The 101,848-nt window shown below is 39.8% G+C and overlaps 13 protein-coding genes and 2 long non-coding RNA genes across 15 annotated transcripts; 3 read left to right on the top strand and 12 right to left on the bottom strand.

Annotated features, from left to right (window-relative positions):
- Positions 1 to 11,881: 11,881 nt before the first annotated feature.
- LOC141910669 (octanoyl-[acyl-carrier-protein]:protein N-octanoyltransferase LIPT2, mitochondrial-like) lies at positions 11,882 to 14,765 on the bottom strand. The gene is made up of 3 exons (XM_074801384.1): positions 14,473 to 14,765; positions 13,461 to 13,823; positions 11,882 to 12,799 (listed from the first exon to the last, which is right to left on the bottom strand). The coding sequence occupies exons 1-3, from the start codon at positions 14,582 to 14,584 to the stop codon at positions 12,543 to 12,545; spliced, it is 732 nt and encodes a 243-aa protein (XP_074657485.1). The 5' UTR covers positions 14,585 to 14,765; the 3' UTR covers positions 11,882 to 12,542.
- A 171-nt stretch (positions 14,766 to 14,936) lies between these two features.
- On the top strand, positions 14,937 to 26,283 carry LOC141910660 (WD repeat and FYVE domain-containing protein 2-like). Its single transcript, XM_074801376.1, has 11 exons — positions 14,937 to 15,279; positions 15,841 to 15,908; positions 17,244 to 17,317; positions 17,960 to 18,014; positions 18,280 to 18,430; positions 19,085 to 19,197; positions 19,433 to 19,559; positions 19,810 to 19,915; positions 20,931 to 21,032; positions 21,690 to 21,929; positions 22,503 to 26,283. Exons 1-11 carry the CDS (start codon positions 15,113 to 15,115, stop codon positions 22,530 to 22,532), a joined length of 1,233 nt encoding a protein of 410 aa, XP_074657477.1. The 5' UTR covers positions 14,937 to 15,112; the 3' UTR covers positions 22,533 to 26,283.
- Positions 26,284 to 31,000: 4,717 nt separating this feature from the next.
- LOC141910654 (organic cation transporter protein-like) lies at positions 31,001 to 38,175 on the bottom strand. The gene is made up of 10 exons (XM_074801369.1): positions 37,958 to 38,175; positions 37,322 to 37,512; positions 36,542 to 36,772; positions 35,903 to 36,352; positions 35,425 to 35,516; positions 35,212 to 35,346; positions 35,017 to 35,102; positions 31,839 to 31,959; positions 31,675 to 31,747; positions 31,001 to 31,378 (listed from the first exon to the last, which is right to left on the bottom strand). Exons 1-10 carry the CDS (start codon positions 38,136 to 38,138, stop codon positions 31,145 to 31,147), a joined length of 1,794 nt encoding a protein of 597 aa, XP_074657470.1. The 5' UTR covers positions 38,139 to 38,175; the 3' UTR covers positions 31,001 to 31,144.
- A 1,096-nt stretch (positions 38,176 to 39,271) lies between these two features.
- On the bottom strand, positions 39,272 to 43,310 carry LOC141910657 (organic cation transporter protein-like). The gene is made up of 10 exons (XM_074801373.1): positions 43,129 to 43,310; positions 42,349 to 42,539; positions 41,726 to 41,956; positions 41,045 to 41,470; positions 40,627 to 40,718; positions 40,412 to 40,546; positions 40,102 to 40,187; positions 39,908 to 40,028; positions 39,708 to 39,780; positions 39,272 to 39,616 (listed from the first exon to the last, which is right to left on the bottom strand). Exons 1-10 carry the CDS (start codon positions 43,307 to 43,309, stop codon positions 39,383 to 39,385), a joined length of 1,770 nt encoding a protein of 589 aa, XP_074657474.1. The 5' UTR covers position 43,310; the 3' UTR covers positions 39,272 to 39,382.
- A 210-nt stretch (positions 43,311 to 43,520) lies between these two features.
- Positions 43,521 to 60,544, bottom strand: LOC141910616 (uncharacterized). Its single transcript, XM_074801309.1, has 24 exons — positions 60,434 to 60,544; positions 60,266 to 60,338; positions 59,938 to 60,177; positions 53,434 to 53,520; positions 52,439 to 52,676; positions 51,606 to 51,796; positions 51,185 to 51,415; positions 50,690 to 51,109; positions 50,077 to 50,168; positions 49,857 to 49,991; positions 49,686 to 49,771; positions 49,466 to 49,586; positions 49,262 to 49,334; positions 48,958 to 49,180; positions 48,096 to 48,341; positions 47,192 to 47,382; positions 46,323 to 46,553; positions 45,618 to 46,055; positions 45,284 to 45,375; positions 45,069 to 45,203; positions 44,608 to 44,693; positions 44,414 to 44,534; positions 44,268 to 44,340; positions 43,521 to 44,175 (listed from the first exon to the last, which is right to left on the bottom strand). The coding sequence occupies exons 1-24, from the start codon at positions 60,511 to 60,513 to the stop codon at positions 43,936 to 43,938; spliced, it is 4,143 nt and encodes a 1,380-aa protein (XP_074657410.1). The 5' UTR covers positions 60,514 to 60,544; the 3' UTR covers positions 43,521 to 43,935.
- On the bottom strand, positions 53,591 to 59,609 carry LOC141910658 (organic cation transporter protein-like). The gene is made up of 10 exons (XM_074801374.1): positions 59,404 to 59,609; positions 58,362 to 58,552; positions 57,674 to 57,904; positions 56,986 to 57,381; positions 56,615 to 56,706; positions 56,395 to 56,529; positions 56,221 to 56,306; positions 56,004 to 56,124; positions 55,833 to 55,905; positions 53,591 to 55,750 (listed from the first exon to the last, which is right to left on the bottom strand). The coding sequence occupies exons 1-10, from the start codon at positions 59,582 to 59,584 to the stop codon at positions 55,505 to 55,507; spliced, it is 1,752 nt and encodes a 583-aa protein (XP_074657475.1). The 5' UTR covers positions 59,585 to 59,609; the 3' UTR covers positions 53,591 to 55,504.
- A 584-nt stretch (positions 60,545 to 61,128) lies between the features above and the next one.
- On the bottom strand, positions 61,129 to 63,894 carry LOC141910615 (solute carrier family 22 member 21-like). The gene is made up of 8 exons (XM_074801308.1): positions 63,838 to 63,894; positions 63,489 to 63,706; positions 63,141 to 63,331; positions 62,651 to 62,881; positions 62,040 to 62,471; positions 61,715 to 61,818; positions 61,327 to 61,461; positions 61,129 to 61,237 (listed from the first exon to the last, which is right to left on the bottom strand). Exons 2-8 carry the CDS (start codon positions 63,664 to 63,666, stop codon positions 61,129 to 61,131), a joined length of 1,380 nt encoding a protein of 459 aa, XP_074657409.1. The 5' UTR covers positions 63,667 to 63,706; positions 63,838 to 63,894.
- Positions 63,895 to 65,642: 1,748 nt separating this feature from the next.
- On the bottom strand, positions 65,643 to 67,952 carry LOC141910668 (solute carrier family 22 member 15-like). Its single transcript, XM_074801383.1, has 7 exons — positions 67,863 to 67,952; positions 67,486 to 67,589; positions 67,092 to 67,226; positions 66,917 to 67,002; positions 66,221 to 66,341; positions 66,051 to 66,123; positions 65,643 to 65,970 (listed from the first exon to the last, which is right to left on the bottom strand). Exons 1-7 carry the CDS (start codon positions 67,902 to 67,904, stop codon positions 65,728 to 65,730), a joined length of 804 nt encoding a protein of 267 aa, XP_074657484.1. The 5' UTR covers positions 67,905 to 67,952; the 3' UTR covers positions 65,643 to 65,727.
- Positions 65,810 to 67,607, top strand: LOC141910676 (uncharacterized). The gene is made up of 3 exons (XR_012619908.1): positions 65,810 to 65,895; positions 67,076 to 67,250; positions 67,329 to 67,607. It is a non-coding gene; the product is annotated as an uncharacterized LOC141910676 (long non-coding RNA).
- On the bottom strand, positions 67,928 to 68,878 carry LOC141910614 (solute carrier family 22 member 20-like). The gene is made up of 4 exons (XM_074801307.1): positions 68,701 to 68,878; positions 68,353 to 68,543; positions 67,974 to 68,093; positions 67,928 to 67,942 (listed from the first exon to the last, which is right to left on the bottom strand). The coding sequence occupies exons 1-4, from the start codon at positions 68,876 to 68,878 to the stop codon at positions 67,928 to 67,930; spliced, it is 504 nt and encodes a 167-aa protein (XP_074657408.1).
- A 1,976-nt stretch (positions 68,879 to 70,854) lies between these two features.
- LOC141910656 (solute carrier family 22 member 15-like) lies at positions 70,855 to 74,964 on the bottom strand. The gene is made up of 10 exons (XM_074801372.1): positions 74,493 to 74,964; positions 74,145 to 74,335; positions 73,662 to 73,892; positions 73,054 to 73,485; positions 72,698 to 72,801; positions 72,304 to 72,438; positions 72,129 to 72,214; positions 71,433 to 71,553; positions 71,263 to 71,335; positions 70,855 to 71,182 (listed from the first exon to the last, which is right to left on the bottom strand). The coding sequence occupies exons 1-10, from the start codon at positions 74,668 to 74,670 to the stop codon at positions 70,940 to 70,942; spliced, it is 1,794 nt and encodes a 597-aa protein (XP_074657473.1). The 5' UTR covers positions 74,671 to 74,964; the 3' UTR covers positions 70,855 to 70,939.
- LOC141910675 (uncharacterized) lies at positions 71,022 to 72,718 on the top strand. The gene is made up of 3 exons (XR_012619907.1): positions 71,022 to 71,107; positions 72,288 to 72,462; positions 72,541 to 72,718. It is a non-coding gene; the product is annotated as an uncharacterized LOC141910675 (long non-coding RNA).
- Positions 74,965 to 75,059: 95 nt separating the features above from the next.
- LOC141910655 (solute carrier family 22 member 15-like) lies at positions 75,060 to 79,538 on the bottom strand. The gene is made up of 10 exons (XM_074801370.1): positions 79,350 to 79,538; positions 79,011 to 79,201; positions 78,310 to 78,540; positions 77,707 to 78,138; positions 77,369 to 77,472; positions 76,987 to 77,121; positions 76,811 to 76,896; positions 76,063 to 76,183; positions 75,923 to 75,995; positions 75,060 to 75,846 (listed from the first exon to the last, which is right to left on the bottom strand). Exons 1-10 carry the CDS (start codon positions 79,522 to 79,524, stop codon positions 75,601 to 75,603), a joined length of 1,794 nt encoding a protein of 597 aa, XP_074657471.1. The 5' UTR covers positions 79,525 to 79,538; the 3' UTR covers positions 75,060 to 75,600.
- A 3,153-nt stretch (positions 79,539 to 82,691) lies between these two features.
- On the bottom strand, positions 82,692 to 87,800 carry LOC141910612 (organic cation transporter protein-like). Its single transcript, XM_074801306.1, has 8 exons — positions 87,623 to 87,800; positions 86,823 to 87,013; positions 86,204 to 86,434; positions 85,472 to 85,909; positions 85,236 to 85,327; positions 83,945 to 84,079; positions 83,030 to 83,102; positions 82,692 to 82,937 (listed from the first exon to the last, which is right to left on the bottom strand). The coding sequence occupies exons 1-8, from the start codon at positions 87,798 to 87,800 to the stop codon at positions 82,692 to 82,694; spliced, it is 1,584 nt and encodes a 527-aa protein (XP_074657407.1).
- Positions 87,801 to 99,427: 11,627 nt separating this feature from the next.
- Positions 99,428 to 101,558, bottom strand: LOC141910670 (uncharacterized). The gene is made up of 4 exons (XM_074801385.1): positions 101,492 to 101,558; positions 100,701 to 100,889; positions 99,745 to 100,161; positions 99,428 to 99,559 (listed from the first exon to the last, which is right to left on the bottom strand). Exons 1-3 carry the CDS (start codon positions 101,544 to 101,546, stop codon positions 99,755 to 99,757), a joined length of 651 nt encoding a protein of 216 aa, XP_074657486.1. The 5' UTR covers positions 101,547 to 101,558; the 3' UTR covers positions 99,428 to 99,559; positions 99,745 to 99,754.
- Positions 101,559 to 101,848: the final 290 nt, after the last annotated feature.

The following is a 101,848-nucleotide window of genomic DNA, read 5'->3' as shown; positions in this document are numbered from 1 at the left end:
TATAAAGGTGTTTATTTTCTGTATTCTGAAACTTGGACTCGCAGTTCATTATGCAGCGTTGCAGGAATTGTGGTGACGATATCTTGTGAAGGTTCTTTAACATTTCTCTTTCTCCTCACGCGTTTCAGATATTCGAATATCGTCGATCCATTTTCTGGTAACCCAGTTTTATCCTCAAATATTATTATGATTCTGTCTTGTTTATGCTGGATATTTCTGAGTTTCATCGCCTTTCTGCCGCTGTCCCGTTCATCTTATTTCGGTGATAATTTTTACGGTAGCACGGGTATCTGTTTACCTATGAATTTAATATCTATAGATGTCAATGGTTGGCAATATTCGTTCGCTATATTCGCTGTATTAAACGCGATTATTCTCACTCTGATAATGATGTCGTACGCTCAGATGTACAAGTATGTATCCGGAAGCAGGTCCGGTTCGGGTAGAGCTGATCCTACAGAACTCGTTCTAGCTCGACGCAGTTTAGTCATCAATTTGTGTAATTTATTTTGCTGGTTACCGTTAATAATCGTTCAGTTGTGCGCCGTATTTTTGGTCGAGATACCGAACCAGGTCGCCGCTTGGCTGGCCGTTCTTTTCTTACCGATAAACTCAACTCTGAACCCACTTCTTTATACTATTCTAACAATCGATATGAAATCCATACGAGCTCGAAATAAACGCAGAAAACCAAACAAATAGCCTCACGGCGTTGTGCAAATGAAATCTATATCTTATTTACGATCGGATCGAATTTATTTACGAAACAAATCGGGTTAAAGATGATTTTTACTGTAGCTCGGATTACCGGAGATTATCGCGGGTCTTGATTCGTGTGACGACAACCAATAATCGGCCCGATTCGCCCCATAATCACTTGCTACCTCGTTACAGTAAATGACCCAAGATCCAATACTGTATTTTACTCTCGAGGAGAAATTAACACTCATGGTTATGAATCATTTGACAATATGATTACTCCAAGGGTTTAGTTACAGAAATGGAAAGAGTTCTTATAGCCTTCTGCGCATTTATATCGATTTGTTAAAATCTGCAGTTACAAAAGAACATTACCGGTAGATTATACATTGTAGGACAAAAACAGACCAGAGCTTTACTCGGAGTCCGGATCCACCAGCATTTATGAGTGGTGCACGGTCGAAAAGATGATTGAATTATGTCTCGAACACAAAACAATTCAAGATAAATATTATACACAGTCTATGAATATCATCTAGTTTTTATTATGTATCTCTGAATTACATTTAGAAAAGCAAAAATTATCCAACAACGAAAAAAGTTTGTGACGTCTTTTTTGATTCTCTCGAAAATTGGATTTTATTGCGGACCTAAAATGATGAAAATAAGAATAAAACATAGCTCTTATTCTGACATCTGGAAAAAACGATCAATTTCGAAATGTGAATGAGCAATATTCTTTCGAATCATATCGAACTTAGATTTCATGAAGTATTATTAGCGTTTAGCCCCCGGTGCGAGTCGAAAGCCTCTGATTATCACGCGTACTCCCGCCATGCGAGACAAACGACTCAGTGACCGGCGCAGCCATGTATTCTAATGTCCAATGCATGCAATGATTATTATATTATATTTACAAATGTCAAAATGCTTCCACAACCACCACTGTACACACTATAGATGCATAAATATAGAGGTTCAAATGTATTCGCAAAAACAAAATGATTCACTACTACCGATAACAAAAAACGAGAATGAAATGTAATAGACACATAAATGAATAAGCAATTGAATAATAAATAGACAAATAGAATATATTTGTAAGAAGTAAAAAGGTGACGACTGCGTTTTCAAGTGTAACGTCGACAGACGTTGCGAGTCGGCGCTGGTGAAAGACAATTGGTGTATTATTCCGGTCCCGTTAAAATCAAAAGCGTCGCTTCGTCAAACGGAATTTTGTACACAACCAAAAACATTTCGCCGTAAACTATTAATGAGTATTATATAGATATTAGTCGTTATCTAGTCGCGCGAACGAAGTTCTAAAACTATCGATTATAACGGACAGCATTTTCTGGCGCAGTCATCCGTAGTAACGATATTCCGTGAGGTGCTGCCGCTATGCTCGTCGTTAGCGGATATTTCACACACTAATACGAGCCGACTCTGGCAACCGAGACTTGTTCTTCTGCAAGTTGGTTGCCAGAGTTGGCTGAGATTAGTGTCTGGAAAATCCGCTTACGACGAGCATAGCGGCAGCACCTTACGGTACCTACTACGAACTACGCGCTGCACAAGACTGCGCTTACAACGGAACCGATTATCTCTGATTATCCCGTGCCCTTGTTCGTTATGACTGACAACCATCGCTCCCTCTTCGGTTGGTATCTGAGAATTATCCCGGTGATCCCTAAATCCGCGATGCAAACGCACTCTATTTTCTATCCTCGAGAATCATAATGAATATTTACCGAAGTAACAAGCCGCACTGAAATATTCGGAAACTTTGTTTTTGATTTTAAAATTTAGTGAACCGACACAAGACTGGGAAAGTAATCAGCACAATGATTTACAGGGTTCTTATACAGATCAGGGAAATCAGCGAATTCCGGATTCCGGAACAGTTTTCTTGAAAATCTGTCAGGGAATATCAGGTGACTATCAGGAAATTTTGAATTATCTGATCTACAAGAACCCAGGGTTCGTGATTGATGCAAATATTATGTAATATGATGATATATTCACTATTAATCACTGTCACTTTAATTCACTCTTTATCTTTTGTACTTTGTCTCCGCTTCCAGGTTGACATATGAATAAGAAATAAAACTATTCACAATAAGATTATTGTAAATCTTTACGAATCAAATAGATTACAGGTTTAATACCTATTTCAAGATAAAAAAAATATGAATCGCCTCTGGTAATCGCCACGTGCTCCTCAACACGTCGATGGCCAGAGTCGACTAAAGTCAGTATCTAGAAAACCCACTTACAAGGAGTATTGCGGCAGCACCTTACGTCAAGGCAGAGACAGTATTCGAAATAGAACGTATTTAGAGTTTTGAAATAACATTGAAAAATGGTATGTATATAGAACTGACTCGGCATTAGATATCGAATTATATTTTTACACCTCGTTTAAATCTCGTTAATCATTAATTCGGTTTCGTAGATTATTGAATTTCTTTTTACGGTCGCCGTGTAGTCCGAGTCAGTCTCATCCAGCTCTATCCATATTCACTGGGAAACGCCCTACATTAATTGGATTAAAATCTATTCGCTGTAGTTAGAGTTAAACTGATCGAGGAGAATGTCAACATGACGCGTAGTCTCTTAACGTTATTACTCATTCTACTAATGAAACTGTCGTCGGTTCAGACGACTGATCGGATCTCTACCGATCAACCGTCTGTAACTGTCAGTTCACGGTGTAACAATACGTGGTTTTCACTCGATTCTACGTCCGGTTACATCGTTTCACCGAATTATCCGTCGTTTACGCGCGGTGTTCAATGTTATTGGTTCATCAACAGCTCTTTACCAAGTACCTTTTACATCCAAGTTTACTACGACATCGAACAGTCTATATTCTGTAGAGATAACTATCTTCGCATCAGCGATTCTGATAACTTACTGTGCGGTGATGGAAAACAATTAGATATTTACCGCAGTAATTCATTATCGTTGATGTTCAAGAGTGATGTAAATGATGTTGTGAAAGGAAGTCGAGTTTATGTATTTTATCGTTTGGAGGAAATACATTTAAAAACTGTTCACGACTGTCACTCAAACAGAATAAAACAATTACAAACTATTAGAACTGGTTATAAATTTGCCATCTACATGAATATACTTTGTCACCTCTTCCGGCTGGAGTGGTCCGGGATACCAGAGGGATTCGGTATGAATTTGACTTTTGAGAAAATAGATTTTAGAATCAAACAAGCAGGTTTATATGTGACCGTTCAGATTTATGACGGATGGAACTCAAGTGAACCTATAATGAATATACGGGAACAAACCGGACATCCGCCCATCTCTATTTACACTAAAACTAACAAAGCTATCGTCACTTTTTCAATGAAACAGGTCCAGTCAGAGCTCAAAACTAATCTATTCGTTAAAATGTATAGAATATCTGATTGGAATATTTCTAATCCATCGATTCCGATCTACAAAAACAAATCCGGAGTGCTCATACCTGGTGATAGGCCGCACGTAATAACTCAGTCTAAACGCTTATACTGCTGGTTTATCAGAGCTGAAATACTGCAGTACGTCGTCTTCAACTGGTCACGTGATCTCGTCACTTCCGGTGACGTCATCGGTGTTTATAAACTGGAAGGTTTAACGGTTGTCGGAACTGATATTTTACTCGGTAAAAACTACCTGGAATCTTTAAGTGTAAAATCTGACGGATTTCTCGTGATATTGTGTTTACTGTTATCAGAGAATTTTGTCGGAAAATCGTTTAGAAATTCAACATTGATCGAATACAAAATAGAATCATTGAAGGAAACAGACGTCAAAGTGGAAAATAAAAAAGTGAGTAAAAACACAAAATATGCTGCCGATTTATTGTATTGAGGCAGAAAATATCGTAATAATAAAATCCTCATAATATGTTTTTATTTTCAAATATATTGTAGATATTATATGGTCATAAAGTGCCATTCTTTCATATCATCCCTAGACATTCGAAACGGAAGTTACAATATCGTGTCAGTAGATTTGCACTCAGCTCGAAAATCGACATCTATGAGTCTGGATTAAAACTAACAGTTTTATCAGAGAATTGTGAAAGAGCTGGATTTTATATATATGATGGTAGTAATTTTACAGCTAGACGCTATGGTCCGTATTGTCCTGCTGGTCTGGGAAACTATGATGGTCGATCTGTTGTTAGTCTGATTACATCAGGAGGACCGGTTACTGTAGTAACATACGCTTACAACTGGCATGATAAACTAGTATCAACTCGTGACCTCATGTTTGTTCCTACCGACTGTGACGGGTATGTTCTACGGGAGGGAGAACGCCAGATCACTATGACATCACATTGTCTCGTGATTACACCTGAAAATCGACGCTTACCGATAGAAAATATAGATGTTTTATCAGATCATGAATATCAAATTGACAGTTGTTATCGTGGAGCCAGGAATCCCTGTTCAGCGATAAGTCTCAATAATCATGTGTTTAATACCAGTCTCGTATTAAACCACGTGAAATTATTGCGCACTAAATATGAATTCTGGAGGTCACCACTAATGATTGTATTACGGCGTAAATGTCAGAAATTAAAGATAATTCAAGTGATGCGAATTCTTATTGGTGGAATAAAAAAGATTGATTATTGTGGACTCGTGCAGTCACCAAACTTCCCTGGATTTTCTTCCTTTCATAAAACACAATTCTTTGATTTTTCTAATCCTACTGACAAAAATATAAATTATTACATCAGATTCCTGTTTAAATTTATCGGACAAACATCATGCTCTAAATCTCTTGATTATCGCACCAGGGAATCAATATCACTGACACAAATTATCAAAATATTTGATGACCCGAACAATTTATTATTGTCATTTATATCGGAAACCCGTCATATAACGAAAGTATGTGAAAATAACGCAGTAGCAGGACTTGTATTGTACAGTCTACTCGGGTATGACTTGTACTTCAAGACTGAGGGGTACATGCCAATATTTAAAATTCAATACACTTTAGAACAATCGCCTTTACTGAAAAATCTAATTAATGGCTGCCGATCAGATTTTCTAGATTCTGGTGTTTCGTGTATTAGATACATCAAACACAAACGTCTGAATTGGGAAAACGCTGAAATTTACTGTCAACAGAAATATGGAGGACATCTTCTTAGTATCAACTCTCAACATGAAATGATGGCCGTAAAAAAACGGTTCGCTACAAAACTGCTTCATGAGGCATATTCACAGGCGGGACTTATTGTGATGATTGGATTGAAATGGCAGGTAACATGCAATTTATTTTATCATTAACATTTGGATATTGTGATTAATTTTCTAACCACTTGTTGAGTTATTTCTAAAAATATAGAACACAGGAAAAAATCTAATAAGAATGTTCACTAATGTATAACACGTGTTTGTTTGTTTTTAAAGGAGTCCAGTGGTTATTACTCGTGGTCTGATGGAAAACCGTTGAGTTACACAGAGTGGTTTAAACCTGCTGTTAATGAAACAATACCAGAAGTTATTCTAGGATTGATATCTCCCCAACTAAAACAACCGATAAATGACGTCAATATGCCGTGTGCGGCGATGATACTGAATAATCCACGAGGATCAGCGAACTGGGTTCGATTCCCGTGTCAAATCATACAAATACATACAACATTCATTTGCGAAACAGAAAGAAAAGACTTTAATCCATCTTCACAAAACGATACAACTGAAATAACACGCAACAACTTTAAACGATTTAACTCCACGTGTCTGAGAGGATGGATTCATATAGAAGCGCATTGCTATCAGATACTTACAGCCTGGAAAACGCTCCATACTAAAAGTCTAACAATCCAGACAGCCAAAGAAATCTGTCTTACAATCGGTGGAGACATAGGTATAATAACATCTAATATTGATATTCAGAATTTGATAAATGTTTTCCACTATCAGCATCAATATGGCGCTATACTGACTAATCATACAAGCGGAAGAATTGTGGCAATAAAACCAGTTGTAATTAGAGATTGGATAACGTATATTAAAACAGTGAAATGGTCAGTGACTGCCTTCGATAATGGGACAAATGTAGTTCATTCCGTGCTATGTTCCTATAATGTAACTGGTGAAGAGTTAGCTTCTATAAGCGGATGTAAATCGTGGCAGTTTCAATGTAACGATCAAAGATGTATCAGCGACCATCGCGTATGTGATACTAGAAACGACTGTCAACACGGTGAAGATGAACTCGATTGTTCGGGTTCAAACTTACACAGTCAGTTCCAGTGTTCAGATGGAGAAGTTATATCAGTGAGTAATTTATGTGATTTTGTACGAGATTGCGCTGACGGATCAGATGAGAACTCGTGCTATCATACTTTATGTTCCTCTGAACAGTTTAAGTGTAAAAACGGACAATGTGTGGGTAAATATAAACGATGTGATGGACTGGTTGATTGTAAAGATAAATCCGATGAAATCGTCTGCTCTTCCGACGAATGTAACGGGTTTTTGTGTGTAAATGGCGAATGTATCAGTTCTCTGTTGTTCCGGGATGGTGTTGTAGATTGTGGCGGGGACCTCGAAGAAGATGAAATAGTAACAACCGACATAACGATTAAACCACAAATTCACTGCACTAAAGAGAACTACTGCACGACCAATTTCACTTCACTCTGTACAGAATCGGATAAACAAAGATGTTCATTCAATTCTCCTCATTGTTACGCGAGAAGAGATAGATGTATTTTAGAAAGAATGTCGTCAGGTTTTCCTGTTTGTAGAAGACTCGAACATTTACTGAATTGTAACGAGTTTGAATGTGCAGCTGGTACAGTGAAATGTCCATCGTCTTACTGTATACCGATTAGACACGTGTGCGATGGTCGATCAGATTGTCCTCATTCAGAAGATGAATTCAACTGTGAAACGTTTTCGTGTCCAGGAATGTTGAAATGCGGTGATGAACACAGATGTATTCCTCAGTCGGAAGTTTGCGATGGCGTCGTAAATTGTAAACACAACTCGGATGACGAGGCTTTCTGCGACGTCACGTGTCCTAACTACTGTAAATGTCAAGGTCGTTTGATTGATTGTGAAAACGCTTTATTATCAGATATTTCTAAAATTTTTGCGGCGTCGACTCGCGTTCTGATTTTATCGAATAACCGAGTTAGATTCAATGAATCGACATTTTCTCCATTTTTATACCTTTTTATACTCAATATTTCCCGTAATGATTTATCTGATATTGTCTCCAACGCGTTTTCTAATCTACGCAATCTAAATATATTAGATCTGTCCTATAATCACCTAGTATCACTACATGCTGATATATTCACTGGTTTAAACAGTTTAAAACAACTTTTACTCGCTGGAAATCCGCTGAGATATTTGAACGACGGAAGCTTCAACGGTTTGACGTCACTTCCGGTTATGGATCTGCACGGTCTCTCTATATCGGCTCTTACTCGTAACGTATTCCGAGGTTTACCAGCGCTGAAATATTTGAATATCAGCAGTAACGCTATCAGATCAATATCCAGATACGCGTTTACTGGGTTGAGTTCACTGGGAGTTCTAGATATCACCAACAACTCTCGGATAATTTCTGTGGAAAATAATATCTTCGATAATTTGACGTCTTTATATTTTCTCGCTTCGGACGCGTATAAATTCTGTTGTATGGCACCGAATATTGACCGGTGTCTCCCGGATCCTGATCAATTCTCATCGTGTTCAGACCTCATTGAGAACACTGTCCTCACAGCAGTTATCTGGATCATCGCTTGCTTTACTTTCGTTTCCAATATCATCGTTATTCTATTTCGTTTTAGGTCGATTCGAGTTTCATCAGAAACGCAAAATAAATCGTCGGATATCCTCATCATTAATATCGCGCTTTGTGATTTCCTGATGTCTGTTTATCTGTTTCTGATCGCTGCAACTGATCACGTTTATAAAGGTGTTTATTTTCTGAATTCTGAAACTTGGACTCGCAGTTCATTATGCAGCGTTGCCGGAATTGTGGTGACGATATCTTGTGAAGGTTCTTTAACATTTCTCTTTCTCCTCACGCGTTTCAGATATTCGAATATCGTCGATCCATTTTCCGGTAACCCAGTTTTATCCTCAAATATTATTATGATTCTGTCTTGTTTATGCTGGATATTTCTGAGTTTAATCGCCTTTCTGCCGCTGTCTCGGTCGTCTTATTTCGGTGATAATTTTTACGGTAGCACAGGTATCTGTTTACCTATGAATTTAATATCTATAGATGTCAATGGTTGGCAATATTCGTTCGCTATATTCGCTGTATTAAACGCGATCATTCTCACTCTGATAATGATGTCGTACGCGCAGATGTACAAGTATGTATCCGGAAGCAGGTCCGGTTCGGGTAGAGCTGATCCTACAGAACTCGTTCTAGCTCGACGCAGTTTAGTCATCAATTTGTGTAATTTATTTTGCTGGTTACCGTTAATAATCGTTCAGTTGTGCGCCGTATTTTTGGTCGAGATACCGAACCAGGTCGCCGCTTGGCTGGCCGTTCTTTTCTTACCGATAAACTCAACTCTGAACCCACTTCTTTATACTATTCTAACAATCGATATGAAATCCATACGAGCTCGAAATAAACGCAGAAAACGACAACCAATCAAATGATTCGGAATTCGGATACCGAAGTAACTAAAGCACTGGATGAAAATCAGAAACTTTATTCGATTGAAATGTTCTGGAGATAGAGGCGAGAGAAAATATTCAATAATAAACCAATCAAATATGTATAATCGGATTTAAGCAATTGTAAAGGCGAATTGTCTTCATATCTTTTGTTGATTTGTATTTTTCCGCTACCGGGTTGACATCTGAAACAGAACAAACATCCATATCTGCATTATATGTAAAAGCCGTCGCTATAATTCAGTTATCTGTTTTATGAGTCCAAATTTGTATTCGTAATTTTATTCACTATGTATAAAAACATCCTTTTGATTAGTTATAAACATAATGATCGTCATATTACAATCCAATTTCAACAGTTCTGAGTTTGATTTTCAGTCGAACTTAACCCCTAACAACTGTGTAACAAAACCCTTAATACAGTTCCAAAGTCCTCGTCAAAATCAAGCAAGAACTGTTCGTGTTCTGGTGTTTGCTATAAGAGATGGAGTCAATTGAAATAACCTACCCAACATAGCGATACGACACAGTATTCCAAGCGCTAATTGGGGTCATTGTCAGCTTCTGCATTAGCCCCAGCTCCAACTCCAGCCCCAGCTCCTGCTCCAGCCCCAGCCCCAGCTCCAGCTCCGCCACCTCCGCTGCTACTGCTGGTGGTGGTAGGATGCTGAACAACTGAAAAGAAAGAAACGAAATATTTCCAAATTCAAATTACAGATTCTATTGGACAACGATATGTAAGTATCAATATCAGATGAAGGACTCTGAATTGCCTCCAGTGAGACAAATCCTCATGGAAAATATTCATGAAGGATTGACTAGTGGGTGAAGTAATAGTCGATACCGGTATAACAGTTTCCCTCACTTTACTTATGCTTTTTACGGCTGCTTTATCTTTAACCTTAGCGACAAACTAAAAGGCCGCTCAGGTCAAGGCCATCCGATCCGCGTCCTTTTCGATTTTGGTGATTTTCAAAAATGAAGTTTTAGTGAAATAGGTTTGAACTTCCGGAGTCCCGAAGGTGACGTGGTGAAAAGTGAATATCTTTTTCGTGGGAACGATAGTATATCATATCAATTCATATCGTATCTTTTCGCTCAAACGAAATGCTTTCCTTGGGAACGAAAAGTTTTTCATTCGAACGAAAAGTTTTCGTTCCCACGAAAAAACATTTCGTTCGAACGAAATGAGATGTATTTTTTCACTATTTCAGGTCCGGGGCTCCGTTTGAACTTACCGGCTTCTGCCTGTGACGTCAGTTGTAACGTCAGCAGTAGCAACATCGTTCCGAGGATCAGAATATTACGCATCTGAAAATTGAGAAAAACGAATATCTTAGAATTTGTTGCAAGAAATAAATTGTATTTTTTTTGTAGATTTCGAACTTTAAAATACTTTTTCGTCAACTTCAAAAACCTGTGAAATAATCAAATATAAATCGAATACTAAACACAGGATTGTGTATAGTTAGAATAAAAAGACCAAACTATACCAACTGAAACTTCAGCGTCACGTACCTTATTCTGCGGTATGAACCTACTTCTAATTCCAGCCAAATCGTAAACCAAACTGACGCTCCTGACCGCTGGTACCAGCAATTATATAATCAAAATATTTCATTAATTAATGGAAATTTTCCAAATTTTCGAGGACGGCGCCCAATTATCGCAGACGTTATCAATTTTCGATAGCAATTATAACCGTTCGCTCCAATTAGCTTGTTTTTATTTGTTGGAAAAGGTTGTTGAAAATCGACCGCAACATGAAAATTCACAATCAAACTGAAATAAACAATTGTGGCTGATGTCGCGATGCATCGACGTGAATGTATCATGTTGATCGTTTGCCTATTGGTTCATTTGAACTTGGCGCTTTTCAGGGTTTCAGACCATCTCCTCTCTATAGAGTCCAGCATCGGTGTCACTCTACGTCCGGACTACGAGCCGTTCGACTAGCGTAATTAACAAATGGAGTTAACCTGAAGTCACCATTGTACAATCGCTCTCACTTCAACGGTGTTCAATTCAGTCGGTAATTTTTTCATTCTAATTTCCGCTGATGATAGATTCAGAAGTTCAGCGCGACGCGCGGCGCTACCCGCCTCATTGAATAAAGCCATTTTATAGGGTTGACACTAATTAGAGAATATTTACAGGGTTTCTGCAATGAAATTAATGAATTCCATACATAAAAACCAGAAAACGTGAAAATATCATTATACCTAAAATACGGCTGCTCAAATCTTCTAAATGTATTTGATGATCTTATTATATCAAACTATTAAGATTTCCTATTTATGCCAGGGTTTACTGATCGGAGCTTCTCGGGTGTACGTCAACGACACCGACCGCCAACAGATGACAACATGGCCGACGAGTAACTTCCGGCGTTATACAAAAACAGAACGAGGACAAAAATAGAGAAAATCTAACAAAATTTTATAATAGTTTTTTTTTATAATTCTACATGTTTTCTAGATTTTCAAATTGATTACAAATGTATATTAAACACGGATTGTCTCTACTAAAATCGTACCAATCTATCTACATTTATGACATGTATCAATAATAAGCGATCTGTTGAAATAATACTGTGATTTACTGCGAGCAATCGTGAATTGAGAACGACTTTACATATCGTAATGCGACGTACGCATAGATATACCGATTCTAGTCCTAACTATGTGTCGAGATATGGGTCGAGATATGTGGTCTGGTCTGACGGATAAGATTGTGTAGGTTAACTGATAGCATTTTGAAATCACGAATCCTCGCAACTAGTGTACAGTAGCTTCACCGGGTGTAATGAGTACCCCTGGTTTTTCTGAGGCAACTACTATATACGTCAAGGGCTGGTTTCATAGACTGGTTATACCTTTAGCCCGAGGGCTAACTCAATTGAAAATGAGTTGAGTTAGCCCCCGGGTCAAAGGTATATAACCAGTCCATAAAACCAGACCCAGTAGCTTCACAAGCGTTCACTACTAGTGGTGCATTCACCAGATATAAATGAGTGGTTTAACTGGTGCAGCTACTCCGCATTAGTAGCAAAAGCTTGTACTTTCAATCTTGGATTAATCAAACGACTACTCCAAGATTCAATAAAAACCAGTCCACATACCACATTACTGCCTGTTCTTACGTTTGATTAGTTTAGATAAAGTAACATCAAGATCCGATCTGATCGACAATATCCGCGTCACGGAATTCTCTATGTATCAAATCGCAATCGAATCGCTTTCGAAATGCGTCCACGAATACGCGCGAGGCAGAATCGACCGAAATTTGCCGAGATGATTCGACCGTTAGCGACGTGGCCTTTTTACCCTGGATACCGCACGGCACAATGTGCTCGAACCAATTCAAATCGACATCGCAGTTTAACGCCACTCCGTGATGACTGATATACCGGCGTACATTAACACCTGGAAGTAAAATCGATATAAATATCGATATTACACAACATAAAAATCAAAACGAATAGCGGAGTGGGGGCGAGTGGTTAGAGAGTTCGACTCTGGGAAGCCAGGTTCGAACCCCGTACATTACCGTAGAAGTGCCCTGGGCAAGATACTTATATCCTCATGGCCTCTCTCCAACCGGGAGTAAATGGGTACCTGGTCTGATAGATGACTCTTGAGCGCTCGACTGTTACTTCTCCTCAGGGAGAGATGACTGATACATGGAAGAGTTATAGGCTGGGGGTAATAATACAAGTGCCGTTTAACAGCATATCACAGTGAAAAAGGGCGACGTAGAAATTAAATTACTAAATCACATCACTTCAATGACCGATTGTACACCCCCCATGGTGACAATTTTTGTCACTTGTAACTGGACCTGATCCCAAAAGGCACTTGATATAAAATACAGCAATATAAGGCGTACTCCCGTAATGAAATTGTTCCAATTTTTGTAGTTGTTGTTAACATAACGAATAAAAAGACATATAAATATCAAACATTTTGATGGACCTTTAACTTAATTCTTAGTCCCCCTGGACCCACCCCTGCTAATGGTAGACAACAGTAGATAATGACAATTTCGATATCGACGAAAAATACTTCATTGTTTAAAATGACGTACCTACGGCACCTATTTTACGGTCTTGCACCCAGGCCCCGGGATCAGCGGTTTTCTGCGCTTCAACACCGAACTCCGCGCAAGTATCGACTAACACGTTCTGCAACGCGTCGATATAACAGCGAACCGACAGTCCGCGATAGTTCTTCAAATTCAGAATCGGATACGCGACCAGTTGGCCGGGTCCGTGAAACGTGATCAGACCGCCGCGATTCGTCGGGTAGAATTCGGCGCCTAGATCGCGTAGTTTCCGCTCGTCGCGAATCGTGTACGATCGCCGACGTATTCCGATCGTGTAGACAGGATCGTGTTGCATCAGCAGTAGAACATCGTCCGCCGCTGGGCGCTGAACGCCTGGCGTCGTACCTAACAAAATAGAATCAGGAATACAGGTCTAAGATTTAAAAGAAAGTAGATACAAGTCGTATTGTCATTTTCTCGTGCATTCTCTTCAGTTCCACGATGTAGAATTTTATTTAAAGAAAACAGTTTTGGGGATAAAAATTTACGTATCTCACAATGAAACAATATACAAGTGACAGTAATGAAATAATTCTTCGAGAACTCAAGAATTTGGATGTTCTCTGGTGGTAGTTAGCAACCTGCCTGTGGTTTAGTTTCACGATCAGATATTTTCACAATCCATATTACTTAAGCATAAGCCCACCTGATTCAGAAAAGCTTACCACCAACGATTAGGCCGCTAAACTACTTCGGTGGAGGATACCGACGAAATAGGGAACACTGATTAATTATCAACTCAAGAAAACATTTCGGCCTTTCTGTGTGTGGGATTAGTTTTCTTAACACTAGTTATGAGCTAATTGAACGATATTCAAATACGGATCTTGTAATGCACAAGTAAAATGCACGCCTTGAATACGACGGGCGAGTTCTTAGTTTAAGTCCTGATCCGCGTTTTAATCAAAGTCCACGTACGCGTTTTTATTAAGTCCAGATACGCGTTGTACACCGTACCAATACAATTAAATTAATCAAATTTAATAAATCGTACCTTTATTAGCGAGTGCGTCCAAGGAACGTCTCACGAAGTTAGCTTGAATATCGAGACCCCGTTGATACGATATTCTGCCGAGGTTATAAACTAAAACGGAAGGTCCTTTCATTATCCTGAGTGATTTACAAGCTCCGAATTGGAGCGTCCCTTTATTCTATCGCAGGAGGAAATAGAAAAATTCGCTAGACTAAAGACTTGAATATAGCCCTTAATCTTCGGATTTCAGCAATTCCTAAGCGCAAAATCTAAGTTTTTTGTAAGCATTTAGCCAAATTTATTTATTTCCGGGTCTACGACCTTGAGTCAGTGCCCCATCCACGGTCGTGGACTTAGTTCCGGACTATGAGTCTGTACGGTGCTGCCTCGTAGCGTTGACAGCGATTGTGACAGCTCATTCTCAGCTGATTTCAGACGCTCAAAACCTGTTTTAGCATCGGTTTTAAGACGGTGACAACATCAAGTTCCACTTGTTATGCCGTTATTTACGTATTTCCCGCTTGCTGGTACCATATCCTAGCCAGAAACCGAATTCCGAGTTAAAAAAGCACTGATTTAAGCGTGAGACCAAGTGAAAGACCCCGTTTTCCCTACCCCAGTATTTAGTACCTGTCTGTCACGTGACGTCATTATATCCAAGATGGAGGGTGGAGGACCGAGAGCGCAGATAAAACCATCGGTAACTCCGTCAGCGGGTAATGTACGTAAACCGGTGCTGTTGAATAAACTGGAGGGTAGTCCTGATGAGATACACATGGCTGTGTTGATACCGCGGGAGGATGGAGTAATCAGTGTTTGCGATGATCGGTAAGTTGTCACTTTCATTTCTCTCCGGCTACTGCTAGTCGCTGTCTGTCTGCGTCAACTGTCAAATAATTGTCAACACAAATGCGCGAGTATTTGAGTGTCACCAGTCAGATGTTTTAACTATTTCTATGCCCAGGTGTCTGAACTGTCGATGCCGGTTCCATAGTCAAGACCTAAGTTGAAAAGTTGTCTTAAATCTTAAGTCTAAGCCAGGACTATGGAACTGGCCCCAGAGCATCGATTCTCTCAATCTCTGCACATAGCCTGTCGTGCTTTCTGTGAAATAAATTTGAACTTGAACTAGGGACATATAAGCTACCTCCCTGTGAGGTTGCTGGCTAACCCTGTCCCCTATCGGCCCACACATCTGATAAACATTACCATTTTTACGGTTAAAACTATAAGACGTATGAGGCAGTGGCAGCTTCAGAAAGCTTGCTAAGAAATAGAGCATAGTCCAGTTCAAGTATGACTTGACCCCTTCCTTCCGTTAGTCTATTGCTTGTCACATGTTCGGGACTGAACGCCGATCTCAAATACTTTGTTTTCGTTTATTTTCAGTACCGTTCGTGTTTGGTTGAAACGAGACACCGGACAATTCTGGCCGAGTATCTGTCACTGTATGCCCGGTAAGTCACTAAATGCAACTATCAGTGTCTAACGCTGAGGTAGGGGGGGGGGGGGTGGTCAGGGTTCACTTGGATACCTGCGTAAGAATATCTAAAAACGTTTCAAATTGAAACTTTTTTTTATCTAAATATAATTTTGGCTTATATTTGGGTATAGTTTGTTACGTGGCCATTGCTTAATCAGATGGGCTCGTGGCTTATGAAAATAAACCGCAGACCGGTTACTGATCAGTCGTGGTCGTAAGTACACTCATGCCCCTCGATCTGTATGTACAGTGAAACCTCGTTATACTGAACTTGGATACATCGAACAGATTTTCTGATCCCGTGAAATTCGCTGTAACAAGGTTCCACTGCACTCAATAATCTGATCATCAAATCTTAGTCGACCCGAGCTTGGCTTTAGAACTGTTTTGGGGTGTGATGTAATTTTGTTGTGCGCAGTTAAGTTAAGTGTGAATTATTTCACGCTCGTTCTCTGCAGTAATTTACTGTGATATATCACACTGTGAATACTGTGTTACTGATTACTATAAATTGCTTCATTCTAACAGTAACAACAGCAGCAGCAGCAACAGCAGCAGCAGCAATTTATTGCTGATATCCAATCTCAATCTAGTACTGCTGAAAAAATGCATTCGTCAATTTTTGAATTACCAATAATCAAGTCTCGCGACTCTTACCCGGGCAATCAAAAATAGTCAATTATGTTTGTAGTATATCAGCAGCTCTGTTCTGTGTTTATGTTCAATAGTTTGGAGTAGTCCCAGTGACTACTATTGAGGAGACCTATCGTTAGGACTCTTCAGTTCTGTGGAACTCGGAGTCACTGTGACTACTCAATAACTGTAGATCAACAGGTCTCCCGGGGCCGGTTGCACAGTCATGGCGTAGACTTAAGACCAGTCTAAGCCCATAGTTCTATAGGTAATCTAACAACTTACGACCAGTCTCAAGATTTAAGACTACTTTTAGACTTAAGTCACGACTATGCAACTGGCTCCAGGGGCCGGTTCCAAAGTCATGACTTAGATTGAAGACCAGTTTAAGACCAAATTAGTTCTATAGCCAATCTAACAACTTAAGACCATTCTTAAGATTTAAGACCACCTTTGGACTTAAGTCATGACTGTGCAACTGGCCCCAGGAGCTGATTCCATAGTCATGACTTAGACTTAAGACCAGTCTAAGACTATCTTAGTTCTTCAGCCAATCTAACAACTTAAGACCAGTCTTAAGATTTAAGACTACTTTCTGACTTTAAGTCACGACTATGCAACTCGCTCCAGAAGGTTATTAGAATTTTAGACTGATTTTCAAGTGTTTTTTTTTCAGTTGCGCCAACATCTCTGCATTACACACCGGAAACAAGAAGACTGTTCATTGGTTTAGACAACGGAACCATTCAGGTAGCTATATACAAGTGAACTAAAAATACATCTGATTCAATTGCCTTGAATTTTAACGCGTGTATCGCCTGAAAATATATAACAAATTATTTTACTCCAATTCATCGTGATGATGATGGCCCATCCCTGGTCCAAGTACCCCGAAATTAGCGTATCTTCGGCAGGATGGCCACTGACCTAGAAATATCGGGGAATCAGAAAAATCAAGGAAAACTCAGGGCTGGGTTTATAGATCAGTATTACCTTTAACCCGTGGGCTAACTTGGTTGAAAACACTTTTAGTTAACCCACGGGTTAAAGGTAATACCAGTCTATAAAACCGACCCCAGGGAATTCGAAAAATTTTAACCTAAAACCTCGAGAACTAGGGGAGTTCTCATAATATAACGGTATTGACCACATGTTACTTTATCAGTTTGTGATTCGATGAAAAATAAATGAATCGTAACATTTAAACCTAGAAATTTCTCTGGGGAATTTTGTGTAATCACGTGGACAATTCAGGGCATTTGTAAATGGACAGAAAGTGGCGGCGCCCTGTTTGAGGGAGTTTCTGCGAGCTCCGCGCAGTCTACTGAACTATAGCAGACCAGTTAACTGTTTACTATCGTTTTAAAAAATTTGAATTTCTTCGTTTTGTAGGAATTCTCTTTAGCCGATGATTTTAATCGTATGACGCACAGTCGAACGTATCTCGGTAAGATATCCTGAAAATAATCAAATAATCATAATTCATCGCCATAATTCTGTTGGAAATATGCTGGTCTAACGAGAAAACAGGTAGTAGGTGTACTTGAAGAAAAAACCCGCAAGTAATAAGACCGACTAATTGAGCTAATAGAATATCAGTTAACCTACAAAGTGCTACCTGTTTTCGCATTTGATTTGTATGAAATTTAATCTCCAACTCGACACTTGAGAATAACTAATTCAATCATCAAACATTTACTACTACTTTTCAGCGCATCAAAGTCGAGTGACGGGGATAATCTACGCGTTGACGTGTGAATGGTTGCTTAGCACCGGTCGAGATAAATATTTCCAGTGGCATTGTTCGGAGACGGGTCGTCGTCTCGGTGGGTTCCAGACGTCTGCTTGGTGTACTTGTCTACAGTATCCTTTACTTGATAATAGTTGAGATACACTGATCCTACTTTATGGACTGGATATCAAAAGTTATTTGTAGGGATAGGTCCTCAACCCAAACCTGTTTTAATGGGCTGGATATCATGAGTTATCCCTCGGGGTAGATGTTTAACTTGGTCAAGCCAAACTCGCTTAACCTTTCAGCCTGAAAACGATTTTGGACCAGACGAGGGAAAACTTAATACCTCAGTAGATATGAGGGCTAATGTCATAAACGTATACATTTTCTGAAAGCTCTTTTCGCAAGCTTTCAAATGATATCGAGTTGGCCAACTTTGGGAGGTCACCCTCTGTGTCTGACCCCTCTGGTCACGGACCGGCTTAGTCGTCCAGATCGTCGGGCCAGCCATCGTCATCATGATAATATGTCTTGGGAGGAGTGATGATAGTTATCGTCGTTCCTCCCGAGACATATCATCATCAGAATTCTTCATTACTACATCAAAAATATCAGCCAAATGAGAGACCGTCTTTCGTGTATCGAACCATTGTAACTGATGATCTTCTCGACCCAGCATGACCGTTCAACCGGCAAGTGTTGAATTACTGCAGATTTTCTGTTGTTACGAGCGGTCTACGGTATGGAATGTCTGTTATGAATCCTTGATGATAACTCTACAGATTTGACTCTCAGTCTCGTTACGCGTTCGTCGGTGATTATTCCGGTCAAGTCACCGTTATTAAACTACTCGAAAATCGTCTGGAGGTCATCACAACTCTCAAGGGACACTCGGGTAAATGAATAGTATATCATGTGGGAGACGGGCAGGGAGGTACTTGCACAACCCCAGTCAGTTCAACAGGTGTTACTATAACTCAATCACACCATACTGTGGAACTGGGTCCCAGTTCAGAGTTAATTCTAACTCACAACTGTAGGACTTGATTCTGAGTTAAGGGCTTACTCTCAAGTAGCAACTGTAGAACTGGATCCCAGATTTCACAAATTACTGTATTATATAATTGCAGGTAGTATAAGGTGTTTGTCGTGGGACGTGGAACGCAGTTTACTATTTTCCGGAAGTTTCGACCAGACGATAATCGTCTGGGACATCGGGGGTCAACAGGGGACGGCCTTCGAATTACAAGGTCATCAGTAAGTAAATTAAATCAATACACCGCAGTGCGGTGTACTAGCAAAATCCATCACTGATTCGTACACCGCACTGCGGTGCAGACGCACTGAAAGGGTTAACAACATGTTTAGTTCATTTAGTTCATTCATTAAATCAATAGATTTAAAAATTTGAGGATCGCGTACAAGGCCCAGTAGACCGCTTGGATCTGCGCCTGATCTCAAAACAGTTATAAATCCCTTAAAATCTAAAATCGGTATTCATTTTCAGTGATAAAGTACAATCTGTGATTTATGCCGCGAGTACAAAACAGTTACTATCAGCCGGTGATGATAATGCATTAGTTATCTGGACAATGGACATCAAACGCCAAGAGGTCAGTGAACCTGAGTTACACTGTCAAGGTTTTGATAGGTTTCGATTGGTCTCTAATGAATTCGGAATTCTCTTCTGACGTGTTCGGTTAGACCAGAATATGCTCTAACTATTCCGGAATAACGTAATCTGTCAACCTGATAAAAGCTGCCGGTAGAGAGTTTGTAATCTGTAAACCTGATAGAAGCGGCCGGTAGAGAGTTTGTAATCTGTAAACCTGATAGAAGCAGCCCCGGTAGAGAGTTTGTAATCTGTAAACCTGATAGAAGCAGCCCCGGTAGAGAGTTTGTAATCTGTAAACCTGATAGAAGCGGCCGGTAGAGAGTTTGTAATCTGTAAACCTGATAGAAGCGGTCGATAGAGAGTTTGTAATCTGTAAACCTGATAGAAGCAGCCCCGGTAGAGAGTTTGTAATCTGTAAACCTGATAGAAGCTGCCGGTAGAGAGTTTGTAATCTGTAAACCCGATAGAAGCGGCCGGTAGAGAGTTTGTAATCTGTAAACCCGATAGAAGCGGCCGGTAGAGAGTTTGTAATCTGTAATCCTGATAGAAGCTGCCGATAGAGAGTTTGTAATCTGTAAACCTGATAGAAGCGGCCGGTAGAGAGTTTGTAATCTGTAAACCTGATAGAAGCGGCCGGTAGAGAGTTTGTAATCCGTAAACCTGATAGAAGCGGCCGGTAGAGAGTTAGTAATCTGTAAACCTGATAGAAGCTGCCGATAGAGAGTTTGTAATCTGTAAATCTGATAGAAGCGGCCGGTAGAGAGTTTGTAATCTGTAAACCTGATAGAAGCTGCCGATAGAGAGTTTGTAATAAGTGGAATTTGTATTCCTAAACACCGGAATACTTACTATTGAAACCTACCTTAGATGAACGACCATAATTCGAGACTCTTGTCTATTTCTGACTTTGATTAAGGACTTCACTCCTTACTGTTCAATTGAACCCTACTCTTCAATATCTCAATTGATTCTCAAATCAGAGGATTGATGTGAAAGGTCATTTTTAATTTCAGACTCCCGAGTGGGCCGAAGGCGACCACTGTCAAAAATGCGGCACGCCATTTTTCTGGAATTTAAAGAAAATGTGGGAAGAAAAAACGATAGGAACGAGACAGGTAGGTGGCGCTTTCGACGAATCGGTTGTCGATGTAATTTTCGCGCCAGACGCAGTTTGTATCGTGACACGTAGTTATAAATATCTTGTTTACAGAGATGATTATCTCTGCAAACTTCTCCCAAAATATTCACCTTCTCATCAACTTAGATCTAAATGGGACAATTAGCTTATATTATACCAAACTTAGTACCTTTGGCAGACGATCTTCCACATTTCTCGCTCCCTGCCTTCGGAATGCTTAGGAATACTTAATATTCTTGGTTGAGCTTACTTAATTTGTCTCTTAGTTCTTAGAGACATATCTAGATATTTATATCATATATAGATATTTTGTTTCACTCATTATTTCTGAAGATGACTATCAGGATAAAGTCGAAACGTTGAATAAACTACACTAGCTCAATGTATACAGTATTCCTGAAGATGACTATCAGGATATAGTCGAATAAATCTACACCGGAAAGGAAACTTTTCACACTTAATCTTCTGCTATATGAATGTGGGATTTTCTATCATTAAAACGTGGAATATTGTATCACCGATGGTTATAGTTAAAACTGTCTTCGTTTGTAGTTCCCGCGTGACGTAATACCATAACCAGAAATTCATCCTCGACGCGAGCTTAATGCGAATTATTCATTTTCTCCTCTTTTAGCACCATTGCCGTAAATGTGGAAAAGCCGTCTGCGACAAATGCAGCGGTAACCGCACGTCGATACCGATAATGGGGTACGAATTCGACGTGCGGGTCTGCGCGGAATGCAGTCAAACGGTTACCGACGAGGACCGCGTTCCCATGGCGACATTCCACGACTCGCGACACAGTATTGTCCACATGGATTTGGACGAAATTCGTAAAATTCTATTAACAGTCGGCAAAGATAAAGTTATTAAGGTGAGTGTCAGGTACCGGTATTAATCTGCAGCCTGGAGCCACCCATTGAGCCTGCGGCCTGGATCGTGGCACTTATCCTCTCAGCATGCATCCTGGAGCCACCCCTTCAGCCTGTAAGCCAATCCCCTGGAGCCGGGTGCTAATCCTCGGCATGTAGCCTGGAGCCACCCTTTCACCCTACAGCTCCACCAATTCCCTCAACCGGCAGTCTGGAGCATGCCCTCGAGCTTATCCTCTCGTCCTGAAGTCCGGAGCAATCCTGCACCCGACCTCCTCAGCCTCAGAGGCAAATCCAGGGGTGGAATTTGACTGGAACACAAAGAAATATCCATGCATTTCAATGCAATTTCCTCGCATTTGAGAGACTAGGTTTCGGTAATCAATTTGATAATATCATCAGGGGATTCATGAGGCAGTCATCTTATTTCTAAAAGGATGCACAGGGTCTGGACAGCAGATTGATGTTGCCATAAGTCCATTACATATGCTCTACATGCTCTACATGCTCTACAACTACTGTAGGTGCCACTTATTTGAACCGATATTTAAGATTTTGTTTCGATCTATTTCCAGTTATGGGATGTATCCAGCGTGTTACACTAGTCAAATCCCGGACATACAGATACATAACTGAATAGTGGATGCTGATGTGTGGATAGCGGGTGGATACTCGCTCCACCTCGCGACGACTGACACTTCACTCGACGCAAGAGAATTTGTTGTTTTTTTTTTTTCGCGCCAGTCTTATACGATATACAATAACTATAAACTCACTTATAATCAGCCTGCCGATGATCGTTGATTCGACAGAATTCACTTCCTACGAGCCCCGTGGAGAATATCTCGGTAATTCCGCTAGTCGAGGATCGTGGAAATATCGGGCAATTCGGGATTAACCGATTAATGAAAACCCTGACGCAGTCAAACTCGCTTGAGTCGAGATCAGTTAATGAAGTCACATCGCTTATAGTTGTCCTAATTATAGTCCCAATCTGCATATTTCCAATTCAATTTACTAAATGTCATTTGGATTGGATAAGTCGTCACATCGCTGAAGTCATCTCCATTTTTTTGAGCCCCAATCTGCATTCGTATTTCCAACTCAATTTACTAAGCATAAGTCATCATTTTGATAAGTCCTCGACGTAATAATCATCGCAATTACAACGACTTAAGCGCGTTTGACCCTGCTTACAAACAACCGAAGCTACTGAGGGGCCGGTTCCATAGTCAAGACTTAAGACCAAAAGTGGTCTTAAATCTTAAGACTGGTCTTAAGTTGTTAGATTGGCTATAGAACTAAGTTGATCTTAGACCGGTCTTAAGTCTTAGCCTTGACTATGGAACTGGTCCCTGGGCTTGTGGAAGCGGAGTGTATTTTCTGAGGGCCAGGGCTCGGCTTCACAAAAAAGTTAAACTCAAATATTTGGTGTAATCCCCATTGGTTACTTCATGTTTTCAACGAGGACAACAATTCAAACTTAACCGTCTTAGGCTTAAACTTTTTCGTGAAACTGGGTCCAGGAGTCGAATTTGCTCGTAATTTTCGACGAAATCGTCGTGCATTATTTTTTGTTTCGTTACTCGCTGAAGAAATGAGATTTTTTTTATCGAATGATGTGATTAATTGATCGATGTTAAAATACCGCCAGTTGAGCGGTCGATATTTTGTTTTTCGTTGTTTCACCGGTTTTAGATGAGTACGGTGGTGAAATTTGATAACTTCGGATCTCGCGGGACCAAAATATTAATCTCCGATGCGAGTGAATTCTGTAGGCAGTCGGAGCGATCATGGGTCATCATTGCTTGAATTGGAGTTGGATGATTTTAGGTTGTGATCAGCTCCGTGGCAAGCCGCGTAGTCTATTGTGATTGTTCGGGCACAAATTTGTTGTAATTTTATCGAATTTTTATTTGTTGTGGAAACGATGGCTGGGGTGGATCCAGGAGACTTAACTTAGACTTGTACGAGTCCATCAAATATTTCCCCTTTTCATTTTGCCAACTAACAAAAAAATTGGTGCATTCCAGTGCGGGAGTACGCTTAAACATCAAAGACTTCGACATCGAAGTGCCTTTTTGGGATGTGACAAGTTCTTAAGAATTGGCCCCTCAGTGCCGTCCTTTTTGGATATGACAAGTCCTTCAAAATAAGCCTCTTTGATCCGCCCCCGTTCATCGGAGGAGGGGAAAAGGGGGAATTTAAGTGGCCCTCGCGTGTCAGGAGGGGAGACCGTCTGTTCTCGGTGTTGACCCTTACTCTAATGGGGAGGCAGGGTAAAGAAAGCACCCATGTTCATCAGGGTGAGGGGTAGGGAGTCATTCGTGATCGGAGTGGTTTCGTCCGTCCAGTGATGACAGAGCGAGCGACTGTTTCGACGTTGAATTGGTCGAACCTCGGCTTGATATAAAACGATGAAAAACCTACACGTGAATTGGAAGAAAAGCAAATATTTCAAACGCGAATAATTTACCAGTTTCATCTGTATTATTCCAGGGCCTGGTTACTGAAAACTTGGTTAAAGACAACTGGTGAAAATGCAAATCTGACGATTGAAATTGTATTAGTTTACATTAAAACTCGCTTAATTCGGATCACCTCGAATTGGAAAATTGTGCCCGAATTTAACAAAATCCGAATTATGTGCTCTTATTTGAATAAAGATAACCCAGAGGGGAAATAAGTGAAAACCGGAATAAAACTGATCCGACTGAAGCAAGTTGTACTGTATTTATCCATCAGTTTAACTAACCAACTTCATCGAGCGGCTGCCGTATTTTAGCAAGTTGTTATGGAGCAATAGATTAATTTCACTACGAAAAAATTTACCGAGATTTACGTTGTATTTTTTGTGCAGGCCTCTTTTTAAGCGTGTATCCATTTTCAACATTCCACAAATAGAATATGATTTTAATTTCGCTGTATTTTCGTTGTGAACTCGGCTGACGCGACACCTGTTATTTGACGTGCAGTGGATGTATTTTTTCGACCGACGACGTGTGAATTTGTGTCGGTTTGTTACAATCATGAACCTGAAATCCTGGACCCTGTCTGATAGTTGTCGAGCGAAATTTCAGTCTAGAGTTCGACTGATTGGAAATGAACTTTAACTTAAAATGTCACTTAACCCAAGACCCCCTTAATCTAAGATCTAAGACCTTTTAGATACAGTCAAATCCGCTTAATCCTGATCGACTTAATCCGGATTTCGGTCTAATCAGGACAATATTTGCGGTCAATTTGTTCATTAACATACAAGAAACTGACTTGGAAGAAAGTGACACCTATATAAAGTATGCTATGCTAAACCTAAGGACCCCCAAATATCTCATCTTTGATAAATAGAGCAACCATCTACGGGATATTTGACAATCATATCAGAACTGTTTTAACAATTGTCGCATAGTACGTAAACAACAATTTAATTGTAAGTCTCATGTTTATAGGGGTTTTATACGAAAGGGATCTTTAACGCAAGACCCCAAAGTATCTCGCTTCTGATAGATATAGCAAATTGAGGGCATCGATGGCTCATTGAGACCCATTTCAAATCTACAAACTCTACAGTGAAATTAGCCCGACATCGATCGAACTGGATCCTGGTAGATTTCTGTATAGAATTTAACACACAGTTCAGTTATTTTTTATGATCTTCGATTGATTTTAGTTTTTTTTTGTACAGCAGTCTGGTATTTAAACACTGGGCCCACTTTCACAAAAATGTCTCTTTAGAATCGATTCAATTTCTTCGTTAATCGTAAATCGATTTAGGCTGAAATCTTTTTTTGTGAAACTGGGCCCTAGGCGCAGTTGTAAAATGCGTGTGTAAATGTCACATATAGTTATTATCAACTTTTATTTCGAAGAGATTTGCGAGGTCGAGCGTCCGGTCGACACCGGACTACGACGACTATTTGACAATAGTTTCTACTTTTTAAGAGCTCTCGACTTCACCGAAAAATATCAAAATACAAGCTCTCTCAAAATCAGAATAATTTCTAGTTCATCTTCAAGTAAACTACAGGGCCCAGTTCCACAGTCGTGAGTTAAGATTTGACTCTGAGTTAAAACATTGAAAATGAACTAATTTTAACTCAGAGTTAACTCTAACTCACAACTGTGGAAATGGATCCAGTAGACTCCGCCCGAGTCGGATCCTATTAACTCAGAGATAACCGTTCAACTCGGATGTTTTAAAAAAAAATGTTTTTTGTGATACTACATTTGGAAATACATAACATCCAAATTGGGCATCACTTGAGTCGGGCACATTTTACGGTCCCAACAGATCTGACTCGAGCGAAGTCTTCTGTACTATTTCTGATACACTTTAGATATAGGAATACTGAATAGAGATATCTGGTGAACCTGTTTGCCTGTCTATAACGACGTTTGCCCAATCGGGTAAACCGGTTTGCCTGTCTATAACGACGTTTGCCCAATCGGGTAAACCGGTTTGCCTGTCTATAACGACGTTTGCCCAATCGGGTAAACCTGTTTGCCTGTCTATAACGACGTTTGCCCAATCTGGTAAACCTGTTTGCCTGTCTATAACGACGTTTGCCCAATCTGGTAAACCTGTTTGCCTGTCTATAACGACGTTTGCCCAATCGGGTAAACCGGTTTGCCTGTCTATAGCGACGTTTGCCCAATCTGGTAAACCTGTTTGCCTGTCTATAACGACGTTTGCCCAATCTGGTAAACCTGTTTGCCTGTCTATAACGACGTTTGCCCAATCGGGTAAACCTGTTTGCCTGTCTATAACGACGTTTGCCCAATCTGGTAAACCTGTTTGCCTGTCTATAACGACGTTTGCCCAATCTGGTAAACCTGTTTGCCTGTCTATAACGACGTTTGCCCAATCGGGTAAACCGGTTTGCCTGTCTATAGCGACGTTTGCCCAATCGGGTAAACCGGTTTGCCTGTCTATAGCGACGTTTGCCCAATCGGGTAAACCTGTTTGCCTGTCTATAACGACGTTTGCCCAATCGGGTAAACCGGTTTGCCTGTCTATAACGACGTTTGCCCAATCTGGTAAACCTGTTTGCCTGTCTATAACGACGTTTGCCCAATCGGGTAAACCGGTTTGCCTGTCTATAGCGACGTTTGCCCAATTGGGTAAACCTGTTTGCCTGTCTATAACGACGTTTGCCCAATCTGGTAAACCTGTTTGCCTGTCTATAACGACGTTTGCCCAATCGGGTAAACCGGTTTGCCTGTCTATAGCGACGTTTGCCCAATTGGGTAAACCTGTTTGCCTGTCTATAACGATGTTTGCCCAATCGGGTAAACCGGTTTGCCTGTCTATAACGACGTTTGCCCAATCGGGTAAACCTGTTTGCCTGTCTATAACGACGTTTGCCCAATCGGGTAAACCGGTTTGCCTGTCTATAACGACGTTTGCCCAATCGGGTAAACCGGTTTGCCTGTCTATAACGACGTTTGCCCAATCGGGTAAACCGGTTTGCCTGTCTATAACGACGTTTGCCCAATCGGGTAAACCTGTTTGCCTGTCTATAACGACGTTTGCCCAATCGGGTAAACCGGTTTGCCTGTCTATAACGACGTTTGCCCAATCGGGTAAACCGGTTTGCCTGTCTATAACGACGTTTGCCCAATCGGGTAAACCGGTTTGCCAGTCTATAACGACGTTTGCCCAATCGGGTAAACCTGTTTGCCTGTCTATAACGACGTTTGCCCAATCGGGTAAACCGGTTTGCCTGTCTATAACGACGTTTGCCCAATCGGGTAAACCGGTTTGCCTGTCTATAACGACGTTTGCCCAATCGGGTAAACCTGTTTGCCTGTCTATAACGACGTTTGCCCAATCGGGTAAACCGGTTTGCCTGTCTATAACGACGTTTGCCCAATCGGGTAAACCGGTTTGCCAGTCTATAGCGACGATTGCCCGATGGCGATGGAGCTTCGTTTTTAGTTATCATTTAGAAAATAATGTCGGGCAAATTTCATGCCGCCGAAATAACCGTGTACACCGTGAATGGTAAAATATTATTATAAATGGATTAAGATAAAATGATGTTGTTGTAAAGATGATTATAATTATGACGATGATATAGAATGTAAATAGAAATAAATCATTATAAACTATGTGTTAATAACAGTGTTATATTAATTAATTAAATATACACCATTTATCAGAAAAAAATGATACGTTTGACTTCAATTTTCTTTTGTATTTATTCAACTGATCGAGGTTTCGCGCTGCGTAAACATTAAACCTCGCCACACTGTGGGACCGGCAAAATGAGTTCGAGGTTTGAGAGGAAAATGTGTTTATTATATTGAAAGTAATGTACAGTTCCATTACTTTGAGGAGGTCAGAAAAATGATTTCGTTTTTTGCGGCCGAGCTTTAGTCAAAAGTTGGAATTAGTTAATGTTTTTCTTATGTATCATTAACGTCGTTCTAGGTGCGGATTCTGCTACCTCCCCTTGGAACCAGACATAAATTGAAAGTTCTTAGCTTTTTCTACCCCATATATTGAACCTCAGGCGCGGATTGTACATGTATTGACTTCAAAAGCTTTGAACTCTTTCGATGCTGGTGAAAAACCATTATCTCAGCTACGATGGAATATTTCAGTTTAATTGTAAATCAATCATTTATTCGTTTCGTTTTCGATTCTTTCCAGCAAATAAAAACAACCTAAATCGGGGCAAACGTTATGATTATAATTGCTATCGGAAAACGATAATGGTTCGCGATTTTAAGGCGCCGCCCTTGAGAATTTCCATTAACGAGATGTTTTAATCATACATATTCATATATATAATTGCCGGCATCTGTTCGTCCAATTAGTAAGAAGCAGGTGACGTGCGTCAGTTTGGTTTAAGAATTGGTCGGGATTAGAAGTAGGTTCAAACCGCAGAATAGTTCACAGGTACGAGACGCTGAAGTTTCAGTTGGTATAGTTTAAATATTTCATTTCAACTGTATACATTCCCCTATTTTAGTATGTACAATTATATTTCTTATCATTTCACAGGTTATTTGAAGTCGACGAAATAGTATCATAAAAGTTCGTAAACTCTTTCCGCTTGAAATCGAAAAAAGCAACAATTTTGACTTTGTATAGATTAAAGAATATTCTGTTTATTTTTTTCTTGAATTTGCAGATGCGTTATTTCCTGATTCTCGGAGCCGTGTTCCTACTACTGTCGTTACACTTCACGTCGCATGCAGAAGCCGGTAAGTTCATACCTGTTTCATTAAACATTTTTCAAAATCTCCAAAATCAAAAGGGACTACTAATACGGATCGGGTGACGTTAGCAGCCTTAACTTGTTGAATAAAAGTTAAGGTAAAGAAATCATAAATAATAAAGTAAATTTAAAGGGAATGATAACAATGAGGATAATAGTGTCCATCTCGAGAGTTGTCCTCGATAATTTGGATTGGAAAATATTTCGTTTCTTTGTTTTCAGCTGATGATGATGACGATGACAACGGTGGTAACAATGCTGGGGCTGGAGCTGGAGATGAAGCTGGAGCCGGAGCCGGAGCCGGAGCCGGAGCTGGAGCTGGAGCCAAAAATGACCCCAATTAGCGCTGGGAGACTAAAAAGACTAAGAAAATGCACCTTTATAATAGCTTAAATCCGCTCGTTCATTTTCGATCGGTTTAATATCGAATGTTTTAATGTTTTGTCAATTGTGAATCCCGGCGCTGATTATTTTGCGTCACCTGTGTCACCAGAATATTCCATTCAAAATAAAATTTCTGATTTCCTTCTGAATAATTCAAAGCTGTTTCTAGAGTCGTTCGGTAAGTGTTGATTTTCTTCTCGAGCGTAGAATATTTACAGAGGCGCTCACGGATTTTGGGATCACCGGGAATTGCCGACTCTGGCAATCGAAAACAATGAATCCTGCCGATAGTTCAACGATAAGCTTGACTTATCTTATCCTACCACGCATTTCTATAACCTTACCGGAAGTAAACCGGAAATCATTTATATCTAAACGGAAATACTATTAATGAGGAGAAGATGCAGTGAGATGATGTAACAGCAATCTGGGCCAAATTCGGTTTTCGTATCTAGTCGACTAGTGGTCGAAACTAATAACCGAATGCGCTTGATTTCCGAACTATTTCCGGAATATAGTTCCGACTTACGGACATTCGGTTTCGTTTAGTTCGACTATAGACGACTTACTCAGATAACCGAGAAGGTGGCTCCTGTCTACTGCGCAAGGCGGTTTTCTATGACGAGGCACTGAGCAAGTGCTTATGGGGGGGGGGGAGGGGGTTGTTAGGTCAGTCGGGGCGACGATTGGTTGTCGTCACACGAATTAACACCACGAAAAAAATAAGCTCCACCGTAAGCAGAGTCCGGCCGGGACATTTGGTTATCTGCACCGCCGGGTGAAAGGAAGTCTAGTCCGGAACAACGGCGGAAAGTAACGGACTTAACACAACAAACGAACGAAATATTTGTCTGATCACCAGCAAGTCCAAACCAATTATACAAAAACTAGATAGTTTTGCTGCACACATGTAAATTATACACGAGGATCTTCTAGATAAAAATCCTAACAAAAAGACTTTTTAGAACTACTGAATTTCAACACGATATAACTTTGTTTATGCTGCACCGTGAGGTGCTGCCGCTAAGTTCATCAATAGCGGATTTTCCATGCACTAATGTGAGTGGACTCTGGCAATCGACGCTGTACAGAGATTGCCAGAGTCCACTCATGTTAGTGCAAGGAAAGTCCGCTAACGACAGGTATAGAGGCAGCACCTCACGGTGAATCATTTTCGTTCGAACGAATAAAATACTCCATGGCCCACGAAACTCTTCGTTTTCGTTGATAACGTGGACCCGAAAAGATGATTTCATGGCCACGTAATCAGCTAGAAAAAAATGGAACCCCGGAGGTTACACGGTGAAAAATAGATATATTTGTTTCGCGGAAACGAAGTAATCTGCAAACCGTGGTAAGTACTAAATTGGTATTTAAATACCCGTTCTCAATTCGTGATCGGTTTTAAAATCGCCATAGAAAAGAACTTCATAAGTCGCGGTATAACTTTAAAAGATCGCTTATTATTAATACATGTTATAAATGTATATAGGTATAATATTGATACGATTTTAGTAGAAACAATCCGTTTTTGATATACATTTGTATTCAATTAAAAAATCTAGAATTATTTAAAAAAACTGTTATCAAATTTCGTTAGATTTTCTCTATTTTATTTCCATTAAATCGTCCTCGTTCTGTTCGTGTAACGCCGGAAGTTGCTCGTCGGCCATGTTGTCGTCTGTTGGCGGTCGATATCGTTGACGCGTCCAGGAATCCATGTCGGCGATTTTCTGCGGTATTGGACGTCCAAGCGGTTCAGGAAGGTATAATACCAGTAGACCGATGATTATAGATACAGAGCCTAGAAATACTCCCGGAAACCAGTAGATCTTTGTCATCTACAACAGCAATGAAAACCCTTATAAACGAATCGAACTCAAATTACACAATAAGATAAAATCCCACTATTTACAGATTAAAAGAATTTAAGTCACCTGACGATGATCTCTAGGGTGAGATCGAAACGTCGTGTCTTTTAAATATTTTAGATTTAATAAAAAAATTCTTGTTTTTAAATTCTTTTAATCTGTAAATAGTGGGATTTTATCTTATTATCCGTTCACCACGTTTGAGTGTGGTTATCGTTCTATCAAATTACACCCGTGATAACGGCTTGTATTTCAATATTACATACCATATAACCCGCAAACGGAGCCAACATTCCTCCAGCCCTCGCCCACATTGAAGACAAACCTAACCCACTATTCCTATAAATTCATAAACATTGTCTCAATAAAGCGCTGCATTCACCGATCCAAATACAAGTACTAAGTTTCTATTTAGTTCGGAGACATTTACCTGGTGCTGGTCGGATAAATCTCTTGTCCGTAAAGAAATGCCAGTGAAAAAGCCGATGCCTCGAAAAACATGCCGACCATAGTAACAGTAACAATCAGAGGAGCCAAACTCGTCCCATCAGCTACCGGTATAAAAAAGACAGATGAGTAAGTTCACCCGCGAAGCCCCGATCAGTGAACCTCTATTGTAAATGAAAATATTCTTAAGTTTGATATTGTAAGATCATCGAATGTTTTGAGAAGAGTTGAGGAGCCGTGTTTTGATAATTTCACGTTTTCTGTTCTTTATGTACGAAAGTCGTGGAATTAAGTGTCAAGAAATAACAACGAAAGTTGGGGAAAAGGTCGTAGATAGTCGTATGAGCTTCGGTAGATTTATTCAGTGCAGAAACTTATATTCTCTAATTCGTTTCAACCCTATAAAAAGACGATGAGGCGGGTAGCGCCGCGCGTCGCGCTGAGTTTCTGAATCTATCATCAGCGGAAATTAGAATGAAAAAATTACCGACTGAATTGAACACCGTTGAAGTGAGAGCGATTCTGTTTATTGCAACCAGCATTCGATAATTGGATATTACGTACCCAATTAATGATAAAAATCTCGGCATCGTCGCCGGGATTTCACAGATTAGAAAAAATACGACGAGGGCGATGACATTTTTGAGAGCGCGGAGATCGACGACATTCGTTTCTGAATCGCTTCGACGAAGAGATCGTCGAGCTGGGGTCGCTCGATATAAAACAAACATTAATAGAAAATTAACATTTATTAAAAATACAGAAGGTAATATTGATGTTATGAATATGTAGATATAATCTTCGTAATAGTCATACAACTTTGTATGTTTAAATACGTCATAACCGCCATACATAGTATAAACGAGAATGTTCAATCGAAGACAAGGCCAGCGATAAAGAGCCGGGAATGATCTCGGTATTATAAAATTCCAGTTAATAAACGCGCATGAAATAGCGATCAAAATCACGATCAAAAGTTGTTTGTTTTTCGTCCAGAATTTCGCGGCTCGCAACGGAAACGAAATCACAATCAATCGGTCGACGCTGAGCAAAACGATCGACCAGTTACGCGAGGTTTGAAACCATATAAACGCGAAGGAAAATACGTACGTAAACCAACCGCCCAGTCTGAACGTGTACGAAATCCAATAAGCGAATCTGCGTCCGTATAAACGAAACATGACGTCGGCCAGAACAGCGTAAACGTATAAAATCCGAATCGGGTACAAAAACGCGAACGAAACGAGAAACGATAAATCGAAACAAGCTACGAATTTACAGACGTAATACGATTTGCGTTTAATGTATCGTTCGATCGTGACGATTGTGAGAATGTTCGAAGTGATTCCGACCAACGCTAACGCGCTGTTTAAAATCGTAGAAACGTAAAACGCTTCGACGAAAATCGATTTCATCGGTAGCAGTAACGTTTCCCGGCATGACGTTACGACGAGAGTGCTATTCTGAGCAGACGACATTGTAAAACGACCAACTGACGGATATTTGAGTTATCATAAGTTTAACACATCGACGATGTTTTTTAAATATATAATGATTAAATGCGAGATGGAACTTCGTGTTTTCTACGCGTTGAAATGTGCAAATTTAGGCAAAGTATTTAGTTTTTAAAAAGTAACTGTGCTACCAAACATTTCCATCCGTTGGATTTCAGGACAAACGACCTGAACATATTCTAACTATATTCTAGTCGAAAGGGCAAAAAGTCGAACAACGGCGATAATTACGACTTAACACAACAAACGAACGAAATACTTGTCTGATCACCAGCAAGTCAAAACCAATTATACAAAAACTAGATAGTTTTGCTGCACACTTGTAAATTATACACGAGGATCTTCTAGATAAAAATCCTAACAAAAAGACTTTTTAGAACTACTGAATTTCTCTCAGCACGATATAACTTTGTTTATACTGCACCGTGAGGTGCTGCCGCTATGCTCATCGATAGCGGATTTTCCATGCACTAATGTGAGTAGAGTCTGGCAATCGACCCCGTACATAGATTGCCAGAGTCCACTCATATTAGTGCATGAAAAGTCCGCTAACGACAGGCATAGCGGCAGCACCTCACGGTGAATCATTTTCGTTCGAACGAATAGACGCTTGCATAGTATCGTCTGACTGGGAACGCTTATGGTTCTCCAGTAACGCCACCTATGAAAGGTGGATATAGGCCGTTTCGTCAATACCTACTACAACTGGATACTAATGGATTTCGATAACGGTCGGATATTAGCCGAGCCGATGTGAACTTGCTTCTGAAAATCGGTTAACCTACACGACGGTGCTACCTGTTTTGACGTTAGAATTTATTTAGGTATCTAGCAACGCGTATGACTTATTTCGCTTGGAAGTTGTGGTCCAATTTTCTCTATTCTAACCTAAACACAATTTCCGTCTACCGACAGGGGGTCGTGTCTAATTTCACTTTTTAAAACGGATCTTCACTGTTACTGACCTCAAATTTGAAAACCGGATATATAAGGTTACCACGCTGGATACACTTTTTTTCAAAATACAACCGACTGTTCGAAGTGACTGACAATGAACACAAGCAGTAACTATATACAAAAACTAACGCATTTTAAATAGGAGAAAGCAACACAGCACATCGTGATTCCTTTTTCAAATTACTAATGATAATAATAACCTTATCGAATCAATGAACCATCCCCACAATTGATGATATATATCTTAAATTATCTATTCTGACAGGCATTTTCGAGATATATATATATGTAAATTCCATTTTTTACGGAAACAGTCACAGTGGCGGAGCCAAGTCGGACCTAAGTGGCCCGGGCCCCTATTCTTTGTCAGGAAAACATTTTCACAACTTGGCTTAAAGAAACATACAGCGCGAGATTATTACCAGTCATTTTGTACTGGAATCACTCCTAGATGCTCAGAAAATCTGTCTTTTCAAAACTTTCTTAGGGGCCTCCCCAAATCCTCCTGCATGACTTTGTCCTCGGCGCTCACGTTCATGTACCAAGTTCGTGTAAAAAATAGACTTCGGATTTTTGACCTCCCCCTATTAAAAATACCCGGATCCGATGATTTTTGTTCGAACGATAATTTTTACATATTTTCAATAACTTCTGCACTGAGCTTATATCAGTTTAAATAATCAGACTCACCCAGTGTTTTTGGTATGAATGCCACGATAATCAGCGCTACACCGCCGCCTACTTGGACAAAACATGACGGGATACGGCGTCCAATTCTACAGACAAGAAAATAATGTAAAACGTTGAATTGAAATTTCATTTTCCTCGAATTCGAATATGAATTTGTTGCATAAACGTAAATGATGCGTGCATTGAAATGATTACTTAGTGGCCGCGGCGATTGTGAAGCAGTAAGCTGGAATTTCCACGACTCCGACCAAACCGAAATTCAGGTATCTGTTGCCGACCAGGGTCGTCGCGCTCAACGAGATTCCATAGTAAGCCATCGATGAATTTAACCTTTAATTCATGATTGAAAATATGAAGAATACTTTATAGCTGGACAATACGAACGAACGAACGAACGATTGAACCTACCACATCAAGCACATAATCAATGAATACCAACGTAAACGAGGATGTTTTATCACGTCCAATAAAGTTTCCGCTTTTTCCTCAGGGGGCGGGGCCTAAAATGTACGTTTCATTATTAGATAGATTGGCACGTCAAAATTAAAAATAATTGATATCCTGGACCCGGTTCCACTGTGAGTTAGAGCTAACTCTGGGTTAAAGTTAGTTCATTTTCAATGTTTTAATTCTAGAGTCATATTTAACTCAGAACTGTGGAACTGGTTCCAAGACTAAGATTTTTCAAAGCTTTGAGTTGAAGTTAAAATCAGTTCAATGTCAGGACCCAGTTCCACAATGTGAGTTGGAGATATAATTCGGTCATCTTCAATTTTTTAACAGTGAATCAATTAACCCAAAACTATGGAACCGAATCAAGTGTTTTCACTTAAGATTTTCATTACGAACAGTTTAATTGGGTATCGGGGGTTGTTCTGGTATGTACCGGTGGAGCCTGTGTTGAACTGCGTCGCGGATCTGACAACCTTCTTTTCAAATTGCGCATTTGCGTCACCGATTTATTTTTCAGTTCCAAACTCAACCGCCTCAAACTGGGTCGCTCCGGGACCTCCATCTCCAAAAGCGAACCGGGAATCGGGATTTTGATCTTCGTGCCTTTCACCGCCTTTTCGATGACCTTTTCGGCCTCGTCGGTTTTGCCGTGCGCGATCAGCCACGGTACGGACTCCGGGAAGAACCAGATACCGAGCAGGACCAAAAACGCCGGGATAGAAATGACCAGTTGCAGATATCTCCAATCCCGAACAAAAAACGCGAACACGGCGAGAAAGATGACGCCGACCGCCCAGTAGAATTGAACCATCAGCGAAAATACAGTTCTAGTACTGGCGGGGAACAGTTCGAAAATCTGTACGCTGGCTGACAAAACAACTCCCTAGAAATATATGTACAACACTGTAGTATGAAATATGATATACAAAACGCATAAGTATGCTAATGAATGTAGATAGCAATGAATGCTTCGTTGCTCGTGTACACCTGTGCTCATCATGCCGTGTTAGCATCGGAAATCATTTATGAAATACTAATTTCCGTTTTTTTTTCTTGATAGTTTTACTCGAACCTGTTGCAGCGCGCCGGACAGGAATCTCATCACGGCGTACATGGCGTAATTAGGCGAAAACATGGTGACGATTCCGACGACTGCCATCGCTATCTGTGAACCGATGTGAACCTTTTTACGCCCCAACCAATCGGCTAACGGCGACAGACTTCCGGCTCCGATCAAAGTACCGACGACAAAAATAGTTTGCGACATTTGAGGTAAATAGTCCCTGTCGCAGACCAGATCCCACTGCAATCAGAAATTTAAAAATCTTATTTTAATTTTGAAAACGTTGTTTCTTCGACAGGTTCCATATAAATAGAGGAGACCTATGAGACTAGTTCGGTCAGCTCATCAAGTCTCTTAGTCATACAATGGTCATAGGCAACTGGTTTAGAAGTGGTCATTAATAAACCGTCGGACATATCCGCTAAAGGCTATCGGGCACATTGAGTGCATGATCAACTGACCGGACACGCCACAATAATATAATTCAAACTTTTGTTGAAACTGCAGAAACGATGATAGACTCGGCCAAAGATCCGATAAACTCAGATATATTTGTTAGATATTTCTGTGACACAATAAGCGAAATACATAATTCCAACTCGGATATCACTCAATCCGGGCACATTTTTACAGTCCCAAAAGATCAGACTTAATTGAAGTCTACAGTATTAACTTCGGTGATCTTATAACTTCGTCATTGTGGTACTTCAAAATCTAACTTTACCGATGGAATGCTAAGTAAGATATCATATTTCAATTAAGAGTGATCACTGATAATGTTTCCCCTACCTCGGTAACGATGGTGCTTTGATAATCGGTATAATAAACCCATCCATTATTACACGGTATCGTCTGATTATCACCACTAGATTCATTCTTGTACATACGACATTTATCATTCGTCCATTTACCATCTTTATAAATCTGAGGTATCGATTGATTGGCGCCCACTCGACAGTGATAGTCATCGGGCAGTCCACCTTGCGATAAGAAAGTAGATTCAATTTTTCCAATTCAATATAAAAAATACCAGATGAATGAAGAAGTCCCACAGTCAATCGAATTTTGCACGACACGATTTATCAAAATGAAACCACAATGGGATCCGTCTGTTATACATAAAAAGACGATTTTTGAAAAAATGAAAAATCTACATGATAATAAAAATTTTCTAATTCGAATACACACTCTTATTCAAAAAGAGCCGTACATGATGAAAAGAAAAAATTTATCAAATTCATTGAATTCTGATTTAAATTTTCTATTTTCAATTTCACTAAAATTCGTTAACTTTCACGACGACATTTTCAATTATATTCACTTTGCTTTACGTTGACAGATTCACTCGAATTTTGTAAATACGACTAGCTATTCCAGCCTGTGCACCAATGGTTCAAAGATTCGGAAAGCGATAAATTTACTTACCAACAAACGAGATGGCAAACATGTGCCAAGCGGTCGGAAATCCCGAAGATATCCCTAATATCAAATAAGTCGTGTACAGCCATTTTTTCCCGTAGTTTGAAATCGCTTTCAGGATGTTGTCGACTTCGGCGATATAGATTACAGGGTTACCCACTGATGAAATGGAACCACGAGCTGCCATCGCGAATACTGCCCGGCCACGTTTGAACTCGCGGTTAAAACCTCCGCAAAATACTCGACTAACTTACTAAATGACTGACTGCTACGTAGCACAATACTCTACATGTGTTATCATCATAAATTGGAGCGCAGTATAGTTTTTATTTATCATAACTCCTTATGTTACGCATAGACAACAGAAGCGCTACCCATCTCTCATCTCTCATCGAGTTCGGGTTACTCGTTTCGGCGGATTATTTGCCTAAGTTCGCCGAGTTAGACCCGCGAAGAGCTGCTAATTGCTCGGTGTAAGAGATTATAAACTCAGTCAATCGGTTATTTCCCGAAGCCCCATCGACCCTAGATCGCCTGAAACTGGGGATATGGGTCGAGTTGTACACACACAAACTCCTCGCCGAGGAAATAAAAATATTTGACATTTAGAAAAAATAGAAGCACCTATGCCGCAGATGTTGGAATCATCATCCGAAATGTAGGTAAATATTTATCCTAGCCGGCTATTAGGTTTTCAAGCCGACTGATAACTTGTAACTTATGACTTATGACGGATATCGTAATGTTTTGAATATGTCTATTGAGGTAAGAAGCAATGGAGCGTGTAATATTCGCTATCTTTAGTTCGGCCTGGCGCGAACAGAACGTAAACTGAGTATCAACATCAATTTGGATTTTCGGAGTGAATTCAGACTCCGGGGTCGACTTTGGCAAGTGAGGATCCACCAGGTGTGCTTCTGCACGTACAACGACGTCACCAGAATTCTTCTCAGATTCAATTATAACCCATGCATCCTCATCTTTTTCAAATTCAATGAATGGCCAAAGATGAATGACCGAAGTGCTGATGATTGTCATGTGAATTATCAACTTTTGGGCAGTCCCTGGGTTCCGATTGTAGCTAACATATGTGTGTTGATTTACTAAATCGATAAATTACGACGTGTCAAGTTCACGTGTGAATTGAGTGAACAAAGGCAGAAGTTTATACGTAGGAACCGGACGCGGAATGTTACTCGACATATTTTCAGAAATAACACTTGATTTGAAGTGCCGTCAACGCGCCAAGAAATCAAACACGTTTAAACTAGTTAATTAAGTGTTCTGAGAAGAAAAAAATGTTGAAGAAATCATCGTGAATATAGTTTATTTTTCATTTCCAATATTAATAATCCTTATTTACAGATAAATATATTCAAAATCTTAGCGCGAAATATACAAAGGTAATCGAGCGAGTTTGATTACGTTATCTTACAAGTCTTCCTCATCGTATTGTTCTTGCCCTTCCGGTAATGCCGGAAGTTGCTCGTCGGCCATGTTGTCGTCTGTTGGCGGTCGATATCGTTGACGCGTCCAGGAATCCATGTCGGCGATTTTCTGCGGTATTGGACGTCCAAGCGGTTCAGGAAGGTATAATACCAGTAGACCGATGATTATAGATACAGAGCCTAGAAATACTCCCGGAAACCAATAGATTTTTGTCATCTACAACAGCAATAAAAACCTTATAAATGAACCAGCACTATAACTTTTTTTTTCAATATTGCAAGTTGCTTGTCTTTCAAATATTACACACCATATATCCCGCAAACGGCGCCAACATTCCTCCAATTCTAGCACACACGGAGGACAAACCCATACCACTATTCCTGGAAAAGGGAACATTTGACTATCTACATATTATTCTTTACAAAGAGTTCCTATAGTATATGTGTCTACATCTCTGGAGGGGAGGGGTTTGACGATGTGACGCGAGCTATTATGTATAACAACAACCTGGTGCTGGTCGGATAAATCTCTTGTCCGTAAAGAAATGCTAGTGAAAAAGCCGATGACTCGAACAACATGCCGACCATAGTAACAGTAACAATAAGAGGAGCCAAACTCGTTCCATCAGCTACGATATAAAATGTTTATACAATTATTGACATTTATCGAAAAAATGGTACTAAAAGAGATATCAATCTTACATAGTGTTTTTGGTATGAAAGCTACAACAATGAGTGCGATTCCACCAGCAACTTGGACACAGCATGAAGGAATACGGCGCCCAAATCTACAAAATTAGAACAAAAGATTTAAAGAAATGCGGCAAATTACGCGCACTCATCGGGAATCGAACCTAAGTGTCGTAGAGGGTGGTAACCAGTGAACCAATAAAACTATAGTCTTACGTAGTACTAGTGAGTGGTTATGTACAGCTTATCGTATTTGTAAAATATATTCTTTCCAGTTATATATACTGGAATAGATAGAATATAAGGATTCTTAACGTCTTACTTGGTTGTTACAAGGAGAGTGAGTAAGTAACTGGGAATTTCCGTAACTCCGACCAAACCGAAATTCAAATATCTGTTGCCGACCAAAGACGTGGCGCTCAGTGAAATTCCGTAATAGGCCATTGACACATTAAACCTGTAAAAAAGATATTATATGGCGCAAATTTATGGACTCGAACCCAATAAGTCATGATTATTAGAAGTCTAAAGACTTACCACATTAGACACATGATCAATGAATACCAACGTAAACGAGGATGTTTCATCACGTCCAACAAAGTTTCGCGCTTTTCTTCGAAGTCAGGTTCCTGAAAATTCCTATATAACTTAGGATAGCAGATAAAAAACTTGTTTCACGGTTAAATGGTCAAGATTTGCCACGTAAGAATGTCTTTTCAAATGTTACGTTTTGATACTCGTTATAACGACCTCGGGTAACAACGATTTATCGACTGACCTGTGACAAACCTATCTTTCGTCCCAAATAAGACATTCAATAATTTCATACTGTTTACAGAATTATCAGTTATAACGAACTAACAGATTTTGCTGCCTTGAAGTTCGTTGTAACTAAATTCCACTATTTAATCTCAGAACTGTTGAAATGGATGCTGGGGGTTGGTCTGGTATATACCGGTGGAGCCTGTGTTGAACTGCGTCGTGGATCTGACGACCTTCTTTTCAAATCACTCATCTCCGAACTCGATCGTCTCAAACTGGGTCGTTCCGGGACCGCCATCTTGAGAAGGGAAGCGGAGATCGGGATTTTAATCTTCGCGCCTTTCACCGCCGTTTCAATAGTTCTTTCAGCTTCGTCGAATTTTCCACGCCCTATCAGCCAGGCTATGGACTCCGGGAAGCACCAGATACCGAGTAGGTCGATAAACGACGGAATTGAAATCAACAACTGGAAATATCTCCAATTCCGTACGAAGTAACCGAACGTGGCCAGTATGACGAGAGACATCGCCCAGAATATGGAAATACTAAGGGTACAGAGAGCTCTCTTTTCAGCCGGGAACAACTCGAATAACAGGACGCTAGTGGATAGGACCACTCCCTGGAAATGGAAAACATGAATCAATACTTTCGAATTTAAGAAAACTATTTCCAAGCAAGTAGGAAATGGACACAAGCTATTTAGTAATTTTGTGTGTAATCGTTCGTTGGGATTCTAGTTTTTTAAAAATTGCTTAATATTTGTGTGTCAAATTTGGATTCTACCAATAGATTATATCTTACACTTGACGGATTGGATATATAACGGAAATTTCTGATGAAGCTATCAACTTTTGCAGCAGCTGCGACATCGTACCTGTTGAAGTGCACCTGTTATTACTCGCATTACGGCAAACATGACGTAATTAGGAGAAAATATTGTTATAATTCCCACAATCGCCATCGCCATCTGCGAACCGATGTGGACAGTTTTGCGTCCCAACCAATCAGCTAATGGCGACAGACTTCCGGCTCCGATCAAAGTACCGACGACAAAAATAGTCTGCGCCATTTGAGGTAAATAGTCCCTGTCACACACCAGATCCCACTGCAATCAGAAAGTTAGAAATTCTATTTGGATTGTGGAAAATGTCGTTTCTTTGTCCAGTTTCATATGAATGGAGGAGACCTATGAGACTAGTTCAATAAGCTCATTGAGCCCCTCCGTCATACAATAGTCATAGGTGACAGGTTTAGAAGTGGTCATTATTAAACGTTCGGACATATCCGCCAAAGGCTATCGGGCACATTGAGTACATGATCAACTGACCGGACATGCCACGATAATAGAATACAAAGTTACTCAAACAAGACCAGGAACGATGATATTTTGTAACTTCCTTTTGTCAATATGATACTTCAAAATCTAACTTGACCAATGAAACGCCAAGTAAGATATCATATTTCAATTAAGAGTGATCACTGAAATGTTTACACTACCTCAGTAACGATGGTGCTTTGATAATCGGTATAATAAACCCATCCATTATTACACGGTATCGTCTGATTATCACCACTAGATTCATTCTTGTACATACGACATTTATCATTCGTCCATTTACCATCTTTATAAATCTGAGGTATCGATTGATTGGCGCCCACTCGACAGTGATAGTCATCGGGCAGTCCACCTTGCGATAAGAAAATAATCTAATCTTTTTGATCGTGAAAAATACTACGGCACTAGTGAAACTTTGCCCTTATTATTTTGCTAAAGATAAATAGTTGGATTTTGTATTTGCGTTTAGATAAAAGATTTGCTGATCGATTCCACTCGGTATCGTGAACTTTATGTGATATATCTGATATATTTTCATTCAGTTAAATTATGATGAACGAAACTTGTAGAAATGACACAATCATTTAACTATAAAATAGAAAATTGTGCACGTACTAAAAAGTGACTCAGTTATGAACTAGATTTGATCCTTGGTGCCATCTATTACCAAGAGCAACACTTGCACGATCAATAACCAGTCTAAACCCATTTTATTTCTATAGCCAAACAACTTAAGACCAGTCCAAGCTCATTCTGGTTTTATAACCAATCTAACAACTTGAGACCCGTCTAAGCCCATTCTGGTTCTATAACCAATCTTACAACTTAAGACCAGTCTAAACTCACTTCGGTTCTATACCTAATCTTACAACTTAAAACCTTAACATTCAAGATCACTTTTAAAAAGATTGCACAACTAGCCCCTGGTGCCTGTAACTTACCCACGAAAGTAATTGCGAACATGTGCCATCCCGTTGGAAAGCAAGAAGCTATACTTAATGCGACATAAGTCGTATACAACCATCGTTTACCGTAAATTGATACGGCCTTCAAAATATCGTCCACGTCCGAGATGTAAATTACGGTACTTCCAACGGATGAGAAAGATTCACGAGCCGCCATTACTGCTCAAAGACAAAGCCAGCCACGGTACAGAAAATCCTGGACAAACTGATTTGAACATTGATTGTTGATCATATATCAATAACACTTGAACGGTTTTGACATTGTCAACCCATGAAATGAGATATCAATTTTTTATATCTCTCAATGAACGACAGAAAAAACTACAACTCAGTAATGATTTATAACACAGATCGATTGTGATTACCCGATTTTATATTTTCAAATAGCTGAACATCGACTCAATTCACCAATCGAAGGATCAAAATACATATAAATATGTTGGATATAGAATCAGTTAATTAGTTAACCAACATTGATCGTTCCAGTTCCAGAGTTATGACTTCAAATTAGATGATTACATCCTTATATAATAACAACGTTCTAACTCATAATTTACAATATACAGTTTATATATATGCAGAACTGTTTTTAAAAACTATACATTTAGAATAACAAGTTGTTTTCTTATAAAAATCTCTATCAAAATATAAATGGAATGCTTTGTTGTCATTAATCAAATTTTGTCCTAAACATGGATCTCGTTTTTTATGAAAAGATCAAAGTTGTTGAAGCATTAACTGAATTAACAAAGGAATTAATCGAATTCAGAATAAAACCCGGGACTAAATATCGATGTTATTTCGATCATAATTTTCTTGTACTTCCGGTAACGCCGGAAGTTTCTCGACGGCCATGTTGTCGTCTGTTGGCGGTCGATATCGTTGACGCGTCCATGACTCCATGTCGGCGATTTTCTGGGGTATTGGACGTCCAAGCGGTTCAGGAAGGTATAATACCAGTAGACCGATGATTATAGATACAGAGCCTAGAAATACTCCCGGAAACCAGTAGATCTTTGCCATCTACAACAGCAATAAAAGCCTAATAAAGTAACCAGTAACAAAATACTTGTTTTTCAATAATTCAAATTACTTGTCTTGCAAATGTTACAAACCATATATCCCGCAAACGGCGCCAACATTCCTCCAATTCTAGCACACACAGAGGACAAACCCATACCACTATTCCTGAAAAATGAACAATTGATTATGCACATATTCTTTACAAAGAGCTCTTGGTGATGCATTTGTGTATAATAACCTGGTGCTGGTCGGATAAATCTCTTGTCCGTAAAGAAATGCCAGTGAAAAAGCCGATGACTCGAACAACATGCCGATCATAGTAACAGTAACAATCAGAGGAGCCAAACTAGTCCCATCAGCTACGATATAAAATGTTTATACATTGACTCGAACACCGAAACAAAATGTAGCTAAAAGAGATGTCAATATTACATAGTGTTTTTGGTATGAAAGCTACAACAATGAGTGCGATTCCACCAGCAACTTGGACACAGCATGAAGGAATACGGCGCCCAAATCTACAAAAATAGAACACAAGATTTAAAGAAATGCAGCAAATTACGCGCACTCACCGGGAATCGAATCCAAGTGTGGTATGTACATATAACGCAAGGGTGCTGACCAGTAAACTGTAGATTTGGATTCCGCTACGATTATCTGTTTGTTAGACATTAGAAATTGAGCTGGTTTGAGGCGCTGATCGGTTCACAACATTGGCCCTGGAACCAAAATAGCTCGAAAAAATTGAGAGTTATTGTGTCTTTTCGAACAAAATTTCCGATCGATCTGTATGAAAATTGAAGGCCTCTGATAAGTGGTAGTATGAGGTTGCGCTTTTTGGACCACCCTGTATACTGGAATAGATAGACTCTTATGGTTTTAAAAAGTCTTACTTGGTCGATACTATGAGAGTAAATATGTAACTAGGGATTTCCGTAACTCCGACCAAACCGAAATTCAAATATCTGTTGCCGACCAAAGACGTGGCGCTCAGTGAAATTCCGTAATAAGACATTGACGCATTTAACCTGTAACAAAGATATTATATGGCGCAAATTGATGGACTCGAACCCAATAACTCATGATTGTTAGAAGTCTAAAGACTTACCACATTAGACACATGATCAATGAATACCAGCGTAGACGAGGATGTTTCATCACGTCCAATAAAGTTTCGCGCTTTTCTTCGGGGTCAGGTGCCTAGAAATGCGAAAATCTCTGTAATTTAGAATGAACGAAATGTGCCTTCTTACGGTCAAATAGTCAGGATTTGACACTGTAGGGTTAAGAATGTCTACTCAAATTGGGTTGATAAAATACTATCCAGAGATGAAAAGTTAAACATTCATAGTATCCAAGTCGTTGAGGTTAGTTTTCATCCATGGATAATCTCTATCGGAATTCACCCGTTACTGGGCGCTGGGGGTTGTTCTTGTATATACCGGTGGTGTCTGTGTTGAACTGCGTCGCCGATCTGACAACCTTCTTTTCAAATTACGCATTTGCGTCATCGATTTATTCATCAATTCCAGACTCGATCGCCTCAAACTGGGTCGCTCCGGGAATTCCATCTCGTGAATCGGGATTTTGATCTTCGCGCCTTTCACCGCCGTTGCGATGACCTTTTCGGCCTCGTCGGTTTTGCCGTGCGCGATCAGCCACGGTATGGACTCCGGGAAGAACCAGATACCGAGTAGGTCCAAAAACGCCGGAATGGATATAAGCAACTGGAGATATCTCCAATCCCGTACGAAGTAACCGAATGTGGCCAGTATGACGACAGCCATCGCCCAGAATATGGAGGTACTGAGAGTGGAGACAGTCCTCATTTCAGTCGGGAACAACTCGAATAACAGAACAGTACTGGATAGGACCACTCCCTGGAAAGGCGAAACATTAATCTAATTCACAAAATTAATTTCAAGAAATACGGAAAACCCGTTCGTATATAGGGTAGAAATGTCAAAAGTTATTCAGCATTTCTATAATGTACTGTCGTAGATTATCCATCGGTGTTGGGATTCTGTTTTTTGAAAAACGAGCTAAGTTTCTCAAAAGGGAATTTTACCAGTTAATGATATCTTTGACTTAACGGATGTATTTGTGATGAAGCAATCTTCGTTTTCAGCAGCTGCGCCAGATCGTACCTGTTGAAGTGCACCTGTTATTACTCGCATTACGGCAAACATGACGTAATTAGGAGAAGATATTGTTATTATTCCCACAATCGCCATCGCCATCTGCGAACCGATGTGGACCTTTTTACGTCCCAACCAATCGGCTAACGGCGACAGACTCCCGGCTCCGATCAAAGTACCGACGACAAAAATAGTTTGCGCCATTTGAGGTAGATAGTCCCTGTCACAGACCAGATCCCACTGCAAACAGAAAGTTAGAAATCTTATTTGGATTGTGGAAAATGTCGTTTCTTTGTCCAGTTTGATATGAATGGAGGAGACCTAGGAGACTAGTTCAATAAGCTCATTGAGCCCCTCCGTCATACAATGGTCGTAGGCGACAGGTTTAGAAGAGGTCATTATTAAACCTTCGGACATATCCGCCGAAGGCTATCGGGCACATTGAGTGTAAAATAAACTGACCGGACATGCCACGATAATAGAATACAAAGTTTCTCTATGAAGAGCAGAAACGATGATATTTCGTAACTTCCTTTAAAATTTGTTAAATTCTAGAAACGCCGATCCAAGCAGCATTAAACAATTATCTTTTTTGCAAAATATCGTTTTTCGACTGGCATTATCTGAATAGATGAGACCTCAGAGTCTAGTTTTGGTGAGCTCATCGAGTCCGGTTGTCATACAAGCATCATACGGCAACAGGTTTTAAGTAGCCATTATCAAACATTCGGGCATCGAGTGCATGACCGGATAACAGAATAATATTAAACATACTTTTAAAATTCAAAAACCTGCAGAAACAAAGACATTATAACTTCACTTTATCATTTTAAATACTTAGAAAATTTAAGTGATTAATGACAATAATTACATTATACCTGTGTAACGATGGTGCTTTGATAATCGGTATAATAAACCCATCCATTATTACACGGTATCGTCTGATTATCACCACTAGATTCATTCTTGTACATACGACATTTATCATTCGTCCATTTACCATCTTTATAAATCTGAGGTATCGATTGATTGGCGCCCACTCGACAGTGATAGTCATCGGGCAGTCCACCTGTAGCGACGATACGTTGGAATTCATTTGCGAAATAGAAAATTCATATAATCCCGAATCATGATTTTATCAAATCTGAATAATTATCGGTATTCTTTTCAATTCAAAACTAAATTTCATAAACTGATAGTCAAATAGTTTGTATCTTATCGATTCGATGTCTAAAAAAATCTATAACAGAACCTTGCCCTTCTTATTTTGGAAAGATATTTATTTGTTTTCAGATAAAAGATTTGCTGATAGATTTCACTTGAGAGTATTGTAAACTATGCGTGGCGTATTGACATGTTGACATTCGATTACATTTGGAGGAAAGAAACTTGAATAAATGACATAATCATTTAACTGAATCGGAGGTTTTCTTCGAATAGATGATTAAATGCGAGTCTGTTAAAAGATTAGATCTAGTCCCTGGGGCCAGTTGCACAGTCACAGCTTAGATTAGAGACCAACCTTAGACCACCTCAGTTATGGATCCAATCTAACAGCTGAAGACCAGTTTAACCTAATTTTGGTTCTATAGCCAATCCAACAACTAAAGACCAGTCCAAGCTCATTTTGGTTCCATGGCCAATCTAACAACTTAAGACCAGTCTAACCTGATTTTAGTTCTATAACCAAACTTAACAACTTAAGACCAGTCTTCACATTTAAGGCAACCTTTGGATTTTAGTCATGACTGCACAACTGGGACTCTGGTGCCTGTAACTTACCCACGAAAGTGATCGCGAACATGTGCCATCCCGCTGGGAAGCAGAAAGCCACACATAATGCCACGTAAATTGTATACAACCATCGTTTACCGTAAATTGATACGGCCCTCAGAATATTGTCCACTTCGGAGATGTAAATTACGGTACTTCCAACGGATGAGAAAGACTCACGAGCCGCCATTACTGCTTTTAAAGACCAAATGAGTTTCGGTGCAGAAAATCCAGGACAAACTGATTTGAACGTTTATTGTTGATCAATAACACTTGAACGGATCGGACCCATGACCAATCCACGAAACGATCTTTCATATCTCTCAATGAACGACAAAAAAGTACAACTCAGTAATAGTTTATAGCACGGATCGATTGTGATGACCTGATTTTATGTTTTTGATAGCTGAACATCAACTCGAATCATCATTAGGACGATTATTAGTACAAAGAGATACGTAGAATAAAAAATCAGTAATTAGTTAACCAACATTGACGGACCCAGTTCCACTGAGTTATGACTAGATTTAGATAATAGCATATGCTTTTATAATATCCACGATCTATCTCACAAATTTGGTTCGGAACTTGCCACGATGCATATACATTGCATATGCGGATATATAAAAAACCTATACATTCGTGATAATAAGATGTTTTCATATAAAATCTCTATCAAAATATAAATGGAATGTTTTGAAACGCGGGTGCATAAAATGTTTTAAGTCGTCGAATTTATAAAAGAATTGAATCGAATTCAAAATAAGACCCAGGACTAAATATGAACACAATGAATGCTGAATCTTTACTTGGTTCTGATCTGGAAAGGTACAACGAAAAGAGGCGCTGTGACACTAAATATCGAAGTTACTTCGAACATCATTTTCTTGCACTTCCGGTAACGCCGGAAGTTGCTCGTCGGCCATGTTGTCGTCTGTTGGCGGTCGATATCGTTGACGCGTCCAGGAATCCATGTCGGCGATTTTTTGCGGTATTGGACGTCCAAGCGGTTCAGGAAGGTACAATACCAGTAGACCGATGATTATAGATACAGAGCCTAGAAATACTCCCGGAAACCAGTAAATCTTAGTCACCTACAACAGCAATAAAAACGCGTATAAACAAAGTCAACAATTTACCAGTGACAAGTGGCCTTGTTTTCCAATACTGCATACCATATATCCCGCAAACGGCGCCAACATTCCTCCAGCCCTCGCCCACATCGAGGAAAGACCAATACCACTATTTCTGAAAAAAAGATTAAACAACAAACGATGTTCACATTTTAATTTTGACCAAATAACTCTTTGCTGCTGCATTTTTGTCTTCATCGACGAACGGATGTAACGATTAGGCAATGAAACAAATTGTTACAACACCTGGTGCTGGTCGGATAAATCTCTTGTCCGTAAAGAAATGCCAGTGAAAATGCCGATGACTCGAAAAACATGCCGACCATAGTAACAGTAACAATCAGAGGAGCCAAACTCGTCCCATCAGCTACCGGTACAAGACACAAAGGAAACGAAAAGGTTTATACGATTTTTAAATGATCTATAGCTTTATGGATTGAACAGACAGGTTACTAAAAGACTTTACCGAGTGTTTTTGGTATGAAGGGCACAATAATAAGTGCGATTCCACCACCTACTTGTGAAATACATGACGGAATACGACGACCAATTCTACACAAGAAAAAATTACATTTTCGCGGCATGAAAAAAACAAGAAATGAAAAGGACTAGGTTTTTTGTTGATTTATTATTTCACCTCGGTGCTGTTGTAACGGTGAATATGTAACTTGGAATTTCCATCACTCCGACCAGACCGAAATTCAAATATCTGTTGCCGACCAAAGACGTGGCGCTCAGTGAAATTCCGTAATAAGCCATCGAAGAGTTGAACCTTTAAAGATGGACGGAATTATTCTAGTGCCAGTTTTTCAGTCGAATAGATTAAGTCTTTAGGGGGAATAGTTTTAGGAACTTACCACATTAGACACATGATCAACGAATACCAACGTAAACGAGGATGTTTCATCACGTCCCACAACGATTCTTGTTTTTCCTCAGGTTGCGGTGCCTGAAAATATCAACGAATTCCTTAATTTGACTCTGAATCCAGTTCCACAGTTTGTGTGAGGTTTATTTGACTGTGGATCCAGTTCCACTGTTGTGCGGGTTTAATTTGACTCTGAATCCAGCTCCACAGTTGTGTGACTTTTATTTGACTCTGGATCCAGTTCCACTGTTGTACGGGTTTAATTTGACTCTGAATCCAGCTCCACAGTTGTGTGAGTTTTATTTGACTCTGGATCCAGTTCCACTGTTGTGTGGGTTTAATTTTACTTTGGATCCACTAAGTTCAAATGTGGAACTAGATTCTACTACCACAGTGGTACCCCGTCGTAACGAACTCGGATATAGCGATTCATCGGGTATAACAAGAATTTCGTCCCAAGTTTGAAAATCTAACTAATTTCATTTTGGATATAACGAACTATCGGTTGACGCGCATATTATAAGGTTTCGTATTGAGTTCGATGTATTGAGGTTCCACTGCATTAGTTGAGTTGTAGCAAGGGAGGTTTTTTTGTTAAATACCGGTGGATCCTCTGTTGAACTGTGCCGCACCGAATCTGACAACTTCCTTTTCAATTCATGACTCAACTTTCTCAAACTTGGTTTCTCCGGTACTTCCAACTCTAGAAGCGAACCGGGGATCGGGATTTTTATTTTCGCTCCTTTCACGGCTTTGTCGATTGTCTTTTGAGCTTCGTCGATTTCTCCGTGCGCGATCAACCACGGAATGGACTCCGGGAAGAACCAGATACCGAATAGGTCCAGAAATGCAGGAATTGAAATCAGCAACTGCAAATATCTCCAATTCCGTACGAAGTAACCGAACGTGGCCAGAGAAATGATACCGAGTGACCAAAATAACCAAGTACTCAGGTTCGAATGAGCCCTTTTTTCAGCCGGGAACAATTCGAACAACAGGACACTAGTGGATAGAACCACTCCCTGGAAATGAGAAGAAATAGGTGAGTTAGATTTTCTTGCAGCAGAAGCTGTATGCACCAGTTCGGATGATCGTACCTGTTGAAGTGCACCTGTTATAACTCGCATTACGGCAAACATGACGTAATTAGGAGAAAATATTGTTATAATTCCCACAATCGCCATCGCTATCTGTGAACCGATGTGCACCTTTTTGCGTCCCAACCAATCGGCTAACGGCGACAGACTTCCGGCTCCGATCAAAGTACCGACGACAAAAATAGTCTGTGCCATTTGAGGTAAATAGTCCCTGTCACACACCAGATCCCACTGCAATCAGAAAGTTAGAAGCAAAATTGTAGAAACACTTATCAAAAATTGTGAGAGATGTTGTTGCTGTGACTATTTTAATGGAGGAGACATTTTACACTAGTCTGATCAGCACAAAAGCATGGGGTAAATAATGACCAGCCTGTAGGGGAATTCAATAAAGTTACGATAAGATGATTATGTTAATTACCTCAGTAACGATGGTGCTTTGATAATCGGTATAATAAACCAATCCATTATTACACGGTATCGTCTGATTATCACCACTAGATTCATTCTTGTACATACTACATTTATCATTCGTCCATTTACCATCTTTATAAATCTGAGGTATCGATTGATTGGCGCCCACTCGACAGTGATAGTCATCGGGCAGTCCACCTGTTGCGACGATAGTATATTTCAAACTTTACGATAATACTGGGGTTGACCTTTTGTTTGCCGAGTTGTTCGTTGGACTCTTTTAGAGGACAAAGTTGTGTGCTTACGTTTATGAATGTAAAATTGACTTATTGATAGCAATATTCCAAGTGAACTCGAAAACTGACAACACCTTCGATATTTAGATTTAACTTTAAATCATTTGCAATTAGTTTGGTCTTGATGGAGGAACACCCGGAGTGCGCGTTGAAACGACACTACGGTAAATACCCACAATACTAGAATAGAAAGACTTTAAGTCCGAAAAGGTTACCTTCCTTTAGCTATAGTAGTTTATTCGACGTTTTGACTTTATCCTGATAGTCATGTTCACGAATACTGATGTAATATTCCTAGGCATACAAGCTTTCGCTACTAGTGCATTGCCGCTTTATCAGGCAAATGAGTTCTTGACTTAACTGATGAAGCAACTATGTGCTCTAGTAGCAAAAGCTTGATATTTTCTTAAAACAAATTAAGTTAATTCCTCACGTCAATTGAATTTACCACGATTTCTTTACAAATCCTTATAAAGTCAGTATCTAGATTTTGATGAAATAAGATTTTCAAATAGTTTTTAGTATTTTTTCATCCGACACTTACCGACGAAAGTGATCGCGAACATGTGCCAGGCGCACGGGAAGCTGAGAGCCGCGCATAACGCGAAATAAGTCGTGTACAACCATCGTTTACCGTTGTTCGATATGGCTCTCAGAATCGTGTCTACTTCAGTGATATAAACCGCGTTACTACTGACGGATGACTGAGAGACCCGAGTGGCCATTATCGCGATCTCTAACCCTCGCCGGATCACCGACACGATCGATATACAAGACGACGACTGTGATCATGAGATAATAAGGTCGAACTGATTACGAAAAACGTGCGTGAACCTGACATGTCAACCCATAAGTGGCCGCTTGCTGAAATCTACTATCAATCAGCGATTGAAGAAAACGCAACGGCCAAGTAGACTATTAGTTTGATTATCAAACGTGCTTTTCCCGTTCGCATTTCGTTTTGTCATGTACACCGAGATTTGCTATAGCTTAGTTACTGCAGTTTTTTACATACATTTCTCTTTGTGTCCGTTTTTTGCCAATTTCCGTCGAGACCTTTTTAGCTCGTACTTTGTGGATAACCCACAATTACATAAATTTGTAGACCTATTCAGATCATCAGATGTAAAACTCCGAAAGCTTGCCTTATTTATACGAAGAGGCCTCATACATTTTGAATAACATTGCTGTATTATTTTTGTCGCACATTAACTGTGTAGTGTAATTTTGGATACATATTAGCCTTGGCTATCACCTATCACCTATCCAAAATACAACATAATACATTGCTTCTGATATTGTCCTGATATTGTATTGATATTGTATTGTATTGACATTCATTTTGTATTGTCTTTTTGCTCTAAGCAAAAGTACTTTTGTGAGCACTAAAATATTCTATATTCTATATTTCAGTAAATCCACTTTTTCCATATCCTACACCTAGTATTTCGGTACTTTTTACCGACCAATATTTCGGATGTTACCATGAACCACCTGACCAAATGATACTTTAAACCATAGTCGACAGGTATACCTTACATTTATACCATCATCTTTGATCACAGTATCCAATGCTGTTATAATAATTCGGTTATTCGGAGGTTCGAAAATGGGTTTATCAGAACACTACAAAATCAAAACGCCTGTAACAGTTACACTCGCATATACATGTATTATACTATGTTTAATCTTCCATCAACTATCTCTACATTTTTACAAATCTTTCCGGAACAAAGAGAATTTCTATATAATATCTTAATCGATCAATTCCATGTTTTGAAACTGTGGTTACTTTCGACTATATCTTTCACTGACTAGGACGAGAAATTCGTGTACGTATTTACTGGGTTCGAACTCGGGACCTCCGGCACGGTGGTTCGGGTGTGATTGCGTCCCACGTATAGATAGGAATTGTGATATAGTTCTGACCTCACTCAGAACGTGCGCTTACAATTTCCAACCAGTTCAGATATTTCACTACGATTTCATCATTTACAATGAATTCTTGTACAACGAATGTTGATATTTAATTTAGTTACATACAAATTTTACACAGTAACAAACTTCAACAAAATATGAGTAAATTGTGTTAGATTTCTACGCATTTTCTCTTTGTTGCAAACGTTCCAATAAATTAGACATGGCTTTATTTCGTGTCAGTCTATTCATACAGTCAGTCTCTTCAACAGTTGATTGTTATGAATCATGAATTCAACTCAGACGCAAATCAGTCGACCTTACAGTTATATCGTCATCATGTCGGTGGTGAACAAGTCTGGAATCCGCCGTACAGTGGCATTGGTCATTCTGCATATCGTGTTCCTGTTAGGAACGTTTGGAAATTCGGCTACTTTCCTGATAATGATAAGTCGCAGATTCCGCGGTTTATCTTACGCTAACTATCTGATCGCTTTGTCCCTTAGTGACTCTATTTATTGCGTCAATTATACGCTGATACCTGTTTTACAGTTTGTTCTTTTCCACGTTAAAGACGGTCCTATATTCATCATGAAATCGCTGATTAGTTGTCAAATCTATGAATCTGTAATGATACTTGTGAGCAACAATAGTGCGTGGTTTATAGTAGCCATAACTTTAGAACGTGCTGCAATTGTACTTTTCCCGTTCTCATCTCGTTTGATATGTACACCGAGATTCGCTAGATTTGCAATATTGATAATCACTGCAGTAAATTTACTAGTTCTATACCTCAGCCCTGCTTTGTCGCTGCATTTTACTGACCAGATTTCCGGGTGTTTCGCCCGGTTGGTCGACCAAATAACAGTTTTCTACATATCTGTCATCCACTTTAACATCATACCGTTAACTTTGATCATAACATCAAATTCTGTTATAATAGTTCAGTTATTCAGAAGTTCTAAAATGGTTTCGTCCGATCAGAAAATTACAAAATCAAAACGTATAACAATAATGCTCGTAACAGTTTCATTCGCATTTGCGCTATTCACACTTCCAACGACTATTATTGTATTTTTACCAATCTCACCGGAACAGAGAGAATTTCTACTCGAGATTTTCACACAATTCCTGGTTTGTAATTTCGTGGTGAATTTCTACATATACCTTTTACTGGGGCGAGAAATACGTGAATATTTCTGTATGAAAATCCGCTGTAGAAATTCTGTCGAATAACTGTCGATTTCAAAATTGATTCCCTTCATACAACGTTAATCCGTATTTTACCGGTTGACGATTGGTAAAAGTAAATCACAGCGTTGAATTTTTTCAACTGCATAAAGTATAAAACTTCAGACAATTGAAATTCTTTTTTTCACAAATCTTTGAATTTTTCATTTTTAGTTGAATAATTTTCAAAACAACGAATCAATTTTTCCTTTTTTTAAATATGCTTTTCATACTAAATTCTTTTGATGCTGACGATGATTTCTTAATGAGTGTCCGAAACGTCGCGTCTTCTATTTCTAAATTGTTGACCAATCAATTTTACTGGAATGGTCGTCAAATGATTGCTCAAAGGGTAACGAGGAATTGGCAGCTGGTTGGTAGTTGGCAGCTATACGACGCAGACTGGTAGCTGATGGTAAGATATGGTAGCTGCGAGCTACGATACATGACACTGGAGCCTAGACTAAATAACGAAGTTAGTTCGACCATCTGCTTCGTGTTCTTGTACTTCCGGTAACGCCGGAAGTTGCTCGTCGGCCATGTTGTCGTCTGTTGGCGGTCGATATCGTTGACGCGTCCAGGAATCCATGTCGGCGATTTTCTGCGGTATTGGACGTCCAAGCGGTTCAGGAAGGTATAATACCAGTAGACCGATGATTATAGATATAGAGCCTAGAAATACTCCCGGAAACCAGTAGATCTTAGTCACCTACAACAGAAATTAAATACTTAATCAACAAATTGGCACATTTTACACCAGTGACGAATGCTTTTTTTCAAATATTACATACCATATATCCCGCAAACGGCGCCAACATTCCTCCAATTCTGGCCCACACGGAGGATAAACCCATACCACTATTTCTGGAAAAATGAAACGTACAATGTTCACATAAAGGTATTCTCTTTAACAAAGAACTCGTTGGTGCTACCTTCATCTAGCAATGAAACTAATTGTTAACCTGGTGCTGGTCGGATAAATCTCTTGTCCGTAAAGAAATGCCAGTGCAAATGCCGATGCCTCGAAAAACATGCCGACCATAGTAACAGTAACAATCAGAGGAGCCAAACTCGTCCCATCAGCTACGCGTAAAGGAGATACAGAGAACAAAAGATAAAGGAAAACTCAAAGGATTCATTGCTTTATGAGCGGAATAGAAAGGTGACTAAAACTTTTACCGAGTGTTTTTGGTATGAAGGGCACAATAATAAGTGCGATTCCACCACCTACTTGCGAAATACATGACGGAATACGACGACCAATTCTACACAAGAAAAAATTGCGTTTTCGCGGAATGAAAAAAAAACAAGAAATGAAAAGGACTAGGTTTTTTTGTTGATTGATTATTTCACCTCGGTGCTGTTGTAACGGTGAATATGTAACTTGGAATTTCCATCACTCCGACCAGACCGAAATTCAAATATCTGTTGCCGACCAAAGACGTGGCGCTCAGTGAAATTCCGTAATAAGCCATCGAAGAGTTGAACCTTTAAAGATGGACGGAATAATTCTAGTGCCAGTTTTTCAGTCGATTAGATTAAGTCTTTAGGGGGAATAGTTTTAAGAACTTACCACATTAGACACATGATCAACGAATACCAACGTAAACGAGGATGTTTCATCACGTCCCACAAAGTTTCGCGCTTTTCTTCAGTCGGTTGTGCCTGAAATTTTAACAAATTCTTCAGTATTTTATTCTAGACCCAGTCCCAGAGTTTAGTGGTTTTAATTTGACTCTGGATTCAGTTCTGTGAAGGTTTACTTCGACTGTGAACCCAGTTCCACGGTTGTGTGGACTTAATTTGACTTTGTACCCAGTCCTACAGTTGTTAGCGTCTTATTTGAATCTGGATCCGGTAATTTTAAATGTGGAACCAGATTTCTATTATTAAGATGATTTGTGTGATGACGTGTGTAGCAAGAAATTTCTTAATGTTAAATACCGGCGGATCATCTGTTGAACTGTGTCGCACTGTATCTGACGACTTTCTCAAACCGGGTTTCTCTAGGACGTCCAAATCTAGAAGCGAACCGGGAATCGGAATTTTAACTCTCGCTTTTTCGACGGCTTTGTCGATTGTCTTTTGAGCTTCGTCGATTTCTCCGTGCGCGATCAACCACGGTATGGACTCCGGGAAGAACCAGATACCGATTAGGTCTAGAAACGCCGGAACGGAAATCAGCAACTGGAGATATTTCCAATTCCGTACGAAGTAACCGAACGTGGCCAGAGAGATGATACCGAGCGACCAAAGTAACCAAGTACTCAAGTTAGCATGAGCCCTTTTTTCCGCCGGGAACAACTCGAATAACAGGACAGTAGTGGATAGTACCACTCCCTGGAAATAAGAAGAAATACTAGAGGTAGATTGAAAAACTAACGAAGATGTTGGGAATATAGGATAAGCTCTATAACCACTGTGGACAAGTGGACTATGCTTCTATTGGTCTACTGGTTAGCTAGCACGCTTGCTTTCTACAACCAGTCCACTTGGCCAGTGGTTATACAACTTGTCCTATATATACGTAACAAAGAAATGACAGGGATTTATTTGCAATTGCAGATTTTAAAACTGATCAGAAAGGTTTTCTTGCAGCAGAAGCTGCACGCACCAGTTCGGACGATCGTACCTGTTGAAGTGCACCTGTTATGACTCGCATTACGGCAAACATGACGTAATTAGTAGAAGATATTGTTATTATTCCCACAATCGCCATCGCCATCTGTGAACCGATGTGGACCTTTTTGCGTCCCAACCAATCGGCTAACGGCGACAGACTCCCGGCTCCGATCAAAGTACCGACGACAAAAATAGTCTGCGCCATTTGAGGTAGATAGTCCCTGTCACACACCAGATCCCACTGCAATCAGAAAAAAAGAAACAAATTCTAGATACAGTTATAAAAAGAATTGTGAAAAATGATGTTTCTTCGGCCATATCAATGGAGGAGACCTTTTACACTGGTCTTATCAGCTCATCCAGTCCCTTTGTCATACTAATTTGCTAATTGCTAATTGCTTATTACTGGTTTAGGACTAGCCATTATAAAATTTGTGGGATTAGCAGATTTTTATCCAACGGTCGCAAGACTCACCACAATCAGTGGAAACTCTTCAAAATCACAGACACGATGAAATCAATGCTATAAAGTTTTCACAAATTCAAAATCAAGATATCATTCTCGACCTTTCAAATGTTTTAACTATTGGTCTCCTGAATTAAGTATTAAAAAAGTCATAGGGTCTTGGGTCCTTTTATCACCAGAGACTGTATCGGGGACTTCAATTAAGTTAAGATACGATGATCATGTTAATTACCTCAGTTACGATGGTGCTTTGGTAATCGGTATAATAAACCCATCCATTATTACACGGTATCGTCTGATTATCACCACTAGATTCATTCTTGTACATACGACATTTATCATTCGTCCATTTACCGTCTTTATAAATCTGAGGTATCGATTGATTGGCGCCCACTCGACAGTGATAGTCATCGGGCAGTCCACCTGATTTGAAAAAAAATTAGATAAAAAAATCATAACATATTTAGATTCTTATCACTCAACAGAGGGAAACCGTCGATTGTGACGATACTGTATTTCAAGTTGTTTTTTTTTTTGGACTCGAGTAGAGTTCATGGTTGTATATACGTAAGCTTATAAATAAAATGCAAACTGATGGCAATATTCCAGTAGACTTGAAAAATGACAACTATTTTTACGACAATGATCTAGAAAATGTTTGATGACTTTCGAGTAAACATCGTGAAAAGAAATAATGGACTGATCAGGCGCTTGTCGGCTCAGGCTGCTTGTATGATAGTTTGAATGAACCGGAACCGAAATTTCCAATTATGTAATTCGATAGAAATAATTCAGTAAATTCGACTGCCGATCCACACAACTATGTCTGTACTTCGATTCCCGATTTGAAAATGAAACCTGCACTGTTTCGATCGCGGCAGGTGTAACGGTGGGTTCGTAAGGGACACCAAATCAAGGCAAATTAAAAGGAAATCTATCAATGAAGTATTAAGAGGGAAAATCCTTATTTCAAGTCGATTATAGTCTCGATGGACCACTTCAGCCGTGTCCAAACGGAAAGTGGACCGACCCACAATACTAAACGGAAAAACTACTGGTGAAGCTATGCAATGACAGTTCGTGTGGTTTTAAACAAATCGATCAAACTTCTGAAGGTTAACACGCAGTTCATTCAAGTTAACACGGCTCTCACAGCTCCTTATGAGGTCTGTATTCAAATTTTGATTAGATTTTCGAATTGGTTTTAGTAAGTTTTCTTTTAATCGTCGTTTAATAGATAAATCGTTTACCTTCTCAAAGACGTCGACACTTACCGACGAAAGTGATCGCGAACATGTGCCAGGCGCACGGAAAGCAGTAAGCCGCGCATAACGCGAAATAAGTCGTGTACAACCATCGTTTACCGTTGTTCGATATGGCTCTCAGAATCGTGTCTACTTCGGTGATATAAACCGCGTTACTGCTGACGGAAGACTGAGAAAGTCGAGTCGCCATTACCGGGCGTTATCTTTTACCGTATAGTAAGATATCTAACCAGAGCGTTTACAAATCTGTCAGGCGCCTGATATACGAAAACAGTTACGACTGATCATAAATAATACGTAATAAGGTCGAACTGATTATGAAAAACGAGCGTGGACCTGATGTGTCAATTGATAAGTGGGTTTTGTTCTGCAAGTGCTGATATTCACCGTCAATCAACGAAAGATATATATCAAATAACCAGATATTTTATCGGTATAATTATGTATATTATTGAGTCATAAATTTGATAAAAGATAAATTGAATTAATAGTTGTGAATTGAAAAATCGGTTTGAGAGTAAAGAATAAAACCCAAGACTAAACAACGAAGTTATTTCGACCATCTTCCTCAAGTTCATGTTCTTCCAGTAACGCCGGAAGTTGCTCGTCGGCCATGTTGTCGTCTGTTGGCGATCGATATCGTTGACGCGTCCAGGAATCCAGGTCGGCGATTTTATGCGGTATTGGACGTCCAAGCGGTTCAGGAAGGTGTAATACCAGTAGACCGATGATTACAGATACAGAGCCTAGAAATACTCCCGGAAACCAGTAAATCTTTGCCATCTACAACAGCAATAAGAACCCTTATAAAAGAATCAAACTCAATTTACCAGTGACAAGTGGCCTTGTTTTTTCCCCAAATATTACATACCATATATCCTGCAAACGGCGCCAACATTCCTCCAATTCTAGCACAAACGGAAGACAAACCTATACCACTATTTCTGAAAAAAGGGAATTTTAACGAAATCACCAAATAAGAAACCTTTCCGCGTTCATGAATTTTATGAACGGTCGATGAAGTTGGCATCGTTTTTACCTGGTACTTGTCGGATAGATTTCCTTGCCGTAAAGATATGCCAAAGTAAATGAGCACGATATGAAATACATCCCGACCATCGTAAAAGTGAGAATTAATGGCGCAAAACTCGTTCCATCCGCTGTAATGAAAAAGGAAATGAATTACTTGATGGTTACGTAAAGAAATATTCGATAAATTGCATAAAACATTCGTCAAGATTTCACATAAGATCGTTATCAGGACGTCACGATGATCTATACAAGATTTATGATTGATCAGGGATTGATCAGGATCAAACGTTTTCGGAGCAGCAAACGTGATGACGGATAGTACAGTGAAGGTTCACTTGATTTCAGCGTATATTGTAAGTTTTTTGGAGATGAATCGATGGGGTCAATCAAAATCAAGACTCTTCGTATTTGTTGGTATTGGGGTTAAGCAAAATCTTAAATCAAATTGGTAGATATCCGCCAAGTAGTTAAGGAGCCTTGGGTATTTCAGTGACTTTTAGGGATTAATAATAATATAATCATAACAATATTAACAGTAATAATAGAAATGAATATAATAATAATGATGATAATAATCCGGAGGAAATCAATAAGGTTTTCTGTGAAACAGCAGAAACCCTTATCAAGTTAAACTATGAAGTAATACAGCTATACCAGCAGCAGGTTAACGCGGCTATTCTACATCTCATATTCAGATTAACTTTACGAGTTGAATATAAACTTACTAAGTGTTTTTGGTATGAAAGCCACAATGATGAGCGCAATTCCTCCAGCAACCTGGGCAATAGATGATGCAATACGACGACCAGCCCTATAAATAATGGCGATCAACAAATCTATGACTTGTTTGTATTTTGATCCAGAATGAAATGTACTTTTTACAGAATCATCACTGCCTACTTTGTCGACATGGTACTTGTGTAAATGAAAGTCGGAGCTTCGGCGAGCGCGACCAAACCGAAATTCAGATATCTGTTTCCGACTAGAGACGTGGCGCTCAAAGTAATTCCGTAATAAGCAATCGATGAATTCAACCTGTTCAAGATACACTCTAATATATAACAATTTAAATTACGTTCAAATCTTGGTTTTCCAAGATAAATCCTATTGGGTTGTTTACTAAGATTAACGACGGGACCAACACCTTCTGAGGTTGAAGCGCGCGCTGTAAGCAGCCAGCAGGATTCGAACCCGATTACAACGACTTCGTGCCTCATCCCATTGAGCTGTAAGGCCATTTCTTCGGTCACAGCACAGTTTAACAGCGGTTAGATTTCTAGTTGCTTACCACATTAGACATATGATTATTGAATACCAACGTAAACGAGGATGTTTCATCACGTCCAACAAAGTTTCGCGCTTTTCCTCCACACTGCCAGTAGGGGGCGCACGCTGCAAATAGATATCATCCTACTTAATGTACAACTTAACTTGACTAAAGTAATCTATAGCAATAGACTTCAAACCATTTAATCTATTTCAAATATTTTATGTCAACAGGGATTCTGCTAGTGTATTAGTGTACACCGGATTCGATGAAATGTTCAAAATTTTAGTTCTGAGACTTCTTCAATTTGTGACCAACACGGGACACGTAAGTGTGAATTACGTACTGTGTGAGAATTTCGTTTTGGTTTGCAACGTTTTCGTCCCAAAGTTTTCATCCATTTCGTTATGTCAGTTTTCAAACTCTTTTTTCTTCTTATATTCGATGTCACTTCTTCCGGAAATCCGTCACCCGGAACCGACAGTTTGATCTCGGCACCGTTCGTTACTTTCCGTAGAATCTGTTCGGTCTCGGCGATTCGACCTCGGCCGATCAGCCAGGGTATCGATTCGGTAAGACAACAAATACCGAAAATTGCTAATAATCCCGGAATCGAGATCAGGAGTTGTAAATGCTTCCAATCTCGAACTAAGAAGGCGAACGCTGCCAGCAACACGACCATAAATGACCAGGCGAACGTTAAAGCAAGACAGAATAGGTATCTATTCGTTTTATGGAACAATTCAAAAACCATAACACCTCCAGACAGCGCGATACCCTGGAATAGATATAATCATAATCAAATAGAGGAAAGAATCATTTATCAGAAGGAACTTAGATGACCTATAGTTAAACACGGAGAAATTATACCAGCACACAGCTCCACAATTTATAGTCGAGTGAACTCTTAACCGAAAACTGGGTTAAACTGGATCCTGAAATTTATGAAATTCAAACCTGTTGACAAATTCCAGATAGAAATCTCATCACGGCAAACATCGTGTAATTAGGTGAAAATATCACTACAATTCCAAAAACTGCGATTCCAATCAGTGAACCGATGTGGACCGTTTTACGCCCCAACCAATCAGCTAACGGTGACAGACTTCCGGCTCCGATCAAAGTACCGACGAAAAAAATAGTCTGCGCCATTTGAGGTAAATAGTCCCTGTCGCAGACCAGATCCCACTGCAAGCAGAAAGTCAGAAACTTCTGAAAAATTGGAGCTATAATTTCATCGTTTCTCTGCGGATTTTGAATTAATTAAGTTTTGCAGCTAAGTTTGTTGGCGTTGGCCTATAGCATCCTCGCTTGCCAGGTTTTGGAGGCAATCAAACACTGGCAAGCGAGGATGGCGGTATAGTGACCACACTCGCCGAAGCAGAAAAGTGTAAATTTGTTTATTTCAAACGCAAGAGAGATTATTGATCACTGATAATGTCCCTACCTCGGTAACGATGGTGCTTTGATAATCGGTATAATAAACCCATCCATTATTACACGGTATCGTCTGATTATCACCACTAGATTCATTCTTGTACATACGACATTTATCATTCGTCCATTTACCATCTTTATAAATCTGAGGTATCGATTGATTGGCGCCCACTCGACAGTGATAGTCATCGGGAAGTCCACCTGTTGCGACGATACGTTGAAATTCATTTGTGAATTTTAAAATTCGAGAAAGAAATATTCGCAAATAAAATCTATTTTCTCTAGATTATACATTCAACTTCATTTTTATCCTCAATCTAATCTTTATATATAGCGCGGCCATGGTGGATGAATTTACCTATAAAAGCGATTGCGAACATGTGCCAAGCTGTCAGTGAGCAAGTCGAAACCGACAACATCGCGTAAGTCGTGTACAACCATCGTTTCCCGTAAATCGATACGGCTTTCAAAACGTTGTCCGCTTCGGAGATATAAATTACAGTACCTTCACCAACCGAGGACCCGTCAGTCGCCATTACTGAACTCGATGAAAGGCGTCAACTGTCTGGATATAACCTATAAGAATATAAACTAATTCAAATAGGATGAAAATTTAAAAAATCCAAGCTGACAAAGGCAGTTGTTATACTAATGGTGAATGCGTATACATTACCAAATACTTTTCATATAAATACATTAACCATTACTCGTGTTTGAATTCATTGGCGACCTGGTATCGTTTAACCGAGCACAGAACGATAGCCAATCATAGAAGCGTAGACTAGAGAACCCATGCTGTACGAGCTATCCCGCTCTAGATGTCGTAATGGGATCGGGATTCTGCTCGTGGCAAGCGAGGATCCACCAGGTAGCGCTGAATTGAAAATTGTGCCATATGTGAACCATAATGCACAATCGAAGTTTAAAAAAAAAATTATGTGAATAATGATATGGAAAGGTAAAAATCTAGATCAAATTTAATTAGAATTTGGGCCAGCTGACGCACTCGCCATCTAACGGGACAGCTGTTGATCAAACGGCAGCCTGGGCCAACTTCGGTTTTCGTAGCAAGTCGACTAGTGGTCGGAACAAATAGCCGAACACACTATAGTTCGGTCGTAACGTATTTCACAGTGTCGGCCATCTTGAACCTAGGTCCGAACTGTAGCGACCGTGCTCAATTGCGTGGTCGACCATTTCCGGACTATAGTTCCGACTAACGGACATTCGGTTTCATTTAGTTCGACTATAGTCGACTAACTCCGAAAACCGAAGGTGGCACTGCCGGGAAGGCATCGTTTACCGTTATTCGATATGGCTCTTAAGGAGCCCCGGAGGTGAACGGTTGAAAGATGAATATAGATTTTCTTTCGAACGAAATATTTTTCCTGGGAACGAAATAATCTTTTCGTCGGAACGAACAGTTTTTCGTTGGCATCAAAATGATCTTCTCGTCGGAACAAAATAACTATTCCTTGAAAACGAAAAACGTGTGAAGAGAAAATTATTGTTTTTTTATTCGAACACTGTGGAATCTAATCCAAATCCTAACCTAACGCTCACGACTCAGTCTTGTTACCTCCAGACGATAGTCCCTATAAATGCCTTCCAAAGACAATAACCCCTTTTGGAAAATTACCCCTCAGACAATATAAACCCCCTACAAATTGACCCAGAATAACAACCCCTAGACTCATTGAGACTGCAACCCAGCCCAGAAATATACCCCTTTGGGGGGAGCGATATTCTCACAAGGAGGAATGCTACAGTTTTCGACCAGAATGCATGAACGTCAAGGGCTATGGTCACGTGAGGTAATACTTTATTGAGATGTAAGACTCAGTTCTATAATTCCAAATCCGTGATAGATCCACAAGTAGATACGTAATGTTGGATCCAGAAAACATTCTGTTATAATCAACAATGACGGTTAGTAACGTAGATGACGGATTAATTGATATTAAGTAGTCATGGAATCAGTCGATGACTGCCGAATGGTTCGGATCTCTTTTATAATCTGTGTTACTAACTCCATGGGAACAGTAGGCCAGGGGAAATTATCAACCATAAAAAAAGATTTCGTTCCCACGAAAAACTTTTCGTTCCCACGAAGAACTTTTCGTTCGAACGGAAAGATTATTTCATTCCCGCAGAAATTTTTTTTTTCACCATGTCACCAACGGGGCTCCGTAGTCTCTCAAAATTGTCTACTTCAGTGATATAGACTGCGTTACTACTAACCAATGATTGAGAAACTCCAGATCGATATATCTTACCGTATAGTAAGACATCTCTCCGGAGCGTTTACAAATGTCGCAGACGCCTGATATACGAGGACAACGATTGATATGATAATAAAATAACGAGAACGAACTGATTATCAAACACGTTCGCAACGCCCGATGTTTCAACTGATAAGTTGGTTATGTTCTTCAAGTGCGGATATTCAACGTCAATCAACGAAAGAAATAAACGTAACAACAAGATATTCTTTCGGTATACGTATATCTGAGTCATAAATTTCAAATAAGATATTAAATTGAATTAATAGTTGTGAATTGAAAAATCGGTTTGAGAGTAAAGAATAAAACCCAAGACTAAACAACGAAGTTATTTCGACCATCATCCTCTTGTTCATGTACTTTCAATAACGCCGGAAGTTGCTCGTCGGCCATGTTGTCTGTTGGCGGTCGATATCGTTGACGCGTCCAGGAATCCATGTCGGCGATTTTCTGCGGTATTGGACGTCCAAGCGGTTCAGGAAGGTATAATACCAGTAGACCGACGATTATAGATACAGAGCCTAGAAATACTCCCGGAAACCAGTAGATCTTCGTCATCTACAACAGCAATAAAAGCCTAATAAACGAATTGAACTCAATTCATCAGTGACAAAGGCTTGTTCTTCAATATTACAGACCATATATCCCGCAAACGGCGCCAACATTCCTCCAACTCTAGCACAAACGGAAGACAAACCTAAACCACTATTTCTGAAAGAAGGAACTTAAGACGAATCACCAAACAAGAAACCTTTCCGAACGGTTTTCATGAACGGTTGATTTTTGTTTGAAGTTTGCATTGTTTTACCTGGTACTGGTCGGATAGATTTCTGTGCTGTACAGATGTCCCAATGAAAACGAACACGTTATGAAATACACCCCGATCATTGTAAAAGTGAGGATTAACGGTGCTAAACTCGTTCCATTCGCTTTAATAAAAAAGAAACTAAATTACTTGGCGCGTTGTTTATATAAATAAATATTCGATAAATTGTATAGAACATACGTCTCAAAAATTTCACACAAAATAATCATCAGGGCCCAGTTTCACGAAAAAGTTTAAGCCTAAAACGGTTAAGTTTGAATTGTTGTCCTCATTGAAAACATGAAGTAACCATTGGCAATTACACCAAAAATTTGAGTTTAACTTTTTTGTGAATAAATACAAGATTAATGATTGATCAATCAGGGATTGATAAGGATCCAACACTTTCAGAGCAGTTTACGTGGAGACAGGCTACAGGTTCGCTTGATTTCGTTTGAAATAAAACATATACAGATATATGTGTTCTTAGCTAAAAATGACCTGGCAAATAAATATCAATTACGATTTGAAATATCAAAACATAATCTACCGTCAAAGATAAAATTATCCTGGCTAAACTTTCAGACAACAGAAAACCCTATTTAACTTATAAGGCAATACCCGTACCAACAGCATGGTTAACGCGGCTATTCTACATCTCACATTCAGATTAACTTTACGAGTTGAATATAAACTTACTAAGTGTTTTTGGTATGAAAGCCACAATGATGAGCGCAACTCCTCCAGCAACCTGGGCAATAGACGAAGCAATACGACGACCAGCCCTATAAATAATGGCGATCAACAAATCTATGACTAGTTTGTATTTTGATTCGGAATGAATTCTACTTTTTACAGAATCATCACTGCCTACTTTGTCGACATGGTACTTGTATAGATGAAATTCGGAGCTTCGGCGAGTACGACCAAACTGAAATTCAGATATCTGTTTCCGACTAGAGACGTGGCGCTCAAAGTAATTCCGTAATAACCAATCGATGAATTCAACCTGTTGAAGATAGACTCCCAAAATGTAGGTAACAATTTATGTTACGATCCCTCCTATTGGATTGCTCATTTAGATTAACGACGGGACCGCCTTCTTCTTCAGACGTTGCAGTCCGCGAACTGTAAGCAGCCATCAGGACTCGAACCCAATTGTCATTCGGCACGATGCAACAACATCGTGCCTTATCCCATCGAGCTACTAAAGGCCATTCCTTTAATGACAGCCGAACTGAACAGCGGTTAGATTTCTAGTTGCTTACCACATTAGACACATGATTATTGAATACCAACGTAAACGAGGATGTTTCATTACGTCCCACAAAGTTTCGCGCTTTTCATCCACACTGCCAGCAGGGGGCGCACGCTGCAAATAGATATCATCCAACGTACTTAATTTAAAACCTACGTATGTTGACAACAGTAATCTGCGTATACGAATAGACTTCGAACAATTAAATCTGGAATAGATATAATCATAATCAAATAGAGGAAAGAATCATTTATCAGAAGGAACTTAGATGACCTATAGTTGAACACGGAGAAATGATACCAGCACACAGCTCCACAATTTATAGTCGAGTGAACTCTTAACCGAAAACTGGGTTAAACTGGATCCTGAAATTTATGAAATTCAAACCTGTTGACAAATTCCAGATAGAAATCTCATCACGGCAAACATCGTGTAATTAGGTGAAAATATCACTACAATTCCAAAAACTGCGATTCCAATGAGTGAACCGATGTGGACCGTTTTACGCCCCAACCAATCAGCTAACGGTGACAGACTTCCGGCTCCGATCAAAGTACCGACGAAAAAAATAGTCTGCGCCATTTGAGGTAAATAGTCCCTGTCGCAGACCAGATCCCACTGCAAGCAGAAAGTCAGAAACTTCTGAAAAATTGGAGCTATAATTTCATCGTTTCTCTGCGGATTTTGAATTAATTAAGTTTTGCAGCTAAGTTTGTTGGCGTTGGCCTATAGCATCCTCGCTTGCCAGGTTTTGGAGGCAATCAAACACTGGCAAGCGAGGATGACCGTATAGTGACCACACTCGCCGAAGCAGAAAAGTGTAAATTTGTTTATTTCAAACGCAAGAGAGATTATTGATCACTGATAATGTCCCTACCTCGGTAACGATGGTGCTTTGATAATCGGTATAATAAACCCATCCATTATTACACGGTATCGTCTGATTATCACCACTAGATTCATTCTTGTACATACGACATTTATCATTCGTCCATTTACCATCTTTATAAATCTGAGGTATCGATTGATTGGCGCCCACTCGACAGTGATAGTCATCGGGAAGTCCACCTGTTGCGACGATACGTTGAAATTCATTTGTGAATTTTAAAATTCGAGAAAGAAATATTCGCAAATAAAATCTATTTTCTCTAGATTATACATTCAACTTCATTTTTATCCTCAATCTAATCTTTATATATAGCGCGGCCATGGTGGATGAATTTACCTATAAAAGCGATTGCGAACATGTGCCAAGCTGTCAGTGAGCAAGTCGAAACCGACAACATCGCGTAAGTCATGTACAACCATCGTTTACCGTAAATCGATACGGCTTTCAAAACGTTGTCCACTTCGGAGATATAAATTACGGTACCTTCACCAACCGAGGACCCGTCAGTCGCCATTACTGAACTCGATGAAAGGCGTCAACTGTCAGGATATAACCTATTAGAATATAATCTAATTCAAATAGGATGAAAATTTAAAAAATCCAAGCTGACAAAGGCAGTTGTTATGCTAATGTTGAATGCGTATACATTACCAAATACTCTTCATATAAATACATTAACCATTACTCGTGTTTGAATTCATTGGCGACCTGGTATCGTTTAACCGAGCACAGAACGATAGCCAATCATAGAAGCGTAGACTAGAGAACCCATGCTGTACGAGCTATCCCGCTCTAGATGTCGTAATGGGATCGGGATTCTGCTCGTGGCAAGCGAGGATCCACCAGGTAGCGCTGAATTGAAAATTGTGCCATATGTGAACCATAATGCACAATCTAAGTTTAAAAAAAAAATTATGTGAATAATGATATGGAAAGGTAAAAATCTAGATCAAATTTAATTAAAATTTGGGCCAGCTGACGCATTCGCCATCTAACGGGACAGCTGTTGATCAAACGGCAGCCTGGGCCAAGTTCGGTTTTCGTAGCTAGTCGACTAGTGGTCGGAACTAATAGCCGAACACACTATAGTTCGGTCGTAACGTATTTCACAGTGTCGGGCATCTTGAACCTAGGTCAGAACTGTAGCGACCGTGCTCAATTGCGTGGTCGACCATTTCCGGACTATAGTTCCGACTAACGGACATTCGGTTTCATTTAGTTCGACTATAGTCGACTAACTCCGAAAACCGAAGGTGGCCCTGCCGGGAAGGCATCGTTTACCGTTATTCAATATGGCTCTTAAGGAGCCCCGGAGGTGAACGGTTGAAAGATGAATATAGATTTTCTTTCGAACGAAATATTTTTCCTGGGAACGAAATAATCTTTTCGTCGGAACGAACAGTTTTTCGTTGGCATCAAAATGATCTTCTCGTCGGAACAAAATAACTATTCCTTGAAAACGAAAAACGTGTGAAGAGAAAATTATTGTTTTTTTATTCGAACACTGTGGAATCTAATCCAAATCCTAACCTAACGCTCACGACTCGGTCTTATTACCTCCAGACGATAGTCCCTATAAATGCCTTCCAAAGACAATAACCCCTTTTGGAAAATTACCCCTCAGACAATATAAACCCCCTACAAATTGACCCAGAATAACAACCCCTAGACTCATTGAGACTGCAACCCAGCCCAGAAATATACCCCTTTGGGGGGAGCGATATTCTCACAAGGAGGAATGCTACAGTTTTCGACCAGAATGCATGAACGTCAAGGGCTATGGTCACGTGAGGTAATACTTTATTGAGATGTAAGACTCAGTTCTATAATTCCAAATCCGTGATAGATCCACAAGTAGATACGTAATGTTGGATCCAGAAAACATTCTGTTATAATCAACAATGACGGTTAGTAACGTAGATGACGGATTAATTGATATTAAGTAGTCATGGAATCAGTCGATGACTGCCGAATGGTTCGGATCTCTTTTATAATCTGTGTTACTAACTCCATGGGAACAGTAGGCCAGGGGAAATTATCAACCATAAAAAAAGATTTCGTTCCCACGAAAAACTTTTCGTTCCCACGAAGAACTTTTCGTTCGAACGGAAAGATTATTTCATTCCCGCAGAAATTTTTTTTTTCACCATGTCACCAACGGGGCTCCGTAGTCTCTCAAAATTGTCTACTTCAGTGATATAGACTGCGTTACTACTAACCAATGATTGAGAAACTCCAGATCGATATATCTTACCGTATAGTAAGACATCTCTCCGGAGCGTTTACAAATGTCGCAGACGCCTGATATACGAGGACAACGATTGATATGATAATAAAATAACGAGAACGAACTGATTATCAAACACGTTCGCAACGCCCGATGTTTCAACTGATAAGTTGGTTATGTTCTTCAAGTGCGGATATTCAACGTCAATCAACGAAAGAAATAAACGTAACAACAAGATATTCTTTCGGTATACGTATATCTGAGTCATAAATTTCAAATAAGATATTAAATTGAATTAATAGTTGTGAATTGAAAAATCGGTTTGAGAGTAAAGAATAAAACCCAAGACTAAACAACGAAGTTATTTCGACCATCATCCTCTTGTTCATGTACTTTCAATAACGCCGGAAGTTGCTCGTCGGCCATGTTGTCTGTTGGCGGTCGATATCGTTGACGCGTCCAGGAATCCATGTCGGCGATTTTCTGCGGTATTGGACGTCCAAGCGGTTCAGGAAGGTATAATACCAGTAGACCGACGATTATAGATACAGAGCCTAGAAATACTCCCGGAAACCAGTAGATCTTCGTCATCTACAACAGCAATAAAAGCCTAATAAACGAATTGAACTCAATTCATCAGTGACAAAGGCTTGTTCTTCAATATTACAGACCATATATCCCGCAAACGGCGCCAACATTCCTCCAACTCTAGCACAAACGGAAGACAAACCTAAACCACTATTTCTGAAAGAAGGAACTTAAGACGAATCACCAAACAAGAAACCTTTCCGAACGGTTTTCATGAACGGTTGATTTTTGTTTGAAGTTTGCATTGTTTTACCTGGTACTGGTCGGATAGATTTCTGTGCTGTACAGATGTCCCAATGAAAACGAACACGTTATGAAATACACCCCGATCATTGTAAAAGTGAGGATTAACGGTGCTAAACTCGTTCCATTCGCTTTAATAAAAAAGAAACTAAATTACTTGGCGCGTTGTTTATATAAATAAATATTCGATAAATTGTATAGAACATACGTCTCAAAAATTTCACACAAAATAATCATCAGGGCCCAGTTTCACGAAAAAGTTTAAGCCTAAAACGGTTAAGTTTGAATTGTTGTCCTCATTGAAAACATGAAGTAACCATTGGCAATTACACCAAAAATTTGAGTTTAACTTTTTTGTGAATAAATACAAGATTAATGATTGATCAATCAGGGATTGATAAGGATCCAACACTTTCAGAGCAGTTTACGTGGAGACAGGCTACAGGTTCGCTTGATTTCGTTTGAAATAAAACATATACAGATATATGTGTTCTTAGCTAAAAATGACCTGGCAAATAAATATCAATTACGATTTGAAATATCAAAACATAATCTACCGTCAAAGATAAAATTATCCTGGCTAAACTTTCAGACAACAGAAAACCCTATTTAACTTATAAGGCAATACCCGTACCAACAGCATGGTTAACGCGGCTATTCTACATCTCACATTCAGATTAACTTTACGAGTTGAATATAAACTTACTAAGTGTTTTTGGTATGAAAGCCACAATGATGAGCGCAACTCCTCCAGCAACCTGGGCAATAGACGAAGCAATACGACGACCAGCCCTATAAATAATGGCGATCAACAAATCTATGACTAGTTTGTATTTTGATTCGGAATGAATTCTACTTTTTACAGAATCATCACTGCCTACTTTGTCGACATGGTACTTGTATAGATGAAATTCGGAGCTTCGGCGAGTACGACCAAACTGAAATTCAGATATCTGTTTCCGACTAGAGACGTGGCGCTCAAAGTAATTCCGTAATAACCAATCGATGAATTCAACCTGTTGAAGATAGACTCCCAAAATGTAGGTAACAATTTATGTTACGATCCCTCCTATTGGATTGCTCATTTAGATTAACGACGGGACCGCCTTCTTCTTCAGACGTTGCAGTCCGCGAACTGTAAGCAGCCATCAGGACTCGAACCCAATTGTCATTCGGCACGATGCAACAACATCGTGCCTTATCCCATCGAGCTACTAAAGGCCATTCCTTTAATGACAGCCGAACTGAACAGCGGTTAGATTTCTAGTTGCTTACCACATTAGACACATGATTATTGAATACCAACGTAAACGAGGATGTTTCATTACGTCCCACAAAGTTTCGCGCTTTTCATCCACACTGCCAGCAGGGGGCGCACGCTGCAAATAGATATCATCCAACGTACTTAATTTAAAACCTACGTATGTTGACAACAGTAATCTGCGTATACGAATAGACTTCGAACAATTAAATCTATTTGAAATATTTTATATCAACGGGAATGGTGCTAGCTTGTTGCATAGCATGCTTGGGATTCGATGAAATGTTCAAAATTTTAGTTCTGAGACTTCTTTAATTTGTGACCAACACGGGACACGTAAGTGTGAATTTGGATAGACAAAATTACGTACAGAGTGAGAATTCCGTTTTGATTCGCAACATTTTCGTCTCAAAGTTTTCATCCGTTTCGTTATTTCAGTTTTCAAACTCTTTTTTCTTCTTATATTCGATGTCACTTCTTCTGGAAATCCGTCACCCGGAACCGACAGTTTGATCTCGGGACCTTTCGTTACTTTCCTTAAAATCTGTTCGGCCTCGACGATTCGACCTCGGCCGATCAGCCACGGTATCGATTCGGTAAGACAACAAATACCGAAAATTGCTAATAAACCCGGAATCGAGATCAGCAGTTGTAAATGCTTCCAATCTCGAACTAAGAAGGCGAACACTGCAAGCAACACGACCATTAATGACCAGCCGATTGTTAACGCGAGAGTGAATAGGTATCTATTCTTTTTATGGAACATTTCAAAAACCATAACATTCCCAGACAGTGCGATACCCTAGAATAGATATAATCATAATCAAATTGAAAACGGAATCATTTATCAGAAGGAACTTAGATGACCCATAGTTAAACACGGAGAAATGATACCAGCTCCACAATTTGGCTCTAGTCGGGTGAAATCTTAACCTATAACTGGGTTTAACTGGATCGTGAAATTTATGAAATTCAAACCTGTTGACAAATTCCGGATAGAAATCTCATCACGGCAAACATTGTATAATTGGGTGAAAATATCACTACAATTCCAAAAACTGCGATTCCAATCAGTGAGCCGATGTGGACCGTTTTACGTCCCAACCAATCAGCTAACGGCGACAGACTTCCGGCTCCGACCAAAGTACCGACGAAAAAAATAGTCTGCGCCATTTGAGGTAAATAGTCCCTGTCACACACCAGATCCCACTGCAAGCAGAAAGTAAGAAACTTCTGAAAAAATGGAGCTATAATTTCATCGTTTCTTCGGATTTTGAATTAATTAAGTTTTGCAGCTAAGTTTGTTGGAGTTGAACTATAGCATCCTCGCTTGCCAGGTTTTGGAGGCAATCAAACACTGGCAAGCGAGGATGACCGTATAGTGATCACACCCGCCGAAGCAGAAAAGTGTACATTTGTTTATTTCAAACGCAATAGACTGATCACTGATAATGTCCCTACCTCGGTAACGATGGTGCTTTCATAATCGGTATAATAAACCCATCCATTATTACACGGTATCGTCTGATTATCACCACTAGATTCATTCTTGTACATACGACATTTATCATTCGTCCATTTACCATCTTTATAAATCTGAGGTATCGATTGATTGGCGCCCACTCGACAGTGATAGTCATCGGGAAGTCCACCTGTTGCGACGATACGTTGAAATTCATTTGCGAATTACAAAATTCGAGGAAGAAATATTCGCAAATAAAATCTATCCGATCTAGATGATACATTCAACTTTATTATTATCCTCAATCTAATTTTTATATATAGCGCGGCCTTAGTGGATAAATTTACCTATAAAAGCGATTGCGAACATGTGGAAAGCAGTCAGTGAGCAAGTCGAAACCGACAACATCGCGTAAGTCGTGTACAACCATCGTTTCCCGTAAATCGATACGGCTTTCAAAACGTTGTCCACTTCGGAGATATAAATTACGGTACCTTCACCAACCGAGGACCCGTCAGTCGCCATTACTGAATTCGATGGAAGGCGTCAACTGTCTGGATATAACCTATTGGAATATAATCTAATTCAAATAGGATGAAAATTTAAAAAGAACCCAAGCTGACAAAGGCAGTTGTTATGCTAATGGTAAATGCGTATACATTACGAAATACTCTTCATATAAATACATTTAAACCATTACTCATGATTATATTCATTGACGACGGGAAGTCATTGCTTTTGTATTCTAATCATCATTTAACCTAATTTCATCTAATCTTTCCCAGCGATACGTCCAATACGTAAGCTGTTGGTGAAATGACAAGCTGTAGGGAAAGCAGCATCATTTACCGTTAATCGATATGGCTCTTAAGAAACCCCGGAGGTGACATGGTAAAAAAAGATGTATATTGTTTTCGTGGGAAAGAAATAATCTTTTCGTTCAAACGAAATGTCCTTCGTGGGAACGAAATATGTCTCGTTTGAACGAAATGGTTTTCGTTGGAACGAAATACTCTTTTCGTGGCAACGAAAAGTTTTTCGTTGGAACCAAATCATCCTTTCGTTCGAACGAAAAGTTCGAAGGGGAATAGCCTATCATTAAAAATATATTTCTTTCTGTCAAAATGACTAGTTTGTTCCCACGAAAAAACATTTCGTTCGAACGAAACAGATTTCGTTCCTACCAAAAAATTTCGTTCGAACGAAAAAAAGATATACTTATTTTTCACCGTGTCACAACCGGACGGGCTCCATAGTCTCTCAGAATCGTGTCTCTATCAGTGATATATAAACTATGTTACTACTAATTCCACAATCAATCAGCGAAAGAAATTTATGAAATATATTTTCTATTATAGGTATATGTATATATGAGTCATACATTTGAAATAAAATAAATTGAACTAATAATTTGAATCAACAAATCGGTTTTTCAGAAATGAATAAAACCCAGGACTAAACAACGGAGTTATTTCGACCATCTTCCTCTTGTTCACGTTCTTTCAATAACGCCGGAAGTTGCTCGTCGGCCATGTTGTCGTCTGTTGGCGGTCGATATCGTTGACGCGTCCAGGAATCCATGTCCGCGATTTTCTGCGGTATTGGACGTCCAAGCGGTTCAGGAAGGTATAATACCAGTAGACCGATGATTATAGATATAGAGCCTAGAAATACTCCCGGAAACCAGTAAATCTTAGTTACCTACAACAGCAATAAAAGCCTAATAAACGAATTGAACTCAATCAGTGACAAAGGCTTGTTCTTCAATATTACAGACCATATATCCTGCAAACGGCGCCAACATTCCTCCAACTCTAGCACAAACGGAAGACAAACCCATTCCACTATTTCTAAAAAAAAGGAAAACGAATCACCAAACACATTCATTAACGGTTGAAGAAGTTGGCATTGTTTTACCTGGTACTGGTCGGATAGATTTCCTTGCCGTACAGATATGCCAATGAAAACGAACACGATATTAAATACATCCCCACCATTGTTAAAGTGAGGATTAACGGTGCTAAACTCGTTCCATTGGCTTCAATGAAAAAGAAAACTATATTCTTAGCGTTGTTTGTGTAAAGAAATATTCGATGATTTGTATAAAACATTCGTCAAAAATCTCAAATGAAATCATTATCAACTTAGGACGAAGAAGTATCTTAAATAAAATATCTTTTTTTCGAAAGTTGGGACGGTATTATTATGAAACCATAAAACATCCTTGTTTTTAGCTTGTTCCTCTAAAAGTGGCGTCACAATCGAAAAATGGCCTAACGACGTTTTCGATGTTTGCTCCCTGTATCCAGAATAGAATCCGTGTTGTGAAATCTCACTGTGATGTTTCGAGTTCCTATAGTTATGCTACGAAACATGATATACTTGCACTATATACATGTATCATACAACTGAACCTCGAAAGTAGGTTGTTTAACGGTTCTGCAGTGGATTAAAATTAGCAATTTCTGAAGCGATTGACCATGTTTTCCTTTCCGACACTCAGGCTATGTACAACGCAGTCGAGTTAACAGAGACACTATCAAAAAATATTTGAAAATCCACTTAACCGTTTATATGATTTTTTTAGACCATTTTCAATTCCGAGCACTATGAACAATATAAAAGCTTAAAGCTCAATTAGTCAATGAGTTAAATATAATCTTACACAATGATTTTGGAATGAAAACCACTGTAATGAGCGCAATTCCTGCAGCGACCTGGGCAAAAGATGACGCAATACGACGACCAATTCTACAAGAAAATAAGATGAAGGATAAAAGAATTCATGGCGTATTTATTCAATTCAATTTTAGAGAAATCCATACTTTCTAGGAATCTTACTTTGTCGACGCGATGCTTGTGTAGATGAAAGTCGGAGCTTCGGCGAGCGCGACCAAACCGAAATTCAGATATCTGTTTCCGACTAGAGACGTGGCGCTCAAAGTAATTCCGTAATAAGCAATCGATGAATTCAACCTGTTCAAGATAATCTTCCAAAATAACAATTTCACAACGTTTGGATCTTCATTTCCAGAAACTAAACAGGATTGTTCATTTAGATTAACGACGGGACCAACTCCTTTTGAAGTTGACACAATGTACGCAGCCAACAGGACTCGAACCCGATTGTCTTTCGGCACGATGTAACGACATCTTGCCTTATCCCACTGAGCAGCTTTGGTCACTGCGGAGCTTAAAAGCGGCAAGAGTTCTAGGGACTTACCACATTAGACACATGATTATTGAATACCAACGTAAACGAGGATGTTTCAACTGGTCCCACAAAGTTTCGCGCTTTTTATCCACACTGCCAGCAGGGGGCGCACGCTACAAAAAGATATCTTCAACTCAATTATATAATCTAGGTATGTTGACTATAGGTATCTATAGGAATTTGCTACGCATAATCAAATCCATCTAAGATATTTTATATCAACGGGAATGATGCTAGTTTACATCTAGGCTTCAATGAAATGTTCAAAATTTTAGTTCTGAAACGTCTTCAATTTGTGACCAACACGGGACACGTAAGTGTGAATTTGGATAGACAAAATTACGTACTGTGTGAGACTTCCGTTTTGGTTTGCAGCATTTTAGTTTCAAAGTTTTCATCCGTTTCGTTATTTCGGTTTTCAAAGTCTTTTCTCTTCTTATATTCGATGTCACTTCTTCCTGAAATCCGCAATCCCGAACCGACAGTTTGATCTCGGGACCTTTCGTTACTTTGCGTAGAATCTCTTCGGCCTCGACGATTCGACCTCGGCCGATCAGCCACGGTATCGATTCGGTAAGACAACAAATACCGAAAATTGCTAATAATCCCGGAATCGAGATCAGCAGTTGTAAATGCTTCCAATCTCGAACTAAGAAGGCGAACGCGGCGAGCGACGCGACCATTAATGACCAGGCGACCGTTAACGCAAGAATGAATAGGTATCTAACATTTTTATCGAACAATTCGAAAGTCATAACATTTCCGGTCAGTGCGATACCCTGGAATAGATATAATCATTATCAAATAGAGGAAAGAATCGTTTATCAGATGGAATTTTGATGGCCCATTATTGAACACAAATAACACAGCTTCATATTTTGTCTCAAGGAGTCAAATTTTCACATAGAACTGTTAAACTGGATCCAATAATTCATGAATTCAATTCAAACCTGTTGACAAATTCCGGATAGAAATCTCATCACGGCAAATACTGTGTAATTAGGTGAGAATATCACTACAATTCCAAAAACTGCGATTCCTATCTGCGAAGCGATGTGGACCGCTTTGCGTCCAAACCAATCAGCTAACGGCGACAGACTTCCGGCTCCGACCAAAGTACCGACGACAAAAATAGTCTGCGCCATTTGAGGTAAATAGTCCCTGTCACACACCAGATCCCACTGCAAGCAGAAACATTCAACGTCTAGAAAAATACAGCTATAATTTCATTCGTTTCTTCGGATTTGAAATTAGGTTTGCATCTGCGTTCAGTGGAAGTTGACCTATAGCTTCATCGCTTGCCAGGATCTGGAGGCAATAAAACCCTGGCAAGCGAGGACGTCCATATAGTGACCGCACTCAACGAGGCAACAGCCTACAGAAGATTTAATAAGGTTTAATAATGGCTATTGCTCAACCAGTTGCAAGTAGCCGTTGAATTATTGAAACGGGGTCTTAACGAGCGGACCAGACTAGTACAGTGGTGTCAAAAGGTTTCCCAACCAAGCAAAGAAATGGACATTTTGCGGGTCACTGCAAATCTAGTGGGACATAAATATTTGGTGATATTTCTTCAACTAATCAACAGAATAAGCATTTGTAGATTCCAAGCGCAAGAGAGATTGCTGGTCGCTGATAATGTTTACACTACCTCAGTTACGATGGTGCTTTGATAATCGGTATAATAAACCCATCCATTATTACACGGTATCGTCTGATTATCACCACTAGATTCATTCTTGTACATACGACATTTATCATTCGTCCATTTACCATCTTTATAAATCTGAGGTATCGATTGATTGGCGCCCACTCGACAGTGATAGTCATCGGGAAGTCCACCTGTTGCGACGATACGTTGTAATTCATTTGCAAATTCGAAAATAATAACAATTGCAAACAAAATCTGTCCGGTCTAGATGATATATTCAATTTCATTCCTATCCTCAATTTAGATATAAAATGCCGCGGCCTTGGTGAATAAACTTACCAATAAACACGATTGCGAATACATGCCAAGCTGTCACTGAGGTAGAAACCGACAACATCGCACAAGTCGTGTACACCCATCGTTTACCGTACATCGATACGGCTTTCAAAACATTATCAACCTCGGAGATATAAATAACGGTACCTTCACCAACCGAGGACCCGTCAGTCGCCATAACTGAATTCGACGAAAGGTGTCTATACTATGCGATCGCACATCTGGATATAACATTTTAGAGTATAATCTAATTTGAATAGGATGAAAATAAAAACCAGCTTAGCTGACAAAGGCATGACGTTGTTATGCTAATGATGAATACATTTGTTACGAAACACTCTTCAACGCATTAAATACATTTAATCTGCATGTTTAGATTCATTAGCGCGCTAAAAGCATTTCATGCAACGCGTAACTCGTACGTTCATGTGATTGAAATGTTTCGGAATCGGATCACCGTTTTTTGTAATGGCATCATTTCACCGGGCACGAAACGATAACAAATCCTTGAACGACCCATGCTTCATTGAAAATCAATCGTCAACGGAGCCGGATTTCTTTCGGATTCAATTGAAATCTATCGACAATTTCTCAATTTCTATGAGACGCTTTCATACGGAACGAAACGGCGTCGATTGGTTTCAATGATTGCTCAGAGGCTTCTGATTATATTTACTCGACTGTGAGTCAATTAACTTTCTCATCGCGAAACTATAAGCGATACCAATCAACATCAGCGGCATTTTGACGAATAATCCAGGAGCGCTTGACAAAAGCTCATTTATTGGCGTTAAGCGCATATTGTATGAATGCGACAGGCTGCTATTGTTAGGGGATTTTAATGAATAAAGTTAATGGAGAATAATCGGTTAAAATGTCGCCGTTTATGTAAGTGAAAATCATAACGATTTCGTCTGCCGACAGTAAACTGTGTTTAACAATGTTTTATAGCATTTTGCGTCGGTTACCGAAACGCCATCTATTGGTGTGGATTATTTTACTGATAAGAGTTGCTAGGCCACAAGGTAAGGATAAGCGGATATTTCGTATTTGGTTGTGTTGATTTTTCCTGCGTCATGCGATCATCAGAGCCTTCGCTCACTCAACTCATTAGGGCTAACGTTCAAAATATTCTGAATCCAGTTCCTCTAGACCCAGTTCGATCCACAGTTTTGAACGCAGTCCGAATTATGGAAATGTCTATGATTACGGACTCTTTTTATTCGTAGTGTGGGGGTCAATATGCTATCAGATTGACGCCAATTTGTTTTTCTGAAGATTGAATTTGAAGTAATTCCCAATAGAATAGAAATATTCCGATGTAATCCTGAAGAGGACTATTTAGGGTACCCGACTCGGTGGGTTCGGGTGAGTGAGTGAGAAACAGGAAATGACGTCACTGGGTGTCACTGACGTCATCAAATAAGGTGGTCGGAAGTGACGTCATTCGAGCTGGCGACCGGAAGAAGGGGTTAGAATTTGAATCATTTGCGTTATATAACGGGTTGACGTCACTTCCTCCAGGACGTTGCAATTCGTTAATATCTACGGAATTGCCGTTATATCTACGTAATTGCCGCCATTTTGGGGCGTCAGTTACGATGGCAAGATTGCGAGATCAAGGTCATTTTAAGAATCATCTGGGATCGCGTCTGTCCTGCCATGTCCGGAAGACCCGGGGCTCTCATTAGGGCCACTATTTGGAGGCTTTCAGCTCGTTCTCCTAGGCTCGAATTCGCGTATGGACTAAGATAAAGGTCTTAGGTCATGAAGAAACCTCGCTGATGCAGCAGGCTGAGGGCACGATCGTTCATATTATGTGCTGTTTTTTTTCTATAGGTGATGCTGAACAATTTTGCACATCGACAGTGAGAAACCACGATGGAATGACTGTTCTGGATCGCAGTTACCAGTGCACGACCGTTGTACAATTTGAAAACCCGATCACGTGCGACGGGACAATCGTCGCTTGGAAATTCAACCGTACTGATGAGGAGAGCGTCCACACGACACCTCAAACTTTCGCCGCAGTGTGGCGCTATCAAGGCGGTAATAATTTCAAACTGATTGGTAAAAATCGTCTGTCAAACGGCTCGGCCGGACAGACAACTTTCGACATCCCGGTCGAACAGCAGATACCGGTTAAATCAGGAGATTTAATCGGGACTCATTGCGATTCGGTTTCGAAAACGTCGAAAACGCTGCAATGTAGCGACGATTTTTTGAAAATCGGTGGGACCACAAACAACGCATGTCCTTACTCGATCAAATCAGTAGGTCCTCTTCCCGATGCTAATATCACGATTAATGGAATTTACAAATTCAATTACTCTTGGAAAAAGATGAGGCGCTGTTTCGGTATTGAAGCCGTTCTGTCGGTAGATATTCCCACGCTGAAAGGTAAACTGGTTATTGCGAATATAGATATAGGTTTCTCATGGGCTGAAATGGCAGAGCATGCAGACGAGAGCACAAGCTCCCATCGCAGGTCTCCCGTGCCCGTTATAAACTTAAATACGATGGCAATTCTTTTCAGGGTTCTACGCAAAATTTTATATTCGAACTCTTTAATTGTTTGTGCCTTTCAGTCAAGTGCCTAAAAATTGTTTGGAAATGCACTGGAATTTCTAAATTTCCAAGAGTACCCCTGTTTTTACTCGAAGCTCACTCTTCGTTTTAACCCAACTGTATGACCTTTTCATTGTGCTTCAGTCAAAGTCTACCCCTACCGTCACTGCTAACCGTCCACGAACCTGAAAATGCCATGTTTTTGGACGCTCTCATGCCCCTGAAAAAATGCGTTGCTTTAAAACTGTATTTTCTCTGTTTGTTCCAGGTCGTCGTAAATACAGCGTAGTGAAACAGGAGAACGCCTATCTACCAGACGCGCCGGATGTTGAACTGCCATTGAGACCGGATATCCGGTGTATATCGGCATGCATGCAGCGCTACCTACCGGTATGTTACGCAGCTAACTATTCGGACCGAGAGGGACGATGTCGTCTCTATGGTTACCAGTACTCGACGAAAAACATCGAATTTAATTCAACTTGGACCTTCTATAAAAGGGATTGATCAATAGGGGGCGCGTTACTTACGTTAATCCAAAATATATTTTGATATTTATCTTTGTCGCATTGATACATCCGCCATCTAGCGGGATAAGTGTAACAGGCTGCAAGTGCTGATATTCACCGTCAATCAGTGAAAGAAATATATAAAACAACCAGATATTCTATCAGTATGCATATACGTTTATACGGTGTCATAAATTTAATATAAGATAAATTGAGTTAAAAGGTGTAAATCAAAAATCGGTTTTAGAATAAAGATAAGAATACTGAACTAAATAACGAAGTTATTTCGACCATCTTCTTCTTGTTCATGTACTTCCAGTAACGCCGGAAGTTGCTCGTCGGCCATGTTGTCGTCTGTTGGCGGTCGATATCGTTGACGCGTCCAGGAATCCATGTCGGCGATTTTCTGCGGTATTGGACGTCCAAGCGGTTCAGGAAGGTATAATACCAGTAGACCGATGATTATAGATATAGAGCCTAGAAATACTCCCGGAAACCAGTAAATCTTTGCCATCTACAACAGCAATAAAAGCCTAATAAAGTAACCAGTAACAAAATACTTGTTTTTCAATAATTCAAATTACTTGTCTTGCAAATATTACATACCATATATCCCGCAAACGGCGCCAACATTCCTCCAATTCTAGCACACACAGAGGACAAACCCATACCACTATTTCTGGAAAACAGATTCAAAGGAAATCATCATCGAATCGTGCTACGCGCGTATATTTGAGGCGCCATCGGGCGAATCAGTTTGTTCCTCAGTTTACCTGGTACTTGTCGGATAGATTTCCTGGCCGTACAGAAATACAAGACCAAATGAGGATGACATGAAAAACACTCCGATCATTGTAACAGTGAGGATTAACGGCGCCAAACTCGATCCGTCTGCTGAAAAAATACTATGACGTCGAAAAACAGGTCGCGAAAAGAATCGATTTCAGGTACGAAATATTTGGTCACAGATTTTTTCGCATTTCCCATTGAAATCATGAAAATGGTTCGTTTTTTAGCTTGAAATATGGAATTCTCAAGATGGCTTTGAACTCTATGACACTATGTTCTAAATCTTTGTCCTGTGCAGTTAGCTCAGTTGGTTGAGTGGAGGACTGGGAACCGAGAGGTCCCTAGTTCGAATCCACCTCTGGCGTTGGCTGTCGAGACACACACATGGACTAAGCTCTGCTAACTCACTCAGGTTGTGAGTCATAACAACCTAGAAGAAAAGTCCTGGCCGTCTCTTATGACTAGTTTAACTAGCAGTTGGGACGTAAAACACTTCTAAACTCTAAGTAAAATTTTGTATTTCTTTAGACTATGCACTTATCAAGATTTGACCTACAGAGAGTTTTTGGTATGAAAGGTACAATAATGAGTGCAATTCCTCCAGCAACTTGAACAATAGATGACGAAATACGACGACCAATTCTACAGAAAAACAAGAGGAACGATAAATAAATTCATGCCTTATTTTCTTAATTTGATTGTGAAGAAATCTATATTTTCTAGAAATCTTACTTCGTCGACGCGATGCTTGTGTAGATGAAATTCGGAGCTTCGGCGAGCGCGACCAAACCGAAATTCAGATATCTGTTTCCGACTAGAGACGTGGCGCTCAAAGTAATTCCGTAATAAGCAATCGATGAATTCAGCCTGTTAAAGATAGAGACCCGACAATGTACGCATACGAGGTGGGATTTGATTGTTTTCGTGTAAGAAAGAAACAATTTCTTGTTGTGCTGCAATCGGGTTATCCGCCATTATTCTATGCAGACTAAAATTTAGAAAACGACCGGGTCCGGTCGTGGTCGAGCCAAATCTGCGCTACGGGTAGAGAAGTAATCTTGCCAGATGAATCGACGACTATGACCAATGATGTAAACTTACGATCTTGTTCATTTCTAACTCAATGTTTCGGCTTACAAATTCCGAATCTTAAGTCGTGTCTCGAACCTACTGAGGGGGAAGTATCGAATTTCTATATTTCTTCTATAGATATGCTTATGCCACCTTCGCTAAACCCCGTATCAGATGTTCATCCAAAACGCTAAAATATCCCCTTTATAAAGTAAACTGAGTGGATGACGCAACCACCTGTTTACTATATAGTTACCTCGTATTTACTATTCTTAGTATAATTCATAGTTTTTCTGTTGTTTCACTAGCTGATGCAATACCTCGCTCTCAGTGGCTCATTTACTTCACAAAAGAATACTTAACATCTAATACCAGAATCAAATAGAATAAACCATTTTTGTACAATTTTGGAGCTAATCGTTCGCCGTTTCAGCCGATTCCGAAATCAGCTTAACTTCGATTTCTTATCTTCAACATATATAGGATTTTGGAATAAATTTTGGCCTGACGTGTATCGCTTTTTACACTGGCCATAACCGTTAGAATTATGTGTATATGCCTAGTATAAAAAATTCATTTGAGCTAGTATGCCCTATTCAAGAGGGTTCTCTTTGAGTCGATGTGCACTACGTCATCAATATTGGCGTTTCGATTATGATTGTGAATTTTGGCGTTCATTCTGTTTTTAAAAAAAATGTCGTGACTCTTAATTCTATGTAATGAAATTTCGTGTTTTCTCACGATGAATTTTGCGTGAATGTGCACTACGTCATCGATATTGAGGCTAGTCAATTCAATTCAATAGTCGATATATTGAAATTCATAGTTAATTTATTGATCCATGATATTATATCATATTGTCGGTAATATTAGGTAATGAATACGCGTTATTCTTCTCTGAGACGTCAATAAACTTTCCAGTTTTCTTGTTAATGGCGTTAGATGAACTTACCACATTAGACACATAATTAATGAATACCATCGTAAACGAGGATGTTTCATCACGTCCAATAAGGTTTCGCGCTTTTCATCAGTCTGCGGCGCCTGAAAATTACTGAATTCTCTATGAATTTAACATACATGAAAATAAACTATCATTACTGAAGTCATTTTTTCGAAAATAACCAAGACGTAGATATTTCGATCTTCGATTCTTATTTTAGGGTTTTCACAATTGAAGTTACGTACTACGTGAGAATTCCGTCTTGATTCGCGATATTTTCGTTTCAAAGTTTTCATCCGTTTTGTTATTTCAGTTTTCCAGCCCTTTACTCCTCTACTATTCGATACTGCGTCCTCAACTTCGAAGCATTCGCCACCCGGAACCGACAGTTTGATTTCGGGACCTTTCGTGACTTTCCGTAGAATCTGTTCGGCCTCGACGATTCGTCCTCGGCCAATCAGCCACGGTATCGATTCGGTAAAACAAAAAATACCGAAAATTGCTAACAATCCCGGGATCGAAATCAGCAGTTGTAAATGCTTCCAATCTCGAACTAAGAAGGCGAACGCAGCCAGCAACACGAGCGTTAGTGACCAGGCGACCGTGAACGCGAGACTGAGGACGTCTCTAGTTTTTGAATGGAACAATTCAAAAATCATGACTGATCCAGACAATATGATTCCCTGCAATGAAATCAGCTACAAAATCATACTAAATATCGACGCTTTCCATAGTGATAATAATCATTCGCCATGTACATATGCAATATAGATAGTATTTGATTACAGACAAGGTTTAATAGTTAGACGCAATATGGCTGGATGATTGGGAAACCAAGAGAGGCAGTGATACCTTTCTTGCTTCGATGATATCGATTGAAATTTGAATATAATGGGTTTTGATTGGTCGAACGCATAGCTTCGATGATATCGATTGAAATTTGAATATAATGGGTTTTAAAATCTTAGATTTCAAACCTGTTGACAAATTCCGGATAGAAATCTCATCACGGCAAACATTGTGTAATTAGGTGAAAATATCACTACAATTCCAAAAACTGCGATTCCAATCTGCGAACCGATGTGGACCGTTTTACGCCCCAACCAATCAGCTAACGGCGACAGACTTCCGGCTCCGATCAAAGTACCGACGACGAAAATAGTCTGCGCTAATTGAGGTAAATAGTCCTTGTCACAGACCAGATCCCACTGCAATCAGAAAGTCAGAAGTAAATTCTAGAAACATGTATCAAAAATTGTGAAAAAATGTTGCTTCTTAATCCAGTTTTGGTGATATATTGACGCATGCAACGGCTACATGCAACTTGTTTGGCAGTATCCGTTATAATCAAACTTTGGATATATCCATTGTAAGCTATGATGCAACATTGAGTGGATTCTAGTCACTGGACACAACGGTCAAACTCCATATAAACGATGAAATCAATGGCAAATTTTTCGTCAATTAATCTATTTGATCAAGATATCATTCTTGAATTGTTCAAATAAGTTTAACGCGTGGTCCTTATGGTGACAGATTGTATAGGGATAACGGGAATTAAAAAATGGGTTAAAATATTGTTATTATGTTAATTACCTCAGTAACGATGGTGCTTTGGTAATCGGTATAATAAACCCATCCATTATTACACGGTATCGTCTGATTATCACCACTAGATTCATTCTTGTACATACGACATTTATCATTCGTCCATTTACCATCTTTATAAATCTGAGGTATCGATTGATTGGCGCCCACTCGACAGTGATAGTCATCGGGCAGTCCACCTGTTGCGACGATACGTTGGAATTCATTTGCGAAATATGTATATACAAGAAAATTCATAAAATCCCAAATCATAATTTCATCAGAATTTGAATAATTGTTGATATTATTTTCAATTTCATGAGCATTTATTGCAGTATTTTTCGGCAAAACTTTAAACAAATTTTCAAAAACTTCTAACCTTAATCTAACTACAGAAAAATAATATCCTATCCAAACGATCATAATACATCTACACGATATGCATTTCTAAGTCCTCTTAATCAATGCTTTTGAAGCTGAATTATTTGTGTCGAGGTCAAAAGTGAATGAATGAATTTATTTTCTCAAATATGTGAACATGGATATAGAAAAGAATTGACACACCTGACGATGATCTCTAGGGTGAGATCGAAACGTCGTGTCTTATATATATATTTTAGATTGAATAAATAAATTCTTGTTTTTAAATTCTTTTAATCTGTAGATAGTGGGTTTTCATCTTATTATGGCTACAGAAAGTTTTTTTGATTACTACATGTTAATTGAAAATTTACACATATTTGAGGAGGACATGCCCGAGCCGTAAGAGCTGTACCTGAAGGGGGATGCCCTCTAGTGAACAGACTTACCTATAAACACGATTGCGAACATGTGCCAGGCTGACATGAGGGAAGAAGAAACTAACAACATCACGTAAGTCATGTACAACCATCGTTTACCGAAAATCGATACGGCTTTCAAAACGTTGTCCACTTCGGAGATATAAATTACGGTACCTTCGGCATCCGCGAGCTTGTGAGTCGTCATTGTTCAATGATGAATTCTAAAGGTGTCGTCTCTAATACGATCACGCGCCTGATGTGTACATGTATGAAATGTTTATTGTTTAATGGGGTGAAAATTAACCCTGACAGACAGATTCGTTTTAATTCATATATACATATTCATATGTAATTAGCCTAAAACGCACATCAATCAATACTCGCTTTGTATAATACATTTTACATTTGAATATTTGTTCACATCAAAACTCTAAAACCTTGCAACACCTCTGGAGGGACTCAAAAGTGAATGATTATTTTGTCACATTTTTGGAATGTGTAGGAGACCAATCTCCCAGTCTGGACGGTATCTCATAATGAGTCGGAGATCACTCTCCCAGTCTGGACGGTGTCTCCTAATGGGTCGAAGATCACTCTCCCAGTCTGGCCGGTGCCCATTAATCGGTCGGAGGTCACTCTCCCAGTCTGGCCGGTGCCCATTAATCGGTCGGAGATCACTCTCCCATTCTGGACTGTGTCTCCTAATGAGTCGGAGATCACTCTCCCAGTCTGGACGGTGTCTCCTAATGAGTCGGAGATCAATCTCCCGGTCTGGACGGTGTCTCCTAATGAGTCGGAGATCACTCTCCCAGACTGGCCGGTGCCCATTAATCGGTCGGAGGTCACTCTCCCAGTCTGGCCGGTGCCCATTAATCGGTCGGAGGTCACTCTCCCAGTCTGGACGGTATCTCCTAATGGGAAGGAGACCACTTTCCAAGTCTGGACGGTGTCTCCTAATGGGTAGAAGACCACTCTCCCAGTCTGGATGGTGTCTCCTAATGGGAAGGAGATCACCCTTCCAGTCTGGACGGTTTCTCCTAATGGGAAGGAGACCACTCTACCACACTGGATGGTGTCTCTTAATGCGCAAAGCACCACTTTCCTAAATCTGGACAGTGTCTCCTACCCATCCTCCTCCTGTCTGGATGGTGTCCCCTTTATGGGTATGAATCTGAATGAATGGGTATGAAACGTTTTCTCCTAGAGGGTAAGAGGCGACTCTTTCAGTCAGGACAATGCCACGATGCTCTACGATCCTAGGATACCGAACTCTGCGGTAACTTCAGAGCGGCAGTACAAAAACGCACCCGATGAACCTTCGTCTTAACGTTCAGTAAGTGACGAATTTCAATGATTTCTCAGTGGCTTCCGATTCCAATTAATGATCTCATTATGACACGAAACGATACCGATAGAGATGGGCGGCAGTTTGATGAATAATCGACGAACGCTATGGACTCAGAAGCCGCACAGACAAAAGCTCACTTATTGGCGTTAAGCGCATATTGTATAAGGCGACAGGCTGTTATTGTTAGGAAATTTTTAATGAATGAAGTTGTTAGGAGCATTATTGAGCGTCCACGTTCATGTACTGACATTCGCTACGATTTAACCAGAGTGAAAACTGTGTTTAACAATGTTTTATAGCATTTTGCGTCGGTTACCGAAACGCCATCTATTGGTGTGGATTATTTTACTGATAAGAGTTGCTAGGCCTCAAGGTAAGGATAAGCGGGTGTATCGTTTTTGTTAATGTTGATTTTACCCGCGTCTTGAGATCATTAGAGGCTTCGTTTTTACCTTTAGATATACAATTCACCCATTCAACTCTTCAGAACCCAGTTCCACACTGGACCCAGTTCCACAGTTATCGGTCCACTTCTGCAGTTTTGGATCCGGTTACAGTTTTCAGTTAAATTTTCATATTAAGAATCCTTTTGCGATTATGGAAAATACTTTTTTCACTTGATCATGGATTCAAAGTCTACTCCAAACTTCGTTCATCAATATCTAGCCTGGGATTTTAAGCAGTTATTTTATTTTCATTGTCGACAATATGTGGAAAAATCTGGTGTGGATTTTGCCATTTTAAAGAGAAATCCGACCTCCCTTAAGAATTATGGGGATATCTATAATTACGGGCTCTTTTTATATGTAGTGTGGGATTACTATATCAGATTGACACCAAATTTTTTCTGAAGATGGGATTTGATGTTTTTCCCAACAGAATCGAAATATTCCGATGTGTGTATAATTACTGAATATAACTATTAGGAGTAGTTAGGGTATCCCATTCCTGGAGGGTTTGAGTGAGTGAGCGAGTAACAGGAAGTGGCGTCACCGGAAATAACGTCACCCAAGATGATGACTGGAAGTCACGTCATCAATGCCGTCATCAAAAATGGTGACCGGAAGTGGCTTGAACGGTTACATCGAGTTTCCTTTAATAGGCATATAGTGACGGCTAAATCTTAAATCATTGGTGGGATATATATAACGTGTTGACATCACTTCCGCCAGGGGCACTGGAGACGAACGCTGTTTGACGTCAACAGTCGAAACGTTGTGGTTTCTTTTTAATATCTACAGAATTCTATCGAATGAAATGCGATTGTGAGACTAATTTACCACCATTATATTGGGCGTCTACGAAATCATCTGGGATCGAGTCTGTCCTGCCATGAACTGCAAGATCCGACAGGGATTTCAAAATGGCTACTGTTTTGGGGCAATCAGTTTTCTCAATCAGTTTTCCTAGGCTTAGAACCCTCGTTAGACTTAGGGTCTCTTGACATGAAAAAATCTCGAATGGAAATTACTGGCTACGAGAGGTACGCAGGTCCACGATCTTTCAACTTTATGTTATTTTTTTTTCAGGTGATGCTGAACAATTTTGCACATTGACAGTGAGAAACCACGATGGGATGACTGTTCTGGATCGTGGTTACCAGTGCACGACCGTTGTACAATTTGAAAATCCGATCACGTGTGACGGGACAATCGTCGCTTGGAAATTCAACCGTATTGATGAGGAGAGCGTCCACACGACACCTCAAACTTTTGCCGCTGTGTGGCGCTATCAGGGCGCTAATGATTTCAAATTGATCGGTAAAAATCGTCTGTCAAACGGCTCGGCCGGACAGACAACTTTCAACATCCCGGTCGAGCAGCAGATACCGGTAAAATCAGGAGATTTAATCGGGACTCATTGCGATTCGGTTTCGAAAACGTCGAAAACGCTGCAATGTAGCGACAATTTTTTGAAAAACGGAGGTATCACAAACAGCGCATGTCCTTACTCGATCAAATCAGTCGATCCTCTGATCGATGCTAATATCACGATTAACGGAATTTACAAATTGAATTACTATTACACAAGGATCCAGCGCTGTTTCGGTATTGAAGCCGTTCTGTCGGTAGATATTCCCACGCTGAAAGGTAAACTCTTACTGCGGATAACATAGTTTTATGATGGGCTTCGCACTATTTCAGTGAGCTGGTTTCCAGCTGAAAAGTCAGACCAGAGGAAAGCACAAGAAGCACGTGATCTCGTCGCAATTCTCTCCTGCCCTTTTCGAAATACCTTTCTGGGCAATTTCGCATTAAACTTTTGAGCTGCATAAATCCTCTTCAATGTCGCTTAAGTGCCTAGAATTTGTATATAATCGCGCTCAAGAATTTCTAGATTATCCAGACCTTGTTTTGACTGTGGATACTTTGTTCGCCGGTTTCAACTGTATGCCCTATGCTGCTTTGTGCTTCGGTCAAAGTCTACTCCTGGATACTCCCCTGTCGAACTGTATTAATAATCATCGGGCCCGAACCTTAAAAGGCCATGTTTCGGACCCTTATCACGCCCCTCAAAAAAATGTATATATCGCTTTATGAAACTGCATTTTCTCTATTTTTTCAGGTCATCGTAAATACAGCGTAGTGAAACAGGAGAGCACTTATCTACCAGACGCGCCGTTCGTTGAACTGCAATTGAGACCGGATATCCGATGTATATCAGCATGTATGGAGCGCCACCTACCGGTGTGTTACGCAGCTAACTACTCGGACCGAGAGGGACGGTGTCGTCTCTATGGTTACCAGTACTCGGCGAAAAACATCGAATTTAATTCAACTTGGACCTTCTATAAAAGGGATTGATCGGTAGGGGGTGTTGTTTACATAATATGTAATATTTATATAATATAATACCAATAGACCGATGATTATCGATACAGAGCCTAGATATACTCCAGGAAACCAGTAGATAGAAGGCTGATCAGAGCGCTTATCATTTCATTAGTGATAGTACACACACATCGCCCCACGACGCTCTACGATCCTAGAATACCGAACTCTGAGGTAACATCAGACGCTTTAAGGGATCCTATTGGCAATAAAAAAATGTACCTGATGAACCTGTCGCTGAACGTTCTGTAATCGACGAAACGGCAGCGAAATAGCATCGTTTAGATTCAATGACTGCTCAGTGACATCCGGTTCTATTTATTCGATTCCGAATCAATTGCCAACAATTTAATGGGGCCTCATTTTCTCATTACGATACGAAGCGATGCCGATAAAAATGGACGACAGTTTTTGATCATGGAATTTAAAACGATGTCATAACGTTATATAATCTCATTTCGTGCTTTATTGCATACGGCTCAACTACTGTCGTAGGATTGGTCTACCAAATCAAACGATCATTCAAAAAGTCGTCCAAACTCGAGAGCGAATATCTGTTTGCGAAATTCATAGCAGATGCTGAGTGGTCGGCGTGTTTCGAAGATATGTGCTTAATTTGGAAAACTCTGAAGAAAAATTACTTTATTTGATAGAATTACGTAGAAATATACATGATAAAATTAGGTAAAGTGTTTTTTCCGTTGATTTATTATGCGTGACGTCTGTGCACATTTTCAAATGTGGCGCGTCGACTACCTATTTGGCTAAAATCTGCAACACTCGGGTCTCCGATCTGAGCGTAGCCAATACGCGTCGACAGGCGGATCCTCTGATCGCACGCCGCGTCCGATTCGCGTCCCTTCGTTTTGTAGTCCGCGGTTTGATGAACAATCAACGAACGCTGGACTCAGTAGCCTAAGAGACAAAAGTAGTCGCTCATTAAGCGCATTATTTCATTAAAACGGTGGGCTGAGCTACTGTTCGGATATTTTAAATGAATTTAAAGTTGTTGAACAACGATATTTCACGCTTAAAAGGTCTACATTTTTGTACTGAAGTTCTGTGTGAAGAAAGCTGTGTTTAACAATGTTTTATAGCATTTTGTGTCGGTCACCGAAACGCCATCTATTGGTGTGGATTATTTTGCTGATTAGAGTTGTTCGACCACAAGGTAAGGATAAGCGGGTGTATCGTTTTTGTTTGTGTTGATTTTTCCTGCGTCTAGAGATCATTAGGGCCCTCGTTGTTACCTTTAGATATACAATTCACCAATTCAATTTATCAGAACCCAATTCTGGGTCCACTTTTGCAGTTCTGGATCCAGTTTCACAGCTATAGGCCCTGATTCCAGTATCGATTCATGAGTATTTCTTAAAAGTTAAATTGTATTAGATCTATGTAAGTCAATGTACTTCCAAAAAACTCCTGCGAAATTATTTCTGGTTTTTGCCATCGTTTGGCCACCTTCTAATGTATATCTATTGACCGAATTATCTGTGCTCAATTTTCTTTGTAAAATATGGTGCAAATAAACTTTGAAACTTTGTGGCATTTCGTACCAATTTCACCTCAGAGTGCTTCGTCAATAATTTACGAAAAGATCTCGATTCGATTGAGGACTCGATGAAAACCGTTGAAAAAATTCCCGTGTAAGTCATTTATAATTTATGCGAAGGCCGTTGTATAATTTTTCCGCATAAACTCTCATATATAGGAATGATTTATGAACAAGAGTGACTCGGTTTCCAGTTCAAAACCGCCGTACGAAACTCGTAGCTTCGTAAATAAATTAAACCAATTAAGAAGCAACAGAACGGGCTCTTGAATATTTCATCACACGAGTTTTTGTAAATCGAAAATAATTATGTATACAATGATTTTTGCACCGTTTTCCGCGTATCTGTATCACGTAGGGACGGACTTCAAGTGGGAGCCAAAAAAACCTAGAATGGAGGTAGAGTTTCTGCCTGCGTAATGGGTCGGAGTGGCTGCCAAGTACTTTTACGCGTAAAATCGATGCCGAAATTCACTGCTGGCGAACTATACGCCCGTTCAGGGTAACTCCTGAATACTTACATCCAGTTTTGAATTACACCCATGCGCAAAAAAATGTGTGGAAGCTTTTAACAGTCGTCGAAAATCGTTCGTTTTCATATGTTTTTCCAACTGTGACTTTTGATATACCAGAGTAAGTCCAAAAAACTATACATTTTTAATGTGCCAATTACAGATCGATGCAAGATCAATAAGATGAACAGCCAAATCGGTGTCTTTTCTTAATAAATCGAAGAGAATTCTATCGTTGGGCTTTCTCTCAATTGCGTCATTTTGACGCTGGCTGGAAGCGGCGTCTCAAATATGGCGATCGGAAGTGACGTCATTCAAGATGGCGACCGGAAGTGGGGGTTAGAATTTGAATAATTGGTGGGATTTAATGGGTTGACGTCACTTCCGCCAGGGGTAATGGAGATGACTGACGGACGCTGTTCGAAACAGGCGAAACGTTGATTTTTAATATCTTTAATATATACGGAATGTTATCGAATGTAATTCCATTGTGAGACTAATCTCTCATTTTGCAACATTTTCGCGGGGTGTCCTTTACGATGACAAGATTGCAAGATCAAGGTCATTTTTGTGGATCATCTGGGAACGAGTGTATAGTGTGATGAACCGGAGCCGGAATTCAATTGGGCTACTGTTTGGGGGTTTTCCATTCGTTTTCCTAAGGCTCGCAGTCAGATGTGGGCTAAGCTGAAGGCTTCGGCGTGAAGAAATCGCGAATATAAGTTACTGGCAACAGGCTGAGACCACAATAAAAATTTGATCTTTCATACTTTGTAGGCCTATTGTTTTTTTCAGGTGATGCTGAACAATTTTGCACATTGACAGTGAGAAACCACGATGGGATGACTGTTCTGGATCGTGGTTACCAGTGCACGACCGTTGTACAATTTGAAAACCCGATCACGTGCGACGGGACAATCGTCGCTTGGAAATTCAACCGTCCTGATGAGGAGAGCGTCCACACGACACCTCAAACTTTCGCCGCTGTGTGGCGCTATCAGGGCGGTCATTATTTCAAGCTAATCGGTAAAAATCGACTGTCGAACGGCCCGGCCGGACAGACTACTTTCAACATCCCGTCCGATCAGCGGATATCGGTAAAAACCGGAGATTTGATCGGGACTCATTGCGATTCGGTTTCGAAAACGTCGAAAACGCTGCAATGTAGCAACGATTTTTTGAAAAACGAAGGAGCCACAAACAGCGCATGTCCTTACTCGATCAAATCAGTAGGTCCTCTGCCCGATGCTAATATCACGATTAACGGAATTTACGAATTCAATTACTATTACACAAAGATCCGGCGCTGTTTCGGTATTGAAGCCGTTCTGTCGGTAGATATATCCACGCTGAAAGGTAAACTGGCTATTGCGAACTTAACTACATGTATATAGGCCTATATTACAGTACGGAGGTGGGCTTTATACTTTTTCATTGAACATAAATGCCCCCGACCAAATTCACAACGAATCCGCTAACGCTACGGGCCTCACAGGGCCATGTTCCCTGGAACCCCTGCCATGCTGACCCCTTCTGAAAAGTGTATTGCTTCAAACTGTTTTCTCTTTTTTTCAGGTCATCGTAAATACAGAGTAGTAAAACAGAAAAACGCTTATCTCCCAGACGCGCCGGATGTTGAACTGCAATTGAGACCGAATATCCGGTGTATTTCGGCATGCATGCAGCGCTACCTACCGGTGTGCTACGCAGTTAACTACTCGGACCGAGAGGGACGGTGTCGCCTCTATGGTTACCAGTACCTGAAGGCCCACATCGAATTTAATTCAACTTGGACCTTCTATAAAAGGGATTGATCAATAGGGGGCGTAATTTACATCCGAAATGTTTTAGATTCTTTCTCTTGAACAGAGAGTAATAGAAAATCTTCTTGTCTGATAAGTCATCTATAAATTAGATGAACCCCAAGACGAGACCCCTCGGACTGTCAACAACCCGCCTTGCAGGTCATTGATCGCCATTAGCTCGATGGCCCTACATACTCAGAGGACTGTGCAAGTATAGCTAATGCGGCTTTGACCACTGCAATCCCATGTTCGAACCCGGGTGCCTAATTTTTTTATCAGTAACCTTATCACGATTTTACATGAAAAGGGTATGTAATATTATAATTATATATAATAATATATCTAAAGACTAAAGGATATGTCATCTTCTGTATTGTAAGAGACAAAATTCGAAACTGGTTGGCGCCGTCTGTGCGCTTTGCATTAACAATAATAATAATAATAATAATAATAATAATAATAATAATAATAATAATAATAATAATAATAATAATAATAATATTAATAATAAAAATAATAATAATTTGTTTCTTACATAGCGCATAACTAAAATAATAATCGATGCGCTGTACAAAGGTTTAATACATTTACATAAAATCAAGAACTTAAAAAGCATATGATAAAACAAATAAGTTTATGGTAACAAATGAAAGACACTGCTGGTCGTTCGAACCCTAGAAGAAATTTAGGTTGAAGGCTTGGTAGAGATATATATTGAATGAAACATGCGAATTAGATTCAATTTCAGATTTCAGCGGATGTAAAACGCATTTCGTATAAATGTTTCACAATAGTTTATGAGATGAACTGCATTCATATTGTAAAGAGGAATGTAACATGTGCAAGCACATAGTTTTGTCATAAATTGGATCGTCGAAACTTCGAGAGAGGGGACAATTGCATAGCGTCAGCCTCTAATGTAAACAAGATTGTAACAAATTCGATAAAAGATTCAGACAACAGAACAGTATGATTTAATGACTTCTCATAGCGAGTGAAAATGTTTGATAATATGTCGAGTTTGTCAACGAATGGGAGTGGTCCGGCGTTGCAGCTGAGCTGGTGTCAAAGAGTCCAAACTCGTCCGGTTAAATTAGCTCTGAAATTCACCGTTTTGATGTATTTGGGATTTTATCTACCGGCGTCTGTACTGGGTGTAACGTTCAACGCATTCACGCTGTTAGTTCTAAAACGATTTAAATCTGATGTTTATTTTCTCATCAAAATTCTCGCTTTAACCGATCTTCTCTTCATGATCGCTACATTCGTACTCTATCCGCTGAGAACTGTGTATATTTACGCCGTTTTGGGTGATATTCTATTTCGCATAAACGAATGGAATTTCGGGTGGATTTTTATTTCAATTTCTTTGCCGTTTTTCTATATTTTTCAGATGACACGTAACTGGTGCACTGTACTGCTCAGTATAGAGCGGTTAATCGTCGTATTGTTCCCGATCAAATCTCGTAGAATTCCCAGAAAGTCGATCTCGAAGGGCGCTATAGTGTTCATTTCATTGGTGGGGCTTTGTGGTCATATAGGTCAATTTTTACCCAGAAGACATCTTGCATTTCGGAACTGCCCAGATTATTGGCCGTATATCACTATACGGCGTGGACGGACCCAGCATCGTGTCATCATTTCGTTCTTGATTTACCGAGTTTCTGAGCAGCTCTTTTTCTTTTACCTCACTGTCACGTTCCCGCTTTGTTTATTGGTTTTGACGAATTCATTTCTTATCTTGGCGACATTTTACCGGTGGGTCACTCGGCGTTCAAAGCTCGGTGTAACCGATGAATCGTCTAGAAGAGAAAGGAGGGTTTTAAGGATGGTTTTATCGGTAGTTTTAGTGTTTATTATTTGCGAAGGTCTTGGTGTTATAGATCGCCAACGAAGATGGTTCGGTGTAGGAAGTATCGGGATTTATTTTAGAAAAATTACATTGGCATTTTCTATTATTGATTCATCGGTGAATTTTGTTATATATTGTGCGACAAACGAAAAATTCAGAAAGTCATCTATTGATATTTTGAGTAAAGCTCGTTATAAATGAGGTTCATGATGAATTGCCGTCAAGATGAACTGAATACGGATACAGGCGGTGGATTCCGAGGATTCGAACCCACTCCTCTTTGGTCAAAAATGAAAATCGCTTAGGCATACGGTGCCCTATTCCATTCTATTTCACTTGATTAGCTGTAAAATGTAAGAAAATGTTACAGATTATCAAAAGGACATCGAGTCTATATGTGCCTTTTTGAAAGGGATCAAGAGATATATTTGTATTTGTATTCTATATTTTGTATTCTATTTTTTGCATTTTCATAATAGATATAGTAAAAAAAACACAACATGGCATGTGAATAGAATAAGAATGGGATTGGCAGGGACCGTTAGAATCCAGAGATCATGGAATCGGGTCCAATAGTCGAAGACAAACAAAGGAAAACTGTATTATATTATGGAGAAAGGTTTTTCTAGTTTTTTCTACAAAACACACAACGTAATATCCATGAAATTCGCCTCAGTGATTACACAATGAGCAAAACTGATTGCCGCAAGTTTTGTTGCGGCAAAACCGGGTCTATAGTGTAGCAGGGTTTCGTGCCGGGAATCTGCCGTGCGTTTTACCTCTCAAAATATGTTTACTAATTCTGCCTTTTATCATTGTAAGAGATAGGTAATAAATTCCATTAAAATACGCAGTCAACCCCCGATATACCACCCTCCCATTTACCGCCACCTCGCCTACTGCCAGGTTTTCTCAATGTACATCTCTATACAAATACATAGTTAAACACACCCGATATACAGCCGCACTCTCTATACCGCCAAAATCGTTCTGCACCGATGTGGGCGGTATTATCAGGGGCTGACTGTGTATACTAAGTGTTGAAGCGTTTATTCCATTTTAGAGAAACATTGCGGGGAACAACGCGCTACCTCCAAAACTGGCACCGAAACGACGCTTACCGAGGCGTGTCTCTTACGCAGCGGTGTCCACTATGTGGAAAAATGTACCTCAAGATATTTGTGGTCTATCATATGGCTACAGCGCATTTCACATTTCCTTCTTATCTTGTTATGGTTAAACTTCAAGCCCGTTGATGCTGGCGCCAATTTCTACTGAATGCATCCTCGCTTGCCAGGGGTCCGGTATCACTCCCGAACTCGCTTCCACCAGCCCCCTGGCCTCACGAAGCGTGATTTCATTACTGGCGCTGCTGCGTCATATATCGATTTGCGAAATACTTCCTTGTTCGGTAAAACGTTTGCTGATTGGTCAATTTAACGGGAAAACCAACAGAAGTCTACTGACAGTTTGTTACAAGCGCTGTGATTGGTACGACCGGATTCTGGTCGGCTAGTAACGACTCCAACGACTCGTGAGGTCAAGGGGTTCGGGGAACAGCTTTAGCGTAGTGGGTTCGAATCCCTTGACGGGTGAAGATGCACTGAATGAGTTGGAACAGGTTTCTACCACTGCATTAGACTGGTTGCCTGTCCCATTCAATGTTCTTATTGAAGATAGAGACCGGTAACCAGTCTACCACTGCATCATATATACATCATTGAGAAAACCTGGCGTTAGGTGGGAACTTGCGGTGTATGGGGATTGACTGTGCATATATCAGGATTAGAATATGAGCTAAACCTTGTGCTAATATCAGTTGCGGCCGGAAATAGTGCCCATGCAAATATTGCCCCGGTATTTCCAATAGGGTGCGGGAAAATTGCAACAGGACCACGTGCTCCTTGTGTCCCCGTCTGGAGCGCACGGCCTCAACGAAAATATATTTGAAAAAATCAACGGGATTTGTGTTACAAGTATATAAACGTTTTATTGATTATTATTCATCGTTGAATCAGTCTCGACCAATCGAACTTCATTTCGAATTCGTTACGTCATCAGCTGAAAAGAATAAACTAAAATTTAGACGTTTGTCTCTAAAAACGTCACTCAAAATTCATCGAAAAATCAGATTTTTTAATATACGAATATTATATATATATTATATTATATTTTATATCTCGAATATAAGAAAAAATTACAACCTCTAAATGATACTGAAACATTATGACTTAAATTCGCCTTACCTTATTTCGCCTACCCCATATATCCGAAATTATTTCCTTGGTTGCCATAAGCGCTGTTACCAAATCCACCGTAACCACCGTAACCTTTATTGAAACCGTTGCCATGACCGAAGTTTCCGAATCCGTTCTTGTATCCGCCAGCAGCGCCGTTCTGGAAGCCTCCGTGTCCGTTTTGAGCTCCGTAACCGCCCATTCCGTATTTAGAGCCTCCGGCTTTGTAGGCCTGGTTGGCCCCGTAACCCGTGGCGCCCCCGTAGGCGCTGCTAGCCTTGGTACCTGCGTTGTCGTCCCAGCGTTGATCGATGGCCTTCAAGTGGCCTCGGTTTTGCTTGTACTTGTTCAAGCCGCTGTAACCGCCGTTTTGAGCGTAACCGCCTTTCGATCCGTAGCTCTTAACTCCTCCAGCGGCTCCGCTAGCTTTTGTAGAAACAGAAAATGAAATTGGAATTACGTATAGCTTTTATGATACAATTTCGTGCAATAGACAATTAGCACTTTTCCCATCTTCGCTTGCCCCGGGTATGATTGCCGTCCGCTGGAGAAGCTCACGCAAACACAAACGCAAACACAAACCCTGCCGCAAACCCTTCATAGCATGTGTATTACATCGCCCACGACTTCTTGGTTAAGAGGCCTGGGCCGGTTCCATAGACAGGGCTTAGACTTAAGACCGGTCTAAGACAAACTTAGTTCTATAGCAAATCTAACAACTTAAGACCAGTAGGTTTAAGACCACTTTTGGTCTCGACAATGAACTTTAAATTGCCTCTATGTCAACCACACTGGTTAACTCATCTAACTCATCGTGTCACTTGAGCAACTGAAAGGCCCCAAAATGAGAAAGTTTGTACATGGCCAAAATTCTGATTCTAGTATCTAATCCGATCAGTGAGCATGATACTACAAAATCGTTTTCGATTTTTTTTTTCTTTTATTCGGGAATATATTTTGTTTACCGTGATTTGCGTTCACGCCATTGTAGCCGCCGTATCCTTTGGCTCCGTAAGCGTTGTTGCCTTGGTTATAACCCATATTACCGAATCCTTTATTATATCCGTTTCCATAACCACCGTAGGCGCCGTTGCCGTAGTTACTGTTGCCGTAGTTGTTAAATCCGTTGTATCCGCCTCCCGGGCGCCAGAATCCTGAAATCATTCGAATCAATGCTGGTTTACAACAAGAATTTTAAGTTTGCATGGAAGTGGAACTTTTTTCTCGAAAGTGGAACTTTTTGTAAGATGGGATCCACAAGCACGCAAATGTTGTGTCTGGAAGTAGTCGCGCAGAAGATTTCAGTAGTAAAGCGATTTTGCTTCTTTTTCCTACAATCTTTTTCCAATAAAAATCAAGTAAGTTCGGAAGCATGTGCATATTTCGAATGAAAACGAATTAAAAAGTGTTACCGATGAGTGATTGTGTTGAAATCGATGCTCAAATTTTCTTGAGGTCGGCATCTGGGGGGAACGGGCGGGGGAAGGGGTTCGTTCGGACCCCCGACCCCTCTAAATACAGGCCTGCTGGATAATTTCAATCTTGCCCACAAGATTTGCACTTTAACGAAGTTTCCCTGTATTTCGCTCATGATGTAACCTTGATTTTGAACTTTACTAAACGGTTGTTTAGTCGGATTGTAATGATTGTAATGTAACTTTCTCTTTTGTATTTGTGTGCTTGGTATCTATGTTTTCTTTTAAATATATTATGCTCATGAAATGAACTTAAATTCTAACTTGAACTCTCGACTTACCCATGCCGCTGACGCATGCGACTAAAGCTACCGATAAAATCACAAATTTCATCATCTTCGATTCGTCTGTAAGGATACGTTGGGATATTGTATAAGGCTCTTGCAGTTGTGCAGTTGGGAGTTGCTGACTGGGACCCAGTTCCACAGTTCTGGATCCAGTTCTACCGCTAAGATTTGACTCGGAGTTAACTCATTGAGAATATCAAACGGATTATATAACTCGAAAGTTAATTCTAACTCACATCTGTGGAACTGGATCCTGGTATGTAAGAAGGTTTTACTCGGAATTTTGAACTGGATCCTTGGGTCAAAGTAAATAAACTGTCGATAAGCTCAATTCCAGTTCCGATGTTTTTT

The sequence above is a fragment of the Tubulanus polymorphus genome, chromosome 9 (assembly GCF_964204645.1).
Source record: "Tubulanus polymorphus chromosome 9, tnTubPoly1.2, whole genome shotgun sequence".
In the NCBI taxonomy this organism is placed as follows: domain Eukaryota; kingdom Metazoa; phylum Nemertea; class Palaeonemertea; order Tubulaniformes; family Tubulanidae; genus Tubulanus; species Tubulanus polymorphus.
This window is presented reverse-complemented; position numbering and strand designations above follow the sequence as displayed.

Bases quoted from the DNA above. Each gene is read 5' to 3' on its own strand.
- LOC141910670 (XM_074801385.1), bottom strand. From the start codon at position 101,546: ATGATGAAATTTGTGATTTTATCGGTAGCTTTAGTCGCATGCGTCAGC. The intron at 100,890-101,491 runs GTAAGTCGAGAG...GAATGATTTCAG, and splicing joins CGCATGCGTCAGCGGCATGG to GATTCTGGCGCCCGGGAGGC. The intron at 100,162-100,700 runs GTAAACAAAATA...TTTCTACAAAAG, and splicing joins TGGCGTGAACGCAAATCACG to CTAGCGGAGCCGCTGGAGGA.
- LOC141910616 (XM_074801309.1), bottom strand. From the start codon at position 60,513: ATGGTCGGGATGTATTTCATATCGTGCTCATTTACTTTGGCATATCTT. The intron at 53,521-59,937 runs GTTTAGTCTTGG...TTGATTTTGTAG, and splicing joins ATGGTCGAAATAACTTCGTT to TGTTCTGATAAACCCATTTT. The intron at 50,169-50,689 runs GTATTTAACAAA...TGATATTTTCAG, and splicing joins GTTCAACAGAGGATCCACCG to GCACCGCAACCTGAGGAAAA.
- LOC141910612 (XM_074801306.1), bottom strand. From the start codon at position 87,800: ATGACGACTCACAAGCTCGCGGATGCCGAAGGTACCGTAATTTATATC. The intron at 86,435-86,822 runs GTAATTAACATA...TTCTGATTGCAG, and splicing joins AAAGCACCATCGTTACTGAG to TGGGATCTGGTCTGTGACAA. The intron at 85,910-86,203 runs GTTTGAAATCTA...ATTTCATTGCAG, and splicing joins TATCCGGAATTTGTCAACAG to GGAATCATATTGTCTGGATC.
- LOC141910669 (XM_074801384.1), bottom strand. From the start codon at position 14,584: ATGAAAGGACCTTCCGTTTTAGTTTATAACCTCGGCAGAATATCGTAT. The intron at 13,824-14,472 runs GTACGATTTATT...CTATTTTGTTAG, and splicing joins GGACGCACTCGCTAATAAAG to GTACGACGCCAGGCGTTCAG. The intron at 12,800-13,460 runs GTACGTCATTTT...TTTTACTTCCAG, and splicing joins CCGTAAAATAGGTGCCGTAG to GTGTTAATGTACGCCGGTAT.
- LOC141910615 (XM_074801308.1), bottom strand. From the start codon at position 63,666: ATGGCGACTGACGGGTCCTCGGTTGGTGAAGGTACTGTAATTTATATC. The intron at 62,882-63,140 runs GTAGGGACATTA...TTCTGCTTGCAG, and splicing joins AAAGCACCATCGTTACCGAG to TGGGATCTGGTCTGCGACAG. The intron at 61,819-62,039 runs GTACGTAATTCA...ATCTATTTGCAG, and splicing joins CAAAACGAAATTCTCACACA to CGTGCGCCCCCTACTGGCAG.
- LOC141910614 (XM_074801307.1), bottom strand. From the start codon at position 68,878: ATGGCGACTGACGGGTCCTCGGTTGGTGAAGGTACCGTAATTTATATC. The intron at 68,544-68,700 runs GTAAATTCATCC...TCGTCGCAACAG, and splicing joins GTTCGCAATCGCTTTTATAG to GTGGACTTCCCGATGACTAT. The intron at 68,094-68,352 runs GTAGGGACATTA...TTCTGCTTGCAG, and splicing joins AAAGCACCATCGTTACCGAG to TGGGATCTGGTCTGCGACAG.
- LOC141910657 (XM_074801373.1), bottom strand. From the start codon at position 43,309: ATGGCGGCTCGTGAATCTTTCTCATCCGTTGGAAGTACCGTAATTTAC. The intron at 41,471-41,725 runs GTACGATGTCGC...TTCCATTTCCAG, and splicing joins TAACAGGTGCACTTCAACAG to GGAGTGGTCCTATCCACTAG. The intron at 40,029-40,101 runs GTAAGATTGATA...TTTATATCGTAG, and splicing joins TTTCATACCAAAAACACTAT to CTGATGGAACGAGTTTGGCT.
- LOC141910655 (XM_074801370.1), bottom strand. From the start codon at position 79,524: ATGGCGACTGACGGGTCCTCGGTTGGTGAAGGTACCGTTATTTATATC. The intron at 77,473-77,706 runs GTACGTAATTTT...ATCTTTTTGTAG, and splicing joins CAAAACGGAAGTCTCACACA to CGTGCGCCCCCTGCTGGCAG. The intron at 77,122-77,368 runs GTAAGTCCCTAG...TATCTTGAACAG, and splicing joins ATAATCATGTGTCTAATGTG to GTTGAATTCATCGATTGCTT.
- LOC141910668 (XM_074801383.1), bottom strand. From the start codon at position 67,904: ATGTTTGCCGTGATGAGATTTCTATCTGGAATTTGTCAACAG. The intron at 67,227-67,485 runs GTAAGCAACTAG...TATCTTCAACAG, and splicing joins ATAATCATGTGTCTAATGTG to GTTGAATTCATCGATTGGTT. The intron at 65,971-66,050 runs GTCTGTAATATT...TTGCTGTTGTAG, and splicing joins CGCCGTTTGCGGGATATATG to ATGACGAAGATCTACTGGTT.
- LOC141910654 (XM_074801369.1), bottom strand. From the start codon at position 38,138: ATGGCAGCTCGTGGTTCCATTTCATCAGTGGGTAACCCTGTAATCTAT. The intron at 36,353-36,541 runs GTTCGAGTAAAA...ATATATTTCTAG, and splicing joins TGTCCGGCGCGCTGCAACAG to GGAGTTGTTTTGTCAGCCAG. The intron at 31,748-31,838 runs GTAAATGTCTCC...ATGAATTTATAG, and splicing joins ATTTATCCGACCAGCACCAG to GAATAGTGGGTTAGGTTTGT.
- LOC141910656 (XM_074801372.1), bottom strand. From the start codon at position 74,670: ATGGCGACTGACGGGTCCTCGGTTGGTGAAGGTACCGTAATTTATATC. The intron at 73,486-73,661 runs GTTTGAATTTCA...TATCTATTCTAG, and splicing joins TATCCGGAATTTGTCAACAG to GGTATCGCACTGTCTGGGAA. The intron at 72,802-73,053 runs GTACGTAATTTT...ATCTATTTGCAG, and splicing joins CAAAACGGAATTCTCACTCT to CGTGCGCCCCCTGCTGGCAG.
- LOC141910660 (XM_074801376.1), top strand. From the start codon at position 15,113: ATGGAGGGTGGAGGACCGAGAGCGCAGATAAAACCATCGGTAACTCCG. The intron at 18,431-19,084 runs GTATCCTTTACT...ATAACTCTACAG, and splicing joins GCTTGGTGTACTTGTCTACA to ATTTGACTCTCAGTCTCGTT. The intron at 19,560-19,809 runs GTAAGTAAATTA...ATTCATTTTCAG, and splicing joins TTCGAATTACAAGGTCATCA to TGATAAAGTACAATCTGTGA.
- LOC141910658 (XM_074801374.1), bottom strand. From the start codon at position 59,584: ATGGCGACTCGACTTTCTCAGTCTTCCGTCAGCAGTAACGCGGTTTAT. The intron at 56,125-56,220 runs GTAAAAGTTTTA...CTTTACGCGTAG, and splicing joins CTTCATACCAAAAACACTCG to CTGATGGGACGAGTTTGGCT. The intron at 55,751-55,832 runs GTATGTAATATT...TTTCTGTTGTAG, and splicing joins CGCCGTTTGCGGGATATATG to GTGACTAAGATCTACTGGTT.